Below are 136,487 nucleotides of genomic sequence, written 5' to 3'. Positions count from 1 at the left end.
GCTGGGGGGTTTAGGAGAAGCGATGAGGAGATCTGGTCGATGGTGATTTTGTTCCAGTTTCTTTGCAGAGTTGGTTGGGGGTGGTTGTTGGGTTTGGGCTTGTTGTAGGCAAAGTGAACGCAGCTGTGGTCAGTCCAGAGGAGAGCTGTAGTGCGGCTGAAGGAGACATGATTGCTGGAGGTGAAGATAGGGTCGAGTGTGTGACCTGCGATGTGGGTGGGAGAAGTGACCAATTGTTTAAGTCCGAGGTAGGCGAGGTTGTCCAAAAGGGTGGTGGAGTTGTGGTCGTTGTTCTTTTCAAGGTGAAAATTGAGGTCTCCCAGAAGGATGTAATCTTTGGAGGGGAGCGCGTGTGGAGTGATGAAGTCCGTGATGTCCTCACTAAATTGTGCGCGGGGTCCTGGGGGTCTGTAAAGGAGGGTGCCTCTGAGTGTGGTCTTGGGGTCGATGTGGATCTGGAAGTGAAGGTGTTCAGAGTTGGCGAGATTGACGTCAGAGCTGGTTGAGATGTGGATGGATTTCTTATGGACGATAGCGATTCCTCCTCCTGTGTGGCCGGTGCGGTCCTTGCGTATGATCTTATAATCTTCTGGGATGGCGATGGTGATGTCTGGGGCGGAAGAGGCGTTCATCCATGTTTCTGTTAGGAAGGCGACGTCCGGAGAGATGGTGTCTAGTAGATTCCATAGGTCAATGGCGTGCCTGTGGACCGATCGGGTGTTGAGTAAGATGCATTGTAGGTGGTTGGGGTCGGGAATCTGTGGTGTGATCGTAGCGGAGTTGTTGTCAGTACTGATGAATTTGCAGGAGTTGCAGGAAAAGGGTCCATGGGTGTGGCCAGGAGCGGCTTGGACGCAGTTGGGGGAGCGGCCGGGGTTAAGGGCTAGGAGGGTGGTGGCATCGTAGGAAATGCGGGAGGGCTGGGCAATGCGAGGGCCAGGGGGTCTGGCGCTGGGCGCGGTCCAGGCGCGGACGGGCGTAGACGGGCTTACCTTTGGCACACCTTCGGCGCGACTGGGGCGCGATCGCTGCGCGTAAACGCTGCGCGCGGGAGCAACTGTCATATATGGAAAGTGGAGGGGGAGGGGCGAGGGCGGCTCAGCTGGGAGGCGTGGCGGGCTACAGAGGAGCACAACAACAAACAAAATGGAGGCGGAGGGGTGAGCAGAGCAGAGCGCTTGGGGGAAAACGCGCAATCAGCGTGAAAGTGACACAGGCAAATCTAAAGTGCATACAATCAAAGCGGCAACCAAGGCAGACAGTAGGCAATAAATATGAGGCAATTTTAGATAGCAAAGCGCTGCAGAACGATACCAAGCTGGGGAGCGACCACTCAGCCCAAAAGCGAAGAGCGAGTCACAGCGTTTCCAGGGAGGGGAGCGCTGTTTGTAGTCTGTGGGAGGGCGGCTCAGCTGGGAGGCAGGCGGGCTACAGAGGAGCACAACAACAAACAAAATGGAGGCGGAGGGGTGAGCAGAGCAGAGCGCTTGGGGGGAAAACGCGCAATCAGCGTGAAAGTGACACAGGCAAATCTAAAGTGCATACAATCAAAGCGGCAACCAAGGCAGACAGTAGGCAATAAATATGAGGCAATTTTAGATAGCAAAGCGCTGCAGAACGATACCAAGCTGGGGAGCGACCACTCAGCCCAAAAGCGAAGAGCGAGTCACAGCGTTTCCAGGGAGGGGAGCGCTGTTTGTAGTCTGTGGGAGGGCGGCTCAGCTGGGAGGCGGGGCGGGCTACAGAGGAGCACAACAACAAACAAAATGGAGGCGGAGGGGTGAGCAGAGCAGAGCGCTTGGGGGAAAACGCGCAATCAGCGTGAAAGTGACACAGGCAAATCTAAAGTGCATACAATCAAAGCGGCAACCAAGGCAGACAGTAGGCAATAAATATGAGGCAATTTTAGATAGCAAAGCGCTGCAGAACGATACCAAGCTGGGGAGCGACCACTCAGCCCAAAAGCGAAGAGCGAGTCACAGCGTTTCCAGGGAGGGGAGCGCTGTTTGTAGTCTGTGGGAGGGCGGCTCAGCTGGGAGGCGAGGCGGGCTACAGAGGAGCACAACAACAAACAAAATGGAGGCGGAGGGGTGAGCAGAGCAGAGCGCTTGGGGGAAACGCGCAATCAGCGTGAAAGTGACACAGGCAAATCTAAAGTGCATACAATCAAAGCGGCAACCAAGGCAGACAGTAGGCAATAAATATGAGGCAATTTTAGATAGCAAAGCGCTGCAGAACGATACCAAGCTGGGGAGCGACCACTCAGCCCAAAAGCGAAGAGCGAGTCACAGCGTTTCCAGGGAGGGGAGCGCTGTTTGTAGTCTGTGGGAGGGCGGCTCAGCTGGGAGGCGGGGCGGGCTACAGAGGAGCACAATAACAAACAAAATGGAGGCGGAGGGGTGAGCAGAGCAGAGCGCTTGGGGGAAAACGCGCAATCAGCGTGAAAGTGACACAGGCAAATCTAAAGTGCATACAATCAAAGCGGCAACCAAGGCAGACAGTAGGCAATAAATATGAGGCAATTTTAGATAGCAAAGCGCTGCAGAACGATACCAAGCTGGGGAGCGACCACTCAGCCCAAAAGCGAAGAGCAGACCCAGCTGCAATTAGACTAGGTAGAAAACAGAGATAGAGGACCTGCTACATGACCACTCACAGAACCGACTGTTCTTCACAGAGACCTGACTGAACCCCGCATTAGCCCGGGTCATCAGCACAGCTGTTCCTCCCATCTATAAGATCGGCAAGCAGGACATACTGCACAAGCTCAGATGGGAATAACCATCATTTGCAAGGATGTCATCTGCTATACCACCTCCCCGGATACATCCCACAATAATATGAAACACCTGTCATTCAAACTCCACGCCATAACCAACTTCATATTTCATGGTACCCTCATCTACAGACCACCAGGACTTGCACCAACTTCACAACACCATTGCAGACTTTGTCACACTCTTCATACTTGATGCAAGCTACTTTATCCTCCTTGTGGGACCTGTACTTCCACCTGGAAGACCGGACAATGCGAACTCAGAATCACTAATCTTAGTCCCTGGATACCTGGGATGTTTACTGCCTTTGATAACATCCATCACCTGAATAGATCACTGTTAGACCTGTCAGCCCTAGGGTGGTGTCACCCTATTTTTTCCGCCCTTGCCTCATTTTTCCCACCTTCTTTTTGTTGTTCTTAGGTCTCTGGGTACCTTCCCATTGTTTCCCAATGTTAAGGTGCAGGTGCCCTCTTCCCCTAACATGGCTGCCACTGACTCACTCTGGTCTTTGTAGACTCACTCTAGTAGCCAGGAGCTGGCTGGAACCCTTAAACAATGTTGCGATGCCAGCCTGCCAGCCTGCCCATAGCTAGAATGAGGGAAGCTCCTGGAACCTTCTAGAACAGGGGAGGTGACACCAACTGCCACTGCCAACTGCCAACTGTCGCTATATAACGAAAGGGAGGGAAACTTTCCAGTCAGTTGGGGCATCACTGACCTGGGGGACCCACGCAGGAGATTTAGGTGGTAGGGCCTAGTCAGGGAACCATGCCACTGGGAGTGACAGGGCTTAGGTGCTGCCTTCCAAGTAGAGTGAGGAACCCTGAGCTAAACCACTGATCTGGCCCGGCGGAAGGGGAACCCAGAGACCACCTGAAGTGACCTGCTGACAAGCCTCCAACTCAACCCCCCCCCCTCCATCAAGCAACCAAGAATCTGCAACCCAATGGCGCCAGAACCAACAAGCGCCAAGAAGAGCTTACCTGCGCTAAACCAGGACTATGGGGGATCAACCAGGTACTGGACTGTGCCGCCCCTGCGCCCCCCCTGCTTTCAATTGGGCCTGTGCTGTCCTGCCTGCAACCCCCTGACTGAACTGTCTGAGTCTCTGTCCTGCCTCACCCCCCTGCCGAATTGCCTGAGGAGCGCTGTAACCTGCTCCCCTGAAAAGCGCTATGACTGAGACTGCTTTTCCTGTCAGAACTGCTGAGGGTGCCCCCACATCGTTTACCCCACGAGCGCTGTAAATCTGCCCCCCACGTGTTTGCCGCGTTAAGCGCTGCAGAAGAGAGAAGCGCTGGCGAAGTAACTCACCGCCGCATTCCCGGGCTCTACTGGTGTCCTGTGAGGAATCGCCGCCTTCGGCGTCCCCGTGGCCCCCTCTGCGGCCTGAGCGCACTGCCGTGATCACCGCCGCAGCCCGGGAGGCCTCTGGGCCCGGTCCCTGTTATCGCGGCCTGACGCTCGCTGAGTGGCGCAAACACCGCCTAGGAACCCCCCCCTCGGCGGCCCCCGGACCAGGAGAGGGCCGCCGCTTCGTGAACCTAGGCCGAGGGTAGGCCTGAAGCCGGCCTCTGCCCCACGTGACGGGGGCACACTCTGCCCCGCTCCTTCGAGCGCCGCGAAGCCATTAGTCCTGGCTGGCGCGCCCCCAAGACAGGCCCACGCGATTGGCCCCTGCAGCCCGGCCCCTCTTTCGTCAGCCCCGGATTGGTTCCCGGGCCGTGGAAGTGCTCGAAGGCCCGGGAACAGCCAGCAACTTCGCCGGAGGGCCCCGAAGGAAGCCCAGGCCCTCCCGACTCCAGAATCCTCCATAAGGGCTCCAGGTGAAGCCGAAGACACCAAGGTAACCCCCGGTGGGGAAGAGGGCGACAGCAGAAGTGACGCGGGCCCCCAGGGAGATTGAAGGGGGCCCCGGGGCTGCCCCTCCCCTGCCGGGACTGTTGTTGGGCCCGGTTGGCCCTAGCAGACTTTGGGGAGAAGTTCCTGCGGGACTGTGCTGCTCCTGAACTGGGCCAAGACGTTAGTGGAATGCCAGCTAGGGTAGGCCCTGAGGCCTGGTTCATTGTGCATAAGGAAGTGTTTTGGACGAATACCGGGTGTATAGGTGCCTTAATGACAGGCCCAGTTCTCCTGCCTAATGAGCAGAAGCCCAATCTTCCCTGAGACACCCAACATTACCGAATGAAATGTTTTACATGTCATGACCTGTTTGATCTTCCTTTAATGCACTGTTTAAATCTGCTGGAGAAAATGTTTTACCCTTGCATAACAAGTTCGATTCCTGCCTAGTGAGAGGTTGCCTGCTTCCTAATGAAAAGTGGTACTGCCAGGTTCCCTAAATGCTCCCAGTTATCTACTAGGCTGCTCCTGGATGAAATGTTTATGGAGAAATGCTCTATTGATTATTAAGTTACACCCCTCATTCATGCAATGAAATGGTTATTGATGCTTGCTGCAATGGTATCTGAATGACTTTATAAACAATTTCTTGCAGATTAAGAGCAGAACTATTGCAAAGCCTATAGTTATCTAATATTTAATATTTATTCAGTTAAGTATTTATTGCCAAATGATGAAATACATGTGTTTTTAATGGAAACTACTACTGTGAATTTTTTGATTGCCCTGATTCTAATCGTATATAAAAGCCTAGTAATTTGAATCAAATGCAACTGGTGTGGTCTAAGTCCTTGCGTGCACTTATTGTCTCAGTGGATGCGTGTGCTGTGTAGTCACTTAACACCTGAGCTTTCGGGTGCCTACCTGCTCGTGCCAGGCTACCCCCGGGGAACTGGTGACCCCAGTTCTTACAATCACGCTCTTATCAAGTCCAGCATTCCCATCCCTCACCAACACGAACATGCCACTGCCAAAACAGCCTGCTGAAACTGGAACAACATCACGGAGAAAGATTAGACCCCTGCACTTGATGCACCACATTGGAAACACAGCGGCAGCTTTCCAGAATCCATCAACAATTCCAACAACTGGATCACCACCTGCACCTATACTCTGGCCCCACTCATCACAGGAAAGTCACAGGATACTGACTCCAAGCCAGTTGGGACACAGAGGAATTCGGAATGCTGAAGCGCCACTGCAAACAACTGGGAAAGGCTTGATGGACACGAACACTTTCAAATCTGCTCTGAGATGCTACCACTGGTAGATACGGACCACCAAGCGCACTGCTCTTGCAGACCGCATCTACGCTAGAACCAACGAAACCAAAGAGATCTTAACCATTGTGAAAGATATCACCTCATCAGCTGCCCCCTACAACATCACCCCCTCATAGGACCTCTGCAACTAATTCTCTCAGTTCTTCTGCAGCAAGATGAATCTCCATATACAGCAACTGTGACCCTAAACCTTCACTGACAGACCTCACAACATGGTTCCCCTCCACTTCGAAAAAACATACACTAGCCACATGGCCCACCGTCTTCACAGACGAAACTACCTCATCCCAGCGGTTCACAGTTGACCTCTGCCCCACCTCGCCTCCACAGAAGACACGGCACAGTCCTCCTCCTGCTGATGAAACCATCTGTGGACCTATCAACAGTAGCTACCTACGGATTGATCTAGACAAGACATTAGAGAAACTCATTTAAAGATACCTCACAAATCACCTCAGGGACCAGCAGTTGTTCTACATAACAGTCTGGATTGACAATAAACCACAGCACACAAACAGGCCTCATCACCACACATATGACATCCACGTGATCCTGGAAAGATGCCCCCCTCATCCTCCTGTACCTCTCTGTAGCATTCAACACTGTCACCCACTGCATCGGCATACAATGCCTGCATGACATAATTATACAACCCACTCTCCACTGGATCTGCTCCTTTCTGACCGGTAGAGCCCGGCCCCATGGCTTCCTCTTCTTAGGATGCGAGTTAACTGATCAGTGGATTACCGCAGGAATCATCTCTCCATTGCCTATATAATACCACTTGCAAACATCGTCAGGCACCCACAATATCCGCCTCCTACTCCCACGACTCTCAACTTATAATTTCCATCTCGAATAAGACTCCTAACACCCAGAAAAATGTATTTGCCTATATCACCGAAGTCGCTGAGTGGATGAAGACCAACTGCCTCAAACTAAACTCCTACAAGACAGAAGTTGTGAACTTTGGGGTGGGACTTCCCTTGGTGGCCGGCTGACACTCCGCAAAGAGCCTCAGTTTTGTCATTGGCAGTATATTGAACATGACCGGCCTAGTCAACACCGTCCCAGCCTCATGGTTCCACACACTGAAGACGCTCAGGAAAATCTTCAAATGGCTCTGGACTAAAAGGACACCCTCTACCCTAGGATCAACAAGCAACTCACCAGAAGACTGCAAACCAATCAGAACTTGCAGCCAGAAACACTTTCAACCTCCTCATCACACTGTAGCTCAATGAGCTCCATTGACTTCGCATACACAAACGAACGCAGTTCACACATTTCACTCACCCCTTCAACGCACTACCCAACACAAGCACTGCATACCTTGATATCAACATCTCCTTTCACAAACCATCCAGACAACTCTCTCAGCTAGAGGACTCTTTACACTCATTCCATGCCTACTTAAAACCAAATCTGGTGGTTGAGCTATCTCCGTCCCTCCTAAGGCTTGGAACAGCCTGCTATTCTACACCACAGCCTCCTGTTCGACTATTGAGGTCCGCAAGAAGCTGGAGATTTGGCTCTTCTAATAACTTCCCCATCTGTCCGAGGCAAGGCTGGATTCACACCTGCTCAGTGCCAGGATTCCCTCCTGGGTGATAGTGTACTTTTCACATCATAATAACATTTCATGGACTTACAAGAGGCCAGTGGACTGCACACCTCTCCTGATACAGGTCTTGCTACTTGGACCACCAATGGAGGGGAGTGCATCATTTGCAGTAGTGGTCTGGGAGGCAGCTGAAGCCATAGACTTGCATTTCCTTTCGGTTACGACCAGGACTAATGTCCTTACTGAAATGTTGCAGCTTGGGCCTGACACTTGAGAGCCCTTACTTCCATTGATAAGCACTTGATCAAAGTCCTGTTCATGCCATCCAGTAAACAGGTAGGTGGTCAGGCATCGCAGATAGGTGCCTGGTGATCCTGATTGTCTCCTTAAACACTCTACCACAGAGCCTGGTGTGTCAGGGTTCAATAGGTGAGGTGAACTCCATTTCATTCCCCAAGACTCCTGTGGGCAGGGAGTCCAGAAGGATTGAGGCATTTGGAAAACAAAATACTCTCCTCTGCTAGCATGGCAGTGAAATCTGTCAATGTTGTCTGTTTGTTGGACCGCTACATGCATGCCTTATGGGAGGACCAGCAAGATTTGCCAGTGGTCCCTGAAGACCTTATCTCCATGTCTCAAACAATTTATGATGACCAGGATGTGGCCAAGTATGTGAGGCATGCTGGCTGAGATTCAACTGATTGGCTGGGAAGGACGGTTGTCACCAGGGCTGTGACCCCCGCCAAGGGACGGAGATGTACAAGCCTCGCTCATGGATATGCCTTTTGATGGCTCACAACTTGCGGAAAAAGCTGCTTCTCCATGGAGCATTTAAAGACAGTAGAGCCGCGGTGCATTCCATATGGCTATTGACCACTGCTAAGCAGTTCCATCAGTGCAGAAAATTCGGTGGATACTTCAGAGGGCTGGCCTGTAGACCGTGATAATTGCCCTAGCCACCACAGGAATCATCCCAGGACTTTTTCAAGTCTGGGGACATGTGTCTGGCTGAGAACCCAGCATAGGTACCAGTCCTCCCCCTCCCCCTTCTCTGTGGCAACGGCCACTAAGCGGCTTTATCTTGCGCCTATCAACCCATACCCCTCCCATGGTGGGCAGTATTCAACACTTTTCCCCAGGATGGCGATCATCACATCTGGCAGATGAGTCATACAATTGTTCAGCATGGCTGTGCCCTCTACTTTCAGAGGAGCACCTGTCTTTTCTGTTACAGGAGGCGCGAGAGTTGCTCTAAAGGTGCTATAGGTTGGGTTCCAGACCCGGAAAGAGGAGAAGCTATTTCTCTTGCTATTCCCTTGTACCAAAAAAGGACTGGGGCCTCTGGCCTACATTGGACCTTTAGCTCCTAAAGTTCTTCTTGCTGAGGGACAAATTCTAAATGCTCGCTTTCGCTTAGATCTTGGGTGCCCTGGACTTGCTGGAGTAGATGGTATCTTTGGACCTACAGGACGTGTATTTTCATATATCCATCCTGCAGTTCATAGGCAGGAACATCTTCAGTTTACACTGCTTCCCTTTGGCTGTTGAAGGTGGGCTCGCCACGAGGAGTGACAGACCATCTCCGGTTCATTGTAAACCTCTTGGCATCATTGGGGTTCGCAATCACTGAGATAAAATTGCACCTGACTCTTTTGCAGACTGCAGTTCATTGCAGCTATCTTGTATACAGTGCAGCTTAAGGCTTTCCCTCTGCCACAAGCTCAAGACATTCAGGCTGTGGTCCTGATGTTTCAGCAGATCTTTTTGAGTGCAGCTTGGAGACGTCTTGGTCGATTAGCCTCTTGCATCTCCTGGTCGTCTGTACCAGGAGGCACATGTGAGCTCTGCAATGGAATCTGAGATTCTAGTGGACCCATTAGCAAGGAAATCTGTTGGATGGCATTCAGTGTTCAGAAATGACCGCTCACGATCAGTAATGGCTGTTTGGTTAAAATTTAGTCAACGTCACAGCCCTCTCAATCTCCTAAATTTGATAATGATGATTGTAGCCCTCCATTTTCAGATGGAAGCCCAGATGCATATCAGTCTTTTAGAGTTGAGGGCCATTTGTCTGGCTTTGAAGACATTTCTGCTGTCCATCAGAAGGTGGCAGGTACCGGTTCTTATGGACAACACCACCATTGTGTGGAATTGCACCAGGAGGGGCGAGAGGGCTCCTGGGTCCTGTGCTAGGAGGTGGTACGTCTTTGTAGCTCGTTGGAGTGTCAGAGCTACTCCCTGATCGTGAACCACCTGGCAGGATCCTTGAATGCCGAAGTGGACAAGCTAAGCAGGTGGCACCTTACGGATCACAAATGGCGGCTACATCCCAAGGTGGCGCAGGGCATGTTCTAGCAGTGAGAAAATTCCTGTTAGATATTTTCCCCACCATTGAGAAGGCACAGTGTCAAAAGATTTACACGATTGCGTACCTGTGATAGCACTCACTAAGACATTCATTCTGTCTGAGCTGAAATATGAGACTCCTCTATGTCTTCCCGCCCCCGCCTCTCCTTCCCCAAGCTCCCAAAATGATCAGGAATGCCTGGGTACCCTGTCATGATAGTGACTCTGGATTGGGCAAGGCATGTATGTTACCAGGTAGTTCTTGCCGCCTCATTGACTACACATGAAGGATCATTTCATCACCAAAATATTTCTTTGTCCTGAAGAAGCCCATGTTTGGGTGAAACGCGTTGGCTGGTTTCGTCATCTGCGTACTTTGCATAGCTGAAAATAAAAGATGAAAAACAGCATCTGAATATGCTGTGTCATTGAATGCTTACACTTTGTTCTGTTTTTTATATGTTGCCTCTCATTCAAACTAGCTTGTGTTATATTTGATGTGGTCTCCTAGCAGCAGGCCTCTTGAGGTGGGCAATATACTGGATCAAAATCTGTGACTAGCCCTGGTAGTGCAGTCGCCTAGGACCCAGCTGCCTGGTGCTACTTAAATTCATGTATGGTACCAGGAACCTCTGGGCATCTGCCCTCAGACCATGCTTCCTCATCATGAGGATTTCATGTTGCAGCAACATGGTATGATCCTTCACCTGAACCTGTGCAAGCTACGCCTCCATGTATGTGGATTGAGCAGCACGTGTTAACTGTGCTTGGTTTGCAGCTTGATGTGGTGGGTGTCACCCTCACCTCCAGTAGCCATCCACAAACTCCATTTACACCAGCCGCTTGGACAAATGTGTTGCCTGGTGTGGTATCCACAAGACAGACCCCTTACAAGTAATGCTGTCAAATATTATGCTGTTTTTTTGTCTTTGGCCCAGGCAGTCTTGTAGTGGCCATTAATACAGGCTATTTGTCAGCTCTTTCAGCCTTTCTACGTTTACCGGTTTAAGGTTGACTTCTCTGGATCATACATACATGAGCAATGAAATAATGGAATACTGCCTACAAAATATTTCCCTTGTCAAAAAAATTGATGGTCCATGAAAAGTTGTCTCCGGCGAGGGCCATTAAAGAAAACACAATCCATCATCCTATCCGCCAGGCAGCCCTTTAGTGCCTTGAATTTAAAGCAGTTGGAATGGAACGTTCAGCATGCCTTATCCTAAACATGTGAGATGCTGTGACTAACATTGTACTAAATTGTGTATTATTGTGTAATCCTGGCACATTGTTGCGCAGGTGAATTAAAATTGTTAGTTGTTTTTTTTTTAACATCAGGAAATCATTATTGTTTGTGTGCTCAAAAATGCATTTAATATCCAACAATTATTAACAATGGGACTTTATTTGAATTTTGTTGTTTTTTTCATAACCAGACAATATGGAATAACATGTTCAGCACAAGCAAATTATAGAAGTGATACGTACCATCGTGATAGGACTTTGGTAAGCATGACAATAAATATGGCGGGTACATAGCACAGTGAAATGCACACATGAGCAATGGTGGGCTAATCCTATACAGATACACGTGGTGTCTCAGCTAGCACCTCTCTGGGGTCACTCATAACCCGCACACACCCTGGGTCACAGGTCCCCCTCCTTTCATGCCAGCTCACACGCCACAGGTGTAAAAACTCACGTCTAGTAGCTCAGCAAACAGGGCAACTCCCCTTACCGACTCCTTAACGTTACTCGCCTCCCCATCCTCATCGTTAGCATTTCTCAGATGTGCCAAGCATGCCTGGCATGGACTCCGTATATCTTTTGGGTGGATATGATCACGCGCAGTTGTTGGAATATTGCAAGTCAAAAGCGCTGCACACCAGGACAGAGGCACGCCATATGTGCAAAAGACAGAGCCACGCCATATGCGCAAAGGACAGAGGCACGCCATATGCGCAAAAGACAGAGCCATGCCATGTGCGCAAAGCACAGAGCCATGCCATATGCGCAAAAGACAGAGCCACTCCATGTGCACAAACGACAGAGGCACGCCATATGCGCAAAGGACAGATCCAAGACATATGCGCAAAGGACGGTTCCAAGCAATATGCGCAAAGGACAGAGCCACACCATATGGGCAAAGGACACATCCATTCCATATGCGCAAAGGACAGAGCCACGCCATATGCGCAAAGGACGCATCCACTCTATATGCGCAAAGGACAGAGCCACACCATGTGCGCAAAGGACACATCCACTCCATATGCGCAAAAGACAGAGCCACGCCATGTGCACAAAGGACAGAGGCACGCCATATGCGCAGAGGACAGATCCAAGCCATATGCGCAAAGGACGGTTCCAAGCCATATGCGCAAAGGATAGATCCAAGCCATATGCGCAAAGCACGGTTCCAAGCCATATTCGAAAAGGACAGAGCCAGGCCAAATGCGCAAAGGATGCATCCAAGCCATGTGCGCAAAAGACAGAGCCACGCCATATGCGCAAAGGACAGAGCCACGCCATATGTGCAAAGGACACATCCACTCCATATGGGCAAAGGACAGAGGCACGCCATATGCGCAAAGGACAGAGCCACGCCATATGCGCAAAGGACAGATCCACAACATATGTGCATAGGACAGAGGGTCGCCATATGCTCACAGGACGGAGCCACACCATATGCGCAAAGGACAGAAGCAAGTCATATGCGCAAAGGACAGAGGCACGTCATATGCGCAAAGGACAGAGGCACGCCATATGCGCTAAGGACGGAGCCACGCCATAAGCGCAAAGGACAGATCCACACCATATGTGCAAAGGACAGAGGGACGCCATATGCGCAAAGGACTGAGCCACGCCATATGCGCAAAGGACAGAGCCACGCCATGTGTGCAAAGGACAGAGGCACAACAAATGCGCCTAGGACAGAGTCACGTCATGTGCGCAAAGGACAGAGGCACGTCATATGCGCAAAAGACAGAGGCACGCCATATGCGCAAAGGACTGAGCCAAGCCATATGCGCAAAGGACAGATCCACACCATATGTGCAAAGGACAGAGGCACGCCATATGCGCAAAGGACGGAGCCACACCATGTGCGTAAAGGACAGAGCCATGCCATATGCGCAAAAGACAGAGCCACGCCTTGTGCACAAAGGACAGAGGCACGCCATATGCGCAAAGGACTGAGCCAAGCCATATGCGCAAAATACAGATCCACACCATATGCGCAAAGGACAGAGCCACGCCATATGCGCAAAGGACAGAGCCACACCATGTGCGTAAAGGACAGAGCCATGCCATATGCGCAAAAGACAGAGCCACGCCTTGTGCACAAAGGACAGAGGCACGCCATATGCGCAAAGGACAGAGGCACGGCATGTGCACAGAGGACAGAGGCACGCCATATGTGCAAAGGACAGAGCCACGCCATATGCGCAAAGGACAGATCCACTCCATATGCGCAAAGGACAGAGCCACGCCAAATGCGCAAAGGACGGATCCAAGCCATATGCACAAAGGACAGAGCCATGCCATATGCACAAAGGACAGAGCCATGCCATATGCGCAAAGGACGCATCCACTCCATATGCGCAAAGGACAGAGCCACGCAATGTGCCCAAAGGACAGATCAACTCAATTTGCTCAAAAGAACAGAGGCACGTCATATGCGGAAAGGACAAATCCACTCCATATGCTCAAAGGACAGCACCACGCCATATGCGCAAAGGATGGATCCAAGCCATAGGCGCAAAGGACAGAGCCACGCCATATGCGCAAAGGACAGAGCCACGCCATATGCGCAAAGGACACATCCACTCCATATGCGCAAAGGACAGAGCGACGCAATGTGCGCAAAGGACACATCCACTCTATATGCGCAAAGGACAGAGCAACACCATGTGCGCAAAGCACACATCCACTCCATATGTGCAAAGGACACATCTACTCCATATGCGCAAAAGACATAGCCACTCCATGTGCACAAAGGACAGAGGCATGCCATGTGCACAAAGGACAGAGGCACGCCATATGCTCAAAGGACACATCCACTCCATATGCGCAGAGGACAGCTCCATGTCATTTGTGCAAAGGACGGATCCAAGCCATATGCGCAAAGGACAGAGCCACGCCATATGCGCAAAGTACACATCCACTCCATATGCGCAAAGGACAGAGCCACGCCATGTGCACAAAGGACAGAGCCACGCCATATGCGCAAAGGACACATCCACTCCATATGCACAAAGGACAGAGGCATGCCATGTGCACAAAGGACAGAGGCACGCCATATGCGCAAAGGACACATCCATTCTATATGCGCAAACGACAGCGCCACGCCATATGCGCAAAGGACAGAGGCACGTCATATGCCCAAAAGACAGAGGCACGTCACAAGCGCAAAGGACAGAGGCACGCCATATGCGCAAGGACGGGGCCACGCCATATGCCCAAAGGACAGATCCACACCATATGTGCAAAGGACAGAGGCACGCCATATGCACAAAGGACGGAGCCACGCCATATGCGCAAAGGACAGAACCAAACAATATGTGCAAAGTACGGAGCCATGCCATATGCGCAAAGGACAGAGCCACGCCATGTGCGCAAAGGACAGAGGCACATCATATGCGCAAAGGACAGAGGCACGTCATATTCACAAAGGACAGAGGTACGCCACATGCACAAAGAATGGAGCCACGCCATATGTGCAAAGGACAATTACACTCCATATGCGCAAAGGACAGAGCCATGCCATTTGCGCAAAGGACAGAGCCACGCCATATGCGCAAAGGACAGTGCCTCGCCATATGCACAAAGGACAGAGCCCCGCCATTTGCAAAAAGGACAGAGCCACGACATATGCGCAAAGGACAGAGCCACGCCATATGCGCAAAGGACACATACACTCCATGTGCGCAAAGGACAGAGCCACGCCATTTGCGCAAAGGACAAAGCCACGCCATATGCGCAAAGGACAGAGCCACGCCATGTGCGCAAAGGACACGCCATGTGCGCAAAGGACAGAGCCACGCCATGTGCGCAAAGGACACATACACTCCATATGCGCAAAGGACAGAGCCACGCCATTTGCGCAAAGGACAGCCACGCCATATGCGCAAAGGGCAGTGCCTCGCCATATGCACAAAGGACAGAGGCACGCCATATGCTCAAAGGACAGAGCCACGCCATATGTGCAAAGGACACATACACTCCATATGCGCAAAGAACAGAGCCACGCCATTTGCGCAAAGGACAGATCCACGCCATATGCGCAAAGGACAGAGCCACGCCATATGTGCAAAGGACACATCCACTCCATATGCGCAAAGGACAGAGGCATGCCATATGCGCAAAGGACACATCCACTCCATATGCTCAAAGGACAGCACCACGCCATATGCGCAAAGGACGGATCCAAGCCATAGGCGCAAAGGACAGAACTTTGATAGTTTGAGTCTTTGGCTCAGGTAGGATGGGCCAATTCCGTGAATGGCTCGAAAGGCAAGGGTAAGGATTTTGAACTGAACTCTACGAGCGATAGGGAGCCAGTGTAAATCTTTCCGATATGCTTTGACTGAGTTGCGGGTAGGGATGTTTCCAATAAGCCTAGCAGCCGCATTTTGAACGATTTGCAATCGGTCAATGAGATAGAGGGGGGCTCCAGCATATAGGCTGTTGGCGTAGTCCAGATGTGCCGTAATGAGAGCATGGACAATTGTTTTACGGGAAGTCTGGGGAAGGTAAGGGAAGATCTTCCTGATCATGCGCAACTTGCCAAAGCAAGCTGCGGTAACTTTGTTAACCTGGGCTTTGCAGGACAAGGTGTTATCGAAAAGGAAGCCGAGATTACGGGCTGACTCTACTGGATTGGGAGGGGGATTCAGCACAGTAGGCCACCACAGGTTGGCTGGGGGGGCTGGTTTCTGACTAAAGAAAAGCACCTCGGTTTTGTCTGTATTTAGGGCCAGATGATTGGAAGCCATCCAGGTGCAGATGTTGCCAAGGCAGTTGCGAAAGTTGGAAAAATGCGAGTCAGAATGGTCTCTAAAAGAAAAAACGAGCTGGGTATCATCAGCATAAGAGACCACCCTGACTCCCCACGATTCGACTACCCTGGCAAGAGGGCCCACATACGCGTTAAACAAAAGAGGGCTTAAGGCGGAGCCCTGAGGCACCCCGCAAACAAGGGGTTTGTCTTCTGACTCAAAAGGACGGAGAAGTACCCTTTGAGATCTCCCTGAGAGAAATGATTTGATCCAGGCCAGGGCTGTGCCTCCAATCCCCAACTGCTGCAACCTAGTCACCAGGATATCATGAGACACAGTATCGAATGCAGCGGACAGGTCCAGGAGGACCAGCATCGCCTCCTCGCCCCTGTCCACCGATTCCCTAATCGTCTCCGATACCTCTAGCAAAGCAGTCTCAGTACTGTATCCAGTTCTAAAACCGGATTGTGAATCATGCAGCAGCTGGTTAGTTTCTAGATAGAGGGCCAGTTGTTTCTGGACCACTTTCTCCAGAATTTTGGCAGGTTTAGGCAGAAGGGAGATGGGACGGTAATTGCTAAATTGGGAAGGATCTGCATCTGGTTTCTTTAAAATAGGAAGCAGCCTGGCTTGTTTCCAAACTGAAGGGAATTGGCCACGATTCAAAGAAGAGTTCCATATAGCGAGGAGAGGGTTGATTAAAACAGGGGCCAGATTGACCATCACTTTCGCCGGAACTGGGTCCAGAGGAGATCCAGTCTTCACCTGGTTTAAAAGTGACAGGGCTGAATCTGATGTCAGCTCAACAAAGGAATTAAATGAACAGAGCTGGGTGTCTGATGGACCTGGCTGGGGACTGGAAGGTACGGGCTCAAAGAAAGACGATAGTTTGATGATTTTTTCCTGGAAAAAATCGGATAGTCCGTTACAGAGACCTTGAGTGGGAGTACATTGGGCTTTCAATGCAGGCGGATTCACAAAATCCTTAACAATTGTGAAGAGAGTTTTTGAGGAATTCTCCGCCTGTTGGATAAGTTGGATAAGTTTTGAGAAGTAACCGGGTATATTACAAGCCAGCTCGCCTATTCCGATACGGCCTGCGTGATGATTCCCGCTGTCCACGATGCGGTGTTGAGGATGGTGGCTTTGCGCAGATGGCGTGGCTCTGTCCTTTGCGCATATGGAGTGGCTCTGTCCTTTGCGCATATGGAGTGTATGGGTCCTTTGCGCATATGGCGTGGCTCTGTCCATTGCGCATATGGCATGCCTCTGTCCTTTGTGCATATGGAGTGGATGTGTCCTTTGCGCATATGGTGTGGCTCTGTCCTTTGTGCACATGGCGTGGCTCTGTCCTTTGCGCATATGGAGTGGATGTGTACTTTGCGCATATGGCGTGGCTCTGTCCTTTGCGCATATGGCTTGGATCCGTCCTTTGCACATATTACATGGAGCTGTCCTTTGAGCATATGGAGTGGATGTGTCCTTTGCGCATATGGCGTGCCTCTGTCCTTTGTGCACATGGCATGCCTCTGTCCTTTGTGCACATGGCGTGGCTCTGTCTTTTGCGCATATGGAGTGGATGTGTCCTTTGCGCATATGGAGTGGATGTGTCCTTTGCGCAAATGGTGTGGCTCTGTCCTTTGCGCATATGGAGTGGATGTGTCCTTTGCGCACATTGCGTGGCTCTGTCCTTTGCGCATATGGAGTGCATGCGTCCTTTGCGCATATGGCGTGGCTCTGTCCTTTGCGCATATGGCTTGGCTCTGTCCTTTGCGCCTATGGCTTGGATCCGTCCTTTGCGCATATGGCGTGGTGCTGTCCTTTGAGCATATGGAGTGGATGTGTCCTTTGTAAGCTCTCATTGTGGAATATATTTATTTTATTTATTTATTTATTTTTAATATTTATAGAGCGCAGCATATACCCATGGGCGTCTTGGCGCTGATAAATCATTTGTTTGAGTAAGAAAAGTGAGGTTAAGAACCAGATGATTAAGGCGGACTGAAAGGGTGATATGATTATTGAGTGAACAGCCAGGTTTTCAGGAGTTTACGGAACTGAAGGAGGGTGGTACTTTGCCTGATGTTGAGAGGCAGGGTGTTCCAGAGTCTGGGGGCCGCCACCAAAAAGCGACGGTCTCCCCAGGTGACTGTTTTGGTGCGGGGGACGACCAGTTGATAGAGAGTGGCTGATCGTAAAGCTCTGGTGGGTTTGTAGTGTTGTAATTGGTCTTTTAGGAAGTGTGGTCCTTGATTGTTGACTGCTTTGTACACAATGCAGAGGGATTTAAAGTGAATTCTTTTTTGTACAGTGAGCCAGTGAAAATCCTTTATATTTTTGGAGATGGATTCAAACTTTGTCTTGCCAGAGAGTAGACGTGCCGCCGCATTTTGTATCGTTTGGAGTTTTGTGATTACTCTAGTTTGAGCATTAAGAAATAGCCCATTGCAATAGTCCAAGGATGAGAGGACAAGGGCAGTGACTAGTGTCTTGATGGCAGAGTCAGGGAGAAAAGGACGTATTTTCCTGATCATTTTTAATTTCAGGTGTGCCGTAGACACTGTTTTGTGGGCGTGGTCCATGAAGATTAGACCGTCATCGAAGATGACTCCGAGGTTCCTGACCTTGGTGGTAGGAGTGGGAGGGGTACCGAAGGTCTCTGGCCACCAACTAGTTGGCCAGGCTGGTAAGAGAGGTCCAAAGATGAGTACCTCGGTTTTTTCCGAGTTTAGCTTTAGGCAGTTGGTAGCCATCCATTCTCCTATATCCAGGAGCCCTTTCTTAAATTTTTCGGCTACTTGCTCTCCATTCCCTTTGATTGCCAACACTAGTTGGGTGTCGTCAGCGTAGGAGGTTAGGCTCATCCCATGCGCTTTGATGGTCTTAGCAAGGTCCGACACATAAATGTTAAAAAGTGTCGGACTCAGGGATGAGCCTTGAGGAACTCCACAGGGATCAGATAGTTGGGCCGATTGAAAGGGACCTAGAATGACAGCCTGCGTTCTTTTGGCAAGGAAGGACGCAATTAGGTCTTTGGCAGTGTGGCCGATGCCACATCCCTGGACACGGTCGACCAAGGTGTTGTGGTCGACCGTGTCGAAGGCCGCCGATAAATCTAGCAGAACCAGGATGGCAGTGCCACCCTGGTCCCTGATTACCCTGATGTCATCGGCGGCTTTGATCAGGGCTGTCGCTGTGCCATGGTGTTTCCTGAACCCAAACTGCGTGCTGTCCAGGAGCTGATGTTTTTCTATAAATTCGGAAATCTGGATGTTCATGATTTTTTCAATTACCTTTGCCATGAAGGGGAGGCTAGCGATGGGGCGATAGTTTTTTAGCTCACTTTTGTCCAGGGAGGTTTTTTTTAACAAGGGTTTTAATAAGGTATTTTTGAGGGGGTCCGGGTAATTGCCTGACAAGAGAATCGAATTGCAAACCTGCGTGAGTGCCGGTATGATAGAGTCCATTACCGGTCGGAGTACGGAGAGAGGGCAGGGGTCCAAAGGTGATCCTGATTTAATAGTGGATAGTATATTTTTTATTTGGTCAGGGGTGACCGGTTGAAAACTGAGGAACATATTAGCTGGGGAAGAGGTAGTAGATGTGGTTGTACTTAGAGGTGATTTGGTGGAAAAAGCCTGGTAGATATCATCTACTTTGGTGAAAAAAAAGGAGGCGAGAGAGTCACACAGAAGTTGCGACGGAGGGGGAGTGAGGTCGGGGGAATTACCTGATAGTGCTTTAGTGATTTGAAAAAGTTGTTTGCTAGAATTCTTAGCTTTCTCAATTTGATCACTATAGTACTCTTTTTTAGCTTTCGCTATCATGGCTTTGTAAAGTGCCAGGGCTTCCTTGTAGGCTAGTTTACTGGCTGTGTCATAGTCTTTTCTCCAGGTTCTTTCCTTGCTACGATTAATCTGTTTTTGTGCCCTTCGTTTTTCATTGTACCAGGGGGCAGTAGGTTTGGATCTGTTTTTGGAGTGTTCTTTGGAAGGGGCTGATTGGTTTGTAGCCTGGCCCAGCCAGTCGTAGAATTGCTGGAGAGCTAAGTTGGGATCTGAGGCAAACCTGGGACGGGTTTGTTCCAGTATGAGTTGCAGCTCATCGTGATTTATGTTTTTCCAATCTTTAAAAGAATGTTTGGGCATGGGACATGGATTGGTACAGCAATGATTATTAATGGATATGTTTGCAAAAATTACAAAGTGGTCAGTCCAAGGATAGGCAAGATGTTGGTAATTTGCAGGCCTTCTAGGTTGGAAAAGATGGGGTCCAGGATGTGGCCCGCTTGATGTGTGGAGGACGTAACAAATTGTCTTAGCCCTAGGGTTTCTAAATCGGAGATGAGGGCAGCAGAGTCGGTAAGGTGACCTTGATCTAAGTGAAAGTTTAGGTCGCCTAGAACCGTAAAAGTGCTTTCCGTGGCTACGGATTCCATCATGGTGTTAATGCTGGATAGGAAGGCCGTCTTGGATCCTGGAGGGCGATATATTAGTATTCCCTTAAAATTAAACAAGGGGGAAACGTTGATGGCAAATTGCATGGCCTCACAGGAAGTGGATGGAATGGAGGTCGTTCTGACGGGATATGAATCTCTGGCAATTATGGCCAGCCCGCCCCCTCTTTGTTTGGGCCTGTCCTGACAGTAGGCTTTATATCCCTCTGGGACTGCTATGACTAGGTCTGGCTGTGAAGTGTCATCGGTCCAAGTTACGGTGATGAACAGTATATCTAAATTAAAATCAATTATAAGATCAAAGATTTCCTGCCTGTGCTTACCAAGCGAGCGCGCATTTATGAGGGCTATGGAGGTGGCAGCTCCCACCTCCTGTTTGGTTATAGTGCCTTTAATGTTAGAGAGTGTCAGTGGAATAGTGTCAGAACAGTAGGGACAGGAGGTGGCGGAATCCTTGTGGATCTCTAAAGGATTGATGTTTAAGCAATTGGCCATAATAGGTGGCCGAAGCGCAAGTAGGCTTTGGCTGGAGTACTTCCTAATGGCTCCAGACGATTTTTGGGCAGGGGTTATGGCCCTGGGCCCGGTCCCGGCGCGGACGGGCGCAGACGGGCTTGCCTCTGGCGCGCCTCCGGCACGCCGCCGGCGCGCCCGCCGCGCCCGCCCGCCGCGCCCGCCCGCCGCGCCCGCCCGCCGCGCCCGCCCGCTGCGCGGACGGGAAGATATGATGCTTTTATGCATGGGGGAAGAGAGGAGGGCGTAAGGTTTCGAAGCACTGCACCGCCACCCTTCCCTCACTCAAGATGTCTGCTGAGGTGGGTGGGGTGATGTGTCAGCGCGTGGGAGCAAGCGCTGTCGACCTACGAAGCCTGTCTGCAGCCTCGGGGCGACGCTGATCTCGCACCGAGGTGAGGGCTGTGCAAATAAAATCGGGCTGGTTAAAATATCTACAGATTTGTAAAAACGCTAATAGTATTCAGTAGCGCGTATAATCAGACAAAAGAGTAAAGCAAGGCGCCCCCGGCTTTCCGCCTCAGGGGAGAGTGTGAAACTAAATGATTTTAAAATGCAAATGCCGGTGGCGTCCGTTTGAGAAGACAGTGCGCACCACAGAACTGTAGTAAGCCCCCTGCTGGCCACTCATGATTAACCCTTGGCTCTCCTGCCAGTCGCTGCTAACCTTGGTAACACCTGATTGACGAGTCTCGTGTGAGAAGTAGGGTGACCAGGCGTCCCGGATTTGCCGGGACAGTCCCGGTGCTCCGACAACTGTCCCGACAGAGTTCAGGAATTTAAGCTCATGTCCCGGTGTTTTGAGGGGGTCGGCTGAAAAGGGTGGGGGTTGTTTTTATGGTTTGCAAAGCAGGGATAGTTCGCAGCTGGTAGAGCAAAGCAATTTAATTAACAGGCAAGCTGCTGGCTTTAAAGATGAGATTTGATGTATGTTCTTTCTGCGTTCTGTCATTCTAGGCGCTGTCTTGAAGTAATATTGTAGTCCTTGTTCTTTTTTTGGGAAATGTCCCGTTTTTTTTGCTTCAAACTTCTGGTCGCCCTAGTGAGAAGGCGCCACGAGTGCCCGCAGCCTGTATGCAGCGCTAGAATCCCTGGGGCGCGTCAGGGATTCCTCCCCTAAGGGCCGCTCCACGAGGCTGGCCTGGTCCAGTGGAGTCCGTTCAGTGCTTTGTGAGTTCCTGGGCCCGGGTGCGGCGCCCCCCACTTCAAAGGAACCCCCCCCCACAAGTTGTATTCCAAGCCCCAGAGACGCGGTCGCCGCTGCCTTCGTGCCCCAGTGAAACCCACGCACAGCACTGGGTGTGCGGGGGCTGCGGGGGCCGAGGAGAGGCCCCGCCGGGGCAGATCCAAAGATTTCCAAAGATTTTGAGGCTCCCCGCGGCCACGCAGGGGCCCCCGGGCGGCCACCACAGAGCCACAGGATGGCCCATAGCCCGCTGGGCTAGTGTCTCTGACCCCCTGGTGTCCCGCGTCATTTCCGGCAGCAGTGGGCAGGAGCCAGGTATACCGGCCGCCCCCGCCCACCTGGCACCTCTGTGCCACTGGAGCGCGCGCCGTGCGGGTCGGGGCAGAGTCCACCGTCGTCCGAGGCTTCACATACAGTAAGTGGCCCCCCATACTCCCGCCGGGGAGTCTAATACTCCGTCCGTTGTGGCATCAGGCACCCCCTGGGTCGAGCCCCCCCCCCTGGGTCGTGGCCCCCTCTGGTTCTAGGCACCTCCTGGGTCGAGGCCCCCCCTGGGTCTAGGCCCCCCCTGGGTCGAGGCACCCCTGGGTCGAGGCACCCCCTGGGCCGAGGCACCCCCTAGGTCGAGGCACCTCCTGGGTCGAGGCCCCCCCTGGGTCTAGGCACCCCCTGGGTCGAGGCACCCCTGGGTCGAGGCACCCCCTGGGTCGAGGCCCCCTGGGCCGAGGCACCCCCTGGGTCGAGGCACCTCCTGGGTCGAGGCCCCCCCTGGGTCTAGGCACCCCCTGGGTCGAGGCCCCCCCTTGGTCGAGGCCCCCCCCCCCCCCCCTGGGTCCGGGAGCGGGGGAGGGGGGGGCGAGGGATCGGCCTCGTGCAGGTTCCCTGAACTGAACACCCACTATTAGCAACGTGGAGAAATGTTTCACAAACAGGGCGCCTGCTTGTAGCATGCTTTGACTTTTGCACACACGTGTGTACAGTCCTCGTTGCGCACGTGCTGTGCACTTGTGCACTTTTTGGAACATGTGTTAAGGTGATGTCATGGTCCGCATGTGCAGCCTTAGAGTTCTGGGTTCTGGTGGGTGCATCAACTTGTGGTTCCGTCTGTAGAATATTGGCTCTGTGTGTATTTTCTAGGGTCACATATTCACAGTATTTTGTGGTTTGCGTGCGAGCTTTGGGGTTAGTGTGTTAAGTGTACTCTGTATGGGGACTATTAAGGCCTCTGGAAATACCAGGGGTTTTGTGGCTACGGTATTTGGGGCTTCTTTCTAAAACATTCAGGGCTCCGTACATCAAATTTAGGGTGTCTCTGTGTGAGGTTTTTCGGGTTTAATATGTGTGTAATATTTGAAGTTCTGTGTAATCGTGCTCCCTTTGTGCAGCACGTGTGCAGACTTTTGGCTTCAGTGTAGTCCGTTCTTTAGGCCTTCTGTGTGTAGCACGGGAGTGGTTTTCCGTGCGCAATATGTGCTTGGACGGATAAGTGAGTAGAGGTGAGGGGGGACGGATGGATGGATGGGTCGCAGTGCTTAATTTGTGCCGGTGGATGCGTGTGGTAGGCATCAGCACTCGTCCGTGTGTTCCAAATTGCATTCAGTCTTTGGGGTTTCGCCTGTTGCATCCTATTTTTTGCATGTGCAGGTTTATGTAGCGCGAACTTGACCCGAAGGTATCCAAGCGCTTTAAATGAGCGTTAGATGCATTACAGATGGACACATTCATTTTTCTCTCACTTGCTCCCCCTGCTTCAAAGTCGTCCTCCGTAGCCGTTAAGCCACAGCGCACCTTTGGGTGCCAACTGCAGCTTTGAAGATGACCGAGAGGAAGGAAGAAAAATGAGAAAAGGATAGCACAGAAGTCTCCGAAAAGGGAGCAGAAATATTTTAAGATCTCGGATTCACAAGTGCCTTCAGCAAACAGTTGTTTCACCTGATGCCAAACGGATCTCCTGGCATTCCACTTGTGCCCCCCTGGACTGTGCGACAACAGCTGCTCTCTTCTGTGCTTTGAAAGGTCGAATGTCTGTCTGGAATGACGTCAAATGCTGTGCAGTAGCGTTGTGTGTGCACAGGGTTCTGGGGCTTCCAAGCGCTAGAGCTTGATCGGCTTCAAGGAGCTCGAAGGAACCTTGCACCTCCCGCGAGCCTCAGTCTCCATCAGATGTAACTTCATTTAGTGTCGGCCAAAGTCGGAGCTGCCTCCTTCCTGGACAATGCAGACTTAAACAAACCACGTGGCGAGGGCAAACTCCGTACTACAAAGTGAAGTACATAACACAGATGACCTATTTGGATGTACTTTACCCCTAATAAAGTTCTTGCTTTCTGACATGGCATAAATTGCGTGTGCAAAACACCCAGGTGCAACTTTTGAACCACATTTTAAAGTTGCCCCTGCTAACGAGGACTATAAATTGTAAGATACACAGTGCTTCATGTATTAGTATTAGAATTGCGGTTACCTCTGCTTACTGTTGTTCTAATTAGAACTTATAAATATTACATCAACTTTAAAGCAAATACGTGTGACACTGTGCTATCGATGGACCTACGTCACCATGCTGAGATTTTCAATGCTAAAAAATGAATACTGTTTTACCTCTGATAATGAAATGAGACGTGTTATGGCTGTGCAGTGGCTTCTGGGTATGCAAATTAAAACAAGCATTTACAATGCAATAGGCCTCGCATTTGCGAGAGTTTGAGCTATGGGCTTTGACAATGCATTTTATTTGTGTGTTTTGAAAACCTGCGAGGTTCACACTTTGTACATATAGTCCTTGCTTACGAGACGCAAGGCTCGGAATAACTGCGCCTCTTTACTGCCAACCTTGCTTCTCATAAGCAAGGACTAGAAATAGAAAGTGCGCGTTTACGAACCGCTTGCAGCTTTTCAAAACACATAAATAAAAGGCCAATAGCTCAAACTCTCGCAAATGCGAGACCTATTGCATTGCAAATGCTTGTTTGCATTTTGTTATGGACTCTGGCATAGTAGAGCTCTGACATTTTTCATGAGGGAGTTATTATGTTCCATTATCATCGAAGAACCCCCTATAGTATGGAGGGCAGGGATGCCCTTCATCATGTCTTCAAGTAATACGCTGATATTTATGAGAACTTCAGGGTTCACCTGTAACCAGCCCCGTCTTATGCACTGAAGGAAGCTGGCACTTTATAGGATATACCAAAAAGAGGTATATCGTGGTATTCCCTTGTGAGTGGGCAGGGGATTGCTCCAGCAATCCGAATGTGCTTTTCTAGGGGGTAGTATGGTCGAGCAGCCTTAGGCTTATCAGAGAGGAGTGTTTGGCATCTGCAAAATACACACACAGTCAACAAATGATGCACAGGACTCATAAGGAGATCCACACCAATGTATACAAATAATACGTACCTTTATATATGTTTAGAAACCAGTAGCTGCTTCTGTGCGCTTGTGTTGTAGAATCCTCTCTAGCCCACTGATCATCTGCTGCCTGTTGTTCCAGGAATCTAAGGAGACAGGCTCCGTCACCTTCACTCGTCGGAGGCTGCCTGACAGGGGACGGGACTGCGAGACCCAGGGTACTGCGCGTGGAGACCTGAGCGCACCTGGAGTCTCTTCCCGCCCCTGCTCCGCCTCTACTGATTGCCTGCGGACAGCTGATTGGACGAAAGCGCTACAACAGCTCGCGGCCCACGCTTCGCGGGTGCCGCTCGTAGCTGCTTCTGTGCGCTTGTGTTGTAGAATCCTCTCTAGCCCACTGATCATCTGCTGCCTGTTGTTCCAGGAATCTAAGGAGACAGGCTCCGTCACCTTCACTCGTCGGAGGCTGCCTGACAGGGGACGGGACTGCGAGACCCAGGGTACTGCGCGTGGAGACCTGAGCGCACCTGGAGTCTCTTCCCGCCCCCTGCTCCTACTTAAGACACACCCTCCACGCTACGCGGGACGCGAGCGGGACGCCGGGCGAAGCCCGGGCAAAGGGCGGGCCGTCTGTGGCCGTCCGGGGACGACCGAGGACGGGACGGGCAAACCCTTTAACATCCACGCCTTAGTAAACATCAAAAAGTGATCACCGTAGAGCCATACTCTTAAAGAAAGATTACGGCCTCTTTTTACGTCTCCCTACGTCCAGAGTTGCGATACTAGTGGCAACCTCTTTATAAACAAAAAATGGGTCTCAAGAAACTACGTTCCCGAACAATTTTTATGAAGCGAATGGGAACCGAGGAAGCCGTTAGAAAATCCACTGACAACGGAATTAAAGCTGGTCGCAGCAGCTTGACCCCAGCAATCAGTGAATATTTCTCGTCATTGTCGGCAAAAAAGAAACCGGAAAAAACAACGTCTGCTTTCGAAAATAAAACACCAGGAAGCTTGGACGATAGATCTTGCCTATCGGCATCCCCCCATCTGTCTCATAATGTCAGCGACACTGTGTTTAACAATAATAAGTCTACACACACAATAAGAGATCAACAACCCGAAAATTCAAATACTAGTGCGGTGAAATCATCAACGCCTATAAAAAACCATGAGGGTGTACCCAAACCAGACGACTTGAGTATCTTAAACTATACAGCAGAACAAAAAAGTCTGATCTCTGAAATTTTCATGATAAAGGGTAACGGGAGCCCTCAAACACAAAAAGACTCATGTTTACTCAACCAAAAAGATGGAGAAAACAGCCCAGAGTTAAAGTCAACAAACACAGTCGCAAAAAAACTCTCTATACACAAACAAGAATCCTCTTTAGATCCTTTTTTAATAGAAAGCAATAACCTTGAAAAATCGGCTATTCCCATATCTAAGGCTCTCTTCACATTACAAGAAATTCTCGAATCAGTTCTCTCCTTCCTAGGAAACATCCTTGAAAACTCTGATCAAACTTTGGATGTACAAATCGGCATTTTGAAGTTTTTAGTTGAAGAGAAAAGGAAAAAAGAGTCCTCAAAAAACACAGAAGGAAGTCTAGATGATAACAATCAACAACCAAATGAAAATAAGCAAATCTTCTGTCATTCATCTACTCAGACAACAGATGATAATTTCAAATCAACCGATAACATGAGAAAGAATGACCATCTCAATGAATCCACTCTATTCTCTCTGAAACGTCTGTTTAGAGAAAATCCCCCAAAAAAGGAAAAACAATACCCGATATTCAACAAAAAAACGGGAAGGGGAAGACCTGACAAGGAATCTGCAAAAGAAGGCGAGGAATCAAAGGTAGATGTCAAATCAGAAAAATCCTCAGGAGAAATGACACCTAACTCTACTAAGGATGATACGCTTAAGAAAAATAAAAGGAAGAAAAAACCTATGAGAAGGATTCAAAAAAAGCAAGCACGAAAATTAAAATTTCAAAAAAATACAATACCACAAAAAGATCTACAAGCAAAAGACGACGAGAAAAGTACTCCGCGAAGGAGTAAAAAAGAAGAATCCCCCAAAAGAACAACAACAGATAGCAAGAAAGCCTTGAACCCAAGGGCGGAGGTATATCTCCCAGTAAATTTGGTTACTACGACAACAGAAGAAAACACTGTGAAACTCTTTTCTGAAAAAGAAAATTACTGCTGGAATGCCACACAAACTAAGGTACTTCAATTTGAAGAACTATTTCCCACTGACAATATCTCTCTTAACAGAAGCAGGATTCTACACCTCTTACAAAACATAAAACCTCTTCAATCCATGACTAGCAGCGACATTGACCTAGTATCACTTCCAACGCGAGGTCAAAGTAAAATCGCAATAGTCTCATTTTGGTCTCCAGTGATACCAAGTATCATTTTGAAAGAAAAAGAGATAATATACCGTTTTGGTTATGACATCATAGAGAAACCGGAGTATAAAGGAAATAAAGAACAACCAACCTTTAATAGTAATACGACTCTCTTTTCTTCACTTCAATTGAAAGAGGGGCAAAGACCCTCGGGGACCTTAAGACACCTTGAGGGTATGCAAAACAGAGATATAGAACAGGGAGAAGAGATACTAAGAATTCGAGTAAAAAAAGGGGAAAGGGAAGTGTGGCATATGGAACCAAAGGAAGAACACGCAGAAAATAAGATGGAGAACTCATGGACCTGGCTACCAGGGATTTTAAACTATAATAAAGGTTTTACCCACCAAAAGCACCCCGTTTAACCAAGGTCTAAAGATCATTTCGTGGAACATCGCTGGAAGAACAAACATAAAAATGAAGGAAGTCCTCAGAAACCAGCCCGACATACTGACCTTGCAGGAAACCTGGGCAACAGAACCCTTCTCACAAAAAGGTTACTATGTGTATAATATAAATGCGAAAGCCTCTAACCGGGGCCATGCCAAAGGGGGACTGGCTTTTTTAATGAGAGAGGACTACTCGTGGGCACAAGAGATAGTGGAAACCAGCAGTGAGAACGTGCAATGTATGAAACTGTCTCTGAAAGCCTCCAATCTGACTATAACCAAACCAACATTGCTTTTCAACGTATATGCTCCTCCAGGAAAAAACCACGACAGCTTAAATGACGATACCCTGCAAATTATCATACAAATAATTGAAGCCCACACATCTTTACCCTATTTAATCATGGGAGATTTTAATGGGAAAATTTCTAATACAGAAATAAAAAAATGGGGAAAAATCCTGGAAGAAGAACGCCTGGAACACGTAATCCCCCAATTCCCCAACGATATTCGATCCAATAAAAGAGGGAAAACACTGTTATCTGTATTGCTTGCCATAAACGGAACAATTCTTAACGGGAATGTGGAAGGCGATATCCCGGCAGGGTATACAAGACAAGGAAATGGGAGACCATCTATAATAGACTATATCATCTGTGGTAAAGACCAGCTTGAAACAATGTCCCATCTGTGTTCCAATTTTACCCCAGAGAGCGATCATGCCGTCCTGCAACTAGTTACCAATTGGTCGGCTCTGTCTGAAGAAGAAGGCTTGATGACCCTTGATAGAAAGGAAACTTTGGTAAGCAGCGACCAGAGACGAATCTTCTGGAACCCCACCTCGTTGAGTAAAATAACAAACTTGGTCGATCAACAACAGTTTTTAAGGAATCAATACTCAGAAGACCCTATCGAAAACTTCGAGACCATGCTCATCGAGCTCAAGGAGGTAATAACCGAAAGGAATCTTCAAAGAACTGATACAATTCCAAAAAGAAAAAATAACAACAAAACAGGGAATTCATTGACAAAGAAAACCCTAAACAAATTGATACGCGCGCAATACTTACATTTCTCTCCTACTAAAAAGAAAGAAATAAATAAATTGAAAAACCAACTCAAGAGAGAAAAAATACGCGAGAGAAAATCCTTTGAAGACCGAAACTGGGTTGAATTACAAAACGCTGCCAAAGAACCAAACCAAAGAACGTATTGGTCTATAATAGCCAAGATATCTGGGACAAAAAAGAAATTACACGCAGTACCTGTTCCTCCGAAAGAGTGGGAAATTTACCTGACAGAACTGTACAAAAAAAACGAAGACAAATTACTGACAAACAGTCCAGATAAGGTAAAGGAAAAATCTATGGAAAAAACAATCCCGAAAACTACAACTATAATGGTTGAAACACATATTCGGAGGGCAAGAAGCTCAGGAGCCTTTGGTCCAGACCAAATCCCTATAAAGGCCCTACAAATAAATTCCAGGGAATGGAGCCTTTTTCTAACTCCACTTTTCAACCATATTTTTTCCACTGGTCAGGTTCCCAAGTCATGGCAAGGGAGCACTATAATTCCCATCCACAAAAAAGGTTGTAAAAAGGTAGCAGGCAACTACCGCCAGATAGCCCTGATGGACGCCACCGGAAAAATCTTCGCGGCAGAGATATTATTGCAATTAAAAAACTGGGCCTTTTCGATGGGTCTGATCCCTATGTTCCAGGCAGGTTTCAGACCCAAACACTCTGTCACGGACAATATTGCAATAATCCAGTTCTTTCTGGACAAATACGTCACAACAAGAAAACAGACGGTCTACATGGCTTTTATAGATTATTCAACCGCATTTGACCGTGTGGATCGTCCTACTCTATGGAAAAAATTGAGGAGCCTGGGAATTAACGAGCATTTGCTACAGGCAATAATAAGTCTCCATACAACGACATGGTGCCGTGTTCAAATGGGGGGCCAAAAAGGACTAACGAAAACAATAGACACCGAAAACGGACTTAAACAGGGTTGTCTACTTGCACCCATGTTGTTTTCGCTATATCTCAGCGATTTGCCAATACAACTGCAAAAGGGCTCAAGTCTGCCCCCAAAAATTAACCAACAAAGAGTTCACCAGTTGCTCTATGCGGACGATATAGTCCTCTTCGATCTTACTCCATACGGCCTCCAAAAAACTCTGGATATTCTGTTTAAATATTCAAATGACAATTATTTAATACCGAATGTAAGAAAAACCAAAGTTGTAGCCTTTTCTGGGAGGAAGAAAAGTGCCAAATATATTTGGAAGCTAGGTGAGGAAAAAATCGACGAAGAGAAAGAATATATCTACCTGGGCAGGATTCTCACCAAGAATCTAACAAATACACAACACATCGATAAGCTAATGAATAAATCTGAAATACACGCAGGTGCTCTAACGAGATTATATAACGCCACGGGGAGCAGACATTTTTCCTCTCTAATCAAAATTTACAAAGCTAAAATACCAGCGGTCTTGTCTTACGCTACGGAATGTATTCCAATCCAACAATGGGGCTTCATGGACCGTCAGGAGGGTAAAATCCTGAAAAAAATAATGAAGGTCCCAACTGCCACTCCAGTTCAGGTCCTACGGCTGGAATTTGGAATCACTAGTGCTTTTGCCACGGCCGTGGCGAACATAATTAGATGGGCCTACCAGCTACTTCATGCTACGGAGGGAACTCTTCGGTTTTTGTTACAAAAAGAGACTTTTGGCACAGATATCGTTAAACATACTTTCTTAGTGAACATGTCTGCGGCGTTCCAAATGGCTGAAATTTCGAGTGAAATCCTACAGACTTGGTCCACTTCACAATTGAAATTATTCCTTAAATCTTTTACACCAAGGTTAAGTTATTATTTGGACTATGCTCATAGCTATAGGCTAAAAACATTCAAGCCATTTACAACAGTAATTGAGTATAAACATATACAGCCATATATCTCTTTCTGTCTCTCTCATAGTGCAAGGAGGGTAATTTTCATGTACCGAGCTGGGATTTTACCTGTTCAAGTCTATAGAACAAAATGGTTACCCGGAGATCGCTCCAACTTATGCATGTTATGTCTAGGGGGTGAGCAGACTGTGGAGCACTTAATGTTCATTTGTCCTAACTCTAAGGTGGTAGCAGCTCGCGCCCGGTATATTTCACCGATTTACAGATCTTGCAGGCTAATCAAGGAAAAAGATTTTCTTACAATGGCCATAAATCCCCCAAATGAATATGTATGTTATAATTTGTACAAATTTTTTAAATCCATGTTAGTTTTATATTGATTATTGTGTACCTATTTTATGTAAAGTTTACCTTTTATCTTATGTTATATTTGTGGTCCTCGGTTGAGTACCAACACAAATAAAATCTTTTGACTTTGACTAGAAACCAGAATCAAAAGTCAACACAGTGCAATTATCAGAAGCTGCAATGTTAGCCTATGGAATGAAGACCAAGTTTGGCTTTCAGGTGGAGTAGAGACCAATCTCCCTGACTTAAGGTGAGTATGGGGCAAGATCCAAGGCCGCACCAGCAGTGCACCTTCAGTCGCACTAGGGCGGGCGAGTGCAGTGCTGCAGTATATCTTCGGGTGCCCAATGTTAGTAAATTGGGATCGGTCTGCATGAAAGGAGGCTGCAGGTTTCGACTGGGAGGCCAGTCGGGCGAAACCAGCCACAGGGTTTAAGTCGTGTGATGCTAGCGGAGGTGGGGACGCCGGTGGTCCTCTTCTCCTCGGGCCGGGGTGGCTGGGTACTGAGGGTCTTTGAGGAGTCAGGTTTCAATGTCCGGGAGCACCTGTGGCTGAGGATGCCTGCAGGCAGCCTCAGGAGTTCATTAGTGGAAAAACCAAAGTGGACTCTGTCTCCTGCGGCAGGGGGGCTCGGAGGCAAGACTGCTTGGCAGAGTCAGGTTTTTTGTAGGCCTGGAGCCCTCGCAGTTCTTTTTAGGGTGCCTGCAGGATGAAGGGCAGCAGCTCCCCTGCTGCACGAGAGACTGTGGGGCTTTGTTGAATGCAGGCAGTCCGCTCCGACTTTGGGAGTCACGACCGCTTGCAGGGTGAGATGACTTTGGAACAAATCATTGGCAACAGCAGACAGTCCAGCAGGGCTGGGACCAGGTCAGTTGCTCCTTCTTCAGCCTGATTTCGCACCTGTAGAGTGTCCTCCTTTGTAGGTCAGCAGGATCTGCCTTTCTGGTACCAGGGCCTCCCCTATATACTGAATGTTGGGGCCATTGAGGGAGTGTAAGTTGGTATCTAATGGGCTACCTACCTCTGAGGTCACTATGTCCTCTATATGACCACTTCCCGTGGGAACTGGGCATAACCCTGTCCAGAGTTCCTAAGTTTGCCATTACCAAGATGGCTAACTTTGAAAAGTCACCTCCACCTCAGGTAGCCCAGCTTATGGGTGGTACTAGCCTCAAAAGTGGACACGCTAATCTGACTAGCTAATGTTGCCACCTGTCCAGGTGCCAAAGGGCTCTGGACAAAGGCGGCACATTCTCTCCTGTGAGGGAAGCCAGGTTTGCATACCAGAGGTGTGTGGGCTCCTTATAGCTTCCCTGCCCTGGAATACTATCTGCCGGTTATCATACGGGAGGGTCTTTGTTTCTGATCTCCTGAGAGCAAAGGCCCTCATCCTAGGGGCCAAAACCTGTCTCTGGTTTTTGCCAGCCTGCCATCAGTCAGATAGCACACCTGTAGCTGGTAGGTTTCCATGGGCCACCTCTAAGGTGCCCTCTGTGTGCATGTATTAATCAATCCAACACTTGCACCAGTGTGGGTTTATTAATGCAAGATGTTTGATCCGGCACACCTATATTTTTGGTGAAGTCATCGTGTAGGCGGGGAACTCCAGTGTCCAGCACATCCTTTTAAAATGGCTTCCCTGATCCATTGTACTGGCAGTAACGGGCCTGACCAGCTGGAGCATATCTGCTCATGCAGTTATGCCCTCACAAGTAGTATACTGCTCCCTGCCTTACAGCTGTAAGGCCTGCTGTAGGGGTGACTCACCGATAATTCATGCAGTGTCTGTGGGCATGGCACATCAGGGATGTGAAATGAAAATGAAATGAAAAGGAGTTTTATTAAGCGCAGCTGCTGCCCTGGGTCGTCCTGGCGCTGAAGAACAGGGATGGTACCTCATGGTACAGTCAGCTTAGAGAGTTAGTCTTGTTTATTAAAAAGAAAAGTTTTGAGCTGCTTACGAAAGGAGGGTAGGTTAGCATTAGATCTTAGGTGGAGAGGGAGTGAATTCCACAGCTTAGCTGCGTTATAGGAAAATGACCTGCCTCCTGCCCTAGATCTCCTGACGCGAGGGACTGTGGCCAAGAAGGCGTGAGTGAAGCGGAGCTGTTTATTAGGGCAGTAGGGGGAGAGCAAGGGGTAGTTGATCATAGGGCCGGATTTCCAAAAAGCTTGGTGGGAGATGCACACAGATTTAAATATGATTCTCTCCCTGACAGGGAGCCAGTGCAGAGTCCTCAGCCCAGGCTCCACCGAGATTCTGCGCGGGAGCTGGAGCAACGTGCGTGCAGCACAATTCTGGATTCGCTGAAGTTTTTGCAAGACGAATTCAGGTGCCCCTAAATACAAGGCATTGCTAAAGTCAAGGCGAGATTGAATTAGGCCATGTATAACAATTTGCTTGGCTTCAAAAGTTAGGAGCGGAAGAATTTTCTTCAACAGCCTGATGAGTCCGAAGCAAGTTGCTGATACCTTGGTTTCTTGGGTATTAAGGGTCAGGGATTTGTCCAACCAGACCCCAAGACTTTTTATATTGTCTTTGGGTATAGGCGGCGCACCCAAACTGATGGGCCATAAGAGGTCAATGGTGGGTGAAGCTGGGGGGCCGAGGAGCATAAGCTCGGTTTTATCTCCATTGAGCTTGAGACATGACACAGTCATCCAGCTTTTGACCTCTTCCATGCAAGTCGTCAGGCTGACCTGCGCTTGCTGACAATTCTTTTGCACGAGAGAGACCACCAGCTGAGTATCGTCCGCATATGTGATGATCTTAATACCATATGGACGGACGATCTCAGCCAGCGGTCTCATGTACACGTTGAATAGCGTAGGGCTCAACGATGAGCCCAGCGGTACTCCGCAACCCAGGGGTTTGCTTAAAGAAACAGAGTCTCCCTCAAAAACTTGGAAGGTCCTATCGCTCAAAACGGACTTAAGCCAGGCTAGAGCCTCCCCTGACACTCCCAAGCTAAGGAGTCGGCACAGCAGAATTTTATGGTTCACCGTGTCAAATGCGGCACTCAGATCAAGGAGGATGACTGCCACTGATCCCTCCAATCCAAGATCCGCCTGGTTTCCTCTGTTACAGCCAGCAAAGCCATTTCCGTCCCATGTTTGGGGCGGAAACCCGTCTGGGTCGCATCAAGCAGATGGTTACTCTCGAGAAATGTTGTTAGATATATATTGATATGTTTCTCGAGGATTTTGCTCACCAAGGGTAGCAGGGAAATGGGGCGGTAGTTATTAAGGTTGCTGGAGTCAAGATTTGGCTTTTTCAGGAGTGCTCGCACCATGGCTTGTTTCCAGGTGGGCGGAAGAATACCTGTAGTTATAGAGGTGTTGAGTAGCTCCATAATCGTGGGGAGAATAACCTGACTAACTGCCACCAGCATGCACGGGGGGCAGGATCGCATTGGGAGCCTGACTTTACTTGATGTATCAGAGGTTCAAGTGTCTCTAAATCTAACAGGGGAAAGTGATCTAAAGTGTTTCGGTATGGTTAATCGACTTCTGTAAAGAGATATGATCCTTTAATAGAGGGGTCTAAGTCCGAGTCTGAAAATGATAAATAGATATTGTTTATTTTTTTATAGAAAAATTCAGCTAAATCGTTACAGCGGAGGAGTGGGTTGTAGTTAGAAACCAGGGGAGGGAGGAGCTTGGTGAGACTTTTTACTATTTGGTAAATCTCTTTTGGTTTTGATCTGGCCGTCATGATTTTACCACTATAATAGGCAGATTGTGTTGCTTTTATTTCTAATTTATAGGCTCTGATAGCCTCCTGTTGTATTCTCTGCACTTATGTTTCTCTGTGCCTCTTTAAGTCCTGCATTCCATTTTCCCTGATGTCATCTTCTCCTGTGTTCTGCCCTGTCAGTTAGCTCCCTGCTTTCTGATGGGAACACCAGTTATTCTCTGTGGTGCTTAATAAACACTTATTAAGCCATATATCTGTCCACTGGCTTCATTTACAACACATGGCGACGATGAGCAGAAGGAGCTGAACAACCACAGAGGGAGGAGAACTCCACTGGTGAAAAGAACCACGCAGATTTTGAGGAAAAAAGAAAAAACTCTTGAGGAAAGAGGAAAAGAGGAAAAAACTCTCGCATTTCAAAGAACCACGCAAGTTTTGAAGAAAACCTCATATTTCATATCATTAGAAATATCTTTGCAAATCTAAAGAGAAGAAAATCTACGCTTAGAGCAGAAGCCTGCAAGGTTCCCAGAACAACTGGTGAGTTTGGGAGAACATTTGCCTATTTATATCTTGCATCTAATTGTGACTTTGTTCGTGTTAGGATTGTAAAAGGGGCGCACCCTACAGAAGAAATTGTATTCCGTGCTATCTTTTGGAAATCCTGGATATAAATGAAACTTTGGCATTAAGGAGAGCGCAGCTTGTGCAGAGGAAACGGAGCGATTTGTGTTGTATCTCTGACATTGCTGCATGACAGTAAACGTTTTGTTTTCCTCTCGTGTAAGCCGGCATCACCGGTACAAACAGAGAAAATTTACAGACTGCATCATTTAAAAAAGCCCCCTCGAGCGGTGAGACACACGTGCATACTCACCGTTCGAATCTGGTGCCATTGTTTTTTTTCAACGGAGCCATCGATGCCAGTGTCAAGAAGGAAGCATTCGGCACAAGAAAGAAACAAGCGTCATAGACGGAGGTGACGTAGCGGCAGTGACGCGGCTACGCAACGTAACGTACGTAGCGGCCATCTTAAAGCTTGGAAGGTATCTAGGCAACGGACACCGCTTCCGAGCAATTAAACATCGTAAGCAACAAACATCGCACTAATTGGAAACAGACGCTTCCGATGGCATATAGAAACGAGCGACTGAAACGAGCCTCTGGAAACAGAAATGAGCGTCTGCAGGAAAATTAAAGGGTGAGAAAAACATTAATTTACAAATCGAAATTGTTCGCTTATAAGACTCAAAGCGGATTACATTGAAAAGTTATCACTAACACAATCCCATATAATAGGAAGTACAGAAAGATTGAGGAAAGCATATATTGCACAGAAAGATTGAGGAGAGCATATATTCCCCAGAGTTGCAAGTTTAATGTGAAAGGGTGGACACATCAATTGAGTTGACCACCTCTGTGTTAAAGGGAGTAGTGCCCTTGCTATTTAATTTGAAAAGAATTTTGAAATGGAAAATCTGAATGTCATTGCACCTCCAATGTTCCTACAAACTACTGGAGATCCACCCATCGAGTGGGATGAATGGATAGACATTTTCGAGAATTACATTGAAGCACTTGATGGGAAAGATTTCAGTGCAACTAGAAAAAAAGCCCTCTTGTTAAGCGCATTAGGCAAAGAAGGTCAACATTCTTTCAAATACCTTCCGGTAGGAGTAAACCAAGATGGTAGGGCGATAACCAATGTATACACAGAAGCTAAAGCTCGCATGAAAAAACAATACGCAAAGGAAGTAAACATTGTCATGGCGAGGCACAAATTTTACACTCAACCCCAAAGGAATGAAGAATCAGTAGACCAATTGACACTCTCTATGGCCGAGAGGAATTACTCTATAATCGAGCGTGAAGCCCTAGCTGCAGCATGGGGTTGCGAGTATTATAGGATGTACTTGTGGGGGTTCAAATTCACGTTATTGACAGATCACAAACCCTTAGTTAAAATACTTTCACCTGGCGGCGCTGGCAAGGGTTCTGCCAGGTTAGCTAGACTCGCTGCTAGGATCCAAGAGTATTTGTACACCGTGGAGTATATTCCCGGCTGGAGGAATTGCCAAGCGGATGGACTCTCTAGACTCCCACTACCTTGGGAGATGGTGGACAAGTTAGGAGTGGAATCTCTCAACTCAGAGGGTTCTGTGGCCGCTGTGGATGAAGTTGTAGATATGTGTGCTGGGGCAATTAGTAGGAGTTTGTGGAATACCTCAATGGCTAAAGATGTGGTGTTGGGTGAAGTCAAAGACCTGATTGCGAAGGGTCCAAGGAGAGAGAGTTGCTTATCTCCTGCACTTCGTCCTTATTTGAAGGTTCTGGAACAATTGTCTGTCTTGGACAAAGATGGGTTCATGATTTTAATGGATGACAAATTCATTCCCCCACAAGAAGTGAGATTTACTTTATTTAAGTTAGCCCATGAGGGTCACCTAGGGCAGTCCCTCACTAAGAGGAGAGTCAGAGAGAATTTTTGGTGGCCCGGAATGGACTCCGAAATTTCTCAGTGGGTGGAGAGATGTACTGATTGCTTGGAAAGCGAGAAGAGACTTAAAGTGGGTAGCCATACCCGTTGTGGCTCAATAGTAGATCCTGGGAGTCCATGGCACACCATATGCCTTGATTTTATTGGCCCGTTCTACCAGTTGAGTCAAGATATGAGGTTTGGGTTAGTAGTAGTTGATGTCTCTTCCAAGTGGTTAGTAGTCAAATTCATGAAGGAGATCACTACGAACAGCACTATTGCTGTGCTGAGTGAGATCTTCAGAGAGGAAGGCTTTCCCACAAGAATCATTACCGATAATGGGACGCAACTCACCTCCCTGGAGATGGCTAATTTCTTGGGAAGGTGCGGTATTGCACACTCAAGGACCTCACTTTACAACCCCCAGGGGAATGGCATAGTTGAGAGGGCAAACCGTATGGTTAAAGGTGCCATTCAAATGGCGATTTCTTCTAGGATGGATGTGAGGAGTTTGGTTAATGACCTGGTTTGGGCCTACAGAACTACTGAAAATGGTGTGACCGGTATGATTCCGTTTTCTGTCATGAGGGGACGTTCAGCGGGCACTAAGCTTGTTGCTGCATGGATGAAGGAGTATCTGAACGCTGACGTTCCTGTTGGTCCTGGTAAGCCTGACACCGTGTGTGAATCAGATGGAGCGTCTAAATTCGCAGTGAATGATTGGGTGAAAGTCAAGCCGGGTCGAGTTGGTGTTGGATTGACGAAGTTCAGGGGACCATTTAAGGTCAGGTCTGTCCATAAAAGATTTGTGACTCTATTTAACGGTGAGAGTTGGAACTTGAGGCGTGTGGCACTGTACAAAAAAGCTGAGCCAGAAAGTAATGTGTTTCCCAATTAGACTAGTGCCAGTAGAACCAATGAAACTAGTACCAGTAGAACTCCGAGAGTGAGAAGACCTCCGGGTTACTTACGCGATTTTGTTTGTAAGTAAGGTCTCTCTCTGTAACGAAGAGCATGTACTTAGTATTTTTTCTTGTTTTATATAGATTTTTCTTTGTTTTTCTATATGAAGGGAAGAGGATATGTTGTATTCTCTGCACTTATGTTTCTCTGTACCTCTTTAAGTCCTGCATTCCATTTTCCCTGATGTCATCTTCTCCTGTGTTCTGCCCTGTCAGTTAGCTCCCTGCTTTCTGATGGGAACACCAGTTATTCTCTGTGGTGCTTAATAAACACTTATTAAGCCATATATCTGTCCACTGGCTTCATTTACAACACCTCCCTGTACATAACTTTATCTACAGCAGCGTATCCCAGGCGCCACCTCCTTTCTAGCTTCTTACATTGTCGCTTTTTCTCTCTAAGCTCCTCCGAATACCACAGGGCTGTTTTACGCATCCTTTTTAGGCTGGTTTTACGGAGGGGGAGTATGGAGTCAAGAGACTTCGAAATCCAGTTATCATACTCCTTATTATCTAATGAAGGGTTCCGAGTAAATTAAGGTCTAGAGGCTGCGAGAGAGCTAGTCCTCAGTTCTAAGGGGATTCTGGACCAGTTTCTCATGTTGTGGTTTCACTTTCGCCTGCAACAAGACACGCAGCCTACAGTGGCAGTCTGTACGTGCTTGGTAAGGGGTCCTTTGGGATGATACAATTTGTGCTGCAGCCGTTGGGGAGCCTCTTTAGCTTCCTTGCCCTAAGTATCAGCCGTACCATTTACTAGGGACGTATAGAGGGGGGGGGCTAATGTTATTGATAATTGTTAAAACATTTGCACAGTTTTGGGAAAGAGACCTGGTACTGGGGACTTGGTTAGCATGAACCCAGCACACTTCCAGTCAAAATTACATCAAATACCAGACAAAAAGTGAGGGTGACCATGTCACAAAGGGGCACTTTCCTACATACACTTCCTATTGTTACTACACAAGATTTCTCCTGGAGAGAATGAGGAGGGAGCTTTTACTGAAAGATATAGCAAATCATTGCTTGTCAGTACAAGAGCGTTGTGATCACTGTCCTTGCGAGCTACGATATTCATATCGTCCAGCAGGTGCCAAAGATCAAAGATGACGTTGAGGAGCAGCTTGAGACATGATGGATACACATAGTCAGGCAGACGTATGTCGTACACAAACATTCCTTCATCAAAACATGACTTGGTGGAGCAGCTTCAGCCATGATGTAGACTCAGACTGTGATATGTAGGCCAAAAACACCTTGTCATCAAAACTGATGTAGGGGAGTAGCATGAAGGGTCCAAAACCTTGAGTGGTCTCATCGGAGCAAACTATGGGATACTGAAAAAGAAACAGGGAGACAAACTAGGCCAAGTGCAAAAAACAATCTATCTCTCCTTGGTCTCTCTCTCCTCTCTCTCTCTCCTTGGTCTCTCTTTCGCGTTCTCTCCTCTTCTCTCTCTGTCTCTGCCTCTGTCTCTCTGTCTGTCTCTGTCTCTCTCTCTCTGTCTCTCTCTCTCTGTCTCTCTCTCCTCTCTTCCTCTCGCCACACAAAGACTGTTCATGGACCTTGGGAGTGTGGGTTTTTTCTGGCTCAGTAACCGAGGCCTATTACAAGGCTGTCTGAGATTCAAAATGTCTGGTTTTTAACGATCTCACAGAATTGTTTCTTCTATTTTCCTTAGGCTTCAGTCCCGCAAGCTCCTTCCTCCCTTCTCCTCCTCCTCCCTCCAGAGACCATCTGTGGTCTCCACCTCCAATGTCCCTATATTAAAAAGAAAAAAGGTAAGTGTTCTTTTAACCCCCAAAAACCCTCAAAACTATTGGAATTTTTCCAGCTTTTGTTTCTACTTTATGTGCACACTTGTATCACTTTTGCTTTATTTCTTCTATTTTATCCTTTCTTCTGCTTTATTTGTTTTTCCTTTGCCCTCCTGTCTACTAACACCTTTATCATGAGAATAAGACCCAATTTTAGGCCACTTAGACTTACCACCAAAAGAGCTCAAACAGGTGATCTTAGGAATGGCCCTGTAAGAAGGATTCTGTGCATGATTGGTAGTTTCACCTCCAGTTATGCCCCACAGATTCAACTTCAGCATCTATGCCTGTACTGTCCTCGACCTCTTCCTTTCCAAGACTATCACCATCACACACCAGGTCAGCCGCAGTTCTCCATGGACCATGGTGTGGCTTCCTTTTCCATAATTTGTACAGATTTAGGGGTCTCCCTCCTGGCCCTTTGGTCCTCCTCGCTCTGGTGGCAGCTCCTGGGTCTCGATTCTTCCTGGCTATCGTCCATGCTGTGGCACATTGTCGCATTCCTTGTGCAGGAGGGCGCCCTCCCTGAGAGCGGATTCTGCATTTGCAGTCCCCTGCTTTTCAGAGCTTTACTGAAATGTGTATCAGCATTCGAGACCATTCATAATCCTTCCTTGGTTTTCTCTCCTCACTTTATAAAGCTGTTTTGCTCTTTCTATCTTGTAGTCTTTTCTTTCTTTCCTTGTCACCAGTCTTTCCTCTCTTTCTAACATTTCTTCTGTGTCTTCCTTCACAGGTCCTCGTCAGGCTGTTGAGGGAGTCATTGGGACTCCACCTCCTCACGTAAGTGTCAGTATCCACAGGCAGTGTAGGCAGAAGAAACATTTTTCTAATTGACCAAACTGCTAAATTATACACTCATCTATGAATTCTGTGATGTGATAAGACTTAATTAAAACCATGTTTAAAAAATAGCACATATTAAAGCCACCGGCTACTTTTCCCTTAGTTTTACTTTTGACAAACAAAAAATATCAAAACCCACATACTGGCATTTTACATTACCAGATAAACACGTCTCAAATGTCGCACACTGAGCAAACTGTACATGGTTCACATTGCCTGGATACAACAGCACTTTTCTTTCTGCAAGGCTAGGATCTTTGGGGGATACTAAAGCTCAGTGTTTCTAAATTACTAAACTAAATCATACATTCCTCTAGAATTCTTCCTACAGAAAATGATGATGCTGTGCATCACTCCCCCATCCACTAGCTATATGTAATTACAACCAAAATCGATATTGAAACCACACCTAGAGGCTTAATATCTACAGCAAAATCAGGGGTGCACTTATGCATCTTTTATATGCGACAATCCTGTCTTACCACCATGTCTAGCTCTTCAGTCATTCTTGTAAACAAAAAGAACATTCCCTCAGTCAGGCCTCAAAATCCCTGGGGCTGAATTTTCTTTTCACTCAGGCTGTGTGAAGTCTGCAAGGAGCAGGCCAGATGTGTGTAGGCAACGGGATTGTCAGCCAGGGGCCACATCTCTTTCTTGATGATGTGCTTGAAATGTTCCAGCAGACTGCTTGTATCTGGAAGCCTGATTAGTCTTTCATCATATTCAGAATCTACTTGGGTGTAGTTAGTCGCTGTAAGTCGCACACTCCGCAAACCACCCTCATCCTCACAAAAGCATCCAGCGAGGAGCTTGGATGCCCAGAGTGTATTCAGCTAAAAAATCAGACCTGTAGGGAATTTAGAGTACGCAAACATCTGTTCATGCACAAAGTGATGGAATATTGCATCAGGTTATTTACTGGAAGAAAACATGCACTGGCAACGCCAGTGAGTCTTGCTTTTTGTGACATATTGGCTTTGCCAGTGCCTTTTGGAGATGCTTTTCGGCAGATGCTGTGCAGCTTGGCCAAATAGAGGAAAACGTACCCCCCCCCCCCCCCCAAAAAAAAAGCATGTTGCTTTGTAGGCACAATATCTATTCCTCTGCATCTATGATGCAAATAAAATAAACATGTCCTACAAGTAAATGAAACCAAGGTCCTTATTTAGAGTTTGATGGATTGAAGGCTCTGTCACAAACATAGCAGATATCCTGTTACATTTAATATAAGTGCACTGTTGCCAACAGCGCTTTTTTAGAGTTTTCTTGGACGGGATATTCTCCACTTTTTGATGGAGTGTCTTGTCACCGAGCTGTAAATAAGGCTTGTATTATTTAATCAGATTATTTGGAAATATTATTCTGCCGGAGGGGTGTTAAAAATATATTTTTTTAAATGCAAGCCCCTTTCCCGTAGCAATATTTTTAACAAGCGACGGCCATTTTTAATTTGATCATTTGTGTTGACCGTTTGGTGTAGCAATCTTTGTTTACTCCTAGAGTGTGCTTGCAGCAAATATGTCCATAAAAGAATGTTTAGGGCAACAAAACAAGGTGATAGATGGAAAGCTTGAATTATTCTCAATCACTAGCAATCGCCGGGGCCACATCCCAATCCATCGTTTTATGCCCATCATGCCACCTAAGTTTGGACCAAGCCCTGTTCAAATCAGCCTTGACCCTGCTCCAGTTGGAACAGTTCATCCCAAACCGCCAAGCACATCCTTCCTGAACCATATCAAAAGCAACCCGGGACCGGTTTCTGCCTTATTAAGGCTCATTAGCCAGGTGAATCGAGTGGCACAGTGAGCACAGGACCCATGTCTGGGCATACCCATCACACTTCGGTCACTATAAACAAGTTGATGGATGGGATGCTTGAATTAATCTCAGCCAGTGGCAGTCGCTCGGGCTGCATCCCAGTCCATTGCTTTTTACTCGCCATTTATTTATTTATTTTTTAAATTTGTAGAACGCGAACAAATGCCCGTGTGCGTCGCGGCGCTATAGACTCAGTGCATGACTCTCCAGATGCTAATTCATGAGATGGATTACTGGTTAAACAACCTGGTCTTTAATCTTGTACAAAATAAAAGGAGAGAGTGACTTGACCTAATCGACAGAGGGAGGACATTCCAAAGTCGGCTGCAGTGACCATGAACCGTCTGTCTCCCCAAGAGACTGTCTTTGTGCGTGGTACTATTAATTGATGCAAAGTGGTGGATCTCAGTTGTCTGGGAGGGCAATAGAGTGTTAACTGATCTCTAAGAAACTGTGGACCTTGAATGTGTAATGCTTTAAATGCAAGGCAAAGTGTCTTAAATTTTATACGATTTTTAATCGTCAGCCAGTGGTAGTTCCGGATCGTTTGGGCAATTGGTTTAAATTTGGGGGTCCTGGAGAGCAGTCTTTCCCTGGCATTTTGTATCGTTTGCATTTTGTTGACAACCCGAATTTGTGCATTGGCAAATAGGCCATTGCAGTAGTCCAGTGAAGATAATACCAGTGTGCTTACCAAAGTTTAACCGGCACTGTCTGGAAGGAACGGGATTATTTTTCTTATGAGTCTTAGCTTGTGAAATGCTGTTGCTGCTATTTGATTGGCATGGGCGGCGAAATTGAGATGTTCATCGAAAACAACTCCCAAATTCCTAAACTTTGGGATAGGATTAGGCAGAGTTCCAAAAGATGAAGGCCACCAGGCGGGTGACCAACCTGGGGAGAGTTTCCCAAAGATGACAACCTCCGTCTTCTCGGAGTTGAGTTTAAGGCAGTTGGAGGCCATCCAGTCTCCAATTGCCAGCATGCCTTCTTGGAAGCGCTCTGCCACCTCTTCTCCATCATTATTGATGGCGAGGACTAACTGGGAAGATTTAAAGGTGAGTGACCAGGATGATGGGGCAGTACCGTGTTATATAGAGAACTTTCTATGCTGGTTTACATCTATATTACTTGGAAAAGGTCCAGCTCAGAGTTGGTACATTGGGGGAACTGCAGGGGAGGAAAGTCCTGGTTAGATTCTAGATATGTTGCATTCTATAGACATGCTTTAATTCATGTTTAGAAATGTAACTGCTAAATTTATCAGGACCCCCCTCCAGGTTAACAAGGTTACCCAGGCACTGTCTTTGCTACCATCAATCCTTCACAAATAGTTTCTATAAATGCTACCCTCAATCTTGATCTAATTTTATTTTTGTGTAACTCTTTGCTGTTAAATAACATACACCCTTTGACCACCTCCCCTGCAGTCTTATAAGTCAAAACTATAACTGCAACCTGTGTGGAAATCTTGACTATTGCAGGAAAACAAAAAGTAACATCAGTAAAGTTCTGCTCGTAGCCCTTTTGAGAAACAGCTACCCCTCTCAATATCCTAAAATGATCCACATTTGTTAACCCACTTTTTGGAACTGGGATGTTGTTGAACGTATGACCATATGTGTTTTTCTAGTAGCTATGCACTACTTTACATTAACAGGGCGTTTCATGGGTAGAGCGTGGGACTTCCCATTGATTTTATGCAAATCCCTATCTTCCAACAATTGTCAACAAGGATTTTGTCTTAAACCCTCCTCTTCCGTGATGCAGGTGTAACAGCGCAATGATTTGTTCTTAAACCCTCCTCTTCCGTGATGCAGGTGTAACAGAGCAAACATTTTTCACTTATTCCATAACTATCAATCTTTGCATCTGTGCTGCATTGTACAGCTCACATAGTGGGAAAGGTAATCCCGCATAGGCTTTGTGCTGAAAAGCTCCCCTCCTGATGCAAAACCTATGCTTGGAAGCACACTCCCTTGCACTATGGTACAAGTTAATGTGCATTGACACCTGGCAGCCTGAAGTGCACTGGCGTTGAGGAGGGAATCACTGCACGATATCTTAGTGGATATGGCACAGTTGTTCACTCTCCCTTGTATGCAGCACAGCAACTTTGGTTGCCGTATTGCGTCAAAGGTTAGTAAATTTGTCCCATTAGTTTAAAGTTGTCAAACCTCTTACCTGTAACAGTTTGTAACATTTTCGGGATACGAATTTATAATCTGTGTTAAGCATCAAGAGGAGGCCATAAGAATTGAGCTAAAGGGGGTCCTTATCCTTCTTAGGATGTGACACAATCGTGGCTTCACGCAGAGGGGGCGGGAGTACTCCTTGCTGCCGGGCACCACTGTAGACTCAAGTACCAACAGGAAAGAGTCTGTAATGTAGCTCAAACCATCAGACTCGTAAACCGTAGTGTTCGTGGAGGGCAAGTCGCAGTAGTATTGGAGGAACACAGTATTGATCTCTTTCTGCGTGTTCAATTGTTGGTCTGCCCAGTTGAAAATCTGATGAATAGTATGCCCTTGTGTCTCCTCTTGTAGTTTATGCTCTATAAGCATACTGCCATTCAATAAGCATCCTTTTCCTGCCCTCTAGTGTCTCATCCACCAGGTCCGGGGGAAGCCTATTGAGAACCCCTCCTGTTATCTAATATTCGATTGTAATTGAGCACATACCCCCAAACTTGTTGGATTGCAGTGACCTCTTACTACCTCCTTCATGGCTTCCTATGCCACTGCCCCTGACAATGCTGAACCTACATTGTCAAGCCAGAAACTGGTGAACTGCTCACCAAGTGAGGCCTGGAAAACCAGGCCATCGAACATGGCCGGGCCCAACTGCCAAGTGGAGATAAAAGATCTGCGGGGCACCCACAGGAAAGGCATAGCAGGTGGGAATGATCCGAATAGGTTCTCGACAAATACTCTATTTCCCCCTCTCTCATCCAGTCTTATCTTTAAATCATGCAGACAAGATCTAAAGGAGTAAGCCTGGACCATGGGGTTCCACACCCTCCAGCAATCAATAAGACCCCACTGTTTAGCCCAGTTGCAAAAAGCTCCAGCCAGTTTGTGCTGGGGCCGAACACAGCAGGGTATGAGATCTGTCGAAGGGGAGATCCGCTACACAATTGAAGTCCCCTCCCACAATCTTCAAAAAGGCAACATCAACGGCAGGAGGGCAGTCAGGCTGGCTAAGGAGGACAGGTCCACATTCGGTGCGTACACATTAAACAAGGCAACATCTCTATCATCTAACCGGCCCAGCACATATCTGCTCAATAGTCAGTTACTGACCTTTGCAGCTGGAAGGGCTCACGGCCCTAATCAAAGTAAGAGCCCCCCTCGCAAAAGCTGCATACGTTTTCTGCCAACGCTTGCGGAGTGCCCTACCCTCTGGCTCCGTTAGATGCGTCTTCTGCAAAATGCAACCTGTGCCCCCCTTCGTTTAAAAACCCCCAGGACATTATAATGCTTGGAGGGAGTGGACATGCCACATACATTCCAGGTGATCATTCTAATCCAATCCGTCTTCTTGTCAAGACCTTGCGCAATGCGGTGAGCCACAGCTCACCGCACCAGCAATACTTTCAGAGCACCATTTACTAAACAGAAAATTTGGTGTTCTCCGCCACGAAGGAACCATTGTTGTGGGCCTGCCGTAAAAGGAAATCTCTGACAGAAATGCAAGAGGGATGGGCCACCACCAGACTGGGTGGAGTCCCCGATTTGGGGGGTGGCAGGTTCCCTGTTAGCCCATTCTATGTCAAAAAACTTACAGGTCATCTGAGGCCACCACCTCCAGAAGTAACTCAACATGGATTCGCCCTCCACTCTCTTCAGCAGTCCTACACCCCTGATGTTATTGTGGCAAGCTATCCCTTCTTGGTCATCCTGTCTAGCTGCCGAGTATGCGCCTCCACCTCAATGAGATGACGGTCAATATTGTGGGCCTCTGTCAATCACAGCCACCACAATGATATTGAGGGAGGTCCAGCCATCAGGGAGGACCTTGCTAACAACATTTTCTGTACCAGGGCAACAGGCTCTCTTCCACGCCCCCCAGCCAAGGGGCCACCAACACTGTAATACCCAAAATATCAAAAGGAAAAGTGGTACGTAACAAACTGATCTCCATAAGTGCAGCACCAGAAATGTGAAGTATGCAGTAGGGCACAGCACAAGCAGCTCAGTTTAAGCTGGTCTCCGCTGCTCCTGCCCCAATCCTCCAAGCGGTCCAGGGGGAACCCCAAAGTGATCTAGCCTGTCTTCCCAAGAGCCAACAGGCAGAAGAATTACCACAGGCACAGTGATCAGCATCCAAGCTCCTGAGGCCTCCACAGTCCCAAAGCCTGGTTGCCAGAACACAGTACCCGAACAGAGTCAGTCCGGGCATCCACCTCACTTGGTATCATGAGAGGTGTCCCTGCCACCTCGAAGAGTGGTGCAGCCCATCTGCCGTGCCTCGGCCTTCACCGACATCCCCCCAGCAGAGGGGGACAGAGGGGGCCCACATCAAATTCTAGAGGTCGAGAAAACTGTTGCTTAGGCCCCTGTTACAGCACCTGTCACCAATAAAAGAGGTAGAAGAACACCCCTTTCGGATATTCCCCTCGTGGCCGATCTCCATGTGTGGGTTTGCTCCAATTCAGGCTCGGCTCAGGCATAATCTGGGGTCTCCGTCTAGCTACGGATCCACCATCTTGTTGCTGCACGGAGGTCGCTCTTCCATGGCCTCCTCAGCACTGCTTAAAGCCAGTATGCACGCCCCAGAGACTCTACCAGGTGTTTGGCAGTTCGGGGGTGCTCAGGCTGGCCCCCAAAGTCTGGTGAGGTGGCCAGGAAGGCTAGGGGCTCGTCTTGGCTCCAAACATGACACAACATCATTATATTGTGAGAAATGCACGAAGATGAACCTGTAGGCCATCTGTGACCGTGAAGCCAAACTACATCACAGAATTCTGAAAGAAGGCCTTGTCTCGGTCAAAGTCGAGAGCATGCATACACTTCTGCACCCTGTGCTGCTCTTGCAAATGATCATCTTCGAGGTCAAGGTCTTTAGGTAAGTCGAGGGAGTATAAGAAGTCAAAGTACTGCTCACCTTTGCCCTGCCACTCCCACTATGAGGAGCCAATTGATTCCATGTATTCTTCTAAGCTGCAAACTCTATTTCTGGCCTCTGAACCAATTCTGACCCTCGTTCCAATGCACCCCAACATACGGGGTTCAGCGATAATGCAGCAAGAAACCGTGAATTTAGGAAGTTCCTGGGTAACCTTTTCGGTATAAGATTAGGTCCCTCTGGAGTGCCTTTGGGCCTTAAGAATCCTAGGTGGCATCCAATCATCTACCGCCAGTGTTTTTTTGTCTCCCCAGATACCAACTACTACCCTAAGCTCAAGCTAAGGTCAGCCCTGGCTTAAGGCACAACCCCCAAACCCCACATCTCTTACAGCGCCACAACCCATGGCACAACCCTGTGAATTGACTCCGGAGTGGGAACCAGTAGTCCCCTGACTCATAAGCCGACCTTGAGCAACCTCCACCAATGTTGCATCAACCTCAAACTCCCCCCTGCACCTCCTCCCCCGCCCCCCTCCTGTCTCAAGAAACAATACGGACTACAATCCTGATAGCAGCTTCTGTGATGAGAAGAACCTATTCATTAATTTGCAGGTGCCAGCGGTCTGGATATTTCTCCTGACACTGGCCCCCACTCGCCTTCACTGGCTCTGGTTACCAAAGAACCTGCCTCTTTTGTCATAGTCATTACAAGAGAAGCAGACATACAAGACTTCACCCTACCTACTGCAGAAGTTAAGATAAATGTACTTAAGGCTGTGCTTCACCTAGGACAAGCTGAGGAGCTTCTTCTTCCTTTCACTGAGGCCCCACAGACATGCTGCTGGGTTTCTTGGGCAACGCCAGGAGATTGCCTCCCCCTAAACAGGCGAATTGCACGGAAGGACAGGTCTGCTCCAGGGTACCCTGCATTCCTTCTACAGTACTTTTCCCCAGAAAGTCTGATGGTACAGGCTCCATCAGCCTATTGAATCCCTTTGCTTTTCCAAACGCCTCACCAGACAGAGTTAAATCAGAAACAGATGTTTCCTAAGAGAATATTCTCCTCCGTCAACCTTGCCCTCAGGTCAAGGAACACCTGGGGAAATACTTGCAGGTGTTGTACGACATGGTGGCAGAAATCTTGCCAGATGAATTTTAGGCCAACCTGTAGTGTCTTATCCAAGACAGCTAGAATGCAGACCAGGTCTGGACATTAACTGCTTTTGTGTGCTTTCGGTACTAGTGTGGTGCTTCGGTGACACCCTTGGATTCTCTCTGCCGATTTCTCAAGCAATGTCTAATAGTCAGTTATGGACATGTCATTTGATGGCACACTTCTCTATGGAGGCATACAGACTCAGCCCTGAAGCGCTTTAAGGATAGTAAGTCGTCTTCATGATCTCTTGTCTGGGCCCCGCCAGTGCAGGAGTTTACCCATCAGTTTGACCACTTTCAAGATGCCTGAAGGGGATACCAGTGGAGGAAGTCTCCAAAGCCCTTGAGCATGGGATCTGGCCAACAGCATTCAGGGCCAGTACTCCAGTGGCAGTGTTGTACACAGTACCCCGCTCCTCCCCCAGCATCTTGCACAAAACAACTTTCATTTTTACTCTATGGACCACGATCGACTGGTTGCTATTCCTGTGACTTTCTAGTGGTGAAAAAGAATTAAGGCCTCCACCATATCCTCGAACTTCACTGCCTTCACTTTGTTCTCGGAAAGGGCAAGCTCAGAATGCTCACCCTGGTCCAAGTTCTGTCTGCCCTGGACCCAGTAAGGAAGTGTACCTTGTGTATTCACAAAGTGGATGGTTGTGGCCGCTACCAAAGATGTGAGAACCACTCTTCCTATACCTTGACGACTGGTTGCTGAAAGCGGACATGCCACAAACACTCCTAAGCCACCTTTATGTGACGGCCAACCTGTCGACATGGTTGGGTTTTTCCATCAATTTGCCGAAGTTTCACCTAACTCCCTTACAGCAGCTTCCCTTCATCGGAGCCATCCTGGACATGGTGCTCTTGTGAGCTTTTCCTCTGCCTCAATACATCCGGGACATTTGAGCTGAGATCCCAATGTTTCAACCTTTGACCTGAGTGTCAAAGAGAGCATCTCTGAAGCTTCTTGGCCTCCTGGCCTCCTGCATTCTGCTTGTGGACCACACAGGTTGCACATGTGGGCTCCGTAGTGGGATCTGAAGTTTCAGTGAGCTCAGCACCAATGGAAGCTTTCGGATTCCTTTTAGGTGCCGAAGGAGACTGCAATAGACCTGCAGTGGTGGCGCGAGACTGCAGTTAGACTGCTGGCAGACCTCCTAACTACTGAGAGCTGACAGGTGCATTGTTGCTGGGTTGGGAAGGTCATCTGGGAGAGGCAGAGATCATAGGACTCTGGTCTCTAACGGAAGCCTGCCGCCACATCAGAGTGCTGGAGTTTCAGGTAATTCACTTGACAAGGAAAGCATTCCGCCTGATCATCAAGAGGGGGAGCGAATGCAGGTTCTCACTGACAACTAACAGCATGTGGTGCTGTAAACAACAGGGCAGAGGAGGGTTGTCAGTCCTGTGGCAGGAGACCGTGCATCTCTGGACGTGGACGAATCCCCAGTGCATCTCTCTGGTTGTGCAGAGCCTGACAAGTCTAAAAAATATGAGGATCTGCCTGCTGTAGTCATCCTAGTAGATCTGAACAGGGTGAGGAAAGTGTGGTACCTGAAGGTTCTGGCCATGAGCATCTGTCCTCTGATTTGGCTCCCTCTTTGGGAGAACTTTGCCACAACAGCAGGGCCGTGTCCTGCACCGGAGCCTGCACAATCTACACCTCTTGCATGAAGATTGAGTGGTGGCAGTTGAAGACTATCGATCTTCCTCCCGAAGTGATTGGTGTCATACTGGCAGCCAGACGTCCTTCCACCCAGACTGTATATGTGGGACCCTGAAAGAAGTTTGTTGTATATTCAGCCTTTACCGGCACAGTTGGCTGACATACTGTCATTTTGTCTTTCTTCAGCCCAGCAAGGCCTTGATGTGGAAACTGTTAAAGGTTATTTGTCATCTCATTTCAGCCTTTTTATGTCTTCCTGATCAGACATCTATTTTCAAATCACCAGTTGTGATGTTCATATATTCCCACCACTATCTCTTTCACCTAGCGCAGTCTATCATCCTACCAGCTTTCTGTGCCCTGGCTCATTCCTCCAAAGAGGAAAAATGACTCAATTCTCTCAATCATGTGGGGCGTGGCTGGCAGCCAAGCAAGGGCCGCTTTTTGAAGTGGCTCCTGTCACTCGCCTATTCCCTCCACAAAATATCCTCTATTTCATCAGTCTGTCATAATGGTAAAACATAATATTTGTTTCTTACTCATTGTGGCGATGCTGAAATGGTGATTCTTTTGGCTTGCAGTTGATTCTACGCTAAGCAGAGAGTCGAGGCCTGTGCTCAGAGGAGCAGTTGCGGCCTTGCATGTCTGTGAGGCATCGGAAGTGGGAGTGTCTGAGGGTGAGAGGAGAGAGCAGAGTTGAGTAACTCCTAAAGATTGGAGACAGAAAATTGGCCGGAGTACGCTGGGTAATCCACATGTTGCAGCAGCTGTGGAAGTAGGAATCGTGAGTGGACCAGCTCTGTGAGAAAAACACCCTCTGACTGCAGCAGGCCCTTTGAGCTTTTGTAACCGACTGCGTCCATCAGTGCACCAATCAAGCAGCGCGTGTCAGAGGCCCGAGTCTCCAGTGGAGGCCCCCGTCTACGAAGTCCTATGTCAGCGTTCCATCCCGGCAAGAAGCCGGTGACTCATCACACTGATCGGGCCGTGATTGCTCAACCTGGATGTCCATGGCTGATTCCTAGGTCTGCAAGTAGCGTTGATGCCCCCAGCCGCAGACCTCTGCTGAACGATTGACCTAGCTGCCCACAATCAACATGAGACCTTGAGTGCAGGAGGTGAATCTCCTACTTCACATTTTTGCTACAGAACTTGTTGAGATCAGTTTGTTACGTACCACTTTTCCTTTTGATATTTTAGGTATAACAGTGTTGGTGTCCCCTTGGCTAGGGAGTGGGGGGGCTTATCTCAAGGTGGCAGCTTTAAAGGGTCAAGTCAAAGACCTGTGTGAGAATACTATCATTCTGGAAGGTAGAGGTGAAGATTTTGAGGGGCATTCCAGAAGAAACAATGTTCAAATAATAGGTGTCCCTGAAAGATCAGAGGGACCTGCAGTCGATCTGTTTGTGGAGGACCTCATACTTAAATAGCTGCAACCTCTCAACTTACTTCTCTGTTGAGCGGGCTCACCATTTTTCTAGGGCGCCGCCATGTCCAATAATTACATTTATCTTTTATTTTCAAGACCGCAATGTCCTACTATAAATTGCCCATAGTGTACCACCACTCAAGTTCCAAAACGCCACTATCGCTTTTTTTCCGGACTTCACACTTTGGTACAAATGGGCCTTGAAAGAGCTTGGTGTAAAATCCTCCATGATTTTTCCAGCAAAATTGCAAGCTGAGGCAGATGGCAGTACTTTGTACTTCACCACTCCTGAAGAGGTCTGGGACTGGCTCAAAAGCTAGAGAGCGGTAAGATGCACTGGGCCACGATCCCACACTGGATGACATAGACAGGAGGCCTCAGCACAGGAGTCGGATGACTAGTAAGGACAGATGGGTCAAATGCACCAGGGAACTTTTTGCCGAGGAGCTTCATGAATCCACAGTCAGGACTGCGTCTCAGGAACCACTATCTAAATCAAACATGGTTGTTGATATTGTAGGGCTCCTAAATGCCGGAGGTGCAGCCACTAACCTCGAGCTCTTCTTGCTTTCTCCACTGGCATCTAGGGGGGAGTGGACTCCTCGAGATGGTGAACATCGTGGTAGCGATTTCCCTCTTCTGGTGAATTTGCTGCTTGGTGCCAGCCACAGCGTCTACAGTTTGTGCCATGTTTTGCAGAATTGAGGGGTGGGCAGTTTCAAGTCAGTCATGCAGGGAGGCAAATTGGGGTTTGGGGCTTGGTTGTTTTGTCTGTTTCTTGTTTCTACAGTCTAATTATGGCATCCCACTGTTGGAGCTTCAGCCGCTTTTGTATTGTAGGCTCTTGTCCTGATCCTTAGTCCGTCCCTTTGTTAGATGGAACCCTGCTCTACCTCCCTCCATAAATATCTATGATGTCCAAAGTAGCCCCATCATTCTCCTTTCTATTGCCCAGGGCTTCTGAGTTCTGAGCAATCTTCCATGACTGATAACGTGGTGGGACCTAGCTTCAAAATCCTCTCATGAAATGTTACTGGGTTAGGAGATAAAGTTAAACTGTGAGTAGTATTACAATTCCTCAGAAGACACTCAGCGGACGTAGTCCTCCTTCAGGAGCCTCATCTACATGAAAACACATATCGTGCCTTAGACAGATGGGGATACAAAATGGTGTCAAACGCTGGTTCTACCACGGGCTCCAGAGGGCTTGGTATCCTGTGATAGTTTTTGCCCTTTCTCATACAGAACACTTAGCCGGACACACATGTGAGATAGGTGACACTTTCGGGGCAGTGGGAGGGAAAAACACTCAATATTGTTTCAATATATATGTATACCCCAAGACTTCATGATGTGGCGTTCTCTGAAGAAGCGCACTCTTCCCACAGCTCCCAGGTGGTGATTTGCTGCTGCGTCCGGGATTGCCACACGGCTCTGTGCGACCGCATTAAGCGCTGGCCCTCTCGTAAGCTCAGGTCTCCCACTGGCAGATTTTATAGCCACACTCAGCCTTATTAATACCTGGCTTTCATACAACCACACATCAAAACAGTACACATTCTACTCAAAAGCTCATGGCAGACTTTTGCGCATTGACTACATACTGACTTTTTCCCATCATCTCCCTCCCCCTAGAGAAGTGCGCCTTCTTGCCAGAGGCATCTCTGATCACTCTCCGGTTTGGGAGGTTTACGGCTCGCTTGCCCACAATGATAGCCGGCGAATTATACTTAGTGTTAGATTTGTGGGTCTCTAGTTGGCATAGGTAGGTACTTGTGACAAATAGGGACCCTTGCCTCTAGTCAGGATAAGGGGATTACATTCCTAAATAACCTCTTCTCGCCCCCTTGGTAGCTTGGCACAGACAGGCTTATCTCAGAGGCAGTGTGTAAAGCATTTGTGACCACATACAGTAACCCAGTGACAACACTACAGATGGACACCACACAATGTTTTAATATAAAAAATAAGTATACTTTATATAGAGTTACTCCAAGACCATAAACGACAAAAATACACAATACTATTACTTTAAGATGGTAGTTGTAGCTTAATTCAGTTCAGTTCTTAAGATGCGACACTTTGCGTCAATGTACCTTACAATGCGTTGCGCTTCCACGACAAGCAATGTCGCAGCGAGGGAAATTCAGCAAAGTTCAGGTGCAAAGAAATAAAGACGTGAAGATCTTCCCTCACCACCCCTTGTTGTAAATATTTTTGTCCACCCTAAGCGTGGAAGGGTATTCTCAGATGTGAGACCCTTGCTCATTGCACCATCAGGATTCAAGCAAACCGGGCCGAAGACGGCTGTAATGCCAGAAACCGGTCCCCGGGAGCTTGTTTCCTTCCCAGTGTAAGAATTGGCTTTTGTAGTTTGGTTTGCCCTGTTCCCATCATGCACTGGGACAGGAACAGACTAATTTGCATACAGCCAGGTTCTGAAACTGGGATGGTGCAGTGAGCTAAAAAACGGTGTTGGATCTAGCCCTGATCTCTTGACTGGGTGAGAGCTTTCTGTTTAATTCAGAGACTCTGTCCCTCACCACCCCTTGTTGTAAATATTTTTGTCCACCCTAAGCGTGGAAGGGTATTCTCAGATGTGAGACCCTTGCTCATTGCACCATCAGGATTCAAGCAAACCGGGCCGAAGACGGCTGTAATGCCAGAAACCGGTCCCCGGGAGCTTGTTTCCTTCCCAGTGTAAGAATTGGCTTTTGTAGTTTGGTTTGCCCTGTTCCCATCATGCACTGGGACAGGAACAGACTAATTTGCATACAGCCAGGTTCTGAAACTGGGATGGTGCAGTGAGCTAAAAAACGGTGTTGGATCTAGCCCTGATCTCTTGACTGGGTGAGAGCTTTCTGTTTAATTCAGAGACTCTGTCCCTCACCACCCCTTGTTGTAAAGATCTTCCAGATGTGGCACACTTATCGGTTCGATGCTAGAAGTTCTCGGTTCGATGCGTGTACTGCAGTGTCGACACCCTTGTGCAGAAGTGCAACGGCAACAGCTTCAGCTGCAACGCTCTTCTCACATGACCCGTGAAGCTTCCGCACGATGCGACAACTACAGCGGCTACATCCTTGTTCAGAAACGCAATGGCAGCAGCTTTGACAGCAGCGAGCTTCTCAGGGATGTGAGGCGCTTCCCTCGATGCGGTGCAATGCGACAGTTCCAGCGGCGACACCCTTGTTCAGAAGTGAGACGGCAGGTACAGCGACACGCTCCGACCTCGTTGCAAGACTCTTCTCTCGATGCGGTGCAGCGCGACAACTCCAGCGGCGACACCCTTGTTCAGAAGTGCGGCGGCAGGCAGCAGCGACACACTTCCTCTTCGTTGCGAGACGCTTCTCTCGATGCGGTGCAGTGCAACAACTCCAGCGGCGACACCCTTGTTCAGAAGTGCGATGGTAGCAGCAGCGACGCCGACACGCTTTGGCTTTGTTGAGTCGCGCTTCCAGCTCCTTGCGACACGCAGTTCCTCAGAAGGCCCAAAACAGCAGCAGGCACTTCCACAAGAACTCTGGGTAGCTGGGGGGGGGTGAAGTCTGTTGCGCCTGAGACTTCAGCAGGAGGCAAGCTCTTTTCCGAGCCTTTGGAGATCCTTCACAAATTAAAAGAAAAGTGCACAAAGTTCCTTTCTCCTTCCTTTGGCAGTAAGGCAACCACTGGAGGTGGAGCCAGCATTGTGGTAGGCAAGTGCAGTCCTCTAGCACTTTGTTGACAGGATTCCTTCTCTTCTTTCAGTGTGCAGGGCTGAGACATCAGCCGCTCCCCAGGAGATGGAGCCAGCATTGTGGCAGGCAGGCACAGCCCTATTCAAGGTTCAGGTGCAACTCCTCCCTCCCATCTAGATGCAGATCTCTCTATTCACTACTGGCCTGACTCATCCTGTCTCTTGGAATCCCCCAGCCCTGTCACTCACAAAACCAGACAAAGGAATACACAACCTATTAGAAGCAGGCTTGAAATGGTAGGCAAGCAAATACCTAATTTCTAAAAGTGGTATTTTTAAACACAGAATGTTTAAACAAACTTCACTAAAAGATGTATTTTATCATTCTGAGTTCAGGCATACTAAACTCGAATTTCTACCATGTTCTCTGAGTCAGTTAGGATTATAAAATAATAGTGAAAAACAAAAATGGCTGTAATTCACTATTAGGACATGCCACACACATCAGGGCTTCTCCTACCTTATACTTACAATGCACCCTGCCCTTGGGCCTACTATAGGAGTGACTGATATGAAGAAAAGGGAAGGTTTAGGGACTGGCAAGTGGGTGCACTTGCCCATTCAGCATACCAACTGCATGCAGGCTCTGCAATGGCATTTTAAAAGGCTGCTTCTGTGGGTGGCACAACCAGTGCTGCAGGCCCACCAGCAGCATTTGGATTTACACGGCCTATGCACACTCAGTGCTCTAGACTAGGGTCTGACAAGTAAACCAAATAGCCAAAAATGGAACCACTGATTAATACATCAATTTGCAATAGGGAGAGCATATGCACTTTAGCACTGATCAGCAGTGGTAAAGTGCCCAGAGTCATAAAACCAACAACAACCGGTCAGGCAAAATACAGAAGGAAGGCAAAAAGTTCAGGGATGACCCTGCAAAAAGGGTCAAGTCCAACACTTAGTTTCTCAAAATTCCCCGCATTTGTGCTGGCCTCAGGTAAAGTAACTGAGAACAACTTTGTAAAAATGATTGCTCAGTGTCTTTGTCACTGTTTCTGTGGAAGGGATAGAAAACAGTCCAATGGGTCAAGGCAATTCCTTAATCTCTAGACACAAAAAGGGAAAAAGAATCCGCCTAGAAAGGCTTCAACAGGAGATCCAGCACCTGGAGTCCCGACTAATTGACACAGCTCAAAGAGGCTTACATAATACTTTAACCTTAAAACAAAGAGACTATCAAAACATAGTATTGAAAGCTACTAAAGGCAACCATCATGCATCACAACATCGTCTCTACGACGTAGGTAACAGAGCAGGAAAGCTCATGGCCTGGTTTGATGAAAGCACAAGGTAAACCGGTAGGTGCTTGAAATACGGGGTGAAGGGGGAGATTGAATTAGAAATAGGCAGGGAATATGAATTAGAAATTGGCAGGTAATAGCTAATGTCTTTGCGGCCTACCATTATTGCCTGTACTCCCTGTTTTTCACTGCTACGACTGAGAACTACTGCTAGATATCCAACTATTGACCCTTTTGCAGTCGGTAAGGAACTACTTGAGGAGGAGTTAACAGATGATGAAGTAGGTCATTCTATGAGAGACCTGACCTGACCCCTGTAAAGAAGTGGGCCCCAACTGTCTGCCCATTGAGCTCTACAAGCTCACAGATTAAAAAGTTGCTCCACATCTCATGCAAGTGTACTGAGAAAACCGAATGGCCAGCATTTTGGCGAGGGACCAAAGGTTGGCTAGTATAGTGGTCATAACTAAGGAGGGCAAGTCGCCAGGCAATTGTACCTCTTACCAACTTATTTCATTATTAAACATAGAGGTCAAGATTTGTGCAAAATTATTGACTTCTTGACTGGTACAAGAAATTCAGTCACTAGTTCATCCAGATCAATCCAGCTTCATACGAGGGAGAAACAGATCATGAACTTGCGACGCCTGCATGGCATCCTGGGTCACACATCAATGATCCGGGAGGATGCCCTAGTGCTTTCGCTTGATGCACGAGTGGCCTTTGACATGGTCAACTTGCCTTTCTTGTTCGAGGTTCTGCCTAGACTGGGCTGTGGTCCTCACTTCATGTCATGTGTGAGACTCCTTTATACTGAACCTGTCTTAGGTCAAGGTTATTTATTAAAGGCACGTCCTCGATATTTCAACTCACAAGAGACAGGGATGTCCACTCTCACCCTTGCTCTTTGCCCTAGTCTTGGAGCTACTATCCATATAGCATATTCCGGTTATACCATTACCTGGAGTAAGGGCCAGATGTAGGTAGCCCAATACCGTTCGGAAACGGCCAAAAATACCAATTTTCTGCCGCTTCCGACCGGTATTGGGCTTTGGAGATGTAGGGCCCTTGAAAACATACAGAATCAGTAATTTTACCGATTCGGTAAATATACCGATCGGTAAAATTACCGATTCTGGATGTTTCCAATGTAGGTTGCGCTTTTAACACTGCTACAGGGCTTTCAGGATTCGGTATTTACCATGCAATACAATTGCATGGTAAATACCGAATTCTTGTGTACATGCACATCTTAGGGCATGTATGTGTGCCACATGGCACACAAGCCAGAAACAGGGGTGCAACAGGGTGTCAAAGTGACACCCTGTCCCCCTTGGCAATTCGGTATTTTTACCGATTCGGTAAATACCGAATTGGTATTTGCTATTGAATCCTATGGGCTTCAAGGCCCATAGGATTCAATAGCAAATACCGATTCGGTATTTACCGAATCGGTAAATACCGAATCTTACTGATTCAGTATTTTTTACCGATTTTTTACCTACATAGGTGTTACCGATTCTTAAATACCGAATCGGTACAATTCGGTATTTAAGAATCGGTAAAACCTATTTACCTAAATCTAGCCCCTAAGTCTCTTATTTCTTTCTTTCATGGCTGTGCTTATATATTGATGGTGAGGCTCATATTGTAGCAGCAGGGTTTCACTGCTTGGAGTTATATATTTCCTGGGTCCCAGGCACTGTTCCACACTTGCAACCTGGAGCCACCGCTCACCCGCCTGCGACGGGATGTCAGCCATTGGAGACCATTGCCTCTGTCACTTTTAGGGAAATCTGCTTTCTTTAAAATAATGGCACTGCCCTGTTTTCTATATGCACTTCAGAACATACCCTGATCAATCCCGGAATCCTATTTTCAGGGGATCCAAAGCAAAATCCATACATTACTCTGGGATGGTGTCCCTTGCAAGGATAGCTGCTAGGAAACTCGTCAGGAGTTGGTATGATGGTAGGATTGCTCTGTTCGGCATGCAAAAATATTATTGGCTGACGTAACTTGTCACCATTAACCACTGGGCCCATCTCCCTGAGGAAGGACCAGCCTACCGGATGAATAGGAGAGTCCTGCAACCTGGAGCTCTCTACGGGGAAACACATACCACGTCCTTTCCTAGCCCCACCACTGTCACGCTTACCCTCTGGCACACAACGCTCAGTGCTTTTGATTGGCAAGGCAAGATCCCAAAGGCCACTTCCTTACCGAACACTGTACAGCTGGACACCTACCACACAACAGGGCTTTGATAAGGGAAACTTAATTGGCCTGTCAGGGTGGGAGATGTATGGACACAGGGTGGGGTAATTTCATTCTCTGACCTCCAAAGTGAATAACAACTAGCAGAGTTTAGGAGTAGCAGTTATCTGTATATATCTGAATTTATGGGTACCTGTGCTAGTGTATGACAGAGTGTATTTTTCAAAATGTCTTCTTTCTTATGCCCCGACTTACATTTGAAAGTCACAAATGCAGTTAAATCGAATTGATAATAGTAACTGTTCTACTATTCTATGCTCCCACAAGTTTTCCAATAAAATGATGCCTCGTTTGTGTGGGTACTCTGTGACAAGAAATGTTGGGCCAAAACACAGCATGGATACTTTTTTCATTCAAAACTGACCCTTTTGTTGTTGCATTGTTAGTAGCTGTAGTAATTGGATCTAGGGAACCCTAGCAAACATGTACATTTTTTAAATCTAGACACCTAAGGGTATCCAGAATGGGCTGCCTTGCATGGCTTTCACTAGGTTTTATTACCCAGAATCCCTTGCAAACCTCAAACTTTGACTACAGAAAATAATTTTCCTTATATTTCTGTGATGGAGAGTTCTGGAATCTTCTGTGAGCCACAAACTTCCTTCCAATCGGCTTTCCTGCAAGTCTCCTGATGAAAATGGTACCTAACTTGTGTGGGTAGGCCTGTTTCGCGCTAAAGGAAATGGCCTAAAACACAACATGGACACGTTACATTTTCTCAATCAATACTGGCCCTATTTTTGAAAAGTAGGTAGTTGTGGATTTGGGGCCCCATGCTCAGATGGCACCTATGGAAACCTAGCAAACCTGCACATTTTTAAAAACTAGCCACCTAGGGGAATCCAGGATTAGGTGACTTGCTTGGATTCCATGCAGTGTTTTTACCCAGCAATGCCTTGCAAACCACAAACTTTGGCAGAAATCAAACCTTTTTCTTACAGTTCTGTGATGGAAACTTCCGGAATCCGCATTAATCCACAAAAGTTCAACCACCCATCATTAACTCACTTGTGCCGCTAAAAACGCGGCCCCACTACTGTGGCTGGGCGTAATGCCTCTGACAGGAATGGATCAAACCAAGGTTAATAGGAGCCCTTGCATGAAGACTCCTGTTGACCTTGGTTTCATCTGTTCCTGTTGCTGGCACAAAGCCCCAACAACACAAGTGGCGCAGCGGTCTCATTGGCACAAGAGGAGCAATGCTGGGTTGTAGGAATTTTGTGGATTCTTGCGTCTTACAGAAGGTTTAATCACAGAACTGTAAGGAAAATGCATGGTTTCAGGCAAGGTTTGAGGTGTGCAGGGCATTGTGGGTAAGAAAACCTCATGTGATTAAGACAAGTCATACCCTTGAAACCTCTGTTGTCTACTTTTCAAACCTGTCTGTGGTTGGTAGGTTTCCATGGGTGGCAGCCGAGCATGGTTGCAAATCCCGCAGCTACCCCTTTTATTGATATCTCCACTTAGCACTTTAGGGCCTTTTGTGTCAAGGTCTCTTGGCCCACCCACACAGGTGAGGTACCATTTTTATTGGCGAGACTTGGGGGAATGCTGTGTGGTAGGAAATCTGTGGTTCCCCACAGATGCCAGAAGTTTTCCTCACAGAAATGTGAGGAAAATGTGTGGTTTTTAGTAAATGCTTGAGGTTTGCAGGGCATTGCTGTTAGGAAAATGGCATGTGGTGCTTGTGAAGCGCACCGCCATGGACTCCCTCAGATATCTAGTTTTCAGAACTGTCTGGGTCTGGTAGATTTTTCCAGGTAGCAGACTACCCAAGCCCAAAAGGCGCAGCCGTTCACCATTGCAAGTGGAATGATACTGGAAGTTAGCCACACTCTCCTGGCCCATATGTAAAAACAGCATCCAAAAGAATCAAATGTCATCTTGCTTGCCACTGGGAAGGGATGCTTTAGTCCGTAGGGGCGGTACAAAAGGGGGTGGTGATGCACGGAGCATCTGAAATAATCAAACACTCACACCCAGTCAACAGATCTGGGTTTAATCCATCACCGTTCTTTAGCCCACTCTGCCACCCCAGTTCAGACATGGCCATATGCAAATCAGTCTGACCCTGTGCCTCATGGGAACAGTCCAGCCCGAACTGCCAAGCCATGCCTTACCTGGACCGGATTCAAGCTTCCTAGGACCAGTTTCTGGCATTCCAGCCGTCTTCATCCAGGCTTGCTTGAATCCAGTGGCAAAGTGAGCAAGGGACTCATGTCTGAACATACCCTGGCAACTTATGGCAAGCAAAGCAGTACAAAAGGGAGTGGTGATGGACGGAGCATCTGAACCAATCAAACACTCACACCCAGTCAACAGATCTGGGTTTAATCTATCACCGTTCTTTAGCCCACTCTGCCACCCCAGTTCAGACATGGCAATATGCAAATCAGTCTGACCCTGTGCCTAATGCGAACAGTCCAGCCCAAACTGCCAAGCCATGCCTTCCCTGGACCGGATTCAAGCTTCCCAGGACCGGTTTCTGGCATTCCAGCCATCTTCAGCCAGGCTTGCTTGAATCCAGTGGCAAAGTGAGCAAGGGACTCACGTCTGAGCATACCCTGCCATCTTATGGCGAACAAAGCGGTACAAATGGGGGTGGTGATGGACGGAGCATCCGAACCAATCAAACACTCACACCCAGTCAACAGATCTGGGTTTAATCCATCACCATTCTTTAGCCCACTCTGCCACCCCAGTTCAGACATGGCCATATGCAAATCAGTCTGACCCTGTGCCTCATGTGAACAGTCGAGCCCGAACTGCCAAGCCATGACTTCCCTGGACCGGATTCAAGCTTCCCAGGACCAGTTTCTGGCATTCCAGCTGTCTTCAGCCAGGCTTGCTTGGATCCAGTGGCAAAGTGAGCAAGGGACTCACGTCTGAGCATACCCTGCCATCTTATGGCGAACAAAGTGGTACAAACGGGGGTGGTGATGGATGGAGCATCCGAACCAATCAAACACTCACACCCAGTCAACAGATCTGGGTTTAATCCATCACCGTTCTTTAGCCCACTCTGCACCCCAGTTCAGACATGGCCATATGCAAATCAGTCTGACCCTGTGCCTCATGGGAATAGTCCAGCCCGAACTGCCAAGCCATGCCTTCCCTGGTCTGGATTCAAGCTTCCTAGGACCGGTTTCTGGCATTCCAGCCATCTTCAGCCAGGCTTGCTTGAATCCAGTGGCAAAGTGAGCAAGGGACTCACGTCTGAGCATACCCTGCCAATTTATGGCGAACAAAGCGATACAAAAGGGGGTAGTGATGGACGGAGCATCTGAACCAATCAAACACTCACACCCAGTCAACAGATCTGGGTTTAATCCATCACCGATCTTTAGCCCACTCTGCCACCCCAGTTCAGACATGGCCATATGCAAATCAGTCTGACCATGTGCCTCATTGGAACAGTCCAGCCCGAACTGCCAAGCCATGCCTTCCCTGGACCGGATTCAAGCTTCCTAGGACTGGTTTCTGGCATTCCAGCCGTCTTCAGCCAGGCTTGCTTGAATCCAGTGGCAAAGTGAGCAAGGGACTCACGTCTAAGCATACCCTGCCAAATTAAGGCGAACAAAGTGGTACAAAAGGGGGTGGTGATGGACGGAGCATCTGAACCAATCAAACACTCACATCCAGTACACAGATCTGGGTTTAATTCATCACCGTTCTTTAGCCCACTCTGCCACCCCAGTTCAGACATGGCCATATGCAAATCAGTCTGACCCCGTGCCTCATTGGAACAGTCCAGCCCGAACTGCCAAGCCATGCCTTCCCTGGACCGGATTCAAGCTTCCTAGGACTGGTTTCTGGCATTCCAGCTGTCTTCAGCCAGGCTTGCTTGAATCCAATGGCAAAGTGAGCAAGGGACTCTCGTCTGAGCATACCCTGCCAACTTATGGCGAACAAAGCGGTACAAAAGGGGGTATGATGGACAGAGCATCTGAACCAATCAAACACTCACACCCAGTCAACAGATCTGGGTTTAATCCATCACCGTTCTTTAACCCACTCTGCCACCCCAGTTCAGAAATGGCCATATGCAAATCAGTCTGACCCTGTGCCTCATGGAACAGTCCAGCCCGAACTGCCAAACCATGCCTTCCCTGGACCGGAAACAAGCTTCCTAGGACCAGTTTCCGGCATTACAGCCGTCTTCAGCCAGGCTTGCTTGAATCCAGTGGCAAAGTGAGCGAGGGCCTCACGTCTGAGCATACCCTGCCAACTTATGGCGAACAAACGGTACAAAAGGGGGGGGGGGCGGTGATGGACTGAGCATCTGAACAAATCCTTGTTTGAATATTAAAAGCATCACACAAACACAACAACACACACCAGGAAGCTTATGACCTGGTGGGTCAGCATGTTGTGTCACAAATGCAGCAGAGGACACCTGAAGACCAACAGAATCAGCATGGGCAGAGCACTATGGCACTAGGATGTGCGCCCTACCTGCCCATGCTAGCACCATCCATACACCGCCCTTCCGTCCTGGGGTGAATCTGACTGCACAAAAGTCTGCATGTAATACACAAACGTAGGTGGGTTGCATCGGTGTGCCAGGCTGCAATGCCACACTCAACTCACTGATCAGATTCATGTGAGCGCCTTTGTCCCTTGCATTTCTATGGCTCAGAGTCCACTCCCTCCGGGTCTCAGTCACACACTGCCCACCGTCTAGACGTGGGCGGAGCGACACACCTGGACTCCCAGATGTGCTATCTCGCTGGAGCTGCTCCAAGCTCAGGTCTCCATGGATGATCATCGCGCCAACCTTCAGTTCTTTGAAAACTAGTGCGCGGTGGTACTTTCCAGTGACAAGAACGCTGCACTTTCAGCAGATCGCATCATGTCCCAACAAGGAATCGCAGAGCAGGAGTGTCATGGTGAGATCCTTCCTTAGCAGGGAGGGATGTGCGGGAGGCGCTGGGAGACTGTACAGCCGGAGCGGAGATAGCAGCAGGGAAAGAAGGGCGTGATAGATGGAGGGGGAGAGGGAGAGGAGACATCAGAGGTTTTGCAGTGAATTGGACGACAGAGAGGGGAGGATGGGTGAAGAGGGCAGTGGAAATATAGGTAGTGGGAGGGGTGAAAGGTAAGGGATTGAGAGACGGTTGTAGGGTGGAGCGGAACTCCGCGGAATTCTTCAGAGTTTCTAATGTAACTCCGCACAATTCTGCATAGTGCAAACCCCCAAACTCTGCCCACCCCTAGTTGCTATTCAAGTGTAGTAGGCAGGCTTCTGGCCTTGTATGTGGGAGGCTCCTTGTCTGTGATGTTGTGGCTGGATGATAAGCGTCTTTCCTGAGCTGCTGTTCTTGTACATCGCATTAAATAGAGGTGTAGATTGAGTTGGGAAAAGTTATTAGCTTCCAAAAGGTTTTTTTGATGACAGTTTTAGTTGCACTGATTGCACCAGTAAGAATCACTAATCTATTTTTATGTATTCTGGGTTGTGTTTGATGATCTACAAGCTCCCAATTTCTGGTGCACTCACAGTGTATGTATTTATATTTTTGCAATATGTTTTATTGGTCTTTAAATACAGACAACAAACATAGCATGATGTGGGCGATATACCAACCTGACAAGGTATAAATTATAGTGTAATACATATTTTCAAAGTAGAACCGTTCTAAATCAGTTATACTTAATACCTACATGGGCACTCTACTGGAAGACTGTCATTTATTCAATGAAATGCGGGCATGTTTTAGAGAGGCAAGATTTATGAGGCATATAGCACTTTGTACAGCATTTTACATCCTGTTCCCAGGTCCACATTACATTTAGGGTCATTCTTATGCGCTACATGTGAATCTTCTCAGCAACATGCCAGTAAGCCACAGCTTTAAGCCACTTGCAGAGCCATGAACCTGGTGGGTCAAGTCAGTGTATGGCTGTTCTTCTCCTGCCTGATAGTAGGGTCAAACACATGTATTTTGTTGTTTAAAACACCCTCATTCAATATGTTTACTCTTTTATCCTTAGAGCCCTAGTAGTGGACAGGACTATCTTATTTGTATAAAAATCTGCTCTGTGATTTACACACCTCGTACAGTTGTATAACTTATGTAGGTCCTTAGGAGCCAACTATTTTATGTGTCAGTTTAAATGTAATACTCCCAGAGCTTATTTTAGCATGTGCATGAGCCTTGAGCCAGGTGGCTTCAGTTAGCCCCACACATCTTCCTCTCACTAGGATGGCATCGGCTGAACTGGTTGTTGCCTGTCTGAGCTCAGCATGGCCTGTAAAACACTAAAATCTCAGGGTCACCTCAAATGATTGCCCGTAGTTTCTTCAAGACTGGAGAGTTGTGACCGAACTTTCAACATGCCAACCTTACTGCCATTTCTAATGTAAATACGAAGAACTACCCCTCCCTAAATACCAAACCGTTAGTGGGCCATCTTCAAGTTATTAAATTCAGCATTTTCAAACACAAAACCAGTCTATGTGTATCCACACTGTGTCCACCAGGTCATGTTAACGTCACTCAAATGTATCAGTGCCTCTAAAGAGCCTTGAGAGGGTATGGCATTGCCTGGCGGCCACTCTCTGAAGTAAACGTACAGACTATTATCATTGAAATGCCACCCAATACTCTTGTCAATCTATGTTTTGGTTTTCATTGCGAGAAGGATTCTATTATTTCAATTTTCTAAATAGCCATGTTGTGTTTTGTTTTCTTTGTAATGATATTCCCTAAGATATAAACGTGATTAAGTGGAAATGTATTCAATAATTGTCTTGCTGTGCCCTAGGACTTAAGCTGTAACTCACTGACCAGGCCCAGCAATGTCACAACTATTATGTGGTTGCTTTTGTTGCCATTTATAGGAACATGGACTCCTGTTCATACTGGACCGATACTTTTGGAGCAGGATCAAGGCTTATTTGCATACTAATATTTTTGTGTTTAGTGGCACAGTGATTAAATATATAGGCCTTGATTTTAGATGCTGGCTGAAAAGGTTACTCCTTTCTGCCAATCAGGAGGTCTGTTCACCTAATTTATAGGCACATGGACCTTCAGTGTGTAGACAGCGGAGACTGTTGAGTCTCCTCTGCCTATCTATCTCTCTGACGGGCCTACAAATAAAGGGCTGTTGGAAGATTGACAGTGTGTTTGCCAGATTTAGAGTACAAACCGCCGCCTAAAAACATGGTGGTATGTAAAAGTTCAAACTTTTTAATGGCCCTCTGCCATGGAAGAACAATTCCATAATAAGGGGCTCATTGTTCTTTTTTTTATTTTCAAAAACAAAATCCTGCTGTGGGATTTAGTTTTTGAAAATAAAATTAAAATTGCAAGTGGGCGATGCCATCATGCTGATGGTGCTGTAAGGGACCCTTCCAATGAATTTACAGGATCTGCCACATTGGTGGGTCCTGTAAATGCAAGGGATATCCACTGGGCTGCCAGGGATCTCCAAATTTGGCAAGCATAGTACCCTCACCATGGCAGGAAAAAGGTTCTCTGCATGGTGACGGTTCTAACACCAAAAACCAAAAACATCTCAATCAGGCCTATAGTGTACAACGTATTTGAAAAAAAGTAGTTATGTCTTCTGCATAGTGTTCTTTATGTTGCTTGTACATTCAGAGATTACAAATATTTTTCATCCACAGAGAGCACATTCGAGAATACATAAGATGAAGAGTAATGAAGAACATACGTTAATACTCGAAAGCTGTCCAATATTCAAGAAGAGCTCGAAATAACGGCAAATAGTAATTACAGATATAACAGCACTGTAAAAATCTTGTAGCTCAAGAGACAATTCCTACAAAAAACATCAAGTGCAATCCGGTGGTTTGAAGAGGCTGAGGACACTCATCCAGTATTAAAAGATACTGGATATCGCCCTTTGTCCGAGATAACTATTAGATGCTAACAGGATAAGATCCCACCAGGATAACATCCATAGTGTGGTGTTAGACCATTATAAACTCAGATTTGTTGATGAACCCTACAATCTGTAGAAAAAGGTCATAGGTGAGTTGTTAAGCAGACTTCTGAAAGTTCAACTAAAGAAGTCTTTGACTAGATACATTGCAGCACACTGTCCTAGAATGCAAAGATTTGGTAACAAGGCTTGTTTTTTGTTTGTATGTTTCATAAATACTGCCTGAAATTGAAGATACAGACTATAGTAAATACACTGTGAGTTCTATTCTTTGGTCCCATACTTTAAATATTTTAATTTGCCTTGAAGACACAAGCCCTGATAGATATATGATCAGTCTGGAAAGCATTCCAGTGACCATTCAGCAATATTATAGAGAGAAAAAGATACATTGCAAATACTACACATTTTCAGTGAATGTTCAAAAATACAGTCAGTTTGTCAGCAACCACAGTAGTCAGTTGGGAAACACATTAATAGGATCTATGGCAAAACATAACTGACCCTTTGCCACTAAACCTTACAGAAAAAACATACATACACAACAAACTTAAGAAGAGCTTTTGTTTCTCCTCACTACTAAATCAGCATCAGCAAGCATGCACTGGGGAAAACCTATAAAGACACAGATTCACTGTGTCTTTATAGGTTTTCCCCAGTGCATGCTTGCTGATGCTGATTTAGTAGTGAGGAGAAACAAAAGCTCTTCTTAAGTTTGTTGTGTATGTATGTTTTTTCTGTATGGTTTAGTGGCAAAGGGTCAGTTATGTTTTGCCATAGATCCTATTAATGTGTTTCCCAACTGACTAGAGTATTTATCAACCATCACAACTACGAGTTCATTCACAAACAAAAATATAAGAAAAAAATACAGGTCCGTGTTTGTGGGAAGAGTTTTAATCTCTCATCATCCCTACATTGTCAGCAGCAGCAATTAAGTAAAAAACCTATTTATGTAAGATGAGTTTAAAGGAGCAATCTGCTAGACTGGTCAAATATCAAACACATACAAGAAAAAAGGGAAATACATGCAGTGAATGTGGAAAGAACTTTACTCTCTCAGGCCATCTAAATATCCATCTTCGAACACACACAGGAGAAAAGCCATACAGCTGTAATGAATGTGGGAAAAGCTTTACCTATTCATCAACATTAAAGAACCATCAGCGAACACACACAGGAGAAAAGCCTTACTGCTGTAATGAATGTGGAAAAAACGTTGCTCATTCATTATCACTAAAGAACCATTTGCGAACACATACAGGGGAAAAACCATACACCTGCAGTGAATGTGGAAAGAGCTTTAGTAAGTCCACAAATCTAAAGAGCCACCAGCTAACACACACAGGGGAAAAACCATATGTTTGCAGTGAATGTGGAAAGTGCTTTACTCACATAGCTAATCTAAAGAAACATCAGCGAACACACACTGGGGAAAAACCATACACATGCAGTGAATGTGGAAAGAAGTTTCCTTTCTCATCTAGCTTGAAATTCCACCTACAAACACACACAGGGGAAAAACCATATTCTTGTAGTGAATGCAGCAATAGCTTCATTAATTTATCAAAACTAAAGATCCATCAACGAAAACACACAGGAGAAAAACCATACTCTTGCAGTGAATGTGGAAAGAACTTTCGTCTGTCAGGAAACCTAAAAAGCCACCAGCTAATACACACAGGAAAAAACAAATCATACACCTGCAGTGAATGTGGAAAGTGGTTTGCTGAGATACATTGACTAAAAAAACATCAGTGAACACACACAGGAGAAAAACCATTTACATGCATTGAATGTGGAAAGAGCTTTGCTCAAAGAGCATACCTAATACTCCATCATAGAACACACACACAGGAAAAACCATACACATGCAGTGAATGTGGAAAGAGGTTTCCTTTCGCAACAGGCTTGAAATGCCACCTACGAACACACACAGGCGAAAAAACATATCCTTGTAGTGAATGTAACAATAGCTTCACTGAGTTATCAAATTTAAAAATGCATCAGCGAAGACACACAGGAGAAAAACCATACTCTTGCAGTGAATGTGGGAAGAACTTTCGTCACTTAGGAACCCTAAAGAGCCACCAGCGAACACACACAGGAAAGAAAAAAATCCTACACATGCAGTGAATTTGGGAAGAGTTTTGACTAAATCAGCACATCCAAAGAGCCATCAACAAACACAGGAAAACCCATACCCGTGCACTGAAGTAGAAAGAGCTTTATTTGTTCATTTGCCTTAATAGTCCAGCAGCATATACACACAGGGAACCAACCATACATATGTACGGATTTAGTCAACATACCCTAAATGCCATCAGGGAGCTCACATAGAAAACAACATAAAATATTCAGCATGTGTTTCACTTATTCATAAATTCTCTTAAGACACCACCTGTTTATACCTAATGGTCAATTAGTGAACACACAAAATGGGAAATAGCATTCTCTCGTAATGGATGTGGGAAGCGCTTCCTTTGTTTTGCATCACCTGTGTATAAGTAAATTCACACAGAGGAAAACCGATACACAGATCGAATATGGGGTGAGTGTCAGTCTATCCCAAATTTATTAATTGCTGTCATTAAATACAAACGCTTCAAAGAAAAGTAAGGGAAGAGTTTGTCACATTTCAGCATGCAAAAGTAGAAGGTTTGTGAAGAAACCGTTTCTGGACCTCACTAATGTCAACTAAGCTTCCTATTACTGCCCTTCCTAGCCTTGGAAAAAATGTTAGAACACCTTGATTCCACCCTCCCGCTGTTGAAGATGCCTTATATGTGCTAGTAGAAGAGACATCTCTTGTTTTTATTGCTCAGTATCTCTGTAACCTTTAACATTGTTTACCATGAGGCACTTTTTCCATTACATGCATGCACCTACAGATGGTAAACTTTAAATTCCAGGTGAATTTCAATTTGTAATCTTTGTTATTTTGTTTTACTAGACATCCTTGTGACGTTGATTCATCTGTACATACTTATGATGTCACTATTTCTTTTTTAATCAAAAACACTGTGTATTTTTAAAAACATGTTTGATTTCACTTACTGTTAATATTTGTCGTACCTGTAAACAACAATCCAGTTTAGAAATATTTTTTCTGCTTTGTGAGCATATTCCACTTTAGTATAGATATTGTTATGGTTCTGTTTTGCCTCATTGGACAATTTTGCTAAAAGGATTTCATTTTTATACATGTATCCTTTTTTAAACAGGAATTTTCACTTTCATAACATTCAATCTGCACTGCACACTCGGGCACAAGAATGATTTATGAGACATATAAACATTGTTTTTATTTCTGATATACTCTGGGAGAAGCACTGTGTACTTCATAGGTTCAACAAACTGGACTGTACCAAATCTGCAGAGGATGGGGTAAGAGAATGAAGCTTATTTTTAGGGAGTCAGAGCTTGCAAATGACCCGGATTGACACACTAATGTGAGGTGGTACTCACTGGTCGGGCAACTAGCTCTTCCAACTAAGATAAGACAACTGATGGCGTTCTCTTGCTCTGCAGGACCGGAGGTTTGAGCCTTGCTTAAGATGAGACCATTTCTGGCTCGTCCTTTGCGATGTGTATGGTTTCCTGCTCCAATATTGCCTCCGTTTATAATTTCAAACTTCTGTCAAGGAGGCGGCACCCTTGTAAGGAAATTGAATGACTTTCACTAGGCCGGCTCCTTTTATGTTTCAATAGAAGGCCGCTTTTGCCTACAGTACATATGACTTTATTAAATGTCAGGAACAATTACCTTTTTTGATTTTGACAGCGATTTATTGATCTTGCACTGATCTATGTTTGCAGAAATTTGATTTTAAGTTTGTCTCAAGAATAAAAATCTATAGATTAAAAATTCCAACAAAAGAAAACAAATACCTTTGCATCCACCACTTAAGTGTAAAGTATTTGAGACAAAAGACCCTTCACTAAATAAAATTCTAGTGGAATTCCAGGCAGTTCGGAGCATGTAGATGTCATTAGCCTGTTATATTAAACATATTCAAAAAGATATTGCTACCCTCTCCTTGATAATCTCTGATCGTCTCAGACAATGAAATTAGGATAAAAAAAATAATCAGATTAAAATTATTCAATTATCTCTTCTTGGCTCCAAACTCTCTCTCATTAACAAGCAACTTCTTGACTTGGAAAATCGCAACAGACCGTACAACCTCGAGATTTTTAACCTTGAAGGGTAAGCTTGCGTCCAGTCATGCTTATGTGAAAATACTTCAATCCAAACTGTTAAACCTTTTTTTGTAGAGTGATTCGAAGTTGATAAGGCTCTTCCGTCAACGCAGGAAGGCAAACCAATCTAACAACTTTTTTTCAAAGTACTACATCATCACCACCTTGTCATGACAAGGAAATTCCTTATGGAATGGTGGATGGTAATACGATCTAAATTCATCAAGACTTTGAAAAAGAAATTGTAACCATTAGTAAACAATTTACAACTCTTTTATCTCAACTCTAGAATTTAGGATATAAATATGGCCTTTTCGACCCTTCGATCATGCAAATCTTTTAAATGGATTAATAAAAGGACGTAATTGAGATTCTTGATCAACATCATCCTATCAATATTAGACAACAAGATCTAGTTGATTTGTAGTTTATTTGAATCCTACTGCTGGGTCCCCTGTCGCACATCTATTATTTGTAGCAGGTTTGTAGTGTCACATCACTTCTCCATCCTATGCTTGCCCTGCTGGGCTTCGCTACTATTAAACATTTAATTATTTATGTTTGTTCTGTGTTGCATGGTATTTGTTTTAGTATGTCCTAAGATACTTTTATTTCTTTTCCTATTAATACTTCTCATCTCATTAATCTTTTTCTTCTCTGATTCTTTCTCCCCTTTTCAGTTATTTGTATGACTTCAGATTGTCCATCCTTAAAGTATTTCATTAGATGTCAATCCCTTCAGACATCTGATAAAGCGTAGAAAGATCAATGAATATCTTTTTTGGCACAATGCTGATATATGTATGATTCAGACAATTGATGTGAATGATAGGATCTGATCCTCCATGGTTAAAGGTCAGTTTGGAGGTTTTGTTTTTTCTCTCCTCTTTAAATTTTGTAATTGTAAATTACAGATTGATAAAATAGTTTCGGTATTTAGTCAGTATTTATGGTCTCACGACAGATGAGCCAATTGTTTTGAAAGCTGTTACTTCTGAAATTATTAAGCTTGACAGAGTTCTTTTAATTATCAGATACGACTCATATTTTTAGATCAGGCCCTCTTTTGAATAGACTTTCTGCGTCAAACTTTAAACCTTCTTGAAAGTTTCTTGTTTTCATTTTTTTTCAAAAACACAAAATTATTAGATGTTTGGACACTTAATTTTCCCACTAGTAAAGAATTTACCTTTTTCTCAAATCCCCACTCGCCATGTTTCTGGATTGATCAGCTACTGGCATCTTGAGAGAATAACCTGTCCCAAGATGCAAGCAATTGATATCTCACACCAAGCTATGATATATTTTTAAATTAAAATATGCCAACTCTTGCTCCATAAATCCTACTGAATAATAAATGCTGATATTCTTCTCAAAGATGAACACAAAAACAAATGAATATATCATTTTACACAGTTTTTTTACTGTTGATGCAGACAATATGTCAAATGTAACCATTTGGGATGTGTTCAAGCCTTATAATAGAGGTTTAACTATCTCTTTTACGGTTAATGAAAACAAACGATTCACTCATAAATAACTCATTCATAAAATGAGATTACTAAATAGGAAAGGTTCTTTTCTCCTCAAATAATGAGATTTATAAAATAGAACTACATAAATTAAGATACAAATATAACTCATTGGTTGGCAAAAAGGCTAGCCTGCAAATATCAAACAATAAAGCAAAGATGTATTTCCAAGCCAGTAGATCTAGGAAACTCCTTGTTAATTATGTAATAAACATGTAGATGTCATTAGCCTGATATATTAAACATGATAACATGATAAACTACAAAATTTTGTTTTCTCAGATTTCGGACAATTATTGACATCTTTCAAGGGTATTTTATCCTTACTCACGACAACAGAGCTTCTTAAACTCTCCTAATTTCTCTCCCGAAAAGTAATCTGCAATTGCTTCACTTAATTCTTGAAAATTATCTGTCCCAAATGTCATTCCTGCTGAGTTATATAAAACTTTCACCACACAATTATCATCCTTTTTTCTTACAGTTTTGCATATTTTGCACAATATGCGGCTGTAGCTGGTTACTTTTCTGAAGCCTTGATTGTAGTTTTTCCTGTAACAAATAAAGATTCCACAATTGTTTCCAGATACAGATCATTATCATTAGTCAATTAGGAATGTAAAACCCCTGCTAAATGCATTGCTACTAGACTGCTTGGTCTGCTAATTCACACTGACCACGCCGCTTAAATGAGACAAAGGTTATCTGCGCATAACATCAGACTTGCTTACCATGACCATTCATCTATAGTACAAACCATCAGGCTGACTTGCAGTAGGTGCAGAAAAAGTGCTTGTTAAAGTTAATTGTCAATTTTTATTTCAGGGTATATTGCTGTCATTTTTTGGTCAGCCGTTAATAAACATGATCAGAGCTTATTATATTTCCCCTACAGCTAAACTCTTAGTTACTGCCCACATTTCTAACTCCTTCAATCTCTTTAAAGGAACTAGACAGGGTTCCCCTTTCTCCCCTTTTTTCCTATTGGCTATTGAACCTCTACTCAACCTTATATGGAATTATCTTCATAATAAAGGTATAAGATTTGGCAACACTACTGCTAAGACTTCAGCATATGCTGATGATCTATTATTTATTTCTGATCAAGATACATCAATCCAGATAATACTGGACAGAATTAAAAATTACTCAGATTATATTCTTAGTGTAAATAGGATAGCATTGTTTCCTCCAACTGCATGATCCACATCAAATATGATTAAACAATAGATTAGTGTCTGGTGTCCAAATAAACTCTAATTCCTCTGAATCCTTTTCACAAATACTTACAGTATACTTGATAATTAAAGGGCTATTCAAAAAGTTAAATTTAAGAAATTGATCTTTCTTAATCTTAGTGAGGGTAAATTTAGTCAATTAAAAATGGTGGTTGTACTGCAGATATTGGATGTGCTATCTATGTTGCCTCTTTAAGCCCTGTTATCTTTTCATAAATGGTTGCATTTAATTTTTATTTTCACCACTCTGCCTCTATTGTATGACAGGGTTCCTCTTTGGTTCAAAATACTACGGTAATTAAGTTAGTAAGTTTGTAGATTTATATAGCGTAGCTTATCACCGTGAGGGTATACAGACACTGTCCACGCGCACGGGGCGATTAAGTGATTTGCTCAGAATCACAGGATGATGCACCCCAGTGCAGAGACTCAAACCCAGACCCCCAACTCCTCTGTCAGCAGCTCTGGCAGCTGAGCCACATCCTCTACTATTATGTGGGTTAAACTTGAAGATTTAACTAATCACTTTCCCTAATTTTGAATTTAACTATCTCCATTACAAAAACTTTTAACAATCTCCAGTTACTAAAACTACAAAACTAGCTCTCTTGTCGCATGATGAATCATTTTATACTAGTGTCTAAACAGACCTCTTTATGGTTAAATCTTGCTATTAAACTACATCATAATATAAATTATTATTATTTCTTTTTGTCCTCATCTCACCAATAAGCTACTGCAGATCTTACAAAGCCATCATTTTCAAACTATAAATTATTGTACAAATTGTATAGATCCCAGAATTGTTTACTTATCCGAAAGAAGTCAATATACTAAGATTCTTTTTATCATTCACTGATTTACTACAAAAGTTTTTTTCCTACTCTCTCCTCTGAACTCCCTAATCATGGAATTCTATGCAACTCCATTCTTCATTTTTTAAAATGTTATTCCAGTTGTTATGGTACTTTAAATAAATATTTCTCATCACTATGGTCTTGTTACATCCAACGTGTGCAAGAAAATATTATCCCAGTTTCTTTACATCAATTAAAGAACTACATTCTTCATTTTCTATAATGTTATTCCAGTTGTTACGGTACTTAAAATGTAATTGTTTTTAAATATTTCTTATGAGTACGGTCTTGTTATGTCAAATGTTTGCAAGAAAATATCATCCTAGTTTCCTTATATCAATCAAATCTCTTTATTACACTGTTTATGGACTCCTGTTAGACTGTTCGAATCTAAACCACTGAATTGTTGCCTTTGCTGCCATTGTCATGTTACTAATGGTTCTTTGAAGCTTTTATTATTTCTTGACTGCCCAGTATTATATATGCTTTTTGGTTCGACATATGGGCTATTATTTGGAAAATCTCAACATTTCTGTTAAATGGTCCTAATTTATTATATGTAAATAGTTTGTTCAACCTTCCTGTATATTTGTCACTAATCAGGCATTCTTTAATATATTTGGCAATTAAATCTATTATGTCAAATTGTAAAGATGCTAATTTACTTTCTACACATACCTGGTGGGCATGGATTATATTTACACGACAAGGTGATAGAATTTCTTCTCATCATTCTGCTCTTACATTACATAAATATGAAATTTTGTGGAGACAACAGAACTACTATGTTTTTCAAAATGTATATTTCATAGGTATTCACCCCTTCGCTGCTCATGACGAGCTCAGCTCGTCATGAGGCACACTAGAGCTGTGCTTATGACGAGCTGAGCTCGTCATGATACATGAACTATAGCATTTTCCAGCACAGGAGGAGAAAAGCCATAGCAGCCAAGGTGTTAAAAAGTGTTGATCTAAATTATACTTTCTATTACTAATACTGTAACGTCATAACTATCTTATTGCCTTTTGATATATTATATACACTCGTATACTGATATGATTTATCAATGCTTCATATGACTCTATAATTACCAGTAATTAGGTACTGTTCCTTCTTTCTGTGCTTTTTAAAAATGTTTATTGTACTCAATAAAATATTTTGAACTCACAACTTATTTTTTAGAAAAGTAGAACCTTTATGAAAAGCTGTAAATAATGTGCACTACTTCTTTCCCTAAGCATAAGCTTTTTTTCTCAAAAATACTAAACTCCATGTAAAATCAATCATCAGACACTCCACAAACGTCTATGTTAACTTGATACAATGATTTGGAATGTGGGTACCCCAGGACTCACTCCACACTTTACTTTACGTTTATATGGCCTCCTTGCAGCGGTGGCTCAAACTGGGACTTGAATGTGGTGTCCTACGCTGATGACACCCAGTTAGTTCTTTCAATAACCTAGACAACTCTGCTACAGACAATTCTCAAGGATGCCTTTTTGAAGTGGAAGACTGGTTGTTTAGGAACAGCCTCTGCCTAAACACAGATAAATCTGAGATCACATTCTTCAGCACCTCCTCTCCACTGGATACTGAGAGAATTTGGCCGACTGAACTGGATGTCTCTCCTACCCTCACCTCCATGGCCAAAAACGTGGGTGTCAAATTGACACCACACTGTTTTTTAAACCGCAAGTCAATGCCAAAACCGGTACATGCTTTACAGTACTGGAATCTCTCAGGGCTTTTTTCAAATTTCTACCATCAAACACTCGCTCCTCAAAGGCTTTCTTTATAGACTACAGCAGGTCCAAAATGCCACGGCTCGCCTGGTCCCTAATATCCCAAAATTCAACTTGATCCGAAGGGGACTGAAAACACTCTACTGGCTTCCTATCAGTCAAAGAATTAATTCAGGGAACTTTTGTTCACTTTTAGAGCTGTGAATCTGACAGGCCCGAGCTACATTCAGAACAAAGTGAAAAGATATCAGCCCCACATAATTATGCGGTCTACTCCCCAAAATCTGCTTGTCGTTCCAAGAATATCCAAATCCAGAGCAGGAGGCAGGCCTTCGTCTTATCTGGCACCCAGCTGTGGAATTCGCTTCCTGATTATCTAAGGAATATACAGACAGAGTTCATGTTCAGTGATCAGCTACAAACTCACTTTTTTTTAACGAACTGTGAATAGTCCCCCGGTCTTTGTCTTTGACATTTCAATAGTCCTTCTGGTTACTTTACCTGCAACTAGCGCCGGGATGCTTCTGCAGGAGCAGCTGTCGCGCTCTATAAACAATGTAATTCATTACACAACCAAAGCAGACCTGCTTGATTAATGATTTGATAGTCTGTTCTGGAGATCATGCATACTGTCTACCAAACTGGAGAACTTTACTCTATATGGAAGATGAATCTGTGATGGACCAGTATAATGTACAAATAGTTTCTGTTTCTTTCACTGTATTTGTTACGTTAAAACAGCTAATTTATACAGGGAATATTTTCATGGTAATTAGGACTTTGCGAAATACTTGTTTAGAAACTAATTTTAAAAGAAAGGTAAGTTTCACTCAGCAGCTTTGCATATTATTATTTATGTCATGCTGTATTTTCATGTGCGGTAGTGTTAATTGCAAAGTTATTTAACCATAACCAAAGCCTAAGGGGTTAAATCTGTGCAGTGTAACAGAATGATCGTAAACAGGCTTCATGCGGAGTGCCACTTTGATTAATTTTGTACAATGATTTTAGAAAGGAATCTTTGATGCATCAGGCCTCTCAAAATCAGAAAGATTTTACCAGACCTACAGGTTTAGTGACTTCAATGATATACTCAACCTAACTGTAATACATTTGTGCCATAATCTTGTCTCAATTTGTGTGATCCTTGGCAAATATTTTATTTCAGTGAATCCTCTTTTTCTTCTTATCACATACAAGAGCATCTTTATCTTTGTGAGTTCAGCATGTCTGCTTTACAAAATACACTTTTATTTGAATTAATAGATTAAAGTTTTGCTCAAAGTATAATAACAATCTAGCCCACAGATAGGGTACACATGGCCTACAACTTTTTTCTTGGTTCACTATCAGCATTGCCATCAAGACGGAGCAGGAATGTTTTCTCAGTTAATATTTAAAAATATAATACTAAAGTATGATGTGATTAGCACACTGTTCTTTACAGACAGACAGTTTCCTTGAAAATGGTCACAAACGTGCCCACTCTCATGCAGTTTTACTGATAAAACTATATTGCATACACATGACTGTGTGGAAATCCAGTTTCAGCAAATATTTATTATTTGCATATCACTCATATTCTGATTTGTTTTGATCTTATTAAAATCCTGTTTTTTTTTTTAAACAGATTATATTTATTTTTATTTATCAAAATAAAACATTATGCAGATCTCTGGATCCCAGAGACAGCTGCTGCATGTACGATGAAAAGGAATTGACTTTGACCGTTTTACTCATTTAAAACAGGAGAATATGATAGGCCATTCAAATAAAATCGATCGCTGCAAACACCCAACATCCCCCCCTCCCTCCCCATCCTGCATGCACCGTCTCCTTATTCTGGAACAACATATCTCTAAGCCAGACTGTCATTGCTCTATATGAAGCTCAATGTCTACGATATCACATCCTGCTGTGGAAGTAAGGACAACCCATATGAAAGTTCAGGAAACGGGAGAGGCCAACAGGTCACTCTGGGTTACGATCACGGCCCCGGCTCCCCGCGGCGACTCCAATTCCAAGCATCGATAATCCACCCAGCACCTCCAGATCTTATAGTGCTTGCGGGGCACCCTCTAGCTTCAAAAATTGGAATCTCGAGGCCAATACAAAAGTCCAGACCTTTTTTCCAAGTCGAGACCGAGGTGGCAACCACCGCCTTCCAGGCTCTAGCTATATCTTTCTTCGCTAAAGTAAAGCCTAGGAGCATAAGATGGCGCTTATAGATGTTGCCCCTGATCCCTTCCATCACACAGAGGAGGACAAGTTTCGGTGAATTAGGAAGCTCCCACCCCAGTACTTCGGAGAGGCAGGCCAGTACCCCCCTCCATAATCGTGCGAGCGCCATGCAATGCCTAATAGTGTGTAGCAGGTTTCCCTCCTCGTGCCCGCAACAAAGACACACCGGGGAAACCACCAGGTCCACCCTCCAGAGCCTAACCCTTGTAAAATAGACCCTATGAAGGTATTTAAACTGAATAAGCCGCAGGGTCACTGCAATAGCCACCCCGCGCGGAAAAGCAAAAGCATCTGTCCAGTCCTCTTCCTCCATCTGACCCAGATCTCCCTCACAGGCCTCCCGCAGATTCTGCAAAGAGGGGGAACAGTGAGGAACCAGGGATTGATTGATTTTAGAGATCTTATGGTCTATGAGGTCCCCATAAATACCTTAGCCTCTACTGGGCTAAACTCCAGCAATGAGTCCAGACCCTCCAAGCTGGGATAGATAGCATGCCTAATTTGCACATATTTGAAGAATTGGGTCTTTGGCATCTGGAAATCCTTCTGGATGTCCTGAAAGGATTTTAAAATCGTGCCCCGCAAGACGTCGCCCAGAGTGGAAATCCCAATGTTGTCCCAATCACGAAACTCGGAAAGAATCAGCAATTGTGGGAAGCGGCCGTTGTACCAAAGTTGGGTCTCCTTAGTCAGTTTATTCCACCAGTCCATCCTCTGCAAGGCCTGCCTCCAAAGCTGAAAAACAATCCGTGTGGCAGATGGTAGGGGACACCTCAACGGGGCAGAATAAAGGAGTGTGTAGGGACTGGTCACCCATGCAGCACCCCTCCACGGCATAGGCTGGGTCCGCTCTGTCTCCATACCACCACTCATTTAAGACAAGTAGATGCGATGCAACATAATAAGACCAGATATCGGAGGTTACCAGCCCCCCACAATACGTAGATAAGCACGTCTGGACAGCTACCCTCACGGCTCCCCCATCCCACAGGAACTGACCCAGGGCAGAGTTCACCTGCCGGAATCACCGTGGGGGAATCTGGTAGGGATGATTTTGTAGTTGATACAATAATCGCGGGAGCAACACCATCTTAAAAATGGCTGATCGGCCGTAGATTGAAAGGGGCATATGGGACCAGTTCTTAATATCCACACACTCCCATACAGGTGCGAGCTTTTGCTCCCAAGCCGTGGTGGGGGAATCAGACAGATACACCCCCAAATATTTCATGCCCCCGTACACCACCTGTACCGGCGATGCCCAACTACAGAGCTCCCAATACCCACAAGGTAGACTTCCGAGGGTTCATATATAGACCCGACGTTTCCCCCAAAGATCTGCATGATGCGCATCAATTGAGGGCCCGCGCGTTCCAGATTGGTATGGAAAAACAATACATCAACTGCATAAAGGGCGAAGCGATCAGAGTGTCCGTGCGCCCACTCAAAACCGGACACCTTAGGATCCATCTGCACCCAGGCAGCCAAGGGTTCCTTTGCTAGAGCAAAAAGATATGGGAAAAGCAGACACCCCTGCCTGGTGCCCCGCCCAATAGAAAAACCTGAAGTAACGAAGCCCGCAACTCACGCCGATGCCGTCAAGTCAGTGTGCAACAGGGTTAGGTAGGACAAAAAACGCGGTCCGAAATTCCGCCGCTGCAGTAGCGCAAATAAATAGATCCAACTCAGGAAATCGAACGCCCTGTCCATATCTGCCAGCAGAAGCGCTGTCCGTTCTCCCAATCCCTGGACCGTCGCGACGCCACATGTGCCCGCCTGATATTATGGCTGGTTGCACGCTGGGGCATGAACCCAGCCTGGTCCGGATGGACAAGTAGGGTGATATGGGGGCGGAGACGGTTCGGCAGTGCCTTAGCTAATATTTTAGCCTCCACATTCAGGAGGGAGATAGAGCGATACGAGGCGTGGTGTTCTGGCGGTCTACCGGGATTGAGGAAGACCTCTATCTCCACATGCCTCCTGTCACTGGGCAGACACCTCCGGTCCCTGGCATCCACCACCCTGCGGTAGTGGAGCCCCAGCTGCCGAAAATATTTCTTAAACAATTTGCACGGAAAGCCATTAGGGCCAGGTCCCTTGCCCGAGTTTAGCTCTCCTAGGTCGCCCCTAATTCTTCATCGGTAAGTGGCTCCTCCAGTTTTTCCCTAACTTCATCTGGAAGTGCCTTCGGCGGGAGATCGTCCAGGAAAAGATCAATGACTTCCGCCGGGTGGCATTCCATGGGGGTATATAGCTGAGCATAATACTCTGTAAAACTACGTGCAATAGCAGACACGCCAGACAAAGGTAGCTCATCCGACCCCACGATACCCAGGAGGGCCTGGTGGCAGTGAACCCTGACACAATCGATGCAACATTTTGCTAGAGAAATTTTGTTTTTCATCTCACTTCAGATTTACAAAAAAGTGCTTTCCTAGTTACTGAAATAGATTCTGATGTATTTGTACAGTTAATTTACAAGTTAAATAAATGTTGTGTGCCCAGCACGGTGTCAGACAGGTTACTTTACAAAATCTTCAAACTTTGCTGTCCGACAAAAAAAAGTAAACACCAATCTCCAGGGCAAAATTAGCAGTTATTTGTTTGAAGATATAAGCTGACATTCGAAAAGGCTGCAACTCTGACAAGATAAAAATAAGATTTAAAAGCAATATTTATTGTACATTCTCTTTCTAAATGAATTGAACACCTATTCTTTACCAGCTTCAGTACTCTTGCCAAACTGGGCTGGTAAGCCCTAAAAATAGCTCGCCCTGATTAAATCCGACTCGCCATGCCGAGTGGATTTCTCAAAGCCCCGGCATTAAGCATTGCTTCCTCAGTGCAGTAAAACTATATAGCCACAAAATTAGCCTTTTTTGACACATACTTTAGATAACCATACCACATAATGTAGTCCTCTGTTTCCCCCCATAACCCAATTGCCCGAATAATGTTTAAACTTTGCAGAGTGGTTTAGGGGTATTTTGATAAAAATCTATATTTCACAACGAACAATTAAATATTTTTCCATATTTCATGGTTTCCTCTAGGTTTTAATAACACTGCATTTCTTACAGTGAAAGCTCTCAAACGTGATCTCTGTAGGGGGAGATCCTTTTATTAATATAATTACAATGTTAACACCTGCAGCATACAATGAAAGTGAATAGGTATTTAAGGTTATACTTTGGAATCTATTTTAAATTTGTAGATGTTATTCACATTGAAGGGATTCTTACTAGAACAAAATCAGTTTACTTCAAGAAATGACGCCTGAACTTTCAAATGGAGCTTAGCGTCAGATACACAAAACCGTTTTCAACTATAAACCCGGCAAGCAAGGTCAGACTGGCTATACCGGGCATTGGGCTTTTCCTTGGGAGGCTGAAAGGTTGGGGGGTTGGTTTTGTTACTGGGCTGTTTTTGTAGCAGTGCAGCAGTTGTGAAGGCACCTGCTGCAGAGCGTGTCCAGTAGTTTTCAAGCAATAATAAAAGTGCTAAAATAACTCTGGTGATAAATGTTCCTGCTGGAGAGAGATCAGAGTTTTGTATAGGGGGAGTTTTGACTCATCTAATGTAGTGCAGAGGGTTAATATGCTTGCAGCGAAGGACTTGTACCATGCATATCACAGTACAGTATTTTATGTGCGTAGCTTAGTGGGTTACTGCTTTTGTCACAGAGACTTTTTGTTACTGTACAGTTAATAAATTACAATCCTAATCTGCAGCGAGAAATCCTTGAACCTCCCCTTGGAGCTTAGGACCAGATACACAAAGCCATTTTCCATTGTAAACCCTCCGAGCTAGGCCGGACTGGCCATACCGGGCATTAGGCTTTTCCTCAGGAGGCTGAAAGGGTTTGGGCCAGTTTTGTTACTGGGGGCCGTCTGGGGGCCGTTTGTTTAGCAGTGCAACAGTTGTGAAAGCACCTGCTGCAGAGTGTGTCCAGTAGTTTTTGGGTAATAATAAAAGTGTCAAAATAACTGGTGATTAACCCGTTAACCGCGGCGGTAATTCCGCCGCAGTGCGGGCGTTTCCAAGCGGGATGGGTATTGTATGGGAATAATTGAAGAACCCAGTAAAGATTGTTGAATTCTGGTGCAGTGTAAGGTCATCGTTTACTATGCTTTAAAAGCCAATACAATTGAATGTGTAGTGAAAAATGTGTTGCAAAATTTGCAATTTTTGTCAAAATCTTCTTGGGAGGGCAGAACCCCCCAAAACCCTCCTTGTAGTGGTCAGGCTCGCTCGCTGCATCCCGTTGCACTGTATGTGGGCTGGTCTGACCAGATTTGCCAGTGCTGCTTTGGGAATCACAAATAGAAAGGGGCTTCTGTCTGAGTCATAATGGGAGGTTTCAATGGTTTGCTGCAAAATGTTGTAGTAAATCATAGAAAAGTTACTGATTCCTGAAAGAAAGTAGAAACCAATTTGGAAAGGAGAAGCTTTTACCGTTAGACAGCTTCTCTTTTGGGAATAATGTTGGGCGAGATGATGACTTAGGGAGCCGGGAGGGAGATTTGAGGAGCAGGTCATGGCCCCAAACATGAAACTTTGATTCTTCTTTCTTTTTTTCTAATTAAATTAGTATGGGTTCCAATAGAATTAGCTCTAGCAGTAACCCTGCTAAAAGTGTCTTCTCCCTGCTCAAGCAGCTCAAAGCCTCAGGGCAACCTCCAGCCATCCGCCGTACCTCTAATCAGCAGTGCAAGAGCCTGGCGGCCTTCTTTATCAAGAAGGTCAAGGATATCTATAAAACCTTTCCCCACATTGAGACTAGGGCTAGTCCTTCTCCACGAGCATGTGAAGCACAGGTTCTCTCTGCTTTTCCGGCACTCAGTGAGAAGGCAATGCATACGATCTGTAGTAAATGGAAACCAGGATCCCCAGCAGACTCTCTTAAACCTGATCTCTTCCTGAAATGTTTGCCTCAACTTCTCTCTCCCTTCTGTAAACGTATCAATCTATCTTTATCCTCTGTGGTGGTTCCCACTTCCTGGAAACATGCCAAGGTGGTTCCTCTGTTAAAGTAGCCCAGGTTGGATGCCTCCAAACCTGAGCGTTTCCGCCCTATCTCCATCCTCCCGCTGATTTCCAAGATCACCGAAACACATATTAATGCCATTCTTATAAACGTCATAGAAAACAATAATCTGCTGGACCCATCCCAGAACGGCATTCAGCCTCTGCACAGCACTGAGTCCGCCCTTCTGGCTGTAGCAGAACTTCTGAGGGGCATGTTAGATGTCGGTTGCACCTCAGCTCTAATCTTATTGGCTCTGAGTGCTGCGTTCAACACTGTATCCCATCGGATCCTGCTGCAGCGTCTGGAGGACATCGGTGTCGGTGGCTCTGCTCTGGGCTGGCTCACCTCCTTCCTTGCTGAACGTACATTCCAGGTGTCTGTCCCTCCCTTCTGCTCTCAGGTACATGCCGTCCATCAAGGGGTTCCGCAGGATTCTACTCAGGAAAGGGTGCACTTAAGTTCCAGGAAGATCTAACTGCTATTGCAGATTGGATGACGGCCAATTGTCTTCAGCTCAATGCTAATAAATCAGAGATCTTGGTGGTGGGCAAAGACATCCATCTGTGGAGTGACCTCTGGAAGCCGTCCTCTTTGGGCCCTCGTCCGGCTCCTAAACCGGCAATAAAAACTCTAGGTGTCTTGATAGACTCTGCTCTTTCCTTTCAAACCCAGAATAAATTAATAGCCGGAGTATGTTTTGGCTCCTACGTGGGCTTAAACCGTTGCTGGGTTTTTCGCACCTGCCATCCGTCAGGTAAATATTCAGGCCACGGTACTCTCTAGATTGGACTATGCGAGCTCCCTTCATATCGGATATTGGTTTACAAAGGGCACAAAATGCAGAAGCCCGGGCTCTCCTTGGTCTGCTGAAAATCTGTTCCATCGCTAGTTCCATCCGCAAACTACATTGGATGCCGGTGGAGAAACATATTCAATTTAAGACTCTATGTATTGCCCACAGAATTATGTTTCTCCAACCTCCCGCTATCCTGGCTAGCCTCATGGCGCCCTATAGACCTACCCGTCGGCTGCGCTCCACGGACCAGCATCTAGCGCTTGTTCCTTGGTTTAAGAGAGCATGGGCCGGAGGACGCTCCTTCCGATTTTTTGCTCCTAAGCTTTGGAACTTCTCCCTGTATATATTAGAAATATTCAAGATCACTACCTCCTTCTTAAAGCCATCAAAACCCAACACTTCTCCGCATAATTGCCTTCTGTGTATTCTTGGATTGGTTAGGGCAGCGATATTTCCAGCGCTCGGATGCTCTGTTGCTGAGGCAGCTGCGCGCTTCATAAAACCCTTAACATAACAGTTAAGGAAAGCAGGCTGCTATGCTATTAAAAAAAAAATACTCATTTGGGAATCCAAACAACGGGATGAGTGGTCGCTCCCCTGCCTCTCCACCTGAAGCGGTATCGTTTGGCTGCATTGCGTGATTGTACCCGGCTTAGAACGGATAAACTATTTACATTTAACTCGCCTGCTTTGCTTTGAACTCGCCTGCTTGCCGATATCGTGTAGTGCGCTGCATTGTCTGATTTCTCGAAGTGCGCTGCATTGTGTGTTTGTGACTTTTTTCGACCTGTGCATTTTCATTTGATTGTAGAACAGCTAATTAAGTATTTTAACAGCACCTCGCACCATTGTTGCTCTGACATAGACTTCACTGCGCGATACCCCCGGCGCCCTGCTCGACTCCCCCCTCCATTTTAGATCTGTTGTTGTTGTGCTCCGTGCTGACCTGAGCCCGCCCCGCCTCCCAGCTAAGACGCCCTCGCCCCTCCCCCTCCACTATCCATATATGACAGGAGTTCCCGCGCGCAGCGTTCACGCGCAGCGTCCGCGCCCAACCCGCGCCGAAGGTGCGCCAAAGGTAAGCCCGTCTACGCCCGTCCGCGCCTGGACCGCGCCCAGCGCCAGAGCCCCTGGCCCCCGTCCCTCCCAGCCCCCTCGCATTACCTATGATGCCGCCACCCTCCTAACCCTTAACCCCGGTCGCGCCCCCAACTGCGTCCAAGCCGCTCCTGGACACACCCATGGACCGTTCTCATGCTACTCCTGCAAATTCAGCGGCACCGACAACATCTCCGCTACGTCCACACCACTGACTCCCGACCCCAACCACCTAGAATGCATCCTTCTCAACACCCGCTCGGTCCACAGGCACGCCATTGACCTTTGGAACCTACTAGACACCACCTCTCCTGACGTCGCCTTCCTAACGGAAACATGGATGAACGCCTCCTCCGCCCCTGACATCGCCATCGCTATCCCTGACGACTATAAGATCACACGCAAGGACCGCACCGACCATACAGGAGGAGGAATCGCTATCGTCCATAAGAAATCCATCCGCATCTCTACCAGCTCCGACGCCAACCTCGCAAACTCCGAACACCTTCACTTCCTGATCCACATCGACCCCAAGACAACTCTTAGAGGCACCCTCCTCTACAGACCTCCAGGACCCCGCGCAAAATTCAGTGAAGACATCACGGACTTCATCACCCCACACGCGCTCCCCTCCAAAGACTACATCCTTCTGGGAGACCTCAACTTCCACCTTGAAAAGATCAACGACCGCAACACCGCCACCCTCTTAGACAACCTCGCCAACCTCGGACTTAAACAACTGGTCACTTCCCCCACCCACATCGCAGGTCACACACTCGACCCCATCTTCACCTCCAGCAACCATGTCTCCTTCAGCCACACTACGGATCTCCTCTGGACTGACCACAGCTGCGTTCACTTCACCTACAACAAGCCGAAACCCATCATCCACCGCCAACCAACTCTACAAAGAAACTGGAACAAAATCACCACGGATCAGATCTCCACATCGCTCCTTCAAACCTCCCCAGCCCTCTCTTCTAACGCCAACGAAGCCGCCTCCAACCTCACCCTTTGGTTATCCAACACCGCCGACACCTTAGCACCACTGAAAAAACGTCAACACAAACTTGGCAACAAGAAGGCCTCTTGGTTCAACGATGATCTCAAGAAGTCCAAGAAACTGTGCCGCTCCCTCGAAAAGGCCTGGAAAAAAGACCCATCCACCAGCAACAAGGACGCCTTCAAAAGCGCCACCCGTACTCACCACCAACCGATCCGAAAAGCCAAGAAAACAGCATTCAAGGATCGACTTGACAACAACGCCCACAACAGCAAGGAACTTTTCAACATCGTCAAGGAATTTTCCAACCCCTCGGCCAACTCCAACGACATCACCCCCTCTCAAACCCTCTGCGACTCCCTAGCCTCTTTTTTCCACAACAAGATTGCTGACATCCACAACAGCTTTGACAACCAACCCGGAAGCCAACCCACCCTACCATCTGCTGACCATCTACCCCCCGGAAATACCCTTAACGCCTGGAACCCAATCTCCACTGAGGACACCATCCGCCTGATGAATTCCATCCACTCTGGATCCCCCACAGACCCATGCCCTCACCACATCTTCAACAAAGCAGACTCCGTCATAGCTCCGCACCTCCGAGACGTCATCAACTACTCCTTCAACTCCGCTACCTTCCCAGAAGACTGGAAACACGCTGAACTCACCGCCCTTCTGAAAAAACCCACAGCGGACCCCACCGAACTCAAAAACTACCGCCCCATCTCGCTTCTTCCATTCCCGGCCAAAGTCATCGAGAAAGCCGTCAACAACCAGCTCGCCGCCTTCCTCGAAGCCAACAAATCACTCGACCCCTCACAATCTGGCTTCCGAGCCAAACACAGCACAGAGACCGCCCTCATCGCAGCAACAGACGACATTCGAACTCTACTGGACAATGGAGACACAGTCGCCCTCATCCTCCTCGACCTCTCTGCAGCCTTCGACACAGTCTGCCACAGCACCCTTTTACAACGCCTCAGAAACATCGGAATCCAAGGAAAAGCACTGGAATGGATCACCTCGTTCCTCACCGGAAGAACCCAGAGAGTCCGCCTCCCACCATTCAAGTCCGAGGCCTCTGAAATCATCTGCGGCGTACCTCAAGGATCCTCACTCAGTCCCACCCTCTTCAACGTATACATGAGCCCCCTCGCGGCCATCGCCCGCCAACACAACCTCAACATCATCTCTTACGCGGATGACACTCAACTCATCCTTTCTCTCACCAAGGACCCCAGCACCGCCAAAACTAACCTACACGAAGGAATGAAAGAAGTCGCCGAATGGATGAAACAAAGCCGTCTGAAACTGAACTCAGACAAAACAGAAGTCCTCATCTTAGGTACATCCCCCTCTGCATGGGACGACTCCTGGTGGCCGGAAGCCCTCGGAAAAGCACCCATCCCGACAGACCACGCACGGAACCTTGGCGTCATCCTGGATTCTTCACTCTCAATGAACAGACAAGTCAGCGCCGTATCCTCTTCCTGCTTCAACATTCTTCGCATGCTCAGAAAAACATTTCGCTGGATCCCCTCCGAAACAAGGAAAACAGTCACCCACGCTCTAGTCACGAGCCGACTGGACTAAGGAAACACCCTCTACGCAGGTACCACCGCTAAACTCCAGAAGAAACTACAACGAATCCAAAACGCCTCAGCCAGGCTCATATTAGACATCCCACGCAATGAACACATCTCTGGTCACCTTAAAGACCTCCACTGGCTACCCGTCAATAAGAGGATCACTTTCCGACTGCTTACCCACGCACACAAATCACTCTACGACATCGGACCAGATTGCCTCAACTCTCGAATGTCCTTCTACTCCCCCTCCCGCCAACTACGCTCTTCCAGCCAAGCCTTCGCCACTGTACCTCGCATCAACAAGACCACCATGGGAGGCAGATCCTTTTCTTACCTGGCTGCCAAAACATGGAACTCACTCCCCGCTTACCTTCGCCTCACCCAGAATCACCTAGCGTTCAGAAAGCAGCTTAAAACGTGGATATTTGACAAATAATCCTCCTCCCCATCCTAAGCGCCTTGAAACCCTCTGGGTATGTAGTGCGCTATACAAATTGTATGACTTGACTTGACTGTTCCTTGCAAATCGCCATCCGTACATTTATGCTAAATGCTAAATAGCAACCTGCCTAAATAATATTAGTTAGGCATGTTGTTCTGCGACGGGAGATATTGTAACTTAATCTATTAGTACATAAGCTGCAAAGAGACAATGCACAATTTGCAACCACTATTTGCAATTGGTTTAGTGTACATCGGGTCCCTAATCTCAAAGTGTCTTAGAATTTCTAAGCAAAATCTAAAAGTACCACCCATGTCTACACCTCAGTGTGCTATCAGTATTTCCTTATTACACTTAATGGTTTCAATCATTCAACTCAAATATAATTTTTCATAAAAGGAGGCAAATTCATGAAAATAATTCCAGCAAAAAACAAATGAATGGTACACCATACACCTGTAATCAGTCCTCATGATAAGGAATTAAAGACTAAATTTACCCCAAGTACTTTAGTGGGCGCATGGTTTAGTCTATTCAGAATACCCACACAATGTGTGTTTCTGGTGTTTTGGCTCAGGACACAACTCTGTTCTGCAACAAATGTGACCTCCTGCATCTAAAGGTGATCCGTAACTGAGATGCACAGGTGTACATCGTAATCTTGAGAAGAAGTCAAGACACTTGTGTAAGTTCCTCTCCCGTTTCAGGGCACGTCGCAGACTCACTCTTACTCCCTAGCTGCTCCCTTGAGAAGTCTATCTTTCAATTGAAGTCCTTCAGAAATTCCAAATCAAAGTCCAACCAGAAGCATAAAAAGCCAAACATGGGAGGGGAGGAGCTACGTTGCGAACCAAGATGGCCGCATAAGCTCCCGGCTCCGTCGACCTCCGCCGGCGGCTCATCTATCCTGTTGTCTATCCTCCCCCCATGCCCTCTGCCTGGGTGCATGAAGGTTGCCTGATGCCAACGGTGCCATCCCGGACTTCCTACCTTATTCGGTGACGGAGTTATGTCGTGTCCCATCTTCGGCCTACTCCAGGGCTGCCGCCGGGACCTCGATTCCTGAACCATCCGAGTGGGGACTGGTCAACATCGGCTGTGGGACCCAGATTGTGACCGGTCTTCCGGATTCGAATAACTCTTTGCATTTTCGATCTGTGGCCTCGTTAATGGAGGGTGCCGGGGACGAGGCATCATTACGTGCTGTTATCCTCCTGAGCCGTGGCTGGGGGCTGTGTGCCCGGATCCCTGTTTCCTGGTCCGGGGTTGACGGGCTGCTCCCGCGGCCGGTGGCTGTGTTGAGAGTGCCAGTTCGGGGTGCCCCTGTTGTTGAGATCGCCTGACTGTGTGCACGAAGCCCAGCGATGTGGTCTGGGGGTAATATCCCCCTCCGTCCTCTGGGCCCCGGGATGGAGGGTGCAGATGGCGCACTTTCGTTGAGATCCGTAATGGCAGCAATTGGGGCGCTCCGCTCCCAATTCACCGTCACATATGTCTCTATGGCGGCAAAACTGGACGATGTTTGCCCGCGACCGGCCACTGACGCTGCGACACCTAAACAGCACTTTGTGGTCCCGGCGAGCGATTTGACCCGCCATTTTAAGGTTCCCGAGTGGCAGCCTGACTTTGCCCATTTAGAAGTTTTCTGCTCCACTTCTCCTTTAGCCGTCACAGTGCTTGGTCTTCCCCTCACGTTTTCTATTCAATGGAGTATCGTCGCTGGAGGTCCTGATCGTCAACGCCGAGTCTCAGGGTCCTGTCGTAAGGGACTGCCATTTTTCTTCATCCTGGCCCGTCTGTACGGCGGAGGCCGCCATTTTGTGTTCGGACCTTGTTCCATCTTCAGTGCCTCGGACTGCCGTGGACGCTTTGTCTGCCTCTGCTCGGTTGTGGCTTGGATGGCGCGTGCCACTGGAAGGATTCGCACTGGTCAGGGCTGATTCCAACTTTGTGTTGTTCTTGCTCCTCGCCACTGCCTTGGACTACCTGAGACGCTTTTCCTGATCGCATTTGCTGTGCCTCTGGCGATAGGTCTCCCCGTGATCCTTTCAGGGTTGACTTTTACTTTTCTGGGTTTGCTCAGTTCCCCTTTTTACCGGGATTGTACCGAGTTTCTCACCGGGCGCTGGGGTGGGGGGGGCTCTTCCTGGTGACTGTCCTCCCCGTGTTACTGATAAATGTTTGCTTTGATTGACGATGATTGTGCCTTGGGGAAGTCACTGCCGGCGGGGGGTAGCGGGTGTCCGGGAGTGTGTCTGTCTTTCTCCTCCTCCACTTCTTTTATCTTTTCCCTTCTGTGGGGCAGTTCCGGGGCGACAGGCAAGCTGTTAGTGGGTTAGGCCGTAGCCATTACAGGGGTGCAGGGTGGCGGGTGCGGGGGGGGGGTTTGTTTTTTAGTTTGTTTTGTTCTATGGTCCCTATCGCTCTTTTCCGGCTTTGGGAGGGTCTTTTCCTCTTTAGTAGGGTTGGCTGTCTCTTGGTCTTACACCTTTTTTTTTTCTTTTGCTGGCATCTCAACATGCCTCTGTTTCTCTGTTCTTGGGGGGGTCGGCTCTCTGGGAGGATACTTAGCGATGTTGCTTTCTGTAGCGTCGCCTGCTGCCCAGTTTGGCCGCCGCGGCCGCTTAGATTTCATAGTTGCTGGAGTCATAGTCTGTCTCCGACTGCCAGTGGGGCACATCCCCCCTCGTCTCCTTGGTGTATTTCTCCTGTAAGGTGTGATGTCCTTGTTGTTGCAGCCCCTACTCTTCTCTTAAATTTAAAATGAAAACCTCCTATCCTGTGTTACGGACCTTACAGCCACGTCTGGAATAACTCGTAATATCATTGTTGATCGACCTAAGTTTCTCCTGTTCCTATTTACTGGCTTTGCGGCCGGCCATGGTGGTTGTGGGCCTGCGCATGTATCTCCTTACTTTTTGAATAAAGGTTTTCCAAAAAAAAAAAAAGCCAAGCATGATTAAACACCATCCTGCTACTCAGTATCCAAGGAGGCGGTGCCAGGGCATCACCCTGTCAGTTGATCCTCTTGTGGAGTAGATTCCCTACTGATTCCGGTGAACCCAGATTGCCTTAGTAGATCAAAGTCTTCAGAGAGGCCATGCTGCAGGTTCTGTGCACACTTCCAGCTCCGTCTGTTGCTCCTTCAGACCCCAACAACCACATGGACCTGCAGTTTGGTTTCCACACTTGACTCTGTGTGACCCTATAAGGTCTGTTCTAGTAACTATACTGACTCCGATATCCATGTCCTCTTCTGAAGTATGACCAGCGTGATCCGTTCCGTGCCCATGTCAGCATTGCAATGCCACCCACATTGGTAGAGGATCTGGTGCAGCTTCCAATGTCTGACCCCAAACAGACTTCAGACGGATCTCGACCGATGGCATGTTACGCAATTTACTAAAGTGTACCCGGTCCTTTTACTGCCTGACTCTACCTGTTCCTCTACCAGCAGAGGCTTCATTGTCTTATCAGCTGTGACTCTAAACACAATGAGGGTGGGAAAGAGGATACTTTTATCCCCTCTTCTTATGACAGTTTTTTACATGGATTTCCCATCAACCATCTGAATAGGAAGTGACATTATCTCCTGATCTCCTTCCCCCTCCCAAGACGTACTTAATGGCAGACACAGTGTGGATGCACAGTGAACGTGCCACTGCAGCTCTCAAGGCATGTCAAGGTCAAGGTCATGTGGGCTCACCAGAAACCTAGGCTCTTCTCCCTTCCATCTCTAGCAAGCCAAATCATCAGTGCCATCAACCTCGGCCACTGCTCGCCTGCGCTGCACCAGAACAGCACGGGAACATTCTCCTGTGTCCCGCAATTCACATGCACTCTCCTACACCCACCCTACACCTTTAGCGTTCAGGCAGCATCCAACCCCCACAGGCTCGCAACAACCAGCCACAGACCACACAACAATCCACACTCTCATGCATGCTCCTTAACAACCATTCACTCACTAACAAAATATAACATGTGTTTTTGTAAAGCGCACGCTCACCAATTGGTATCTTGATGCAGAATAACATGTTTGTCACCCAACTTAAAGGTACTCATCATATAGACCTCAGAAAGGCTAAGTGGACCTGCCGGGGTTTGAACCTGTGACCATGAGGTTGAACAAACGCCTGCATAGTGGACGCATTAGTCCACTAAGCCACCAGACCCAGCTGCAATTAGACTAGGTAGAAAACAGAGGTAGAGGACCTGCTACATGACCACTCACCGAACCGACTGTTCTTCACAGAGACCTGACTGAACCCCGCATCAGCCCGGGTCATCAGCACAGCTGTTCATCCCATCTATAAGATCGGCAAGCAGGACATACTGCACAAGCTCGGTGGGAATAACCATCATTTGCAAGGATGTCATCTGCTATACCACCTCCCCGGATACATCCCACAATAATATGAAACCCCTTTCATTCAAACCTCACGCCATAACCAACTTCATTTTTCATGGTACCCTCATCTACAGACCACCAGGACTTGCACCAACTTCACAACACCATTGCAGACTTTGTCACACTCTTCATACTTGATGCAAGCTACTTTATCCTCCTTGTGGGACCTGTACTTCCACCTGGAAGACCGGACAATGCGAACTCAGAATCACTAATCTTAGTCCCTGGATACCTGGGATGTTTACTGCCTTTGATAACATCCATCACCTGGATAGATCACTGTTAGACCTGTCAGCCCTAGGGTGGTCTCTCCCTATTTTTTCGCCCTTGCCTCATTTTTCCCACCTTCTTTTTGTTGTCCTTAGGTCTCTGGGCACCTTCCCATTGTTTCCCAATGTTAAGGTGCATGTGCCCTCTTCCCCTAACATGGCTGCCACTGACTCACTCTGGTCTTTGTACACTCACTCTAGTAGCAAGGAGCTGGCTGGAACCCTTAAACAATGTTGCGATGCCAGCCTGCCCATAGCTAGAATGAGGGAAGCTCCTGGAACCTTCTAGAACAGGGGAGGTGACACCAACTGCCACTGCCAACTGTCGCTATATAAGGAAAGGGAGGGAAACTTTCCAGTCAGTTGGGGCATCACTGACCTGGGGGACCCACGCAGGAGATTTAGGCGGTAGGGCCTAGTCAGGGACCCATGCCACTGGGAGTGACAGGGCTTAGGTGCTGCCTTCCAAGTAGAGTGAGGAACCCTGAGCTAAACCACTGATCTGGCCCGGTGGAAGGGGAACCCAGGGACCACCTGAAGTGACCTGCTGACAAGCCTCCAACTCAACCCCCCCCCCAATCAAGCAACCAAGAATCTGCAACCCAATGGCGCCAGAACCAACAAGCGCCAAGAAGAGCTTACCTGCGCTAAACCAGGACTATTGGGGATCAACCAGGTACTGGACTGTGCCGCCCCTGCGCCCCCCTGCTTTCAATTGGGCCTGTGCTGTCCTGCCTGCAACCCCCTGACTGAACTGTCTGAGTCTCTGTCCTGCCTCACCCCCCCGCCGAATTGCCTGAGGAGTGCTGTAACCTGCTCCCCTGATAAGCGCTATGACTGAGACTGCTTTTCCTGTCAGAACTTCTGAGGGTGCCCCCACATCGTTTACCCCACGAGCGCTGTAAATCTGCCCCCCACGTGTTTGCCGCGTGAAGCGCTGCAGAAGAGAGAAGCGCTGGCGAAGTAACTCACCGCCGCATTCCCGGGCTCTACTGGTGTCCTGTGAGGAATCGCCGCCTTTGGCGTCCCCGTGGCCCCCTCTGCGGCCTGAGTGCACTGCCGTGATCACCGCCGCAGCCTGGGAGGCCTCTGGGCCCGGTCCCTGTTATCGCGGCCTGACACTCGCTGAGTGGCGCAAACACCGCCTAGGAACCCCCCCCCCTCGGCGGCCCCCGGACCAGGAGAGGGCCGCTGCTTCGTGAACCTAGGCCGAGGGTAGGCCTGAAGCCGGCCTCTGCCCCACGTGACGGGGCACACTCTGCCCCGCTCCTTCGAGCGCCGCGAAGCCATTGGTCCTGGCTGGCGCGCCCCCAAGACAGGCCCACGCGATTGGCCCCTGCAGCCCGGCCCCTCTTCCGTCAGCCCCGGATTGGTTCCCGGGCCGTGGAAGTGCTCGAAGGCCCGGGAACAGCCAGCAACCTCGCCGGAGGGACCCGAAGGGAGCCCAGGCCCTCCCGCCTCCAGAATCCTCCATAAGGGCTCCCGGTGAAGCCGAAGACACCAAGGTAACCCCCGGTGGGGAAGAGGGCGACAGCAGAAGTGACGCGGGCCCCCAGGAAGATTGAAGGGGGCCCCGGGGCTGCCCCTCCCCTGCCGGGACTGTTGTTGGGCCCGGTTGGCCCTAGCAGACTTTGGGGAGAAGTTCCTGCGGGACTGTGCTGCTCCTGAACTGGGCCAAGACGTTAGTGGAATGCCAGCTAGGGTAGGCCCTGAGGCCTGGTTCATTGTGCATAAGGAAGTGTTTTGGCCGAATACCGGGTGTATAGGTGCCTTAATGACAGCCCCAGTTCTCCTGCCTAATGAGCAGAAGCCCAATCTTCCCTGAGACACCCAACATTACCGAATGAAATGTTTTACATGTCATGACCTGTTTGATCTTCCTTTAATGCACTGTTTAAATCTGCTGGAGAAAATGTTTAACCCTTGCATAACAAGTTCGATTCCTGCCTAGTGAGAGGTTGCCTGCTTCCTAATGAAAAGTGGTACTGCCAGGTTCCCTAAATGCTCCCAGTTAGGCTGCTCCTGGATGAAATGCTTATGGAGAAATGCTCTATTGATTATTAAGTTACACCCCTCATTCATGCAATGAAATGGTTATTGATGCTTGCTGCATTGGTATCTGAATGACTTTATAAACAATTTCTTGCAGAGTAAGAGCAGAACTATTGCAAAGCCTATAGTTATCTAATATTTAATATTTATTCAGTTAAGTATTTATTGCCAAATGATGAAATACATGTGTTTTTAATGGAAACTACTACTGTGAATTTTTTGATTGCCCTGATTCTAATCGTATATAAAAGCCTAGTAATTTGAATCAAATGCAACTGGTGTGGTCTAAGTCCTTGCGTGCACTTATTGTCTCAGTGGATGCGTGTGCTGTGTAGTCACTTAACACCTGAGCTTTCGGGTGGCTATCAAGGCAGTCTTCCAAGAATGGAGGCATCACCTCTTGGGAGCTAAACATACAATAACAGTCTTCTCAGATCACAAAAAATTTACAGTTTTACTCCACAGTGAAAGCCTTCACACCTCGACAGATGAGATGGTTACAATTCTTTAGTGAATTTGATTTCTTAATCACCTATCGACCAGGAGCCAAACAGTTACTATCAGATACTCTTTCACGCCTAGTCTGTGACAAACACAAGGAATTGGATAAGGAGGAACTGAGTATCATTCCTGAAGAAAAAATCTGCGCAGAAATTTCTCAGGGTGACTTTTTATCCGAACTCAAGGAACAGATAAGGGAATTAGATCAAAAGAAATGGCTGGAACAAAAACAAACAACAGTCTCAGAAGGGCTATTTTTTCTAAAGGACAGACTGTTTATTCCTACAAAAGGTTTGAGAGAACAAGTAATTAAATGGAGTCATGACTCAGCTATCACAGCCCATCCAGGTATTAACAAAACAGTTGAATTGTGTGAAAGACATTTTTGGTGGAAAAATATGAAAGCAGACATCCAACAATACATCTTAGCTTGTCCGGTATGTGCTCGACAAAAGAGTTCACATTCCTTACCTAAGGGTTTACTGCAACCTCTAGAAATTCCTCCGACACCCTGGCACAATATTAGCTTAGATTTCATTACTGATCTACCCAAATCATCGGGCATGACCACAATTCTAGTAGTGGTAGATTTATTGTCAAAAATGGGACACTTCATTCCTTTACCAAAACTCCCTTCAGCAGTTGAATTCAGTAAGGTGTTTCTGACAAACATAGTTAAGTTACATGGTTTACCGCAAAAGATCATATCTGACAGGGGTCCACAATTTCTATCGCAATTTTGGAAACAGTTGAGTGGTCAGTTGGGTATAGATTTGGCACTTTCATCGGCCTTTCACCCCAAAACTGACGGTCAGACTGAAAAAGTTAACCAATATCTGGAACAAAGTTTGCGCTGTCTAACCACTACACTATCTACAGAATGGACAGAAGCCTTGCCATTGGCTGAGTTTACATATAACAACACAGTACACTCAGCTTTGGGTTGCTCCCCGTTTTATTTCCTCACTGGTTTACATCCCAGAACGCTACCAGTAATCTTCCCAGAAAACAGATCGGATATGCCAGCTGTATCTGAAAGGTTAGCTAGTTTACGGAAATTCCAAGAACATGTCAAACAGACACTAACAACACAGAAAGCCAGAATGAAATGGTACGCGGATCAACATAGGAAACCAGCACCAGATTATAAACCTGGGGATCAGGTATGGTTGTCAACAAAGAATATACAATTAGAGGGACCTAGAAAATTAAAGCCTCGCTTCATAGGCCCGTTTTCCATTGAAAAAATAATAAACCTAGTATCTGTGAAATTGAGTCTACCTCAAGAGTACAAAATACATCCAGTATTTCATGTATCCTTACTCAAACCTGTACACCCGGACACTCGTCCTGATGCACCACCTCCTCCAATCATTGTAGGTGATCATGTGGAATACGAAGTCAAGAAAATCCTGGATTCTAAAAGAATCAGGGGACGTTTGTATTACTTGATTGACTGGAAGGGGTATGATAGCTCAGAAAGGTCTTGGGAACCAGAAACAGTTCATGCTCCTCGTTTGATTCGTTCGTTTCACGCAATGAATCCAGACAAACCACGACCTCTGAGAAGGCCTTTGGGGGGGGTGGGGGGAACTGTCATGAAAACTTAATCATTGCCTGAATCTCCTAGATTAAGGAGTGGTATAATGTCCATTTTTCTATACACATTAAAGATTATTGGTTTAGGAAATGCTTGTTGGTTATTTCGTGCAATTGGTTGGGACAATGCTTGTTGAATCAAGGGTACTGTTGTTCCGTTATGCCGCTCCGTTATGCAAATCCGTGAGAGCACGTTGGACAGGTGCGCTGAACTGTCATTGTTCTACACGTGCACAAAAGACTATAAAAGTCTTGCCGGCTGAAGACAGAACGCTTCGCTTCTTGGGCAGACAAAGCGTCACTTCGAGAGCTCAGCCTTCGCCTACAGACCCGCCCGCCGGCTTCGCCTCTCTCACTGTTTTTCTGAGATTGAGCAAGCCTGCGCCACTTACCTGATTCCCTTCTTCGGATCCAGCAACCTCCAGCGGCCTTCCATCGGAGTCGTTCTTTCCTTGGCTCCCCGGCTCCTTCTCCAGTTCCGGTCTCCGGACTCCACGACTCGGCAGACTTACGTTTCCTGAACTTCCTTGGTCCCCCGCTTTAAGGTTCCTACTAGCAACTAACAAGTAAGACTATTTAAGCGCTGTTGCACTGGGAACATCGGGGTAAGAAACAAACCTTGATAAAACCAAGAGCGAACTGATGTAAAGACTTAAACAAACCTTGATAAAACCAAGAGCGAACTGATGTAAAGACTTAAACTAACTTGGTCAAAACACAATCGTGCAATTGTTTTCTTGTATATTTAAAAACAAAACTATTTATTGTTGACGCCTAGTAATGTTGGAGTGTTCAATGGTACTTGAGTGAATAGCAGTGAATCTAACTGCATTTCCAATTGAACAGTCAATCTGTAAATTCTCATAACTCATTTTATACTTGTGGTTATTTGGGGGTTCTGTGTTCTGTTCTCTCTTGTTTCTAGTCTACAGAACCAGTTACCAACTTCTACATATTTGTGCAAGGTAAGACTGAGTTATTGCATGCTGAAGGTTTGCTTGTGTGCAAACTAACCAGTTGGGGACAAGTTGGGAGTTAAAGGTCAAAACTGAAAAAGCGCATCATTCACTGAATATCTCATTTGTTCAAGGTGATATAGCAAATGCAATTATAAGAAAAGATCAAGAACTTGCACCACGAAGTTAGGATTGGGCTTACCTCTCTATTGGTATGTATGTCCTGAAGTGTAGAGGATATACTCTCAGAGGGTAAGAGTATAGTTAATGATAACTGTCACTTTTCTGTGTATCATTCATTCAACAGTATCAGTGTTTACTAAACTGTTCCGAGAAGCCCGGTACCCTTCAGGAGAGACAAACAGATATCTCAAGAAGAGATCCTGTGTTGTGTTTCTCTCTCTCACTTTCCCATCCCCATCCACCTCCCCTTTCCGTCCCCTCTTCCCTTTCCCTTTAGGGGCCAACTGGTTGTGTCAAGTGTCTAATTCCTTGCTACACTGGTTGGTTCTTGGAGGTATTGGGATTGGTCATCTTCGAGACGGAAACATCTGGACTCTTGAAGTGGCGCTCCTGACAAACATGCCACTGCCAAAACAGCCTGCTGAAACTGGAACAACATCACGGAGAAAGATTAGACCACTGCACTTGATGCACCACATTGGAAACACAGCAGCAGCTTTCCAGAATCCATCAACAATTCCAACAACTGGATCACCACCTGCACCTATACTCTGGCCCCACTCATCACAGGAACGTCACAGGATACTGACTCCAAGCCAGTTGGGACACAGAGGAATTCGGAATGCTGAAGCGCCACTGCAAACAACTGGGAAAGGCTTGATGGACACGAACACTTTCAAATCTGCTCTGAGATGCTACCACTGGTAGATACGGACCACCAAGCGCACTGCTCTTGCAGACCGCATCTACGCTAGAACCAACGAAACCAAAGAGATCTTAACCATTGTGAAAGATATCACCTCATCAGCTGCCCCCTACAACATCACCCCCTCATAGGACCTCTGCAACTAATTCTCTCAGTTCTTCTGCAGCAAGATGAATCTCCATATACAGCAACTGTGACCCTCAACCTTCACTGACAGACCTCACAACATGGTTCCCCTCCACTTCGAAAAAACATACACTAACCACATGGCCCACTGTCACCACAGACGAAACTACCTCATCCCAGCGGTTCACAGTTGACCTCTGCTCCACCTCGCCTTCACCAGAAGACACGGCACAGTCCTCCTCCTGCTGATGAAACCATCTGTGGACCTATCAACACTAGCTACCTACAGATTGATCTTCTAGACAAGACATTAGAGAAACTCATTTAAAGATACCTCACAAATCACCTCAGGGACCAGCAGTTGTTCTACATAACAGTCTGGATTGACAATAAACCACAGCACACAAACAGGCCTCATCACCACACATATGACATCCACGTGATCCTGGAAAGATGCCCCCCTCATCCTCCTGTACCTCTCTGTAGCATTCAACACTGTCACCCACTGCATCGGCATACAATGCCTGCATGACATCATTATACAACCCACTCTCCACTGGATCTGCTCCTTTCTGACCGGTAGAGCCCGGCCCCATGGCTTCCTCTTCTTAGGATGCGAGTTAACTGATCAGTGGATTACCGCAGGAATCATCTCTTCATTGCCTATATAATACCACTTGCAAACATCGTCAGGCACCCACAATATCAGCCTCCTACTCCCACGACTCTCAACTTATAATTTCCATCTCGAATAAGACTCCTAACACCCAGAAAAGGTATTTGCCTATATCACCGAAGTCGCTGAGTGGATGAAGACCAACTGCCTCAAACTAAACTCCTACAAGACAGAAGTTGTGAACTTTGGGGTGGGACTTCCCTTGGTGGCCGGCTGACACTCCGCAAAGAGCCTCAGTATTGTCATTGGCAGTATATTGAACATGACCGGCCTAGTCAACACCGTCCCAGCCTCATGGTTCCACACACTGAAGACGCTCAGGAAAATTGTCAAATGGCTCTGGACTACAAGAACACCCTCTACCCTAGGATCAACAAGCAACTCACCAGAAGACTGCAAACCAATCAGAACTTGCAGCCAGAAACACTTTCAACCTCCTCCTCACACTGTACCTCAATGAGCTCCGTTGACTTCGCATACACAAACGAACGCAGTTCACACATTTCACTCACCCCTTCAACACACTACCCAACACAAGCACGGCATACCTTGATATCAACATCTCCTTTCACAAACCTTCCAGACACCTCCTCTCAGCTAGAGGACTCTTTGCACTCATCCCATGCCTACTTAAAACCAAATCTGGTGGTTGAGCTTTCTCCGTCCCTCCTAAGGCTTGGAACAGCCTGCTATTCTACACCACAGCCTCCTGTTCGATTATTGAGGTCCGCAAGAAGCTAAAGATTTGGCTCTTCTAACAATTTCCCCATCTGTCCTAGGCGAGGAAACTCACACCTGCTCAGTGCCAGGATACCCTCCTGGGTGATAGTGTACTTTTCATATCAACATACAATCATATGGACTTACAAGAGGCCAGTGGACTGCACACCGCTCCTGATACAGGTCTTGCTACTTGGACCACCAATGGAGGGGAGTGCATCATTTGCAGTAGTGGTCTGGGAGGCAGCTGAAGCCATAGACTTGCATTTCCTTTCGGTTACGACCAGGACTAATGTCCTTACTGAAAAGTTGCAGCTTGGGCCTGACACTTGAGAGCCCTTACTTCCATTGATAAGCACTCTGTCAAAGTCCTGTTCATGCCCTCCAGTAAACAGGTAGGTGGCCAGGCATCGCAGATAGGTGCCTGGTGATCCTGATTGTCTCTATAAACTCTCTACAACAGAGCCTGGTGTGTCAGGGTTCAATAGGCGAGGTGAACTCCAGTTCATTCCCCAAGACTCCTGTGGGCAGGGAGTCCAGAAGGATTGAGGCATTTGAAAAACAAAATACTCTCCTCTGCTAGCGTGGCAGTGAAATCTGTCAATGTTGTCTGTTTGTTGGACCGCTACATGCATGCCTTATGGGAGGACCAGCAAGATTTTGCCAGTGGTCCCTGAAGACCTTATCTCCATGTCTCAAACAATTTATGATGACCAGGATGTGGCCAAGTATGTGAGGCATGCTGGCTGAGATTCAACTGATTGGCTGGGAAGGACGGTTGTCACCAGGGCTGTGACCCCCGCCAAGGGACGGAGATGTACAAGCCTCACTCATGGATATGCCTTTTGATGGCTCACAACTTGCGGAAAAAGCTGCTTCTCCATGGAGCATTTAAAGATAGTAGAGCCGCTGTGCATTCCGTAGGGCTATTGACCGCTGCTAAGCAGTTCCATCAGTGCAGAAAATTTAGTGGATACTTTAAAAAAAAAAAATTTGACATTTTCTGAAAAGCATACATAACAGTCGCCATTTCCAGGCCAATCTCGGTAAGGACATTACAATACACAGTCTGTAAACAAAGTTAGTAGGTACTTCGGCCAGTAGACCGTGACAATCGCCCTAGCCACTACAGGAATCATCCTAGTAAGTAAGTAAGTAGGTAAAATATCTTTATTCGATTGTTTACATAGAACAATCATAAAAGTACATTTCGTAAACATTTGACACAAAATATAATTATAAAAAGGAGTATTTCCACATGGACACGGACACAAGCGGGATTACAGGTTTAAAAGAGATAAAAATACAATTTAGGTTAAATGTAATGTAATGTAAAAACAATTTATAAAGCTCAACATACACCGGTCGGTTTCTTGGTGGTTAAAAAGATATTCCTATCAGTAGCAAAATTAATTAACCTTCCATACTTTTTCTAAATTTAAGTGCTAATTTTAAAAAACTACATACAAACATGGTGCAGTCACTGTTTAGCATTTGAAGGTAATAAAGTGCTGGTCTGACTTGTGCAAAATACAGCTGTTTAAGTAGAGGTTTTAAAAACAGATTTCGAGGAACTGTATAATACGAGCAAAAGAATAAAAAGTGTGCCAGATCTTGCGGAGACTTATTGTCGCAGCCGCAAGCTGGCAACACTTGTCCTCTATGTGCCCCACTTGGTACAGCTAACAGTAAATGAATCATATCAAATCGAAACCTTGTCAACAAAAAGCTTTCATAGCCCGACAAGGGCCAAGCTAGATAAGGTTCCATATGTAGACAGGTTTTTGTGAGAGCGTGTGATCTCAGACTATTTTTCTTATACTCTCTCTCCTACCTCGCCAAGTACCTGGATGACATAAAGGGGATGTAGTGTGAAGTAGTGTGGCTCACTGGTTAGAGGCGGCAGACCTGAGAGCAGAGGATGGCCCGGGACCAGGGTTCGATTCCCGACGGTGCAGGTTTCTGGACCAGGGTCAGCGGACTCGATAATTCTCTCGCCTCGGTGCCCACTCTGATCAGCGATCACACTCGGCAACTCTGGGCATTAGCTTGCCTCATCTTAACTAACGGCCCCACCAGACCGCCGGGGATGCCTGGTCTCACCCTGGAGATACCCACTAAGGGACCATCTCTCAGGGAAGCCAGGAAGGGTTTCGCAGCGGTCGAAGCGCGGAGATACTCCTCCGGGAGTCGATCCTAGCGCTATATAAACCTGCAATTAATTAATTAATTACAACGCATGCTTTTAGCATGCATGCTGTAACAACGCGGTTTTTATAACGCATTCTTTTACAACGCATAACAGAAAGGGGTGTTGGATAGTGAATATTTTAATTTACTATTCCAACACCAGTCCCCGTTGACACTAGGGAAGGTGTTGGAAAGTAAATTAAAATTATTCCCTATCCTTGAGCGCCCCCCAGAGTCATGCGTTGTAATAGAATGTGATTTAAAAACCGCATTGTAATAGCACTGCGTGCTAAAAGTTGCGTCGTAGACGACGTTCCCCCATAAAGGTGTTCTTCACATAAGTTACATCCGTTTTAGTTATTTTCTCAGGGGCTAGGAAAAGGTCCAACCGGCCTAATTCAAGGAGACATCTTCTGACGTATTTTATCCACTGGATCTTGTACCTCCCTTCCCACTCTAGTGCCTCTTGCAAGATATTTCTGGTGAGTGGTATGTCTGTGTTTAACCAGCTATTTAGCCAGCACAGCAAGGGGTTTACAGCTATCCTTTCACTTAGATAGGGCATGCCAAGTTGTTCGTGAACAGAGAAGTTTGCCGTACCCCTAGGGAGCCTTAAGACTTGCTTTAAAAAGTTATTTTCAGTGACCTCAAGGTCGTCTAAGGGTACGGAGCCCCATATTTCGCTCCCATAGCACGCGACTGCAGTGCTTTTAGCTTGGTATAGCTTCAAAACAGCAGCCACAGGGCTGTTTCCCATTTTCCTTGCAAAGTCTATTATTGCTGCGTTAGCCCGCACTACCTCACCCTTTTTCTTTTGTATTGCTGGTGCTCACGTTAATTTGTGGTCAAAAAGGACACCGAGGTACGAAAAGGTCTTGGTTGTCGGTATGTTTTTTTTGGTCCTAAACCTGTCAACATTGCAAAAGATTTCGAATTATTGATACTCAGGCCTCTGGAGTTCATGAAATCAAAAAATGAATCTAACAAGGTTTGAAGACCGATCGCGGTTCTGGAGATTAGGACGGCGTCGTCTGCGTATAGCAGGACGGGCACGCCCTTCCTTCCTATGTATGGATAGTCTGTACCGGTTTTTAATAAATGCTCTTCCAGTTCGTTGATGTAAAGGTTAAAAAGAAACGGGCTAAAATGCACCCCTGCCTGACACCCCGGTTTATCCTAAAATCCCTGGTTACTTTCATGTTTTGGGTGTAGCGGACGTTTGCTCTTGTGTCCGAGTGGAGGTCGGCCAAGAAATTAATAAGGTTTTGCTCCACTCCCATTTTTTGCAGGACCTCCCAGAGCCTACCTCTGTCAACGCAATCAAAAGCGGACGATAAGTCCATAAAGGCCATGTAAATAGTCCCTTTTCTAGCCATAGTGTATTTGCCGTTTATTATATACAGGTTCAGACATTGAGTTATTGTTGAATGGCCTGGTCTGAACCCGTATTGTATTGGCGACATTATATTGTTTTCATTAGCCCATGCTACCAGCCTATTTAAAATGATGCCCCCCACCACCTTAGCAACTGAATTCATCAACGAAATAGGTCTGTAACATACTGCGCTCCTTCGGTCGCCCTTCTTGAATACAGGCACTATTGTCGAGGACCCCCAGGACTTTGGGCAGCCAATTGATACTCCAGCATTTATTACTTCGGTAAGAACTGGGGCCCATAAATGGATATTTGATTTAAATAAATCAGGAGGAAGGCCGTCAGGGCCAGGAGCCTTATTACAAGTTAGACCCCGAATCCCCTTTTCTACCTCCCCCACTGTAAAGCACAACAAATCTTCCTCAGAGGTTTTAAAAACAGATTCCGCTTGTGACTCATCACTTTTAAAAATTGTACTGTAATGTGATACCCACTCTTCCTCGGGTATGTTAGTTCCAAGTGTAGGGTTGCTGGGATCATCAAACAGAGGCTTATTTATGATGTTCCAAAACTTAGAGCTATTACCCAGGATTGCGGGGTCACACAGAGATTCCCAAATGCCTGCTTTCACTTCTTTTTTCCGAGCTGCCAGGGCTGCCTTATATTTGGTTCTCATAGTCTTTATAAGGACAGGATCTCTTGGAATAGCCTTTATTGCTTTTTTAAGATTTCGTCCGGCCTTTGAGCATACTTGGTCGAACCATCTTGGTTGGTATTCATATTGGCCCTTCACTGGTATGGTTAGCAATTGACCAACTCTATGAACCACAACGGAAAAGGCGTTTAAGGTCGTTTCTGGCGAGGTAGTAGGAGAGGCGCAAAGACCAAGTTCTTGGCCACAGCTGGTATTAATTGAGCTGTACAAAGTGTCACTATTAACCTTTGACCATTTCAGACGTCGGTTTCCGTTTATTGGTTTTAAAGAGCCGCAATCATTCCGCGACTTCCGGTGTTCAAAGATACCTCCTCCAACTACAATGGAAATGGGATTGTGGTCACTAAAAATACTTGTTTGGATTTCAAAGTCAGTGGCTAAGTCAACAAGATCTCTAGAAAGTAAAATGTGGTCTATGTATGATCCGTAACCGAAGCCTTTGTATGTGAGAACATCAAAGATATAGGAATCCTCCGACATTGACATTGCAACAGTTAAGTTCCTGTCATCAGTTAGGTTATTGACGTAAGTGCCACGCGTCGAGTGGTCAAAATGGAAACCAGACCTGTTATTACATCCTATAAGGCCAATAGGTGTCGTTGCAGGATTACCACATGGATGCGCGTTGAAGTCTCCAGCAATAAGGGTGTTTCGAGGCAAACTTGCTGCTTTGGCTTTTAAGAAGTTGTGTAAATGGAGGATGTTACACTCCCTGTTTGAAAGTACAGCATTATAAAAGTTAATGAGGGTAAGTGCCCTTTTACCTCTCCTAAGCACCAGGGCTTGGATATGTCTGTTATCAGATTCTCTATTTGAAACCTGGCAGATAAGTGCGAGGCTGATGTAAATTGCCAAACCCCCCTTTGATCTTCTGCTATTCGACGGGGCTGCCGGTTAAAAAAAACTTTGAAAGCCCTCGATGTGTACATTTACATCTTCCAGCCATGTTTCTTGGAAACACAGAACAGTATATTTCTTTATGTATGCCACCCATGTTGGGTCCTTTGCCTTGGCGGCCAGACCGGCTACGTTCCAGGATAAAAGTTTTATAATGCAAGGCGATATGTGGCCTGGGCCTGCTACCTGTACCATGTTGGTGGGTAAAGATGTAACTTGATCACCACGGTCTGTCATTGTGTCTGCTTGCACTTCGCTGGTGGTGAGTAGAGGGTTTTCGTCACTGCGGACTGGACAATAAACTTGGATGGAAGGATGTGATGAGGTGAGCCCATTTAGTGACAGCGTGCTCTCTGGTTGATTTACTGATGGAACTGCCTTACGTGTTTCGTCTAACACTTTGATAGAGATTTGTGTACACTCTGAACTAGTGCTCTCTATTTTGTTGGAATATACTACCCTGTTTGGGGACTCAGAAAGGGTAGGAGGGGGCAGGAGTGCGATTTGTCAGTCAATCTCATCCAGGTAGTCGGGAGCGTAAAAGGCGTCAAATCTGTTTGAGATGGGAACCCGGTATTGCATATTTGGATAATGTGGGTATGAGTAGTGCTGCTGTTGTGTATGAGATAAAAACTCCCTTCTCTCTTGATGTTTTGTGGGATAGTTATTTGGCCTACTCATCCATAAAGGTTCCTGCCTATGGTTTGTAAAGTCCGTTGAGATGGCCTAGCCATAAGGCCATGGGGTTTCCCTTGGTTGGTAGTGAGCCACTGGCTCAAGCATCCCCCCTGACCATAGATTGACTGTGGTTGTATTATATTTTGGCCAGGGATATTAGAGGGGTAAAAGTAGCTCAGGTCCATAGTGCGGATCAGACTGTTTGTCACGCCGCTTTTCCAACTGCTAATAAAACTAGCTGCACGACTGTCTCCAAAGTTTACCACAATGCAGTCACCCTCAGTCGATTTGAATCTGGTTCCCACCCAGTCTACCCTTCTCACATGAGAAATATGGTCATTTATATGTTGGGGGATCGGTCTATGTGTGGTCAGCCAATGGCTCACCTTATTTTTTAGTTCCACTTGAGATTCTGTTCTCTCACCAACTAATTTAGGTACACCGATCTTAACGATGGTGTGCGGACTAGATTCAGGAGGGAGATTTATGTGAAGTGGTCTTTTGACTACCGCCGGTTTTAGCAATTTATCCCCTGCTAAGTTTGTAGGTATGCTCAGGTTTGGGGTTTTAATCTGACTCGATGGCTCTATATGAGTAGTAGCTAGATTGACCGGGGCGCTCTCGGCGGCCCATTCACTTTCCTCATTTTCATTGTCAGGTAGAATTTGGGCGCTGCTCGAGGTTGCGGCCACTATGTGAGGTGAATTGACGTCTGCGGTTGGATTTATTACAGGTTTGGTGGGGACTTTTTCTTCCTGGTGATTTGGCAAAGTTTGTTTGATGGCAGTGTTTTGTGCAGCTTTCTTTGCCCGTGCGTTTTTGTTGCTGGTTGGGACAAGGGAGCTGCTTGCTGGTACAAAAGTGGAGGTTGATTTAGGTGCTTTCAATATTTTGAGCAAGGTGGAAGATGCATCATTTTGGGCCCTTTCAAATTTCCCTAATGCCTTCTCGATGTTAATAACTCTCTCACTGATGGGCAGCAAGAGAGACCTGACTAGGGTTTCTATTTCACCCAAGAGTGATTTATTATTTATCAGTATGTGATCTGTCTGATTTGTTTGATGTATAGGCGTGTTTGTATGCACTATCTGCTTTTCACTCGAGAGTGGACCTAGATCTTGGCTAGTTGTAGATGGGCATGGGATTACTATTTTGGAGGCAAGGTTAGCCAGTCTAAAGGTAGACCAGATATCCTTGGCTGAGTGATTTTGTTTAGCCTTGGGGCGAGACATTTTTCTGGCTAAAGATGTTTTTTTACTTTTTGTTCCACGACGCCGAGTTGTATTTGTTGTAACTTGACTTATTCCAGGGGCAGATTGTGTTATGGGTATTAGACCTCCCACAGGTGTGGACCTTGGTTCTAGAGGGGCTATAGGTGAAAGACATGTGTTAATGCCGTTTTCGCTGAGCAACATAAGACTATTGTCCCTGCTGTTACCTGTAGAGGGTATAAACAAATCTGTTGGTGTATTATCTCTGGTATGAGGGCTAGGGAGCCCCGTAAACGACAGCATTAAAATGGACTCCTGGGAATTCATTGTGTTGTCCACAGTATTGACGTTTTCGGTGGTATGTAAAGAGAGATCCGGAAAACACAGGTCTGGAGTTAGTGAAAGGCGTCTTTCTGTATCTTGTATGGCGTCCGCCACTACACTGATCATTTTCTGGAGCATTAGATCGATAGCAGTTATTGTAGGAAGTGGGGTATTGGTAACACTTTTTGTTCTTGTCGTAAATCTCGTGGCCACAGGAGTCTTTCTAGTTTTAGACATCTTTAACTTGGTTTTTGAGTATAACGATTGGCAAATTACCCCTTGAATAACGACTAGGCAGGAAAGTAAACAGAAATCACCTTAGTTGTTTTACGCAGCACGAAATATCAGGGGGGTGGCCCTCCCCATCCTCCTCGGTCCCCTGAGGGCCACAGAGGGCCCGCCCTTTGCCCGGGCTTCGCCCGGCGTCCCGCGAGACGGGTCCGATGGTGATTTAAAGCGCCACCTGGCGCTCGCTGATGACGCTGGACCCCAGCAAGGGCTTCTGGGTATTGAAGTCTTTAGCCCCTCGCCGGTCTCCTCCTGGAAGCCCCGCTGTAGTTAGAATCACGAGCGGTCGGCTGCTGGAGACTGGCGGGTGGGTCCAGGCAGTGACAAGGTTTAGAGCAGCGCGATTTTGGCCAAACGGTTAGGATGCAGTAGAAGGGGCACAAAGCAGTTCAAAGAGGGATCGCCCGCTCAATGGCTCCGATGGTGATTTAAAGCGCCACCTGGCGCTCGCTGATGACACTGGACCCCAGCAAGGGCTTCTGGGTATTGAAGTCTTTAGCCCCTCGCCGGTCTCCTCCTGGCAGCCCCGCTGTAGTTGGAATCACGAGCGGTCGGCTGCTGGAGACTGGCGGGTGGGTCCAGGCAGTGACAAGGTTTAGAGCAGCGCGATTTTGGCCAAACGGTTAGGATGCAGTAGAAGGGGCACAAAGCAGTTCATAGAGGGATCCTAGTACTTTTTCAAGTCTGGGGACTTGGGTCTGGCTGCGAACACGCAGGCCAGCATAGGCACCAGTCCTCCCAGTCCCCCCCCCCCCCCCACCCTGTGGCAACATCCACTAAGTGGCTTTATCTTGCCGTTATCAACCCATACCCATCCCATGGTGGGTAGGATTCAACACTTTTCCCCAGGATGGCGATCATCACGTCTGGCAGATGAGTCATACAATCATTCAGCATGGCTATGCCCTATACTTTCTAATTGCTATGCCTCATCTTCCCCCACAATCGACCGACTTCCAAGGGAGCACCTGTCTTTTCTGGTACAGGAGGCGCGAGAGTTGCTCTAAACTAAGCTGCTATAAAGAGAGTTCCGGACACGGAAAGAGAAGAGGGTATTACTCTTGCTATTCCCTTGTACCAAACAAGCATTTACAATGCAATGGTCTCGGCATCATTAAAGGTAGAGCTATTGGCATTGCTCATGACATTTTTTTTTTTTGTCTTTAAATCATAAATAAATGGCATTGTCATTTACATTGCCAATACACAGCACTCTGCACTCAACAGCACACACCACTCTGCACCTGCACTCACTACTCTGCACACACTCACTACTCTGCACCTGCACTCACTACTCTGCACCTGCACTCACTACTCTGCACTCAACAGCACACACTACTCTGCACACACTCACACTCTGCACTCAACAGCACACGCTACTCTGCACACACTCACACTCTGCACTCAACAGCACACACCACTCTGCACACACTCACACTCTGCACTCAACAGCACACACCACTCTGCACACACTCACACTCTGCACTCAACAGCACACACCACTCTGCACACACTCACACTCTGCACTCAACAGCACACACCACTCTGTAGTTTTGTTTAAATTATCATCTACAATGACGGCAAATGCAGTGACTTCAGAGAAAGTGACATCACGCCTACGTGATATTCCACAGATAAAAGGAAACAGGCCTATTGTACAGTCAAACTTTCGCCACTGTCCTTGATATGCATAAGAATGTAAATATATCTATACAATGTATGTAATAATAACGAAACCTAGCATTCACATGATTTAACTTGTCTAGGAACGTAAAGCAGTGAATGTTTTAGACAGAAAGTGACTGTATACTTGTAGTATAATCCTTGCATTTGTAAGCATAGCATGACAAACAAATATAAAAGTGATTGATAGAGATATTGATTAGGAAACTACACACTCTTAACATCCACTGTATATTCGTGAGTCGGTGAAGTGGGTTTATGATCCGATGTGACCTCTTGACTGTATATGGGCTTCACGAAAACAACAAACGAATGCAGTTACACAGAAACGGAAAGCAACTTTTTTTGAAGTCTGCTTTACTATTTTATTTTTCACGTGTATGATTTTCGAAAGTGCCACTGTGCTTAGAAACTGCCGAAAGTGACACGCTTTTAACCTGCGGAAGTTGGTAATAGCACTTTCGACTGGTTTTAAAGGCCAAATAAAATGTATGAGATAGTGAGCGGCATTGTTTTACTGTGTTAGTCTGCGTGCTTTCGATAAGCTTGTTTCTTACATCCACACCTTGTTGAGCCATCGTCACAAATGAAAATCGCCAGCGGTAGGTTGAAAACATCCCCTGGTCACGTTATAACACCATGTGATGCCTTTTAATATTTGAAAATGCAGACGGGTTAAGTGGGCTCTCAACGGGGAGGGACTCCATACAACCGTGTCAACAGCCCCACCTCCAGCACCCCACCCACCCCGACCGATGCCCTGCTTCTGGGGTTCCAGCAGTGATGGTTTCCTCCAACACAGGTCTCCATGTGACGCTCTCCTTGCCCCCATACACCCGTGTCAAATGACAGGTGAGCTGTGGGCATGTGCTGACACAGGTGGGATTAAAAGCAGCGGCTCCTGGAATGTGGCTCCTGAATGTCGGCGTGTCTGAGCAGATTTGGGCTAGTGCGGGTGTTTCTGAGCAGCTCCCCTCCCTTCTTCGGGGTGGGCCGGGGGACTACCAGGTAGGAAGAATTTCCTAAATACAGATTGTCCTGTCCACAAGTTTACCATCATAAAAGGGTACTTAAACAACACCACACTTCAAGTTTTCAAATAAATGAGCTAGCGGCCTGTAACGAAAAGTTGAAGGCATATAGTAATTTAATCCACAGTTCAAGGAGCTACACGAGGCGAGATCGCCTTCTTGGCCACACGTGACGTGCCCCTCCCCTGTAATTCGCTCCCATGCAGCGGACAATATTTCAGTTTGCCCCAAGCGTCTCTGCCACTCGTATCCCGACGCTACCCCCTTAACTCCCTCCAAATGACCTGTCCATGACTCCCTCCCTCTATACCGTCCTCTTCTTCCCCGGCCTATCCAGCCTCCCCCGCCGCATAACCTTCAGCCGGCGCGGGCGAGGTAAGGTCACAGCAGCCCGCCACCCTATGTCTACTCCAGGGACCTGGATCTTAAGAGCCCAGAGGCGCCCACCCTCGGGCGGTCGCGCTGAGAGCCTAGGGCGCGGCCCAAGCTGCTGTGTCAGCCGAAGCCTGCGGGTGGCACATGGTGGCGGAGAGGGCGCGCGTTGGGGATCCTCACCTGTCGATTGTCCTGTCTCAGAATGATTCCGTGATACGCCGAGACCAGCCGAGCCCATGGGACATGTCATGAGTGCACGCAGAACTTCAAAGGGCCCCTGCGCGCCCGCTCCTTTATCTCTGACATCAGCCACTCTGCTAATGGAAACAAAAATAAAACGGCAAAAACAAAATGGCGGCCACAATGACTTTCGGATTCGGGGCGGGGCGGGAACGAGGACAGCGGGAGCATGCGACCTACCTCATCTACAACAAACAGCTTAATGGCGGCCGGCGCTTCTGAAATTTTTCGGAATTGGGGCGTGTTTTGCTGTTCTGAGTGACGGACGACGTCACTGTCTAAAAAACAGCAAAAATTACGCCCCCAAATCCGAAAAAGACGGGGCTTCTTTGGAGGGATGGCTCTCTCCTCCAATGGCTGGCCTCCATTTAGGAAGCCAGCCAATGGTGGAGAGACAGAGCAGGGAGGCGGGACCTTCTGCGCTACTAAGAGTCATTAAATCTCCGGCCTAAGACTGCGCAAGCGCAGCCTTTTAGGCCTTCGACCTAAAAAGGACTGGGGCCTCTGGCCTAAATTGGACCTTTGGCTCCTAAAGGTCTTCTTGCTGAGGGACAAATTCTAAATGCTCGCTTTCGCTTAGATCTTGGGTGCCCTGGACTTGCTGGAGTAGATGGTATCTTTGGACCTACAGGGCGTGTATTTTCATATATCCATCCTGTAGTTCATAGGCAGGAACATCTTCAGTTTACACGGTTTCCCTTTGGCTGTTGAAGGTGGGCTCGCCACAAGGAGTGACAGACCATCTCCGGGTCATTGTAAACCTCTTGACATCATTAGGGTTCGCAATCACTGAGCTAAAATTGCACCTGACTCTTTTTCAGAGACTGCAGTTCATTGCAGCTATCTTGTATACAGTGCAGCTTAAGGCTTTCCCTCTGCCACAAGCTCAAGACATTCAGGCTATGGTCCTGATGTTTCAGCAGATCTTTTTGAGTGCAGCTTGGGGACTTCTTGGCCGATTAGCCTCTTGCATCTCCTGGTTGACTGCACCATATTTGATTTGATTTGATTTCAGCATTTATAGAGCGCGCAACTGCCCGAAGGCATCTAGGCGCTAGTCCCCGTGATACAGCAAGGCCACCACTACAACTTGGTGTGTGAAACTTATTTGACAAAGATCCATGCTTTTAGTGCTTTTCCAAAAGCTAGAAGTGTAAAGTTATGTTTTATACTGACTGGGAGCAAGTTCCAGGTTTTAATTGTCCCAACCAGGAAACATCTTCCACCCCAGCGAGCTCTCTTGATCCTGGGTGTTTGTACCAGTTTAAGGTGGTCAGACCTTAGGTTTCTAGGAGGTATGTACCAATTAAGTTGGCTTCTCAGATAGTGAGGACCTACCCCATGGAGTGCCTTAGACATTAAGCATTGGGATTTGAAAGTAATCCTCTTGGCCACTGGGATCCAGTGCAAAGTTCTCACCTTGTGCGAGCCTGGCTGAAACTTCGGAATATCCAGCAGCAGTAGAGCAGCTGCATTTTGCAGATGCTGCAGTTTTTGAAGGTGCTGCGATTGGATCCCTACGTACAGTGCATTCCCGTAGTCCAATCTGTGACCAAGATTTTTAAAGATTCCGGAGGAATGAAAGGGCAAATTTTCCTAATCATCTTCAAGATGAAGAAGATTGAGGAGATGAGGAGGCTAATCTGTTTTTTAAAAGACAATTTATTGTCCAAAACAAAACCTAGGGTCTTTGCCTTTTGCACTGGGACCGGAAGGCCTCCCAAACAGGACGGCCACCATCTAGGTCTCCAAAATGATGTGTCCGAACCAAACAGGAGAACCTCTGTTTTTCCCCCATTCAATTTCAGACAGTTCTAACTCATCCACTGATGGACCTGAGTCATACAGAGGTGGAACTGGTCTGCGGTCTCTCTAGCTGTTGAAACAACTGAAAAACCGAACTTTCTGATGATTTTGGCCAGAGGGGTAACGTATAGATTGAACAATGTCGGGCTTAAAGCCGATCCCTGAGGTACCCCACACAGGAGCGTGAATTGTTCTGAGGAAAAGGTTCCGGCCTCAACCTATTGAACCCTATCCGAAAGAAACGAGGATATCAATCTGAGGGCCTTACCTCTGATTCCGAACTGTGACAGCCTATTGATTAAGATGGCATGGCTCACCGTATCAAAGGCCGCTGAGAGATCCAATAAAATCAAGGTAGCCCCCCCCCCATCCAGAATTGATCTCAGCTCTTCAGTAGCCATAACCAATGCTGTCTCTGTACTATGTCCCTCTCGGAAACCGTATTGTGATGGATCCAGAAGTTCCGCTGCTGAGATAAATGTTGTGAGTGGTTGGTTATTTGGTATTTTTTCCAGCACTTTCGCTGGAAAGGGTAATCTCGAGATCGGTCTTAAGCTGCTGGGGTCAGCTGGGTTGAGATCATGTTTCTTCAGAATTTACGCTATTTTCCAGACATCAGATCGCTAATCATTTCGGGACCAGGTGCAGTATTTTCGGAGGGCAGGGATCATGTAGTGCACTGGATTTGGAGGACTTAACCACCTGAATAATGCTCTATGGGTGATAGGGAAAAGGAGTTCGGCAGGTGAGGTGGAGAGGGTACTTTATCTGCCATCACCCTTCCCGTTATGGTGTTGCTACTTTTGCTCAGTGCATTGTACACTGACTCTACTTTGTCCCTGAAAAATTGTGCAAGTCTGTTGCAGGGCTCAGCCTATTCTCCATCCTGGAAGGCTCTGGTAATTTTACAAGGCTTTTTACTGTGGCAAACAGCTCCCTACACGAATTATTTGCCTGTGAAATTTTTGATGTTTTCCTCTAGAATCTGTTTCTTATAGTCTATCAGGGACTGCATGTCGTGCAGTTTATCAATTGGGTCATAATTCAATCTCCACCACCTCTCCTTCCTTTTACAGATTTGTTTCTGGTTTCGTAGTCTGTCTGAGAACCAGGGTTGTGAGTGCTTTTTCCACCTATTAGAAAAGGTCTTTGTAGGTGCCACGGGGTCTACTGCGTTTTTGATCCAGTTGGAGAACCCGATGGCAGCTGTATTAGCATCTTTGCTGAAGTTGGGCTTTGTTGTGGATTAGGACACTTGTACGGATGGGGCATTGATATTGCTCCAGTCCCGCCTGTTAACGAAGACACCAGAACTGTCCGGTCTTGTGTGATGTTGGTTGATACTCACAGATAGCTTTATGACCTTGTGGTCTGACCATGGGACAGGTATTACTTCTGAGATCTTCGGATGAGGGTTAGACGTAAATATACCATCTAAGGAATGTCCTGCATTGTGAGTGGACTGTTCAACAATTGTGGAGAAGTGTGGCTCAATGGTTAGAGCGGCAGACCCTGATGTAGAAGACTGCTTCGGACCAGGGTTCAATTCCCGCCTCGGCGGCTCTTGGACTCAATCTCCCCAGACCTGATCATACTTGCCTCGGTGCCTATTCTAATCATGGGTCCCACTCTGTGACTCTGGGCAATAGCTTGCTTAATCTCCACAACGGCCCCAACAGCGCTAGGGTGCCTGGCTTCACCTTGGGGGTGCCCAGGAGTGGGCATTGCACAGGGAAAAGCCAGGAAGGGTTCCACAGCGGTATGAATACAGCGCTACGAGACCTCTGGGTAGAAGGCGCTATATAAATACAAACACATTTACATTCACATGCAGGCTCTGCAATGGAATCTGACATTCTAGTAGACCCATGAGCAAGAAAATCTGTTGGATGGTATTCAGTGTTCAGAAAGGAGCGCTCACGATCAGTAATGGCTGCTTGATTAAAATTTGGCCTGCATCACAGCCCTCTCCATCCCCCAAATTTGATAATGATGATTGTAGCTCTCCATTTTCAGATGGAAGCCCAGATGCATGTCAGTCTTTTGGAGTTGAGGGCCATTTGTTTGGCTTTGAAGACATTTCTGCTGTCCATCAGAAGGTGGCAGGTACCGGTTCTTATGGACAACATCACCATTGTGTGGAATTGCAAAAGGAGGGGCGAGTGGGCTCCTGGGTCCTGTGCTAGGAGGTGGTACGTCTTTGTAGCTGGTTGGAGTGTCAGAGCTACTCCCTGATCGTTAACCACCTGGCAGGATCCTTGAATGCCGAAGTGGACAAGCTAAGCAGGTGGCACCTTACAGAGCACAAATGGCGGCTACATACCAAGGTGGCGCAGGGCATCTTCTAGCAGTGAGAAAATTCCTGTTAGATATTTTCTCCACCATTTAGAAGGCACAGTGTCAAAATATTTACACGTTGGCGTACCTGTGATAGCACTCACTAGGACATTCATTCTGTCTGAGCTGAAATATGAGACTCCTCTATGTCTTCCCGCTCCCGCCTCTCCTTCCCAAAGCTCCCAAAAAGATCAGGAATGCCTGGATACCCTGTCATGATAGTGACTCTGGATTGGGCAAGGCATGTATGTTACCAGGTAGTTCTTGCCGCCTCATTGACTACAGGTGAAGGATCATTTCATCGCCAAAATATTTCTTTGTCCTGAAGAAGCCCATGTTTGGGTGAAACGCGTTGGCTGGTTTTGTCATCTGCGTGCTTTGCATAGCTGAAAATAAAAGATGAAAAACAGCATCTGAATATGCTGTGCAATTGAATGCTTACACTTTGTTCTGTTTTTTATATGTTGCCTCTCATTCAAACTAGCTTGTGTTATATTTGTTGTGGTCTACTAGCAGCAGGCCTCTTGAGGTGGGCAATATACTGGATCAAAATCTGTGACTAGCCCTGGTAGTGCAGTCGCCTACGACCCAGCTGCCTGGTGCTACTTAAATTCATGTATGGTACCAGGAACCTCTGGGCATCTGCCCTCAGACCATGCTTCCTCAACATGAGGATTTCCTGTTGCAGCAACATGGTATGATCCTTCACCTGAACCCGTGCAAGCTACGCCTCCATGCATGTGGATTGAGCAGCAACCGTTAACTGTGTTTGGTTTGCAGCTTGATGTGGTGGGTGTCACCCTCACCTCCAGTTGCCTTCCACAAACTCCATTTACACCAGCCGCTTGGACAAATGTGTTGCCTGGTGTGGTATCCACAAGATAGACCCCTCACAGGTAATGCTGTCAAATATTATGCTGTTTTTTGTCCTTGGCCCAGGCAGTCTTTTAGTGGCCATTAATACAGGCTATTTGTCAGCTCTTTCAGCCTTTCTACGTTTACCGGTTTAAGGTTGACTTCTTTAGATCATACGTACATAAGTAATGAAATAATGGAATACTGACAATTTTTTTTTCCCTTGTCAAAAAGTTGATGGTCCATGAAAAGTTGTCTCCGGCGAGGGCCATTAAAGAAAACACAATCCATCATCCTATCCGCCAGGCAGCCCTTTAGTGCCTTGAATTTAAAGCAGTTGGAATGGAACGTTCAGCATGCCTTATCCTAAACATGTGAAATGCTGTGACTAACATTGTACTAAATGGTGTATTATTGTGTAATCCTGACACATTGTTGCACAGGTGTATTAAAATTGTTAGTTGTGTTTTTTATACATCAGGAAATCATTATTGTTTGTGTGCTCAAAAATGCATTTAATATTTAACAATTATTAACAATGGGACTTTATTTGCATTTTGTTGTTTGTTTCATAACCAGACAATATGGAATAACATGTTCAGCACAAGCAAATTATAGAAGTGATACGTACCATCGTGATAGGACTTTGGTAAGCATGATAATAAATATGGCATGGTACATAACACAGTGAAATACACACATGAGCAATGGTGGGCTAATCCTTTATAGATACACGAGGTGTCTCAGCTAGCACCTCTCTGGGGTCACTCGTAACCCGCACACACCCTGGGTCACAGGTCCCCCTCCTTTCATGCCAGCTCACACGCCACAGGTGTAACAACTCACGTCTAGTAGCTCAGCAAACAGGGCAACTCCCCTTACCGACTCCTTAACGTTACTCGCCTCCCCATCCTCATCTTTAGCATTTCTCAAATGTGCCAAGCACGCCTGGCATGGACTCTGTATATCTTTTGGGCGGATATGATCACGCGCAGTTGTTGGAATATTGCAAGTCAAAAGCGCTGCACACCAGGACAGAGGCACGCCATATGTGCAAAAGACAGAGCCACGCCATATGCGCAAAGGACAGAGGCACACCATATGCGCAAAGGACAGAGCCATGCCATGTGCGCAAAGGACAGAGCCATGCCATATGCGCAAAAGACAGAGCCACGCCATGTGCACAAAGGACAGAGGCACGCGATATGCACAAAGGACAGATCCAAGACATATGCACAAAGGACGGTTCCAAGCCATATGCGCAAAGGACAGAGCCACGCCATATGGGCAAAGGACACATCCACACCATATGCGCAAAGGACAGAGCCACATCATATGTGCAAAGGACAGAGCCACGCCATATGCGCAAAGGACGCATCCACTCTATATGCGCAAAGGACGCATCCACTCTATATGCGCAAAGGACAGAGCCATACCATGTGCGCAAAGGACACATCCACTCCATATGCGCAAAGGACACATCCACTCCATATGCGCAAAATACAGAGCCACGCCATGTGCACAAAGGACAGAGGCACGCCATATGCGCAGAGGACAGATCCAAACCATATGCGCAAAGTACGGTTCCAAGCCATATGCGCAAAGGACAGATCCAAGCCATATGCGCAAAGGACGGTTCCAAGCCATATTCGCAAAGGACAGAGCCACGCCAAATGCGCAAAGGACGCATCCAAGCCATGTGCGCAAAGGACAGAGCCACGCCATATGCGCAAAGGACAGAGCCACGCCATATGCGCAAAGGACACATCCACTCCATATGGGCAAAGGACAGAGGCTCGCCATATGCGCAAAGGACGGAGTCACGCCATATGCGCAATGGACAGATCCACACGATATGTGCAAAGGACAGCGGGTCGCCATATGCTCAAAGGACGGAGCCACGCCATATGCGCAAAGGACGGAGCCACGCCATATGCACAAAGGACAGAGGCACGTCATATGCGCAAAGGACAGAGGCACATCATATGCGCAAAGGACAGAGGCACGCCATATGCGCAAAGGACGGAGCCACGCCATATGCGCAAAGGACAGATCCACACCATATGTGCAAAGGACAGAGGGACGCCATATGCGCAAAGGACGGAGCCACGCCATATGCGCAAAGGACAGAGCCATGCAATGTGCACAAAGGACAGATCCACACCATATGTGCAAAGGACAGAGGCACGCCATATGCGCAAAGGACAGAGCCACGCCATATGCGCAAAGGACAGAGCCACGCCATGTGTGCAAAGGACAGAGTCACGTCATATGCGCAAAGGACAGAGGCATGTCATATGCACAAAAGACAGAGGCACGCCATATGCGCAAAGGACTGAGCCAAGCCATGTGCGCAAAGGACAGATCCACACCATATGTGCAAAGGACAGAGGCACGCCATATGCGCAAAGGACGGAGCCACGTCATATGCGCAAAGGACAGAGCCACGCAATATGCGCAAAGGACAGATCCACACCATATGTGCAAAGGACAGCGCCACACCATATGTGCAAATGACAGAGCCAACTATAAGCGGAAAGGACAGAGGCACGCCATATGAGCAAAGGACAGAGGCACGTCATATGCGCAAAGGATGGAGCCACGCCATATGCGCAAAGGACAGAGCCACGCCATGTGCGCAAAGGACAGAGGCACACCATATGCGCAAAGGACAGAGGCACGTCATATGCGCAAAGGACAGAGGCACGTCATAAGCGCAAAGGACAGAGGCACGCCATATGCGCAAAGGACGGAGCCAGGCCAAATGCGCAAAGGACAGATCCACACCATATGTGCAAAGAACAGAGGCACTCCATATGCGCAAAGGACGGAGCCACGCCATATGCGCAAAGGACAGAGCCACACAATATGCGCAAAGGACGGAGCCATGCCATATGCGCAAAGGACAGAGCCAGGCCATGTGTGCAAAGGGCAGACCCACCCCATGTGCGCAAAGGACGGAGGCATGTCATATGCGCAAAGGACAGAGCCATGCCATATGCTCAAAGGACAGAGCCACCCCATGTGCGCAAAGGAGGGAGCCACGCCATATGCGCAAAGGACCAAGCCACGCCATATGCACAAAAGACAGAGCCACACCATGTGCGCAAAGGACCGAGCCATGCCATATGCGCAAAAGACAGAGCCCCGCCTTGTGCACAAAGGACAGAGGCACGCCATATGCGCAAAGGACAGAGGCACGGCATGTGCACAAAGGACAGAGGCACGCCATATGTGCAAAGGACAGAGCCACGCCATATGCGCAAAGGACAGAGCCACGCCAAATGCGCAAAGGACGGATCCAAGCCATATGCGTAAAGGACAGAGCCACGCCATATGCGCAAAGGACAGAGCCACGCCATATGCGCAAAGGACGCATCCACTTCATATGCACAAAGGACAGAGCCACGCAATGTGCGCAAAGGACAGATCAACTCAATATGCGCAAAAGAACAGAGGCACGTCATATGCGGAAAGGACACATCCACTCCATATGCTCAAAGGACAGCACCACGCCATATGCGCAAAGGACGGATCCAAGCCATAGGCGCAAAGGACAGAGCCACACCATATGCGCAAAGGACAGAGCCACGCCATATGCGCAAAGGACACATCCACTCCATATGCGCAAAGGACAGAGCCACGCAATGTGCGCAAAGGACACATATACTCCATATGCGCAAAGGACAGAGCCACACCATGTGCGCAAAGGACACATCCACTCCATATGCGCAAAGGACACATCCACTCCATATGCGCAAAAGACAGAGCCACTCCATGTGCACAAAGGACAGAGGCATGCCATGTGCACAAAGGACAGAGGCACGCCATATGCGCAAAGGACACATCCACTCCATATGCGCAAAGGACAGCTCCATGTCATATGTGCAAAGGACGGATCCAAGCCATAAGCACAAAGGACAAAGCCACGCCATATGCGCAAAGTACACATCCACTCCATATGCGCAAAGGACAGAGCCACGCCATGTGCACAAAGGACAGAGCCAAGCCATATGCGCAAAGGACACATCCACTCCATATGCACAAAGGACAGAGGCATGCCATGTGCACAAAGGACAGAGGCACGCCATATGCGCAAAGGACACATCAACTCTATATGCGCAAAGGACACATCCACTCTATATAGCAAAGGACAGCTCCACGCCATATGCGCAAAGGACAGAGGCACGTCAAATGCGCAAAGGACAGAGGCACGTCATAAACGCAAAGGACAGAGGCACGGCATATGCGCAAAGGACGGAGCCACGCCATATGCGCAAAGGATGGTTCCAAGCCATATTCGCAAAGGACAGAGCCACGCCAAATGCGCAAAGGACGCATCCAAGCCATGTGCGCAAAGGACAGAGCCACGCCATATGCGCAAAGGACAGAGCCACGCCATATGCGCAAAGGACACATCCACTCCATATGGGCAAAGGACAGAGGCACGCCATATGCGCAAAGGACGGGGCCACGCCATATGCGCAAAGGACAGATCCACACCATATGTGCAAAGGACAGAGTGACGTCATATGCGCAAAGGACGGAGCCACGCCATATGCGCAAAGGACGGAGCCACGCCATATGCGCAAAGGACAGGCACGTCATATGCGCAAAGGACAGAGGCGCGTTATATGCGCAAAGGACGGAGCCACGCCATATGCGCAAAGGACAGATCCACACCATATGTGTAAAGGACAGAGGGACGCCATATGCGCAAAGGACGGAGCCACGCCATATGCGCAAAGGACAGAGCCAAGCAATGTGCGCAAAGGACAGATCCACATATGTGCAAAGGACAGAGGCACGCCATATGCGCAAAGGACGGAGCCACGCCATATGCGCAAAGGACAGAACCACGCCATGTGTGCAAAGGACAGAGGCACAACAAATGCGCAAAGGACAGAGTCACGTCATATTCGCAAAGGACAGAGGCACGTCCTATGCGCAAAAGACAGAGGCACGCCATATGCACAAAGGACTGAGCCAAGCCATATGCGCAAAGGACAGATCCACACCATATGTGCAAAGGACAGAGGCACGCCATATGCGCAAAGGATGGAGCCACGTCATATGCGCAAAGGACAGAGCCACGCAATATGCGCAAAGGACAGATCCACACCATATGTGCAAAGGACAGAGGCACGCCATATGCGCAAAGGACGGAGCCACGCCATATGCTCAAAGGACAGAGCCACACAATATGCGCAAAGGACGGAGCCATGCCATATGCGCAAAGGACAGAGCCACGCAATATGCGCAAAGGACAGATCCACACCATATGTGCTAAGGACAGCGCCACGCTATAAGTGCAAAGGACAGAGCCAAGCTATAAGCGGAAAGGACAGAGGCACGCCATATGCGCAAAGGACAGAGGCAAGTCATATGCGCAAAGGATGGAGCCACGCCATATGCGCAAAGGACAGAGCCACGCCATGTGCGCAAAGGACAGAGCCACGCCATGTGCGCAAAGGACAGAGGCCCACCATATGCGCAAAGGACAGAGGCACGTCATATGCACAAAGGACAGAGGCATGTCATAAGGGCAAAGGACAGAGGCACGCCATATGCGCAAAGGACGGAGCCACGCCATATGCGCAAAGGACAGATCCACACCATATGTGCAAAGGACAGAGGCACGCCATATGCGCAAAGGACGGAGCCACGCCATATGTTCAAAGGACAGAGCCACACAATATGCGCAAAGAACGGAGCCATGCCATATGCGCAAAGGACAGAGCCACGCCATGTGTGCAAAGAGCAGAGCCACCCCATGTGCGCAAAGGACGGAGGCACGTCATATGCGCAAAGGACAGAGGCACGTCATATGCGCAAAGGACAGAGGTACGCCATATGCACAAAGAATGGAGCCAAGCCTTATGCGCAAAGGACAGAGCCATGCCATATGCGCAAAGGACAGAGCCACCCCATGTGGGCAAAGGAGGGAGCCATGCCATATGCCCAAAGGACCAAGCCACGCCATATGCGCAAAGGACAGAGCCACACCATGTGCGTAAAGGACAGAGCCATGCCATATGCGCAAAAGACAGAGCCACGCCTTGTGCACAAAGGACAGAGGAACGCCATATGCGCAACGGACAGAGGCACGGCATGTGCACAAAGGACAGAGGCACGGCATGTGCACAAAGGACAGAGGCACGCCATATGCACAAAGGACAGAGCCACACCATATGCACAAAGGACAGATCCACTCCATATGCGCCAATGACAGAGCCACGCCAAATGCGCAAAGGATGGATCCAAGCCATATGCGCAAAGGACAGAGCCACGCCATATGCGCAAAGGACAAAGCCACGCCAAATGCGCAAAGGACGCATCCACTCCATATGCGCAAAGGACAGAGCCATGCAATGTGCGCAAAGGACAGATCAACTCAATATGCGCAAAAGAACAGAGGCACGTCATATGCGGAAAGGACACATCCACTCCATATGCTCAAAGGACAACACCACGCCATATGCGCAAAGGACGGATCCAAGCCATAGGCGCAAAGGACAGAGCCACGCCATATGCGCAAAGGACAGAGCCACGCCATATGCGCAAAGGACACATCCACTCCATATGCCCAAAGGACAGAGCCACACAATGTGCGCAAAGGACACATCCACTCCATATGCGCAAAGGACAGAGCCACACCATGTGCGCAAAGGACACATCCACTCCATATGCGCAAAGGACACATCCACTTCATATGCCCAAAAGACAGGGCCACTCCATATGCGCAAAGGACGGGGCCACGCCATATGCGCAAAGGACAGATCCACACCATATGTGCAAAGGACAGAGTGACGTCATATGCGCAAAGGACGGAGCCACGCCATATGCGCAAAGGACGGAGCCACGCCATATGCGCAAAGGACAGAGGCACGTCATATGCGCAAAGGACAGAGGCGCGTTATATGCGCAAAGGACAGATCCACACCATATGTGTAAAGGACAGAGGGACGCCATATGCGCAAAGGACGGAGCCACGCCATATGCGCAAAGGACAGAGCCAAGCAATGTGCGCAAAGGACAGATCCACATATGTGCAAAGGACAGAGGCACGCCATATGCGCAAAGGACGGAGCCACGCCATATGCGCAAAGGACAGAACCACGCCATGTGTGCAAAGGACAGAGGCACAACAAATGCGCAAAGGACAGAGTCACGTCATATTCGCAAAGGACAGAGGCCCGTCCTATGCGCAAAAGACAGAGGCACGCCATATGCACAAAGGACTGAGCCAAGCCATATGCGCAAAGGACAGATCCACACCATATGTGCAAAGGACAGAGGCACGCCATATGCTCAAAGGATGGAGCCACGTCATATGCGCAAAGGACAGAGCCACGCAATATGCGCAAAGGACAGATCCACACCATATGTGCAAAGGACAGAGGCACGCCATATGCGCAAAGGACGGAGCCACGCCATATGCTCAAAAGACAGAGCCACACAATATGCGCAAAGGACGGAGCCATGCCATATGCGCAAAGGACAGAGCCACGCAATATGCGCAAAGGACAGATCCACACCATATGTGCTAAGGACAGCGCCACGCTATAAGTGCAAAGGACAGAGCCAAGCTATAAGCGGAAAGGACAGAGGCACGCCATATGCGCAAAGGACAGAGGCAAGTCATATACGCAAAGGATGGAGCCACGCCATATGCGCAAAGGACAGAGCCACGCCATGTGCGCAAAGGACAGAGCCACGCCATGTGCGCAAAGGACAGAGGCCCACCATATGCGCAAAGGACAGAGGCACGTCATATGCACAAAGGACAGAGGCACGTCATAAGGGCAAAGGACAGAGGCACGCCATATGCGCAAAGGACGGAGCCACGCCATATGCGCAAAGGACAGATCCACACCATATGTGCAAAGGACAGAGGCACGCCATATGCGCAAAGGACGGAGCCACGCCATATGTTCAAAGGACAGAGCCACACAATATGCGCAAAGAACGGAGCCATGCCATATGCGCAAAGGACAGAGCCACGCCATGTGTGCAAAGAGCAGAGCCACCCCATGTGCGCAAAGGACGGAGGCACGTCATATTCGCAAAGGACAGAGGCACGTCATATGCGCAAAGGACAGAGGTACGCCATATGCACAAAGAATGGAGCCAAGCCTTATGCGCAAAGGAGAGAGCCATGCAATATGCGCAAAGGACAGAGCCACCCCATGTGCGCAAAGGAGGGAGCCATGCCATATGCCCAAAGGACCAAGCCACGCCATATGCGCAAAGGACAGAGCCACACCATGTGCGTAAAGGACAGAGCCATGCCATATGCGCAAAAGACAGAGCCACGCCTTGTGCACAAAGGACAGAGGAACGCCATATGCGCAACGGACAGAGGCACGGCATGTGCACAAAGGACAGAGGCACGGCATGTGCACAAAGGACAGAGGCACGCCATATGCACAAAGGACAGAGCCACACCATATGCACAAAGGACAGATCCACTCCATATGCGCCAATGACAGAGCCACGCCAAATGCGCAAAGGATGGATCCAAGCCATATGCGCAAAGGACAGAGCCACGCCATATGCGCAAAGGACAAAGCCACGCCAAATGCGCAAAGGACGCATCCACTCCATATGCGCAAAGGACAGAGCCATGCAATGTGCGCAAAGGACAGATCAACTCAATATGCGCAAAAGAACAGAGGCACGTCATATGCGGAAAGGACACATCCACTCCATATGCTCAAAGGACAACACCACGCCATATGCGCAAAGGACGGATCCAAGCCATAGGCGCAAAGGACAGAGCCACGCCATACGCGCAAAGGACAGAGCCACGCCATATGCGCAAAGGACACATCCACTCCATATGCCCAAAGGACAGAGCCACACAATGTGCGCAAAGGACACATCCACTCCATATGCGCAAAGGACACATCCACTTCATATGCCCAAAAGACAGGGCCACTCCATGTGCACAAAGGACAGAGGCATGCCATGTGCACAAAGGACAGAGGCACGACATATGCGCAAAGGACACATCTACTCCATATGCGCAAAGGACAGCTCCATTGATATGTGCAAAGGACGGATCCAAGCAATATGCGCAAAGGACAGAGCCACGCCATATGCGCAAAGTACACATCCACTCCATATGCGCAAAGGACAGAGCCACGCCATGTGCACAAAGGACAGAGCCACGCCATATGCACAAAGGACACATCCACTCCATATGCACAAAGGATAGAGGCATGCCATATGCGCAAAGGACAGAGCCACGCCATATGCGCAAAGGACACATACACTCCATATGCGAAAAGGACAGAGCCACTCCATTTGCGCAAAGGACAGAGCCACGCCATATGCGCAAAGGACAGAGCCACGCCATATGCGCAAAGGACACATACACTCCATATGCGCAAAGGACAGAGCCACGCCATTTGCGCAAAGGACAGAGCCACGCCATATGTGCAAAGGACAGTGCCTCGCCATATGCACAAAGGACAGAGCCACGCCATTTGCACAAAGGACAGAGCCACGCCATATGCGCAAAGGACAGAGCCACGCCATATGTGCAAAGGACACATACACTCCATGTGCGCAAAGGGCAGAGCCACGCCATTTGCGCAAAGGACAGAGCCATGCCATATGTGCAAAGGACAGAGCCACGCCATGTGCGCAAAGGACAGAGCCACGCCATGTGCGCAAAGGACAGAGACACGCCATGTGCGCAAAGGACACATACACTCCATATGCGCAAAGGACAGAGCCACGCCATTTGCGCAAAGGACAGAGCCACGTCATATGCGCAAAGGACAGTGCCTCGCCATATGCACAAAGGACAGAGGCACGCCATATGCTCAAAGGAAAGAGGCACGCCATATGCGCAAAGGACAGAGCCACGCCATTTGCACAAAGGAAAGAGCCACGCCATATGCGCAAAAGACAGAGCCACGCCATATGTGCTAAGGACACATACACTCCATATGCGCAAAGGACAGAGCCACGCCATTTGCGCAAAGGACAGATCCACGCCATATGCTCAAATGACGGAACAACGTCATGTGCGCAAAGGACAGAGCCATGCCATATGCGCAAAAGACAGAGCCACGCCATATGCGCAAATGACGGAACAACGTCATGTGCGCAAAGGACAGAGCCATGCCATATGCGCAAAGGACAGAGCCACGCCATTTGCGCAAAGGACAGAGCCATGCCATATTGGCAAAGGACAGAGCCACGCCATATGCGCAAAGGACAGAGCCACGCCACATGCGCAAAGGACGGAGTCACGCCATATGCGCAATGGACAGATCCACACGATATGTGCAAAGGACAGAGGGTCGCCATATGCTCAAAGGACGGAGCCACGCCATATGCGCAAAGGACGGAGCCACGCCATATGCACAAAGGACAGAGGCACGTCATATGTGCAAAGGACAGAGGCACATCATATGCGCAAAGGACAGAGGCACGCCATATGCGCAAAGGACGGAGCCACGCCATATGCGCAAAGGACAGATCCACACCATATGTGCAAAGGACAGAGGGACGCCATATGCGCAAAGGACGGAGCCACGCCATATGCGCAAAGGACAGAGCCATGCAATGTGCACAAAGGACAGATCCACACCATATGTGCAAAGGACAGAGGCACGCCATATGCGCAAAGGACAGAGCCACGCCATATGCGCAAAGGACAGAGCCACGCCATGTGTGCAAAGGACAGAGTCACGTCATATGCGCAAAGGACAGAGGCATGTCATATGCACAAAAGACAGAGGCACGCCATATGCGCAAAGGACTGAGCCAAGCCATGTGCGCAAAGGACAGATCCACACCATATGTGCAAAGGACAGAGGCACGCCATATGCGCAAAGGACGGAGCCACGTCATATGCGCAAAGGACAGAGCCACGCAATATGCGCAAAGGACAGATCCACACCATATGTGCAAAGGACAGCGCCACACCATATGTGCAAATGACAGAGCCAACTATAAGCGGAAAGGACAGAGGCACGCCATATGAGCAAAGGACAGAGGCACGTCATATGCGCAAAGGATGGAGCCACGCCATATGCGCAAAGGACAGAGCCACGCCATGTGCGCAAAGGACAGAGGCACACCATATGCGCAAAGGACAGAGGCACGTCATATGCGCAAAGGACAGAGGCACGTCATAAGCGCAAAGGACAGAGGCACGCCATATGCGCAAAGGACGGAGCCAGGCCAAATGCGCAAAGGACAGATCCACACCATATGTGCAAAGAACAGAGGCACGCCATATGCGCAAAGGACGGAGCCACGCCATATGCGCAAAGGACAGAGCCACACCATATGTGCAAATGACAGAGCCAACTATAAGCGGAAAGGACAGAGGCACGCCATATGAGCAAAGGACAGAGGCACGTCATATGCGCAAAGGATGGAGCCACGCCATATGCGCAAAGGACAGAGCCACGCCATGTGCGCAAAGGACAGAGGCACACCATATGCGCAAAGGACAGAGGCACGTCATATGCGCAAAGGACAGAGGCACGTCATAAGCGCAAAGGACAGAGGCACGCCATATGCGCAAAGGACGGAGCCAGGCCAAATGCGCAAAGGACAGATCCACACCATATGTGCAAAGAACAGAGGCACTCCATATGCGCAAAGGACGGAGCCACGCCATATGCGCAAAGGACAGAGCCACACAATATGCGCAAAGGACGGAGCCATGCCATATGCGCAAAGGACAGAGCCAGGCCATGTGTGCAAAGGGCAGACCCACCCCATGTGCGCAAAGGACGGAGGCATGTCATATGCGCAAAGGACAGAGCCACGCCATATGCTCAAAGGACAGAGCCACCCCATGTGCGCAAAGGAGGGAGCCACGCCATATGCGCAAAGGACCAAGCCACGCCATATGCACAAAAGACAGAGCCACACCATGTGCGCAAAGGACCGAGCCATGCCATATGCGCAAAAGACAGAGCCCCGCCTTGTGCACAAAGGACAGAGGCACGCCATATGCGCAAAGGACAGAGGCACAGCATGTGCACAAAGGACAGAGGCACGCCATATGTGCAAAGGACAGAGCCACGCCATATGCGCAAAGGACAGAGCCACGCCAAATGCGCAAAGGACGGATCCAAGCCATATGCGTAAAGGACAGAGCCACGCCATATGCGCAAAGGACAGAGCCACGCCATATGCGCAAAGGACGCATCCACTTCATATGCACAAAGGACAGAGCCACGCAATGTGCGCAAAGGACAGATCAACTCAATATGCGCAAAAGAACAGAGGCACGTCATATGCGGAAAGGACACATCCACTCCATATGCTCAAAGGACAGCACCACGCCATATGCGCAAAGGACGGATCCAAGCCATAGGCGCAAAGGACAGAGCCACACCATATGCGCAAAGGACAGAGCCACGCCATATGCGCAAAGGACACATCCACTCCATATGCGCAAAGGACAGAGCCACGCAATGTGCGCAAAGGACACATATACTCCATATGCGCAAAGGACAGAGCCACACCATGTGCGCAAAGGACACATCCACTCCATATGCGCAAAGGACACATCCACTCCATATGCGCAAAAGACAGAGCCACTCCATGTGCACAAAGGACAGAGGCATGCCATGTGCACAAAGGACAGAGGCACGCCATATGCGCAAAGGACACATCCACTCCATATGCGCAAAGGACAGCTCCATGTCATATGTGCAAAGGACGGATCCAAGCCATAAGCACAAAGGACAAAGCCACGCCATATGCGCAAAGTACACATCCACTCCATATGCGCAAAGGACAGAGCCACGCCATGTGCACAAAGGACAGAGCCAAGCCATATGCGCAAAGGACACATCCACTCCATATGCACAAAGGACAGAGGCATGCCATGTGCACAAAGGACAGAGGCACGCCATATGCGCAAAGGACACATCAACTCTATATGCGCAAAGGACACATCCACTCTATATAGCAAAGGACAGCTCCACGCCATATGCGCAAAGGACAGAGGCACGTCAAATGCGCAAAGGACAGAGGCACGTCATAAACGCAAAGGACAGAGGCACGGCATATGCGCAAAGGACGGAGCCACGCCAAATGCGCAAAGGATGGTTCCAAGCCATATTCGCAAAGGACAGAGCCACGCCAAATGCGCAAAGGACGCATCCAAGCCATGTGCGCAAAGGACAGAGCCACGCCATATGCGCAAAGGACAGAGCCACGCCATATGCGCAAAGGACACATCCACTCCATATGGGCAAAGGACAGAGGCACGCCATATGCGCAAAGGACGGGGCCACGCCATATGCGCAAAGGACAGATCCACACCATATGTGCAAAGGACAGAGTGACGTCATATGCGCAAAGGACGGAGCCACGCCATATGCGCAAAGGACGGAGCCACGCCATATGCGCAAAGGACAGAGGCACGTCATATGCGCAAAGGACAGAGGCGCGTTATATGCACAAAGGACGGAGCCACGCCATATGCGCAAAGGACAGATCCACACCATATGTGTAAAGGACAGAGGGACGCCATATGCGCAAAGGACGGAGCCACGCCATATGCGCAAAGGACAGAGCCAAGCAATGTGCGCAAAGGACAGATCCACATATGTGCAAAGGACAGAGGCACGCCATATGCGCAAAGGACGGAGCCACGCCATATGCGCAAAGGACAGAACCACGCCATGTGTGCAAAGGACAGAGGCACAACAAATGCGCAAAGGACAGAGTCACGTCATATTCGCAAAGGACAGAGGCACGTCCTATGCGCAAAAGACAGAGGCACGCCATATGCACAAAGGACTGAGCCAAGCCATATGCGCAAAGGACAGATCCACACCATATGTGCAAAGGACAGAGGCACGCCATATGCGCAAAGGATGGAGCCACGTCATATGCGCAAAGGACAGAGCCACGCAATATGCGCAAAGGACAGATCCACACCATATGTGCAAAGGACAGAGGCACGCCATATGCGCAAAGGACGGAGCCACGCCATATGCTCAAAGGACAGAGCCACACAATATGCGCAAAGGACGGAGCCATGCCATATGCGCAAAGGACAGAGCCACGCAATATGCGCAAAGGGCAGATCCACACCATATGTGCTAAGGACAGCGCCACGCTATAAGTGCAAAGGACAGAGCCAAGCTATAAGCGGAAAGGACAGAGGCACGCCATATGCGCAAAGGACAGAGGCAAGTCATATGCGCAAAGGATGGAGCCACGCCATATGCGCAAAGGACAGAGCCACGCCATGTGCGCAAAGGACAGAGCCACGCCATGTGCGCAAAGGACAGAGGCCCACCATATGCGCAAAGGACAGAGGCACGTCATATGCACAAAGGACAGAGGCATGTCATAAGGGCAAAGGACAGAGGCACGCCATATGCGCAAAGGACGGAGCCACGCCATATGCGCAAAGGACAGATCCACACCATATGTGCAAAGGACAGAGGCACGCCATATGCGCAAAGGACGGAGCCACGCCATATGTTCAAAGGACAGAGCCACACAATATGCGCAAAGAACGGAGCCATGCCATATGCGCAAAGGACAGAGCCACGCCATGTGTGCAAAGAGCAGAGCCACCCCATGTGCGCAAAGGACGGAGGCACGTCATATGCGCAAAGGACAGAGGCACGTCATATGCGCAAAGGACAGAGGTACGCCATATGCACAAAGAATGGAGCCAAGCCTTATGCGCAAAGGACAGAGCCACGCCATGTGTGCAAAGAGCAGAGCCACCCCATGTGCGCAAAGGACAGATCCACACCATATGTGCAAAGGACAGAGGCACGCCATATGCGCAAAGGATGGAGCCACGTCATATGCGCAAAGGACAGAGCCACGCAATATGCGCAAAGGACAGATCCACACCATATGTGCAAAGGACAGAGGCACGCCATATGCGCAAAGGACGGAGCCACGCCATATGCTCAAAAGACAGAGCCACACAATATGCGCAAAGGACGGAGCCATGCCATATGCGCAAAGGACAGAGCCACGCAATATGCGCAAAGGACAGATCCACACCATATGTGCTAAGGACAGCGCCACGCTATAAGTGCAAAGGACAGAGCCAAGCTATAAGCGGAAAGGACAGAGGCACGCCATATGCGCAAAGGACAGAGGCAAGTCATATACGCAAAGGATGGAGCCACGCCATATGCGCAAAGGACAGAGCCACGCCATGTGCGCAAAGGACAGAGCCACGCCATGTGCGCAAAGGACAGAGGCCCACCATATGCGCAAAGGACAGAGGCACGTCATATGCACAAAGGACAGAGGCACGTCATAAGGGCAAAGGACAGAGGCACGCCATATGCGCAAAGGACGGAGCCACGCCATATGCGCAAAGGACAGATCCACACCATATGTGCAAAGGACAGAGGCACGCCATATGCGCAAAGGACGGAGCCACGCCATATGTTCAAAGGACAGAGCCACACAATATGCGCAAAGAACGGAGCCATGCCATATGCGCAAAGGACAGAGCCACGCCATGTGTGCAAAGAGCAGAGCCACCCCATGTGCGCAAAGGACGGAGGCACGTCATATTCGCAAAGGACAGAGGCACGTCATATGCGCAAAGGACAGAGGTACGCCATATGCACAAAGAATGGAGCCAAGCCTTATGCGCAAAGGAGAGAGCCATGCAATATGCGCAAAGGACAGAGCCACCCCATGTGCGCAAAGGAGGGAGTCATGCCATATGCCCAAAGGACCAAGCCACGCCATATGCGCAAAGGACAGAGCCACACCATGTGCGTAAAGGACAGAGCCATGCCATATGCGCAAAAGACAGAGCCACGCCTTGTGCACAAAGGACAGAGGAACGCCATATGCGCAACGGACAGAGGCACGGCATGTGCACAAAGGACAGAGGCACGGCATGTGCACAAAGGACAGAGGCACGCCATATGCACAAAGGACAGAGCCACACCATATGCACAAAGGACAGATCCACTCCATATGCGCCAATGACAGAGCCACGCCAAATGCGCAAAGGATGGATCCAAGCCATATGCGCAAAGGACAGAGCCACGCCATATGCGCAAAGGACAAAGCCACGCCAAATGCGCAAAGGACGCATCCACTCCATATGCGCAAAGGACAGAGCCATGCAATGTGCGCAAAGGACAGATCAACTCAATATGCGCAAAAGAACAGAGGCACGTCATATGCGGAAAGGACACATCCACTCCATATGCTCAAAGGACAACACCACGCCATATGCGCAAAGGACGGATCCAAGCCATAGGCGCAAAGGACAGAGCCACGCCATACGCGCAAAGGACAGAGCCACGCCATATGCGCAAAGGACACATCCACTCCATATGCCCAAAGGACAGAGCCACACAATGTGCGCAAAGGACACATCCACTCCATATGCGCAAAGGACACATCCACTTCATATGCCCAAAAGACAGGGCCACTCCATGTGCACAAAGGACAGAGGCATGCCATGTGCACAAAGGACAGAGGCACGACATATGCGCAAAGGACACATCTACTCCATATGCGCAAAGGACAGCTCCATTGATATGTGCAAAGGACGGATCCAAGCAATATGCGCAAAGGACAGAGCCACGCCATATGCGCAAAGTACACATCCACTCCATATGCGCAAAGGACAGAGCCACGCCATGTGCACAAAGGACAGAGCCACGCCATATGCACAAAGGACACATCCACTCCATATGCACAAAGGATAGAGGCATGCCATATGCGCAAAGGACAGAGCCACGCCATATGCGCAAAGGACACATACACTCCATATGCGAAAAGGACAGAGCCACTCCATTTGCGCAAAGGACAGAGCCACGCCATATGCGCAAAGGACAGAGCCACGCCATATGCGCAAAGGACACATACACTCCATATGCGCAAAGGACAGAGCCACGCCATTTGCGCAAAGGACAGAGCCACGCCATATGTGCAAAGGACAGTGCCTCGCCATATGCACAAAGGACAGAGCCACGCCATTTGCACAAAGGACAGAGCCACGCCATATGCGCAAAGGACAGAGCCACGCCATATGTGCAAAGGACACATACACTCCATGTGCGCAAAGGGCAGAGCCACGCCATTTGCGCAAAGGACAGAGCCATGCCATATGTGCAAAGGACAGAGCCACGCCATGTGCGCAAAGGACAGAGCCACGCCATGTGCGCAAAGGACAGAGACACGCCATGTGCGCAAAGGACACATACACTCCATATGCGCAAAGGACAGAGCCACGCCATTTGCGCAAAGGACAGAGCCACGTCATATGCGCAAAGGACAGTGCCTCGCCATATGCACAAAGGACAGAGGCACGCCATATGCTCAAAGGAAAGAGGCACGCCATATGCGCAAAGGACAGAGCCACGCCATTTGCACAAAGGAAAGAGCCACGCCATATGCGCAAAAGACAGAGCCACGCCATATGTGCTAAGGACACATACACTCCATATGCGCAAAGGACAGAGCCACGCCATTTGCGCAAAGGACAGATCCACGCCATATGCTCAAATGACGGAACAACGTCATGTGCGCAAAGGACAGAGCCATGCCATATGCGCAAAAGACAGAGCCACGCCATATGCGCAAATGACGGAACAACGTCATGTGCGCAAAGGACAGAGCCATGCCATATGCGCAAAGGACAGAGCCACGCCATTTGCGCAAAGGACAGAGCCATGCCATATTGGCAAAGGACAGAGCCACGCCATATGCGCAAAGGACAGAGCCACGCCACATGCGCAAAGGACGGAGTCACGCCATATGCGCAATGGACAGATCCACACGATATGTGCAAAGGACAGAGGGTCGCCATATGCTCAAAGGACGGAGCCACGCCATATGCGCAAAGGACGGAGCCACGCCATATGCACAAAGGACAGAGGCACGTCATATGTGCAAAGGACAGAGGCACATCATATGCGCAAAGGACAGAGGCACGCCATATGCGCAAAGGACGGAGCCACGCCATATGCGCAAAGGACAGATCCACACCATATGTGCAAAGGACAGAGGGACGCCATATGCGCAAAGGACGGAGCCACGCCATATGCGCAAAGGACAGAGCCATGCAATGTGCACAAAGGACAGATCCACACCATATGTGCAAAGGACAGAGGCACGCCATATGCGCAAAGGACAGAACCACGCCATATGCGCAAAGGACAGAGCCACGCCATGTGTGCAAAGGACAGAGTCACGTCATATGCGCAAAGGACAGAGGCATGTCATATGCACAAAAGACAGAGGCACGCCATATGCGCAAAGGACTGAGCCAAGCCATGTGCGCAAAGGACAGATCCACACCATATGTGCAAAGGACAGAGGCACGCCATATGCGCAAAGGACGGAGCCACGTCATATGCGCAAAGGACAGAGCCACGCAATATGCGCAAAGGACAGATCCACACCATATGTGCAAAGGACAGCGCCACACCATATGTGCAAATGACAGAGCCAACTATAAGCGGAAAGGACAGAGGCACGCCATATGAGCAAAGGACAGAGGCACGTCATATGCGCAAAGGATGGAGCCACGCCATATGCGCAAAGGACAGAGCCACGCCATGTGCGCAAAGGACAGAGGCACACCATATGCGCAAAGGACAGAGGCACGTCATATGCGCAAAGGACAGAGGCACGTCATAAGCGCAAAGGACAGAGGCACGCCATATGCGCAAAGGACGGAGCCAGGCCAAATGCGCAAAGGACAGATCCACACCATATGTGCAAAGAACAGAGGCACGCCATATGCGCAAAGGACGGAGCCACGCCATATGCGCAAAGGACAGAGCCACACAATATGCGCAAAGGACGGAGCCATGCCATATGCGCAAAGGACAGAGCCAGGCCATGTGTGCAAAGGGCAGACCCACCCCATGTGCGCAAAGGACGGAGGCATGTCATATGCGCAAAGGACAGAGCCACGCCATA

The 136,487-nt window shown here is 47.6% G+C and overlaps 1 protein-coding gene and 1 pseudogene across 2 annotated transcripts; both read left to right on the top strand.

The window, feature by feature from the left end:
- Nucleotides 1-20,214: 20,214 nt before the first annotated feature.
- On the top strand, nucleotides 20,215-67,435 carry LOC147700389 (uncharacterized). Its single transcript, XM_086936312.1, has 5 exons — nucleotides 20,215-20,232; nucleotides 22,325-22,441; nucleotides 40,287-40,386; nucleotides 41,159-41,205; nucleotides 67,305-67,435. Exons 1-5 carry the CDS (start codon nucleotides 20,215-20,217, stop codon nucleotides 67,395-67,397), a joined length of 375 nt encoding a protein of 124 aa, XP_086792438.1. The 3' UTR covers nucleotides 67,398-67,435.
- On the top strand, nucleotides 67,305-76,583 carry LOC147700388 (uncharacterized; annotated as a pseudogene). Its single transcript, XR_015299422.1, has 2 exons — nucleotides 67,305-68,230; nucleotides 68,393-76,583. The product of XR_015299422.1 is annotated as an uncharacterized LOC147700388 (transcript).
- The last annotated feature ends 59,904 nt before the right edge of the window (nucleotides 76,584-136,487 follow it).

Source organism: Lissotriton vulgaris, chromosome 8 (genome assembly GCF_964263255.1).
Source record: "Lissotriton vulgaris chromosome 8, aLisVul1.2, whole genome shotgun sequence".
NCBI classification, from domain to species: Eukaryota; Metazoa; Chordata; class Amphibia; order Caudata; family Salamandridae; genus Lissotriton; species Lissotriton vulgaris.
Note: the sequence above shows the minus strand (reverse complement) of the source record. Positions and strands in the feature narration are given on the sequence as shown.

Excerpts from the sequence above, each read along its gene's own strand:
- LOC147700389 (XM_086936312.1), top strand. Across the intron at positions 40,387-41,158 it reads CTATATTAAAAAGAAAAAAG|GTCCTCGTCAGGCTGTTGAG; the intron begins GTAAGTGTTCTT and ends CTTCCTTCACAG. Across the intron at positions 41,206-67,304 it reads TTGGGACTCCACCTCCTCAC|AGAGCACATTCGAGAATACA; the intron begins GTAAGTGTCAGT and ends TTTCATCCACAG.